We start from the raw sequence: 144179 nt of genomic DNA on the forward strand, positions 1-144179 counted from the left end.
GAATAATAATATAATAATAATAATAATAATAATAATAATAATAATACCAGGAACAGTGAAAAACTGATAAAAGAGTTTCTTGGGAAAGAAAACACAAAGAGTTGCTATGGATTGAATTGTGTCCCTGAAAAGCTATGTCAAATTTCTATCCCCTCAGCTCCCATGGCTATGATCTGACTGTGAGATGAAGTGTGGTTGACGCAGTTAGTTAAGTGAGCAGGATCAGGTTTTGCCCAATAGATGTTCTCAGAAGAGTGGAATTTGGGCGCAGCCACAAAGGATGGTGCTGTGAGGCCACAGAGGCTGGCTGAAGTGATGCAGACACAGTCAAAGTTAGCTTGGTCTCTCAGAGCTGCCTGAGGTGAGGAAGGTTCTAGAAACACCAGAGGAGGATATTCCTGCCAAGACTTTGACTTTGGACCACAAGCTTCCAAAACTAGAGAATTAGACTTATGTTGTGGATAGCCCTGGTACTGTTTGTATTTTGATGTTAATTCAGCTTCCCCAGGAGGGGTTGCCTGGGAGGAGTAGTGAATCCTGTACTGAGGACTTCATGTGACCCTTCTAATGAATAAAGAAACCAATCACTGGGTGAGTAGGTGGGACTTCCAGGTTGGAGGGAGGAATCAAAGAGGCAGGAAAGAGACAAGGGCATTTGGGACTGGGACAGTGGGAGGACAAGACGTAGCCATTAATGATCTCTGAGAATTTAGATTTAATATGGCTTACAAAATTAGGAGTCTAGTTGTTGCACCCTGTGATTGAGTTACTATTGATTCTGAACTAAGTTTGTGTGGCATTTTCCTCCACACATATGGTGATTGGCTGGGTTGCAGAGAGAAAGGTACAGTGACAAAGTTTGGGTTTGCCAGAAGTGCATCCCTAAAGGCCCTGGGAATTTTGCAGCATGGGGCTGACGTGGCAATGACCCACCAGTGGGAACTTAGCAAGCTGGGTGGGTGGAGAGATTTTTGGAGTTCTGAGTCAGTCTCCATGAGATGAGAACAGGACAACCAACCCACCCGGGCCTGCCAGAGTAGCATGAATTGCATTTTTTTTTTTTTTTTTTTTTTTTTACTATTTCCTGCAACACACTTATATGCTGTGAAGTACAGTCTGTAGGACTAGCCATTAGTGTGAGAGCCAATGCTTAGACATCAGTCATACAACAGTAGCCCAGGGCCAGGCGTTACAACAGAAGTCAGTCAAGATGCATTCTCCTCACATTTTCCTCCTGGCTCACTTTGCTCCCAGTCCTAGAGGAGTCAGGCACAGCACATGTGATTGTTAGGTTTTTAATGTCAACTTGGCACAGTTTAGAATCACCTGGAACAAGGGCCCTCGGGAATGTCTTGGAGAAAGTCTCCCGATTACCATAACTGCCTGAGAAGCCTCGCCAACTGTGGGCGGCAACATAACTTAGCAAGGAGATTCTGAAGTGTGTGAGACTCTTGTGGAGAAAGTGAGCTGAGCACAAGCTGTCTTTTCTTGGCTATGGAGACACTATGGCCAGTTGTCTCAAGCTCCTTGTGTGGTGACTTCTCTGCAGTAATCAACTGTAACCAGGAACTCTGAGTTAAAATAAATCTCTTGTCCCCTAAGTTACTCTTTTATTCAGGGTATTTGATCATAGCAATAGAAAGGGAACTAAGACAGAAGGCACCAGGGCCAGGGGTGGGGTGGGGTGAGATGGTTGAAAGATGGTCCTATCCCTGCGTCTGGCTGGCTGGAGATGAGGGAACTGAAACTTCGTTGAAATGGACCTGAGGGCTGAGGATGTAGCTCAGTTGGTAGAATGCTTGCCTTGCATGCATCATGTCTAGATTTGACCCTCAGTACCACATAAACCAGGCATGGTGGTACACACCTATAATCCTAGCTCTTAGAAGGCAGAGGCAAAGGATTAGAAGTTCAAAGTCCTCTGAGATCTTTTTACTATCCTGACAATGACCCAAATAAGTTATTTTCCACACTGAGAGTGAGGCCATTGTCTTTATTAAAGACTCAAGAATGGAAAAGATCTCAGCAGGAAACATTTAGGTAGAAACATTTGATGGGCACTGGTCCAATTTCCTTTTAAACTCTCCTTGCCCCATGCACCAAGAACCTGAGTCTCTGCAAAAGCAAGAGGCAGGAGGTTTGCTCAGATTTTTGTCATCTCTAGGGCTTCTGTCTCCGTAGATATGGCTGTGAACTTGTTCAGCTTCACTGAGATGGTGACTCCTGTTCTCCATGGACTGATACTCGAACTAAGGCCCGGGTCAGCAAGGGAAGTGATCCAGACCTCAAGGAATGTCAAAACGCTTGGTGGGGGCAGCAGTGTTCCCTGGAGGCTGGCCAGCACACGGTACACAATGGCCAAAGCACTGATCCTGAGCTGAGGAAATGCTTTCAAGGGGGACAGTCCTCTGGGACCAGCTTGTGTACTGAGTATGCTGGTGTCCACAGAAGAGGACTTTCTTCTGCTTTAGACCAGCAGAATGCTGGGAGACTTTGCTCCAGTGGGACATTCACTCAAGGTGAGTTATTTTGCCATCAGAATTGAGAACAGAAGCAGATTCCTATCTCCTCTCTGAATCTCAAGACAAAATGAGTCTCAATAAAGAGATTTGGGTATCTACCAAAACCAGCTGAAAGCTGTTGATGGGAGAAGAGCCTTAGGGTCTCTAGGGATAATTGGTAGCTACCTGGATTTTTGTATTTTGTCAGGTACAGTGCATCCAGAGGTAAAGGACTTTCTTCTGAGTCATGTGGCTGGGCACCATGGGTTCCACCCTTGGAGATGCTATAAGGTTGAGCTTCATCTTAGTTTCATAACGAATTCCAAGGGTTAGAAGTTTAGGCTTAGTAGAAGCGAATTACTCATGCCAGGGCTGCTATCGGCACACCCAGGGATCCAGATACCTCAGAAAGCACGTGACCACTAGCAGCCAAAGAGCACGAGGCCCCCCGTCCTTCTGCAGAACCTTAGCCCACTTCCTAACTGGAACTGGTTTGCTAAGCACTTTTGCTCATGAAAATTCCACCCACTGGAATGTTGTCTTGCTCTTGTTGTTTTGTTTTTTATTTGTTTGGTTTTTACTTGCTGTCTTTTTAGATAACACACTCTTCATAATTACTAAAGTGATATACGACTTCCTATAAAACAGTTACATATATACAGATGCAAATCACCCCGCCCACCAGGATGGTTATCATAAAAACACAGACAATAACAGACCTCAACGACGTCAACCGGGTGTGGGCACCTGCAGGAATCACACACCAGGAATGCAGGGCACCTCCACTGTAAAGAAGTGTTCAGCTGCAGAAGAGTTAACGAAATGCAGAGAGGCCATTCCCAGGAATAAACATGCCCAAGAGAAATGCAACATATCCATGGAAGATGTTTGTGGATGTGTAGCACAAGCAATTTAAGCTTATTGCCAACTAACTTACAATAAATGAGACTCAGACTATAGTTCTTTTATTTAGCTTTATTACTGCTATCCCCTAATCTACTCTTGTAATTATTGGCCTGGCTACCATCCCAGTGGTGTAATCCAGGTACTTGCTGTTTCTCCTGGCCATGTACTCATGGTCCATCTCACCCTGTGGCAACTTCCTCCTTCTCCCTTCTTCCTCCTTCTCCTCTCACCTCTCTCCCCCAACCACATCACTCCAATGTCTAATCCCTGCAGTAATTGGCAGTAGTCCATCTTATTTAACCAACAGTTTTAAATCAAGGAACAAGGTTTGCACAACAAAAGCTTGTAAACACGAGGAGAAGTCACTTGTAGGCTGAGACTTTTAGGTATAGAATTTACCATTACAGTGCATAGCAACAGAACAGACTCCAACACAGATGTCCTTTCTGGGGTGATTCTTAACAGAAATGGAAGCAGCACAGATGGCCATGAGGGAGTATGGTGTATCCATACAACCAATGTTACTCAGGCAAAAAGGAGTGAAACACTGATGCAGGCTACCATGTGGGCCAACCTTGAGAATCCTGGGCCCAGAGAAAGCAGCCAGTCGCAAAGGACCGTGTGCTGTAGAATTCCATGCTCAGGAAATAATTGAAAGAGACTGATCAGATTTAATACGTAGGTTAGTGGCTGCTAAGGGCTGTGTTTGTTAGATTGATGCATGGCTAAGAATGAGTAGCAAGTCTTTCCTGATATTACAAGAATGCTGTGAAATGGATTCTGGCCATTATTGCATAGCTTTGTGAATATTCTAGGAGATCTTGAATGTACACTCTGCATGGATGCTTTATATGTATGAGATATAATCAATGAAACTATTATAAAAATCATAAAACATATCTACACAGTAACTTTCACACAGATGCTGTTGCTTTGTTCTTTTTTTTTTTTTTTTGGTTTTTCCAGACAGGGTTTCTCTGTATAGCCCTGGCTATCCTGGAACTCACTTTGTAGACCAGGCTGGCCTCGAACTCAGAAATCCACCTGCCTCTACCTCCGTAGTGCTGGGATTAAAGGCGTGCGCCACCACGCCCGACTGCTTTGTTCTTTTTAAAAATTAATTAATTAATTAAATTAATTTTCCTCAACTTCCCCTCCCCCAGCAACAGCTTTATTCTTAATTATCAAATCTTGAAAACAATTAAGATGATTTCTGGACATATGGTGTCTACAACATGTGGCATTTCATTTAATGCTAATAAGTCATAAAAAGACATGAGTGGACCTCAAATACATGTCTCTAAGTGAAAGAAGAAAGTCTGCAAAGGTTTTGTTGTCTATGATCCCTGTTGACATTCTGAGAAAATCCCCGTTCTGGAAAAGGCAACACCATGGAGACAGTAAAAAGAAATATGTCCAGGGATTAGGGAGGAGGGAATGGACAGGTGGAACACAGCAGGCTTTTGGAGGAGTGAAGGTATTCTATACAATACAGCATCTGAGGACACGTAGCACTATATATCCCTTAAAACCTAAAGAAGCTACAACCCCAAGGGTGAGCTCTAATGACCACTGGGTGAGGTGAGCTTACCTGTCAGGCTTGTTGGTAGGTAGCAGTGTGGTGGGTAGAGAATAGCAGTGGTTACGGAAGTGATGCTCATGGAAAGTAGAAGACAGACAGACTCTTAATAGTTCGTGTTCAATGTTGACATGAAGCTCAGACTAAACAGCCTTTTTAAAAAAATCAGATAGGTAGGGAAAAAATCACTTAGCATCCTGACTGTGTACACTTACAAGATCATTCAACAGTGTGACTTGTGGTGAGGTCTCTGTGGATACCAGAGTTGGCTAAGTAACAATCCCCGTGAGGCAAGAAGGATATCCACTTCAGCATGAGTCAGTAGCTGGTGTTGGTTCAAACTCCTAGAGTCTGATACCAGACAGTTTATTGTAGGCATATTTAAGTACAGTATGATTGTAAAAAAAAAAAAGTTTTCTGGTCTAATGTAACCCCATGTGTACAAGAAAGCATAATTACATTGAAACTCTTCTCAAAGTACAGGTCACTTTTTCCATGAAGACTGGTTCTACAGATAGGCTGCATGGGTTATCTCAAGGACCTAGGGGAGGATTTGGTACGGTCTCAGTCATACAGACAATACAAAGGCCATTTAGAGCCATTTATCATCTATCTCTAGTCCTAGCTGTGGGAGTTTGGAGGAGCCAGGTTATGGTCTGGCTCCACAGATAGCACAGGGGTTACCTAGACTATTAGCCAACTCCATTCTCAGCCTTCTGGGCAGAAAACAGGTTATACATCTTTTCCTTTGAAAAGACAAACCATTGTGGTTTCCCTGGTGATATCTGTGATTACAAGGACCTTTGTACTTCTAACAGTGGCCGGTATTCTTGGTGGTTTTGTAAGATTTACTTTTTTTTTTTTTTGTATAATTTTAAATGCTGTTCCTTTTTCCCATAAGCAACACATTTAAACATTTTTTTTCTATGCAAAAAAAAAAAAAAGATTTTCCTATGTTTAAAAACAGCAGCATGGAACTGTATTCTATGGAGGCTCTCTAATTTATCTGAACATCTCACATTTTAAAAGGCACTAGAGTTTGTGCTTTTATGAGCATAGTGCTCTTTTTGAGCACTATGAAAAACATACCTAGTCCTCAGAATTGATTCTTAACCACAATAAAGGGACAACTTTATATTGGATGCTTAATAATGGTTTGTGACTGAACCAACTCTCTTGCAGATGTTGCCTCAATTGATGCTCAGAGACCCTAAGTTCTCCGTTGTTATCATTAATCCCACTTTTCAGATGAAATCACAGACACTTGGAGATCTTGATTTCCTGAGGGCACTGGTAAAAAGTCGAAGCTTTAACTAAATTTAAGATGACCTAATTTTAAAACTTGAGCTGCTACTATGCACCATTAGATATATTGAGTTCGCTTATAGATCTTTTAATTTTTAAAAACTTTTCTGCAAATAGCTCTTCAAGAGAGTCATACTCACTTATTGTCACTCTCAAAAATATAAGCATTATACTTTCTTCTTATCCCCCATAACTATGCTACCCCTGATTTCCTTATGTGTTTATAGATTCCTTGTAGAGTACAAGGACGTAGATTAGTAGTTCTCAACCTTCCTAATGCTGTGACCCTTTAATACAGTTCCTTGAGCCCCAACCATAAAATTATTTTAATTGCTACTTCATAATTTTGCTACTACTATGAATCTTACCGTAAATGCCTATATTTTCTGATGGTCTTAAGCAGCCCCCATGAAAGAGTCAGTAGACTCCAAAGGGCTTGCGACCCCCAGGTTGAGAACCACCCATGCAGATCACTCACTAGGACTTTCAGATCTTGACTTTTAGGGGCCTGGAGATAGGAAACATGAGTTGCGAGAATACTCTAGGCTTCCCTGCCAGCCTGTGGAGTTCTCTAGACCTCCAGCCCCAGCAGGGCTCCCTCATAAACATAGATAGGGGAGAGCAGTCTGGAGGTTTCACCACTTATACCCAGACCAAGACAAAAGCAGTGGCTGCCTTCTTTCCCGAGGACTTCTAGGCATACTCAACTGCCCAGAGAGCCCAAACAGCTGCTCTCATGATGGTTTGAGTAGTTCCTTTACCAAGGGCTCTACAGTTCTCACAGATGCTGAGGGCATCCGTGGAGATGCCACCTGTTGTCCTCAGTTCCTAATATCGGGCGGTAGAGGTGAACATGGGGAGGATACGTGTTGTAAACAAGCCCGTTCCACCAACCTGCTTTTCAGCAACTCAGCTTACATCATCACTCACTGCATCCACTTGGGGCGCATTTCCACTGTCACTATGAGTTGCACGTACCCCTTTTAAAAGGTCCTAGCCACCCCAGATGGCTCTCTGTCTTATTCATTCTCTATGTTTCTCAGACTCTCTGTCTGTGTTTCTCTATCATTCATGTCTTCACTCTGAGATGGCATTTTACTCCCCACGCCACAATAAACCTCTTGGGTTAGATCCGTTGTGAGGCATGACCAGCACCATAACTCGGCCCTGGACCTGCTGAAGGTACCCCATCTGCTTTATCCCAAGAGTGCACCTGGGGGAGATTCAGGCCTCATGTTTCTCCATCTTCCATCTCATGAAGTTGTTCCACTATAGGCTTGAACTAAAAACCCACCTTTTTTTTTTTTATTGTCATTCCCGTTTATGTGTCTTTAAAAAAAAAAGATTTATTTTTTTCATTATGTACAGTGTTCTGTCTGCATGCATGCCTGCAGACCAGAAGAGGGCACTAGATCTCATTATAGATGGTTATGAACCACCATGCCATGCCTCTAGCTTTTATGTGTCACCTTGTGTCATATTTTAGACTGTAGGAGTCTTGCTTAGTCTCCTGCTGGAGAGGACAGGCTAGATTGTACAGTTGTTTCTTGGAAGGAAAAACAGCCAGACAACACGAGTGTTAGTTCTTCTTGGGAACAGCCAGAGCTCATTATTTCTAAGTGTGTTCCATCTGTAGTGATGCTTGAGAAAGTCAGCAGTACAGGAGTTTTCCTGAGGAGACCTTGCTTCAGTCTGGGCTCGGTTTATGCTTCCATTCACAGGAGCTGTCCCCTTCTTAATCACTACTTTGTGGTTGATACCAATCCCATCTTGTAATGTTGCTTCTGACCTTGAATGGAGCAATATCGCCACCCTATACAGTCTTCCACTAGCATCAGGCAAACTGACATTGTCTCTACCAAATCTGCATGATTTTAGGGACTTCCTTATCCTCTCTGGACCCTAGAGATAGAAACCTGAGATAAGTTTGTCTTTGGGTTGCAGATGAACATGGTAGTGTGTGGTTAACAGCCCTGTGCCTTCGCAGTGGGTCACACATAGAAATAAGTCTTTTCTTCACCATGCAAGTCTCTGAATAGCGAGCTGATGCTTAAACAGTCTCATAGGAGCAGAGGGGTCTATAACCTTCCACTTGGGTCTGATGGTCCTGTCTGCTCTATGGACAGAGCCATGGGCTAAATGGCCAGCATAGTCCTCAGTGTCACAGATAGATTGTAGATAGAGTTCACGGGCTAATGATGCTATACTTTCTGAAGCCAAAGCACCTGAGCTCTATTCTTCCTGTGCCACTGATCATATCATGTCACTAGGCACTTTCAGCTTTTTTTGAACTCTGTTTCATCTATAAAAAGGAAGTGATTCTGACAGGACCTCCCTGAGAAAGGACGAGTGTGGAAGGAACAGTCTCACATACCCACAGTACTATAGCAGAGTACTGATACAATTACAGCACTCCACAAATGCAAAGCAGTGTTGTCTCCTGGGACCTCAGGGACCATCCTGGCCATGCAATGAGATCACGGGACGGGGCTCTTGGCTAATCATAAGTGGCTAGTTAAAATGAGAGCTTCCTGTCATTGGATTCTAACAACAGAAAGGGAACGTGACAGGATCTAAGATGAAGTCTGAGGACTGGGAAGATGCTTGGCGACTGAGATTTAGTTCCCGGTTAGGAGCCACTTCAGCAATGTAATACTGACTCAGTTTCCCAACAGGCATTAGGAAGTGCGGGGGGAGAAGCAGGATTATCTTGTAGCCTAATTAGTAGGAAGTTACAGGTCCTCTGCAAAGTGGCGGCAAAGACTACTTTAAGATCACTCCTCTGTGTTAAATTGACAGAACTAATTACTTCCATTTTATTTTATTTATTTTTTTTGTAAATTTTATTTATTTTTTTTTGATTTTTAATATTTTTATTACATATTTTCCTCAATTACATTTCCAATGCTATCCCAAAAGTCCCCCATAGCGCCCCCCACTTCCCTACCCACCCATTCCCATTCTTTTGGCCCTGGCATTCCCCTATATTGGGGCATATAAAGTTTGCAAGTCCAATGGGCCTCTCTTTCCATTGATGGCCGACTAGGCCATCTTTCGATACATATGCAGCTAGAGACAAGAGCTCCGGGGTTCTGGTTAGTACATCATGTTGTTCCAACAATAGGGTTGCAGATCCCTTTAGCTCCTTGGGTACTTTCTCTAGCTTCTCCATTGGGAGCCCTGTGATACATCCAATAGCTGACTGTGAACATCCACTCCTGTGTTTGCTAGGCCCCGGCATCATCTCACAAGAGACAGCTATATTTGGGTCCTTTCAGCAAAATATTGCTAGTGTATGCAATGGTGTCAGCGTTTAGAAGCTGCTTATGGGATGGATCCCTGGATACGGCAGTCTCTAAATGGTCCATCCTTTCATCACAGCTACGAACTTTGTCTCTGTAACTCCTTCCCTGGGTGTTTTGTTCCCAATTCTAAGAAGGTGCACAGTGTCCACACTTTGGTCTTCATTCTTCTTGAGTTTCATGCGTTTATCAAATTGTATCTTATATCTTGGGTATCCTAAGTTTTGGGCTAATATCCACTTATCAATGAATACATATTGTGTGAGTTCTTTTGTGATTGTGTTACTTCACTCAAGATGATGCCCTCCAGGTCCATCCATTTGGCTAGGAATTTCATAAATTCATTCTTTTTAATAGCTGAGTAGTACTCCATTGTGTAAATGTACCATAATTTCTGTATCCATTCCTCTGTTGAGGGACATCTGGGTTCTTTCCAGCTTCTGGCTATTATAAATAGGGCTGCTATGAACATAGTGGAGCATGTGTCCTTTTTACCGGTTGGGACATCTTCTGGATATATGCCCAGGAGAGGTATTGCTGGATCCTCCGGTAGTACTATGTCCAATTTTCTGAGGAACCGCCAGACTGATTTCCAGAGTGGTTGTACAAGCTTGCAATCCCACCAACAATGGAGGAGTGTTCCTCTTTCTCCACATCCTCGCCAGCATCTGCTGTCACCTGAATTTTTGATCTTAGCCATTCTGACTGGTGTGAGGTGGAATCTCAGGGTTGTTTTGATTTGCATTTCCCTGATGATTAAGGATGTTGAACATTTTTTCAGATGTTTCTCTGCCATTCGGTATTCCTCAGGTGAGAATTCTTTGTTCAGTTCTGAGCCCCATTTTTTAATGGGGTTATTTGACTTTCTGGAGTCCACCTTCTTGAGTTCTTTATATATATTGGATATTAGTCCCTTATCTGATTTAGGATAGGTGAAGATCCTTTCCCAATCTGTTGGTGGTTTTTTTGTCTTATTGATGGTGTCTTTAGCCTTGCAGAAGCTTTGTAGTTTCATGAGGTCCCACTTGTCAATTCTCGATCTTACAGCACAAGCCATTACTGTTCTATTCAGGAATTTTTCCCCTGTGCCCATATCTTCAAGGCTTTTCCCCACTTTCTCCTCTATAAGTTTCAGTGTCTCTGGTTTTATGTGAAGTTCCTTGATCCACTTAGACTTGACCTTAGTACAAGGAGATAGGAATGGATCGATTCGCATTCTTCTACATGTTAACAACCAGTTGTGCCAGCACCATTTGTTGAAAATGCTGTCTTTCTTCCACTGGATGTTTTTAGCTCCCTTGTCGAAGATCAAGTGACCATAGGTGTGTGGGTTCATTTCTGGGTCTTCAATTCTATTCCATTGGTCTATTTGTCTGTCACTATACCAGTACCATGCAGTTTTTATCACAATTGCTCTGTAGTAGAGCTTTAGGTCCGGCATGGTGATTCCACCAGAGGTTCTTTTATCCTTGAGAAGAGTTTTTGCTATCCTAGGTCTTTTGTTATTCCAGATGAATTTGCAGATTGCACTTTCTAATTCGTTGAAGAATTGATTTGGAATTTTGATGGGGATTGCATTGAATCTGTAGATTGCTTTTGGCAAGATAGCCATTTTTACAATGTTGATCCTGCCAATCCATGAGCATGGGAGATCTTTCCATCTTCTGAGATCTTCTAGAATTTCTTTCTTCAGAGACTTGAAGTTTTTATTATACAGATCTTTCACTTCCTTAGATAGAGTCACGCCAAGATATTTTATATTATTTGTGACTATTGAGAAGGGTGTTGTTTCCCTAATTTCTTTCTCAGCCTGTTTATTCTTTGTGTAGAGAAAGGCCATTGATTTGTTTGAGTTAATTTTATATCCAGCTACTTCACCGAAGCTGTTTATCAGGCTTAGGAGTTCTCTGGTGGAATTTTTAGGGTCACTTATATATACTATCATATCATCTGCAAAGAGTGATATTTTGACTTCATCTTTTCCAATTTGTATCCCTTTGATCTCCTTTTGTTGTCGAATTGCTCTGGCTAGGACTTCAAGTACAATGTTGAATAGGTATGGAGAAAGTGGACAGCCTTGTCTAGTCCCTGATTTTAGAGGTATTGCTTCAAGCTTCTGACCATTTACTTTGATGTTGGCTACTGGTTTGCTGTAGATTGCTTTTATCATGTTTAGGTATGGGCCTTGAATTCCTGATCTTTCCAAGACTTTTATCATGAATGGGTGTTGGATCTTGTCAAATGCTTTTTCCGCATCTAACGAGATGACCATGTGGTTTTTGTCTTTGAGTTTGTTTATATACTGGATTACGTTGATGGATTTCCGTATATTGAACCATCCCTGCATCCCTGGGATGAAACCTACTTGGTCAGGATGGATGATTGTTTTGATGTGTTCTTGGATTCGGTTAGCAAGAACTTTATTGAGGATTTTTGCATCAATATTCATAAGGGATATTGGTCTGAAGTTTTCTATCTTTGTTGGGTCTTTTTGTGGTTTAGGTATCAGAGTAATTGTGGCTTCATAGAATGAGTTGGGTAGAGTACCTTCTGTTTCTATTTTGTGGAATAGTTTGTGAAGAACTGGGATTAGATCTTCTTTGAAGGTCTGATAGAACTCTGCACTAAACCCATCTGGTCCTGGGCTTTTTTTAGTTGGGAGACTATTAATGACTGCTTCTATTTCTTTGGGGGATATAGGGCTGTTTAGATCATTAACCTGATCTTGATTCAACTTTGGTACCTGGTATCTGTCTAGGAACTTCTCCATTTCATCCAGGTTCTCCAGTTTTGTTGAGTATAGCCTTTGGTAGAAGGATCTGATGGTGTTTTGGATGTCTTCAGGATCTGTTGTTATGTCTCCTTTTTCATTCTGATTTTGTTAATTAGGATGCTTTCCCTGTGCCCTCTAGTGAGTCTGGCTAAGGGTTTATCTATCTTGTTGATTTTCTCAAAGAACCAGCTCCTTGATTGGTTGATTCTTTGAATAGTTCTTCTTGTTTCCACTTGGTTGATTTCACCCCTGAGTTTGATTATTTCCTGCCGTCTACTCCTCTTGGGTGAATTTGCTTCCTTTTGTTCTAGTGCTTTTAGGTGTGTTGTCAAGCTGCTAATGTGTGCTCTCTCTAGTTTCCTTTTGGAGGCACTCAGAGCTATGAGTTTTCCTCTTAGAAATGCTTTCATTGCGTCCCATAAGTTTGGGTATGTTGTGGCTTCATTTTCATTGAACTCTAAAAAGTCCTTAATTTCTTTCTTTATTCCTTCCTTGACCAAGGTATCATTGAGAAGAGTGTTGTTCAGTTTCCACGTGAAGGTTGGCTTTCTATTATTTATTTTGTTATTGAAGATCAGCCTTAGTCCATGGTGATCTGATAGGATGCATGGGACAATTTCAATATTTTTGTATCTGTTGAGGCCTGCTTTGTGACCAATTATGTGGTCAATTTTGGAGAAGGTACCATGAGGTGCTGAGAAGAAGGTATATCCTTTTGTTTTAGGATAGAATGTTCTGTAGATATCTGCCAGATCCATTTGATTCATAATTTCTCTTAGTTTCACTGTGTCCCTGTTTAGTTTCTGTTTCCATGATCTGTCCATTGGTGAAAGTGGTGTGTTGAAGTCTCCCACTATTATTGTATGAGGTGCAATGTGTGCTTTGAGCTTTACTAAAGTTTCTTTAATGAATGTGGCTGCCTTTGTATTTGGAGCATAGATATTCAGGATTGATAGTTCCTCTTGGAGGATTTTACCTTTGATGAGTATGAAGTGTCCCTCCCTGTCTTTTTTAATGACTTTGGGTTGGAAGTCAATCTTATCAGATATTAGAATGGCTACTCCAGCTTGTTTCTTCATACCATTTGCTTGGAAAATTGTTTTCCAGCCTTTCATTCTGAGGTAGTGTCTATCCTTTTCTCTGAGATGAGTTTCCTGTAAGCAGCAAAATGTTGGGTCTTGTTTGTGTAGCCAGTTTGTTAGTCTATGTCTTTTTATCGGGGAGTTGAGTCCATTGATATTAAGAGATATTAAGGAAAAGTAATTGTTGTTTCCTGTTATTTTTGTTGTTAAAGTTGGCATTCTGTTCTTGTGGCTGTCTTCTTTTAGGTTTGTTGAGGGATTACCTTCTTGTTGTTTCTAGGGCATGGTTCCTGTCCTTGTATTGGTTTTTTTCTGTTATTATCCTTTGAAGGGCTGGATTCGTGGAGAGATAATGTGTGAATTTGGTTTTGTCGTGGAATACTTTGGTTTCTCCATCTATGTTCATTGAGAGTTTGGCTGGGTATAGTAGCCTGGGCTGGAATTTGTGTTCTTTTAGTGTCTGTATAACATCCGTCCAGGATCTTCTGGCTTTCATAGTCTCTGGTGAAAAATCTGGTGTAATTCTGATAGGCTTGCCTTTATATGTTACTTGGCCTTTTTCTCTTACTGCTTTTAGTATTCTATCTTTATTTAGAGCATTTGTTGCTCTGATTATTATGTGTCGGGAGGTATTTCTTTTCTGGTCCAGTCTATTTGGAGTTCTGTAGGCTTCTTGTATGTTCATGGGCATCTCTTTCTTTAGATTTGGGAAGTTTTCTTCTATAATTTTGTTGAAGATGTTTGCTGGTCCTTTGAGTTGAAAATCTTCATTCTCATCCACTCCTATTATCCGTAGGTTTGGTCTTCTCATTGCGTCCTGTATTTCTTGGATGTTTTGAGTTAGGATCTTTTTGCATTTTACATTTTCCTTGATTGTTGTGCCGATGTTCTCTATGGAATCTTCTGCACCTAAGATTCTCTATTCCATCTCTTGTATTCTGTTGCTGATGCTCGTATCTATGGTTCCAGATTTCTTTCCTAGGGTTTCTATCTCCAGTGTTGCCTCATTTTGGGTTTTCTTTATTGTGTCTACTTCCCTTTTTAGGTCTAGTATGGTTTTGTTCATTTCCATCATCTGTTTGGATGTGTTTTCCTGTTTTTCTGTAAGGACTTCTACCTGTTTGATTATGTTATCCTGTTTTTCTTTAAGGATTTGTAACTCTTTAGCAGTGTTCTCCTGCAATTCTTTAAGGGATTTTTGTGCTTCCTCTTTATTGTCTTCTGCCTGTTTAGCAGTGTTCTCCTGCATTTCTTTAAGTGTGTTATTAAAGTCCTTCTTGAAGTCCTCTATCATCATCAGGAGATATGCTTTTAAATCCGTGTCTAGCTTTTCCGGTGTGTTGGGGTGCCCTGGACTGGGCGAAGTGGGGGTGCTGGGTTCTGATGATGGTGAGTGGTCTTGGTTTCTGTTAGTAAGATTATTACGTTTACCTTTCACCATCTGGTAATCTCTGGGGTTAGTTGTTATCGTTGTCACTGTTTAAAGATTGGAGCAGAAGCTGTGTTCCACTCACCAGCAGTCTCTAAATCCTGCGGCGGTGGTCGTGGGTAGCTGATGGTACCCCGGTGCTGGTCCAGCCGGAAGAGGCCTGTGGTCCTACTCAGGCCGTTTTTCTGCTTCCCTAACTAATGCAGTCTCTGGTCCCGCGTGCAATTGGATTGGAGCAGAAGCTGTGTTCCACTCTCCAGAAGTCTTAAGATCCTGTGGTGTGTGTTGTGGGTAGCTGGAGAGTGTCAGCCGACCCTGCGCCCCATCTGCCCCGGTGCTTTTCTGACTGGAAGAGGGTTGTGGCCCTATGTAGGCCGGATTTCTCTCTCCCCAACCAGAGCAGTCTCAGGTCCCGCGTGATTGGACTGGAACAGAAGCTGTGTTCCACTCACCAGCAGTCCCAAAATCCTGCAGCGGGGGTCGTGGGTAGCTGGCGGGTGTCAGGCAACCCTGCGCTCCAGCTACCCCGGCGCTGATCCAGCCGGATGAGGCCTGTGGCCCTACTCAGGCCTGTTTCTGCTTCCCTAACTAATGCAGTCTCAGGTCCCGTGCAATTGGATTGGAGCAGAAGCTGTGTTCCACTCACCAGCAGTCCCAAAATCCTGCGGCGGGGGTCGTGGGTAGCTGGCGGGTGTCAGGCAACCCTGCTCTCCCGCTACCCCGGCGCTGATCCGGCCGGATGAGGCCTGTGGCCCTACAGAGGCCGGTTTCTGCTTCCCTAACTAATGCAGTCTCAGGTCCCGAGCACTTGGATTGGAGCAGAAGCTGTGCTCCACTCACCAGAAGTCTTAAGATCCTGTGGCGGGTGTTGTGGGTAGCTGGCGAGTGTCAGCCGACCCTGCGCCCCAGCTGCCCTGGTGCTTTTCTGACCGGAAGAGGGTTGTGGCCCTATGTAGGCCGGATTCCTCTCTCCCCAACCAGAGCAGTCTCAGGTCCTGCGTGATTGGACTGGAGCAGAAGCTGTGTTCCACTCCCCAGCAGTCCCAAAATCCTGTGGCGGGGGTCGTGGGTAGCTGGCGGGTGTCAGGCAACCCTGCGCTCCCGCTACCCCGGCGCTGATCCAGCCGGATGAGGCCTGTGGCCCTACTCAGGCCGGTTTCTGCTTCCCTAACTAATGCAGTCTCAGGTCCCGCGCAATTGGATTGGAGCAGAAGCTGTGTTCCACTCACCAGCAGTCCCAAAATCCTGCGGCGGGGGTCGTGGGTAGCTGGCGGGTGTCAGGCAACCCTGCGCTCCCGCTACCCCGGCGCTGATCCAGCCGGATGAGGCCTGTCGATATTAAGAGATATTAAGGAAAAGTAATTGTTGTTTCCTGTTATTATTGTTGTTCAAGTTGGCATTTTGTTCTTGTGGCTGTCTTCTTTTAGGTTTGTTGAGGGATTACCTTCTTGTTGTTTCTAGGGCGTGGTTCCTGTCCTTGTATTGGTTTTTTTCTGTTATTATCCTTTGAAGGGCTGGATTCGTGGAGAGATAATGTGTGAATTTGGTTTTGTCGTGGAATACTTTGGTTTCTCCATCTATGTTCATTGAGAGTTTGGCTGGGTATAGTAGCCTGGGCTGGAATTTGTGTTCTTTTAGTGTCTGTATAACATCCGTCCAGGATCTTCTGGCTTTCATAGTCTCTGGTGAAAAATCTGGTGTAATTCTGATAGGCTTGCCTTTATATGTTACTTGGCCTTTTTCTCTTACTGCTTTTAGTATTCTATCTTTATTTAGAGCATTTGTTGCTCTGATTATTATGTGTCGGGAGGTATTTCTTTTCTGGTCCAGTCTATTTGGAGTTCTGTAGGCTTCTTGTATGTTCATGGGCATCTCTTTCTTTAGATTTGGGAAGTTTTCTTCTATAATTTTGTTGAAGATGTTTGCTGGTCCTTTGAGTTGAAAATCTTCATTCTCATCCACTCCTATTATCCGTAGGTTTGGTCTTCTCATTGCGTCCTGTATTTCTTGGATGTTTTGAGTTAGGATCTTTTTGCATTTTACATTTTCCTTGATTGTTGTGCCGATGTTCTCTATGGAATCTTCTGCACCTAAGATTCTCTATTCCATCTCTTGTATTCTGTTGCTGATGCTCGTATCTATGGTTCCAGATTTCTTTCCTAGGGTTTCTATCTCCAGTGTTGCCTCATTTTGGGTTTTCTTTATTGTGTCTACTTCCCTTTTTAGGTCTAGTATGGTTTTGTTCATTTCCATCATCTGTTTGGATGTGTTTTCCTGTTTTTCTGTAAGGACTTCTACCTGTTTGATTATGTTATCCTGTTTTTCTTTAAGGATTTGTAACTCTTTAGCAGTGTTCTCCTGCAATTCTTTAAGGGATTTTTGTGCTTCCTCTTTATTGTCTTCTGCCTGTTTAGCAGTGTTCTCCTGCATTTCTTTAAGTGTGTTATTAAAGTCCTTCTTGAAGTCCTCTATCATCATCAGGAGATATGCTTTTAAATCCGTGTCTAGCTTTTCCGGTGTGTTGGGGTGCCCTGGACTGGGCGAAGTGGGGGTGCTGGGTTCTGATGATGGTGAGTGGTCTTGGTTTCTGTTAGTAAGATTATTACGTTTACCTTTCACCATCTGGTAATCTCTGGGGTTAGTTGTTATCGTTGTCACTGTTTAAAGATTGGAGCAGAAGCTGTGTTCCACTCACCAGCAGTCTCTAAATCCTGCGGCGGTGGTCGTGGGTAGCTGATGGTACCCCGGTGCTGGTCCAGCCGGAAGAGGCCTGTGGTCCTACTCAGGCCGTTTTTCTGCTTCCCTAACTAATGCAGTCTCTGGTCCCGCGTGCAATTGGATTGGAGCAGAAGCTGTGTTCCACTCTCCAGAAGTCTTAAGATCCTGTGGTGTGTGTTGTGGGTAGCTGGAGAGTGTCAGCCGACCCTGCGCCCCATCTGCCCCGGTGCTTTTCTGACTGGAAGAGGGTTGTGGCCCTATGTAGGCCGGATTTCTCTCTCCCCAACCAGAGCAGTCTCAGGTCCCGCGTGATTGGACTGGAACAGAAGCTGTGTTCCACTCACCAGCAGTCCCAAAATCCTGCAGCGGGGGTCGTGGGTAGCTGGCGGGTGTCAGGCAACCCTGCGCTCCAGCTACCCCGGCGCTGATCCAGCCGGATGAGGCCTGTGGCCCTACTCAGGCCTGTTTCTGCTTCCCTAACTAATGCAGTCTCAGGTCCCGTGCAATTGGATTGGAGCAGAAGCTGTGTTCCACTCACCAGCAGTCCCAAAATCCTGCGGCGGGGGTCGTGGGTAGCTGGCGGGTGTCAGGCAACCCTGCTCTCCCGCTACCCCGGCGCTGATCCGGCCGGATGAGGCCTGTGGCCCTACAGAGGCCGGTTTCTGCTTCCCTAACTAATGCAGTCTCAGGTCCCGAGCACTTGGATTGGAGCAGAAGCTGTGCTCCACTCACCAGAAGTCTTAAGATCCTGTGGCGGGTGTTGTGGGTAGCTGGCGAGTGTCAGCCGACCCTGCGCCCCAGCTGCCCTGGTGCTTTTCTGACCGGAAGAGGGTTGTGGCCCTATGTAGGCCGGATTCCTCTCTCCCCAACCAGAGCAGTCTCAGGTCCTGCGTGATTGGACTGGAGCAGAAGCTGTGTTCCACTCCCCAGCAGTCCCAAAATCCTGTGGCGGGGGTCGTGGGTAGCTGGCGGGTGTCAGGCAACCCTGCGCTCCCGCTACCCCGGCGCTGATCCAGCCGGATGAGGCCTGTGGCCCTACTCAGGCCGGTTTCTGCTTCCCTAACTAATGCAGTCTCAGGTCCCGCGCAATTGGATTGGAGCAGAAGCTGTGTTCCACTCACCAGCAGTCCCAAAATCCTGCGGCGGGGGTCGTGGGTAGCTGGCGGGTGTCAGGCAACCCTGCGCTCCCGCTACCCCGGCGCTGATCCAGCCGGATGAGGCCTGTCGATATTAAGAGATATTAAGGAAAAGTAATTGTTGTTTCCTGTTATTATTGTTGTTCAAGTTGGCATTTTGTTCTTGTGGCTGTCTTCTTTTAGGTTTGTTGAGGGATTACCTTCTTGTTGTTTCTAGGGCGTGGTTCCTGTCCTTGTATTGGTTTTTTTCTGTTATTATCCTTTGAAGGGCTGGATTCGTGGAGAGATAATGTGTGAATTTGGTTTTGTCGTGGAATACTTTGGTTTCTCCATCTATGTTCATTGAGAGTTTGGCTGGGTATAGTAGCCTGGGCTGGAATTTGTGTTCTTTTAGTGTCTGTATAACATCCGTCCAGGATCTTCTGGCTTTCATAGTCTCTGGTGAAAAATCTGGTGTAATTCTGATAGGCTTGCCTTTATATGTTACTTGGCCTTTTTCTCTTACTGCTTTTAGTATTCTATCTTTATTTAGAGCATTTGTTGCTCTGATTATTATGTGTCGGGAGGTATTTCTTTTCTGGTCCAGTCTATTTGGAGTTCTGTAGGCTTCTTGTATGTTCATGGGCATCTCTTTCTTTAGATTTGGGAAGTTTTCTTCTATAATTTTGTTGAAGATGTTTGCTGGTCCTTTGAGTTGAAAATCTTCATTCTCATCCACTCCTATTATCCGTAGGTTTGGTCTTCTCATTGCGTCCTGTATTTCTTGGATGTTTTGAGTTAGGATCTTTTTGCATTTTACATTTTCCTTGATTGTTGTGCCGATGTTCTCTATGGAATCTTCTGCACCTAAGATTCTCTATTCCATCTCTTGTATTCTGTTGCTGATGCTCGTATCTATGGTTCCAGATTTCTTTCCTAGGGTTTCTATCTCCAGTGTTGCCTCATTTTGGGTTTTCTTTATTGTGTCTACTTCCCTTTTTAGGTCTAGTATGGTTTTGTTCATTTCCATCATCTGTTTGGATGTGTTTTCCTGTTTTTCTGTAAGGACTTCTACCTGTTTGATTATGTTATCCTGTTTTTCTTTAAGGATTTGTAACTCTTTAGCAGTGTTCTCCTGCAATTCTTTAAGGGATTTTTGTGCTTCCTCTTTATTGTCTTCTGCCTGTTTAGCAGTGTTCTCCTGCATTTCTTTAAGTGTGTTATTAAAGTCCTTCTTGAAGTCCTCTATCATCATCAGGAGATATGCTTTTAAATCCGTGTCTAGCTTTTCCGGTGTGTTGGGGTGCCCTGGACTGGGCGAAGTGGGGGTGCTGGGTTCTGATGATGGTGAGTGGTCTTGGTTTCTGTTAGTAAGATTATTACGTTTACCTTTCACCATCTGGTAATCTCTGGGGTTAGTTGTTATCGTTGTCACTGTTTAAAGATTGGAGCAGAAGCTGTGTTCCACTCACCAGCAGTCTCTAAATCCTGCGGCGGTGGTCGTGGGTAGCTGATGGTACCCCGGTGCTGGTCCAGCCGGAAGAGGCCTGTGGTCCTACTCAGGCCGTTTTTCTGCTTCCCTAACTAATGCAGTCTCTGGTCCCGCGTGCAATTGGATTGGAGCAGAAGCTGTGTTCCACTCTCCAGAAGTCTTAAGATCCTGTGGTGTGTGTTGTGGGTAGCTGGAGAGTGTCAGCCGACCCTGCGCCCCATCTGCCCCGGTGCTTTTCTGACTGGAAGAGGGTTGTGGCCCTATGTAGGCCGGATTTCTCTCTCCCCAACCAGAGCAGTCTCAGGTCCCGCGTGATTGGACTGGAACAGAAGCTGTGTTCCACTCACCAGCAGTCCCAAAATCCTGCAGCGGGGGTCGTGGGTAGCTGGCGGGTGTCAGGCAACCCTGCGCTCCAGCTACCCCGGCGCTGATCCAGCCGGATGAGGCCTGTGGCCCTACTCAGGCCTGTTTCTGCTTCCCTAACTAATGCAGTCTCAGGTCCCGTGCAATTGGATTGGAGCAGAAGCTGTGTTCCACTCACCAGCAGTCCCAAAATCCTGCGGCGGGGGTCGTGGGTAGCTGGCGGGTGTCAGGCAACCCTGCTCTCCCGCTACCCCGGCGCTGATCCGGCCGGATGAGGCCTGTGGCCCTACAGAGGCCGGTTTCTGCTTCCCTAACTAATGCAGTCTCAGGTCCCGAGCACTTGGATTGGAGCAGAAGCTGTGCTCCACTCACCAGAAGTCTTAAGATCCTGTGGCGGGTGTTGTGGGTAGCTGGCGAGTGTCAGCCGACCCTGCGCCCCAGCTGCCCTGGTGCTTTTCTGACCGGAAGAGGGTTGTGGCCCTATGTAGGCCGGATTCCTCTCTCCCCAACCAGAGCAGTCTCAGGTCCTGCGTGATTGGACTGGAGCAGAAGCTGTGTTCCACTCCCCAGCAGTCCCAAAATCCTGTGGCGGGGGTCGTGGGTAGCTGGCGGGTGTCAGGCAACCCTGCGCTCCCGCTACCCCGGCGCTGATCCAGCCGGATGAGGCCTGTGGCCCTACTCAGGCCGGTTTCTGCTTCCCTAACTAATGCAGTCTCAGGTCCCGCGCAATTGGATTGGAGCAGAAGCTGTGTTCCACTCACCAGCAGTCCCAAAATCCTGTGGCGGGGGTCGTGGGTAGCTGGCGGGTGTCAGGCAACCCTGCGCTCCCACTACCCCGGCGCTGATCCAGCCGGATGAGGCCTGTGGCCCTACTCAGGCCGGTTTCTGCTTCCCTAACTAATGCAGTCTCAGGTCCCGCGCAATTGGATTGGAGCAGAAGCTGTGTTCCACTCACCAGCAGTCCCAAAATCCTGCGGCGGGGGTCGTGGGTAGCTGGCGGGTGTCAGGCAACCCTGCGCTCCCGCTACCCCGGCGCTGATCCAGCCGGATGAGGCCTGTCGATATTAAGAGATATTAAGGAAAAGTAATTGTTGTTTCCTGTTATTATTGTTGTTCAAGTTGGCATTTTGTTCTTGTGGCTGTCTTCTTTTAGGTTTGTTGAGGGATTACCTTCTTGTTGTTTCTAGGGCGTGGTTCCTGTCCTTGTATTGGTTTTTTTCTGTTATTATCCTTTGAAGGGCTGGATTCGTGGAGAGATAATGTGTGAATTTGGTTTTGTCGTGGAATACTTTGGTTTCTCCATCTATGTTCATTGAGAGTTTGGCTGGGTATAGTAGCCTGGGCTGGAATTTGTGTTCTTTTAGTGTCTGTATAACATCCGTCCAGGATCTTCTGGCTTTCATAGTCTCTGGTGAAAAATCTGGTGTAATTCTGATAGGCTTGCCTTTATATGTTACTTGGCCTTTTTCTCTTACTGCTTTTAGTATTCTATCTTTATTTAGAGCATTTGTTGCTCTGATTATTATGTGTCGGGAGGTATTTCTTTTCTGGTCCAGTCTATTTGGAGTTCTGTAGGCTTCTTGTATGTTCATGGGCATCTCTTTCTTTAGATTTGGGAAGTTTTCTTCTATAATTTTGTTGAAGATGTTTGCTGGTCCTTTGAGTTGAAAATCTTCATTCTCATCCACTCCTATTATCCGTAGGTTTGGTCTTCTCATTGCGTCCTGTATTTCTTGGATGTTTTGAGTTAGGATCTTTTTGCATTTTACATTTTCCTTGATTGTTGTGCCGATGTTCTCTATGGAATCTTCTGCACCTAAGATTCTCTATTCCATCTCTTGTATTCTGTTGCTGATGCTCGTATCTATGGTTCCAGATTTCTTTCCTAGGGTTTCTATCTCCAGTGTTGCCTCATTTTGGGTTTTCTTTATTGTGTCTACTTCCCTTTTTAGGTCTAGTATGGTTTTGTTCATTTCCATCATCTGTTTGGATGTGTTTTCCTGTTTTTCTGTAAGGACTTCTACCTGTTTGATTATGTTATCCTGTTTTTCTTTAAGGATTTGTAACTCTTTAGCAGTGTTCTCCTGCAATTCTTTAAGGGATTTTTGTGCTTCCTCTTTATTGTCTTCTGCCTGTTTAGCAGTGTTCTCCTGCATTTCTTTAAGTGTGTTATTAAAGTCCTTCTTGAAGTCCTCTATCATCATCAGGAGATATGCTTTTAAATCCGTGTCTAGCTTTTCCGGTGTGTTGGGGTGCCCTGGACTGGGCGAAGTGGGGGTGCTGGGTTCTGATGATGGTGAGTGGTCTTGGTTTCTGTTAGTAAGATTATTACGTTTACCTTTCGCCATCTGGTAATCTCTGGGGTTAGTTGTTATCGTTGTCACTGTTTAAAGATTGGAGCAGAAGCTGTGTTCCACTCACCAGCAGTCCCAAAATCCTGCGGCGGGGGTCGTGGGTAGCTGGCGGGTGTCAGGCAACCCTGCGCTCCCGCTACACCGGCGCTGATCCGGCCGGATGAGGCCTGTGGCCCTACTCAGGCCGGTTTCTGCTTCCCTAACTAATGCAGTCTCAGGTCCTGAGCACTTGGATTGGAGCAGAAGCTGTGCTCCACTCACCAGAAGTCTTAAGATCCTGTGGCGGGTGTTGTGGGTAGCTGGCGAGTGTCAGTCGACCCTGCACCCCAGCTCTACTTCCATTTTAATTAGGAAGTGTCAGGAACTTAATCTATGGTGACAGCAGGGTGCTCTCCCTCAGGGTGGTGAGGAGACACCAAGCTGGAGTCCATAGGTCAGAGGCCTGCATCTGAGTGAGCCTCTGCCACCAGGATGAGAGTGATCTAGGATGGACCATCTCACCTTTCCAGGTCTTTTTAAAAAATAGATTATTTGGGGATTTCACATAACAGATCCTATCATTCTCACTTCTCTGTCCTCCCATGTCTGCCCCAAGCCACGTGGTCTTCCCCCCCCCGCCCCCCCCCACCCACCGCCCGCCAGAAAAGATTAAAAAAAAAAAAAAGTCCAAACAAACAAGTCCAATTTCTGCTGCCCATATACTCACTGGAGCACAGTCAAACTCCCAGTGGCCATCTTCCTAAAGAAAAGTGCTAAGTAAATCCTTATCACAATTTTTAAGAGTTCCCTTCCGTAGATTCTTGCCTAGGTTGTCAGTTCTTTTTTCAGGGGATTGAGGGTGAGGCTTGTCACAGAATCCTTCCATGTCTCTCTTTTTTTCACCTGTGGAGTCGGCAGTCATTGATGGCTCTTCATAAGCAGCTTCCTGTCCTGTACAGTCAGTAGGAGCACAGACCATGACTTCCCCATGGTATCTTTCTGGTCTCAAAGGAGAAAACGATCAAGCCTGCTCAGTCCACTAACTAACATAATCAATACAAATTGAATCCAGGAAGTATTGGGTTGGACATGGTTGCTCTCCGGGGGCCCCACCTTCCAAGAGAGTGTTTTTCTCTTTGTTTACTATTTTCCACAAGTCTTTCAGATAACACAGAGAAATAAATATACATTGTTCCATAGTGAGTTTCAGAATTATTTATTTATTTGTTTATTTATTGATTGATTGATTGAGACAAGGTCTCACTGTGTTTCTCAGGCTGTTTTCGAACCTCTAGCCTCAAGCCACCCTCTTTGTTTGGCCTGGCAGATAGCAGAGAATATAGGGATTATAGTAGACTACATACTACTGCAGCCAGCTCAATTAGAGCAGTTTCTTTTCTTTAAGACTTATTTATTTTTATGTTATGTATATAAGCATTTTTGCCTGCATGTAAGCTGCACACAGGCCTGGTGCCTCAGGAGACCAGAAGAGGGCACCAGATCTCCTAGAACTGGACTTACAAGTAACCAAAGCCTTGAACTCTTCATCCTCCTGCCTCTTCCTCCCAAATGCTAGGATTAAGAGTGGATTGACAGGGCGCTCCTGCAGTAGCCAATGCCTACCGTGGAGGGCAGGGCCTAATGTGTCATCAGGCATTCCAGAGTGCAGCTTGCCTGGCACTGGCTGTACACAGCCTCTGCCTCCACTCACAGAACCTTCCCATACATACACACTGCCTGCTTTTGCTGTTGAATGTTTCCTCCTGATAGCTGCCTCCCTTGGTCTTTGCTAAGGGGTCCCTGGTGGTATTTAGGGTTGGTAGGTTCCAGGTCATTGATTATGCTCAGGATAAATGAATGTTTTTTGAACTATGAGACATGTTCCACGTCATCAGAGTATGAAATCAGTTCAGCACATTAAGACCAGCATCAAAAAAGCTACAAATAGAACATATTCAAGAAAATTCAAGTATTCTATCTAGGTTTACTTTTAGATATAACCATGTATTTTTGAGGGTTGCAATGAAATTTATTACTTATTATGGATGCAGTCAACATTCTTGGAAAATGCTGCTTTTAGTACAGTCATAGGGCCTGGGTCCAATTTCCTAGCTCTTCGTGTTAAGCGTAACCATAGTATTTGTAGTTAGTGTGAGGAACGTTTCCAGCTGCAGATGAAGTATCTAGGGAACTGTTGTTGCCTTCCTGGTTAGAGGACAGGCATGGGTTAGCATGCCATCTGCTTCTTCTTTGTTTCGTCTTTTTATTTATTTATTTATTTATTTTTGATTTTTAATATTTTTATTACATATTTTCCTCAATTACATTTCCAATGCTATCCCAAAAGTCCCCCATAGCGCCCCCCACTTCCCTACCCACCCATTCCCATTCTTTTGGCCCTGGCATTCCCCTATATTGGGGCATATAAAGTTTGCAAGTCCAATGGGCCTCTCTTTCCATTGATGGCCGACTAGGCCATCTTTCCATAGATATGCCGCTAGAGACAAGAGCTCCGGGGTTCTGGTTAGTACATCATGTTGTTCCAACATAGGGTTGCAGATCCCTTTAGCTCCTTGGTTACTTTCTCTAGCTTCTCCATTGGGAGGCCTGTGATACATCCAATAGCTGACTGTGAACATCCACTCCTGTGTTTGCTAGGCCCCGGCATCATCTCACAAGAGACAGCTATATTTGGGTCCTTTCAGCAAAATATTGCTAGTGTATGCAATGGTGTCAGCGTTTAGAAGATGATTATGGGATGGATCCCTGGATACAGCAGTCTCTAAATGGTCCATCCTTTCATCACAGCTACGAACTTTGTCTCTGTAACTCCTTCCCTGGGTGTTTTGTTCCCAATTCTAAGAAGGTGCACAGTGTCCACACTTTGGTCTTCATTCTTCTTGAGTTTCATGCGTTTATCAAATTGTATCTTATATCTTGGGTATCCTAAGTTTTGGGCTAATATCCACTTATCAATGAATACATATTGTGTGAGTTCTTTTGTGATTGTGTTACTTCACTCAAGATGATGCCCTCCAGGTCCATCCATTTGGCTAGGAATTTCATAAATTCATTCTTTTTAATAGCTGAGAAGTACTCCATTGTGTAAATGTACCATAATTTCTGTATCCATTCCTCTGTTGAGGGACATCTGGGTTCTTTCCAGCTTCTGGCTATTATAAATAGGGCTGCTATGAACATAGTGGTGCATGTGTCCTTTTTACCGGTTGGGACATCTTCTGGATATATGCCCAGGAGAGGTATTGCTGGATCCTCCGGTAGTACTATGTCCAATTTTCTGAGGAACCGCCAGACTGATTTCCAGAGTGGTTGTACAAGCTTGCAATCCCACCAACAATGGAGGAGTGTTCCTCTTTCTCCACATCCTCGCCAGCATCTGCTGTCACCTGAATTTTTGATCTTAGCCATTCTGACTGGTGTGAGGTGGAATCTCAGGGTTGTTTTGATTTGCATTTCCCTGATGATTAAGGATGTTGAACATTTTTTCAGGTGTTTCTCTGCCATTCGGTATTCCTCAGGTGAGAATTCTTTGTTCAGTTCTGAGCCCCATTTTTTAATGGGGTTATTTGACTTTCTGGAGTCCACCTTCTTGAGTTCTTTATATATATTGGATATTAGTCCCTTATCTGATTTAGGATAGGTGAAGATCCTTTCCCAATCTGTTGGTGGTTTTTTTGTCTTATTGATGGTGTCTTTAGCCTTGCAGAAGCTTTGTAGTTTCATGAGGTCCCACTTGTCAATTCTCGATCTTACAGCACAAGCCATTACTGTTCTATTCAGGAATTTTTCCCCTGTGCCCATATCTTCAAGGCTTTTCCCCACTTTCTCCTCTATAAGTTTCAGTGTCTCTGGTTTTATGTGAAGTTCCTTGATCCACTTAGACTTGACCTTAGTACAAGGAGATAGGAATGGATCGATTCGCATTCTTCTACATGTTAACAACCAGTTGTGCCAGCACCATTTGTTGAAAATGCTGTCTTTCTTCCACTGGATGTTTTTAGCTCCCTTGTCGAAGATCAAGTGACCATAGGTGTGTGGGTTCATTTCTGGGTCTTCAATTCTATTCCATTGGTCTATTTGTCTGTCACTATACCAGTACCATGCAGTTTTTATCACAATTGCTCTGTAGTAGAGCTTTAGGTCCGGCATGGTGATTCCACCAGAGGTTCTTTTATCCTTGAGAAGAGTTTTTGCTATCCTAGGTTTTTTGTTATTCCAGATGAATTTGCAGATTGCACTTTCTAATTCATTGAAGAATTGATTTGGAATTTTGATGGGGATTGCATTGAATCTGTAGATTGCTTTTGGCAAGATAGCCATTTTTACAATGTTGATCCTGCCAATCCATGAGCATGGGAGATCTTTCCATCTTCTGAGATCTTCTATAATTTCTTTCTTCAGAGACTTGAAGTTTTTATTATACAGATCTTTCACTTCCTTAGTTAGAGTCACGCCAAGATATTTTATATTATTTGTGACTATTGAGAAGGGTGTTGTTTCCCTAATTTCTTTCTCAGCCTGTTTATTCTTTGTGTAGAGAAAGGCCATTGATTTGTTTGAGTTAATTTTATATCCAGCTACTTCACCGAAGCTGTTTATCAGGCTTAGGAGTTCTCTGGTGGAATTTTTAGGGTCACTTATATATACTATCATATCATCTGCAAAGAGTGATATTTTGACTTCATCTTTTCCAATTTGTATCCCTTTGATCTCCTTTTGTTGTCGAATTGCTCTGGCTAGGACTTCAAGTACAATGTTGAATAGGTATGGAGAAAGTGGACAGCCTTGTCTAGTCCCTGATTTTAGAGGTATTGCTTCAAGCTTCTGACCATTTACTTTGATGTTGGCTACTGGTTTGCTGTAGATTGCTTTTATCATGTTTAGGTATGGGCCTTGAATTCCTGATCTTTCCAAGACTTTTATCATGAATGGGTGTTGGATCTTGTCAAATGCTTTTTCCGCATCTAACGAGATGACCATGTGGTTTTTGTCTTTGAGTTTGTTTATATACTGGATTACGTTGATGGATTTCCGTATATTGAACCATCCCTGCATCCCTGGGATGAAACCTACTTGGTCAGGATGGATGATTGTTTTGATGTGTTCTTGGATTCGGTTAGCAAGAACTTTATTGAGGATTTTTGCATCAATATTCATAAGGGATATTGGTCTGAAGTTTTCTATCTTTGTTGGGTCTTTTTGTGGTTTAGGTATCAGAGTAATTGTGGCTTCATAGAATGAGTTGGGTAGAGTACCTTCTGTTTCTATTTTGTGGAATAGTTTGTGAAGAACTGGGATTAGATCTTCTTTGAAGGTCTGATAGAACTCTGCACTAAACCCATCTGGTCCTGGGCTTTTTTTAGTTGGGAGACTATTAATGACTGCTTCTATTTCTTTGGGGGATATAGGGCTGTTTAGATCATTAACCTGATCTTGATTCAACTTTGGTACCTGGTATCTGTCTAGGAACTTCTCCATTTCATCCAGGTTCTCCAGTTTTGTTGAGTATAGCCTTTGGTAGAAGGATCTGATGGTGTTTTGGATGTCTTCAGGATCTGTTGTTATGTCTCCTTTTTCATTTCTGATTTTGTTAATTAGGATGCTTTCCCTGTGCCCTCTAGTGAGTCTGGCTAAGGGTTTATCTCTCTTGTTGATATTCTCAAAGAACCAGCTCCTTGATTGGTTGATTCTTTGAATAGTTCTTCTTGTTTCCACTTGGTTGATTTCACCCCTGAGTTTGATTATTTCCTGCCGTCTACTCCTCTTGGGTGAATTTGCTTCCTTTTGTTCTAGTGCTTTTAGGTGTGTTGTCAAGCTGCTAATGTGTGCTCTCTCTAGTTTCCTTTTGGAGGCACTCAGAGCTATGAGTTTTCCTCTTAGAAATGCTTTCATTGCGTCCCATATGTTTGGGTATGTTGTGGCTTCATTTTCATTGAACTCTAAAAAGTCCTTAATTTCTTTCTTTATTCCTTCCTTGACCAAGGTATCATTGAGAAGAGTGTTGTTCAGTTTCCACGTGAAGGTTGGCTTTCTATTATTTATTTTGTTATTGAAGATCAGCCTTAGTCCATGGTGATCTGATAGGATGCATGGGACAATTTCAATATTTTTGTATCTGTTGAGGCCTGCTTTGTGACCAATTATGTGGTCAATTTTGGAGAAGGTACCATGAGGTGCTGAGAAGAAGGTATATCCTTTTGTTTTAGGATAGAATGTTCTGTAGATATCTGCCAGATCCATTTGATTCATAATTTCTCTTAGTTTCACTGTGTCCCTGTTTAGTTTCTGTTTCCATGATCTGTCCATTGGTGAAAGTGGTGTGTTGAAGTCTCCCACTATTATTGTATGAGGTGCAATGTGTGCTTTGAGCTTTACTAAAGTTTCTTTAATGAATGTGGCTGCCTTTGTATTTGGAGCATAGATATTCAGGATTGATAGTTCCTCTTGGAGGATTTTACCTTTGATGAGTATGAAGTGTCCCTCCCTGTCTTTTTTAATGACTTTGGGTTGGAAGTCAATCTTATCAGATATTAGAATGGCTACTCCAGCTTGTTTCTTCATGCCATTTGCTTGGAAAATTGTTTTCCAGCCTTTCATTCTGAGGTAGTGTCTATCCTTTTCTCTGAGATGAGTTTCCTGTAAGCAGCAAAATGTTGGGTCTTGTTTGTGTAGCCAGTTTGTTAGTCTATGTCTTTTTATCGGGGAGTTGAGTCCATTGATATTAAGAGATATTAAGGAAAAGTAATTGTTGTTTCCTGTTATTTTTGTTGTTAAAGTTGGCATTTTGTTCTTGTGGCTGTCTTCTTTTAGGTTTGTTGAGGGATTACCTTCTTGTTGTTTCTAGGGCATGGTTCCTGTCCTTGTATTGGTTTTTTTCTGTTATTATCCTTTGAAGGGCTGGATTCGTGGAGAGATAATGTGTGAATTTGGTTTTGTCGTGGAATACTTTGGTTTCTCCATCTATGTTCATTGAGAGTTTGGCTGGGTATAGTAGCCTGGGCTGGAATTTGTGTTCTTTTAGTGTCTGTATAACATCCGTCTAGGATCTTCTGGCTTTCATAGTCTCTGGTGAAAAATCTGGTGTAATTCTGATAGGCTTGCCTTTATATGTTACTTGGCCTTTTTCTCTTACTGCTTTTAGTATTCTATCTTTATTTAGAGCATTTGTTGCTCTGATTATTATGTGTCGGGAGGTATTTCTTTTCTGGTCCAGTCTATTTGGAGTTCTGTAGGCTTCTTGTATGTTCATGGGCATCTCTTTCTTTAGATTTGGGAAGTTTTCTTCTATAATTTTGTTGAAGATGTTTGCTGGTCCTTTGAGTTGAAAATCTTCATTCTCATCCACTCCTATTATCCGTAGGTTTGGTCTTCTCATTGTGTCCTGTATTTCTTGGATGTTTTGAGTTAGGATCTTTTTGCATTTTACATTTTCCTTGATTGTTGTGCCGATGTTCTCTATGGAATCTTCTGCACCTGAGATTCTCTCTTCCATCTCTTGTATTCTGTTGCTGATGTTCGTATCTATGGTTCCAGATTTCTTTCCTAGGGTTTCTATCTCCAGTGTTGCCTCATTTTGGGTTTTCTTTATTGTGTCTACTTCCCTTTTTAGGTCTAGTATGGTTTTGTTCATTTCCATCATCTGTTTGGATGTGTTTTCCTGTTTTTCTGTAAGGACTTCTACCTGTTTGATTATGTTATCCTGTTTTTCTTTAAGGATTTGTAACTCTTTAGCAGTGTTCTCCTGCAATTCTTTAAGGGATTTTTGTGCTTCCTCTTTATTGTCTTCTGCCTGTTTAGCAGTGTTCTCCTGCATTTCTTTAAGTGTGTTATTAAAGTCCCTCTTGAAGTCCTCTATCATCATCAGGAGATATGCTTTTAAATCCGTGTCTAGCTTTTCCGGTGTGTTGGGGTGCCCTGGACTGGGCGAAGTGGGGGTGCTGGGTTCTGATGATGGTGAGTGGTCTTGGTTTCTGTTAGTAAGATTATTACGTTTACCTTTCGCCATCTGGTAATCTCTGGGGTTAGTTGTTATCGTTGTCACTGTTTAAAGATTGGAGCAGAAGCTGTGTTCCACTCACCAGCAGTCCCAAAATCCTGCGGCGGGGGTCGTGGGTAGCTGGCGGGTGTCAGGCAACCCTGCTCTCCCGCTACCCAGGCGCTGATCCGGCCGGATGAGGCCTGTGGCCCTACTCAGGCCGGTTTCTGCTTCCCTAACTAATGCAGTCTCAGGTCCCGCGCAATTGGATTGGAGCAGAAGCTGTGCTCCACTCACCAGAAGTCTTAAGATCCTGTGGTGGGTGTTGTGGGTAGCTGGCGAGTGTCAGCCGACCCTGCGCCCCATCTGCCCTGGTGCTTTTCTGACCGGAAGAGGCTTGTGGCCCTATGTAGGCCGGATTTCTCTCTCCCCAACCAGAGCAGTCTCAGGTCCCGCGTGATTGGACTGGAGCAGAAGCTGTGTTCCACTCAACAGCAGTCCCAAAATCCTGCGGCGGGGTTCGTGGGTAGCTGGCGGGTGTCAGGCAACCCTGCGCTCCCGCTACCCCGGCGCTGATCCGGCCGGATGAGGCCTGTGGCCCTACTCAGGCTGGTTTCTGCTTCCCTAACTAATGCAGTCTCAGGTCCCGCGCCTTTGTTTCGTCTTTAACATGAGTAAGATGCTTTGAGATGCAGCAACCACCTTGAGACCAACAGGGACACTGTCAGCTCTGTAACCAGTGTGGCCAGACAGCCATGAAACTTCTCCCTGTGTGAGACACTCTGCCCCAAATGACTGCTTGCTAAAAACTGCAGTAGTTTCCTCACCTACCCCATGCAGCTGTGCAAGAGTTCAGTCTTTTTTTTTTGTTGTTTTTTTTTTTTTTTTTTTTTTTTTTTTTCGAGACAGGGTTTCTCTGTGTAGCCCTGGCTGTCCTGGAACTCACTTTGTAGACCAGGCTGGCCTCGAACTCAGAAATCTGACTGCCTCTGCCTCCCGAGTGCTGGGATTAAAGGCGTGCGCCACCACGCCCGGCTGAGTTCAGTCTTAAATGCCATCTTTGTCACAGGGTGTAGCCCACTGTGTTTAGCCCACCACTTACTCTCCCTGTATCTGGAGGTTCTTCCTGTGGTGTCTCTGTATCTACCGCTACAGTGACATATTTTATTCATCGGTGTCACTCCACATCATTTCCCAAGGCGGTAAGATCTCTGCAGATAAATACTTGTTAGGTGATTTTGACAAAACAGGCAAGACAGGCCATTTGTATCTTAGACTGGAAGACAGGAGAGCAAAGAAATACTATTCGGTAGCATCCTTGTGTCTCACTACATCACTTAAACAGGCAGCCATGCTGGAGGTGGGTGCTATTTCTACTAAGCTTATGAGGGAAGAAGCCTCAGATATGTGGGGTGTTTGACCTACATTCTTCACTGGGGGTAGATGTGACACTACTGGTCATCAGACTTGGGTCCTTTTGATTTTAAAGCCCAGCTTGTTTTACTGCCTTCAGCAAGCACCCTTCCAGAAAAACAAAACAAATCAAAACAAAAAAGACTTGCTTTTGAGAAAAGAAGACCAACCTCTTATTTTCTGAGTTACTACTTAGAAAGGATGTCCAGGACTTCAGAAAGCCTCCAAGAGAGTGTAAATTGGAGGACATCTTTCCCTGAGAGCTCTACCCTGGGTGATGGTCGGGATGAAGGCTGGTGACTTCTAGGAGTCCAGGGGTTGGGAAGGAGCCAGGGAATTGGTTCATCTTTCTCTTTGATCATTTCTCTTTTCTGAAGTATGTGCCATGGCTTCACTTGGCTTGCTGTCTAAAAACACAGAGTTCACTGGGTATCTCTATAGAGTCACACCCACTGAAGTCGTTTAATTTTTATTATTTAATAATTAATCATTTATATTTAACATATATTTAATAATTATGAAATTATTTAGTGGGGAGCTGGGTGGAGGCAAGTGAAATTTGTATTACCATAGAACAGCAAGCTGGGGGAATCTTCAGGTTAGGTAACTAGCTAAGGTTGTGGGAGCGTCTATGCTTACTGCAGAAAGAGAGAGAGAAGTTTAATATAGCCAGGAAGCCCTCCAGTACTCTTCAGAATCTGTTTTTTCCCCTAGCCTCCTTCCTCTCTTCCTTTTCCTCCCTGTCTTCTTTGTTTGTCTTTAAAGTGTGCATTTCCACCACAGCCTGGCTTTCCCTCCCCCCTGCCCTGACTTCATCCAGAGCTCTTGCTTAGCACTTAACTCTTTTCCATCCTGAGCAGGTTTTCCTCAGAGACATGCCACGTGAGAGACACTTCATGAATCCACTCTTAAGCTTCCTACCAAAGCTCTTGCATTTAACATGTTAACATTTCCCCATTTTTGTTAATAGCCTATTTCAAGGGTACACACTGATTGACAGGTACCACTGAGGGCCTGACTTACCTTGGGTGGGGCAAGGAACTTCTGTGTCAATTCATTTTGATGCCCTAAAAGCTGAGTTGAACCTTTATCAATTTTTTTTTAATAATTAAAAAATGTTAACAGTGAGAAGAAAAAAATTGCATAATGAAGCGGGGAGCTAGAGGGATGGCTCAGTAGTTCAGAGCACTGGCTCTTCTTGTAGAGGACCAGTGTTTGGTGCCTAGTACCGACATTAGGCCGATAACTCCAAGTCCTGGAAATCTGCCATCCTCTTCTGCCTCTGTAGATATCCATGTACATGTGCTTTTGCATATACACACTCATACACACAAAAAATAATAAAAACAAATCTTTGTTTTTATTATTTAAAAATAATAAAAACAAATCTTTTCCTTTTACAGGAAAACCTGCTGTAAGTATTCCTCTCACTGTCTCTACAATTCTTTCTTTTCTTTTTAAATGTGTGTGTGCGCGCGCGCGCGCACGTGCAGGCGAGTATAGTGCTTGTGGAGTCCAGAAGCGGGCATCAGTTCCCCTGAAACTGGAGTTACAAGTGGTTATGAGCCACCTAATATGGGTGCTCAGAACAACTTGGGTCCTTGGGTCCTCTGGAAGATCAATAGATACTTTTAACCATGAAGCTATCTATCTCTCTATCTACCCTACTTTAAAAAAATGGTCTTAGGTATTTATCTATACTAAGTCACTATTACTTGAGGATCTGAACTAATAATACCTTTAAACTGTCTGAAATTAGAAAGAGCTCACTCTCTCCCCAGTTCATCCTCAGCATGAAGACAGCAGTGCTGAGCATACTCTGCCCATGAACTGGAAGTCCTTTATAGCAAGCAGCACCAGGCTTTTGTGGTGCCCGTCCTCCCCAGGCCGGCCATAGCATCTATTGGACCAGAGCTTCATCAGCCCTATTGGACACATCCTGCAGTGTCAAAAGAGAAGTCAAAGAGAGAGTCCACTTAAAAAATACTAACATCACCTAAGTCTATGATATTCTGCTCTCTGTTTAATGATTCCTTAGAGAGAAAAAAGACACTTCAACTGTATAAGCAGAATAACGGGAACGATTCATTCTTAATCCAATTCTAAAACTAACATGTTGCAAAGACCATCCATGGAGAATTTGGATCATGTGAGAGTCAGAAATGTAAACTGACAGGAAAATACAAGGGATGGAAAACTTCTCTGGGCATGTGTTTGTTGGAGAACGGTTAATGTGTGCTGGGGGAAGTTCTCACACAGACTTTTATACAGGGTTGTCCGAATGTCTAGCCCACTCTGTAAGCAGATAGACCCTGTGAAAGCTTGGCTCTAACCTCAGCAGCTTGAGAAAAGGACTGTCTGCAAAATGGTGGGGGTGGGGGGCGGCTTTGCAGGGACACCGTGCAGAAGAAATGAGGGACTGGATTACAGGGCCTTGCATGGTGGCTGTAGTAGAAGTCTAGTAAATACTGGTTTAAACATCATGACTAACCCTGCAAGACAAAGCTAGGAGACAAGTGATGAGAGGTACTAGGAAGATGTTTACCTCCGAGAAGAGTTGGATGTTTTGTTGGTTGCTTTAATAGTGGAACTTCCACCAGCTCAAAGCTTAAGTAGTCTCTAAGCTTATGTTTGAGGGCAAAATGAATCATACAGTAAGGGAAAGAAGGCCATATTTTTGTACTTTTCAATTCAAGATGGTAGTATGCCTTGACTCTCAGATACCTCTCGAAGGCCTGGTCCCCAGTTGCTGCTATTGAGTGAACATTGATGGAGCTTTGTGGGAGGTGTGTTGTACTTGGAGGTGCACGGTATTTTGGAGGCGAGCCCTTGAAAGTGACTGTGAAACGCATGTACCTTTTTCTCTTAGTTTTAGCTCTCCAATTGTTACATAAGCAGCCTTGCTTTGCCTCATGTTCCTGCCATCAGGAGCTGCTTCTCTACAGGCCCAAAGCAATAGGGAAAATTGACCATGGGTTGGAATATGTAAACTTGAAGCTAAGAAAACCTTTGCATACTGGACTGAGGCATCCTCTGTAAAACTAGCCAGCTGAGCACTCTGGGTGGAACCTGAACTGGTATGGTTTTATTTCATCTTACCAAAGCTTTAGCAACCCAGCCTTCTGCTCTGCCTCACAGGAGACGGCTCAGCTCATTCTGGTGTTCAGCATCGGGTTCACAGACCATAGTCTTTCTTTGGTCTCATAGAAATGTTTGTCCTCCACTATGGCCCGTGAGCAAGGCCAGCTTGACCCTGGAGTTACTCCTGGAGCATGGCAGATTTGAAGAGAGTTCATCATGTGATTGTCCAATGAGAAACAAAATCAGATAAAAGTTTGGCTTTCCACATGGTGTCAGCACTGAAGTAAATGGACCAAGTCTGGGGCCAGGATCCTCTTTTTGGAGTTATCAAGGGATATTGTAAGGCACAGGACTTCAGGGCAGTCTGGAGTCAACACTGCCATAGTATGGCCCCAGGTCTGCATGAGCCCAATGCATTCCATGCAGACAAGCCACTAGCCTCCTTGATCCCTTGGCACTGCACTGGGTACCCACACCAACAGTATCTTAGCTTCTCTGGTCCTTCGGCTGGTGTGGATGTCCCCAGCAGTTTCCATACAGAACCTCCTTTTCCCAACCCTTCTCTTGTAGAACATAGCTGATGGCACAGGCCAAGACTGTAGAAAGGGGTTCAAGGTCCTGCTCTGCCTCCTGTGTGGTGGGCACACATTACTCTTCCTTTCCATATTGAGTTCCTAGCTGTAGGATGGGAACGACAGCACGCACTCCGTAGGGGGATGAAGATGAAATGATGTGGCAGCTGAGAACCACACTGTGCCTTCACACAAACCTCTAACAGCTATTAGGTATCAGTCCTTTGGGAAGTCAGCAGCCTGCCTTTCTTAACACATTGACCTAATCATAGTACTTGAAAGTGTCCAAAGGAGCTTCTTCACTTATCCTCTGTATAAGGGAACTTAACATCCCACAGGAGCTCCCCTCTGCCCAGCCTCTGAGCGGGATCAGGGGCAGAATCCTCATCCAGGCACTAAGAGCTCTCAAACCCTGTCTCCATACAGAGCCCCTGCCACCTCCAACCAGAGCTGCCTTCCTCTCTGTGGTTTCAGTAGTGGCTGGCTCTCAACACACACACACACACACACACACACATACACACACACACACACACAGTGTGTGTGTGTGTGTATGTGTGTATAGGAGCCAAGGCTGTGCTGTAGACATACTGTGTGCTCTTCCCTCTTCAGTGACAACGACCTTGCCCTTCCTCCCCTTACCCTCAGCCCTAGTCTAACCAGGCATCTTAAATTTAAGCGCACGTCCCTCACAGTGGCTCTTTTTAAATTCTTGCAACCAGTACTGCCGGTCTCTATCAGGAGCTGAGGGGACAAGGGATGCAGCACCATCTAAGGTGGTCTCCTGTGATCAGTGTCTGCAGACAGGGACAAGAGTGTCTCATTGTCAGGTGTGCATTTAGCTGCCACTTCCCTTACCCACTAGACAAGATCCACTCAACCACACAGCAGAACTTGTTCATTTTTGTGCCTCAAAGTAACTGGGACAGTAATGCCTATGAGCTTTCCTGTCTGCATTGCACTGGCCTTGTTAACTCGCTATAACAGCATCTCTGACTTTCCCAGAATGTACGTTCCTGTGATGACAGGACCCTCATGAACTCCTTGGTTTCCTCATTGCTAGATGAGGCTGTATGTTCAAAGCAAAACTCTACCGACTGATGCTCACTCTACTGTTGCGGTAACGACATCTCAAGAGCAGCCTCACCGGCCGGCATAAGACCCCATCCCTCACTACCTTGCTCATGTGTCTTCCCTAGGATAGTTTAATCAGCCACGTCTTGTTTGTTCACCAGGCCCTAGGAACTCACAGGTCCCCATCCGTGAAACAAACATTTGAGAATCACTGAAACCTTCTCATCATGCTGATTTCTCCTGAGTAACTCACACCTCCCTCCATCGCTGACACGCCTTCCCTCACTAGGTAGGTGTTTTACAAGAAAACACTAAATCAGTGGGTCTCAACCTGTGGGGCCCAACCCCTTTGGGGGGGGGTGTCAAGTGATCTTTTCACGGAATTCACTTAAGACCACTGGAAAACATAGCTATTTATATTACAATTCAGAACACTAGCAAAATTATAGTTATGAAGTAGCAACAAAAATAATTTAATGGTTGTAGTTACCACAACATGAAGAACTGTATTAAACTGTATAAAGGATTGTGACATTTTGATGGCTGAGAACCACTGCTCTAAAACACCCTGGATGTCTGAGGCATTTAATGAATACCACATACCACACTGAACTGTACCACAGGGCTATTTTCGACAACCACTGGCATGGCACCCTTGGCTTCTGAGATTTTTTTGTTTTTTGTTTTGTTTTTCGAGACAGGGTTTCTCTGTATAGCCCTGGCTGTCCTGGAACTCACTTTGTAGACCAGGCTGGCCTCGAACTCAGAAATCCGCCTGCCTCTGCCTCCCAAGTGCTGGGATTAAAGGTGTGTGCCACCACGCCGGCGGCTTCTGAGATTTTTTTAACTGCTTTCTTGGCTCATTATCTTTCTACTTCTTGCTGGGCCTCTCTCTCTCTGTCTCCTCTCGCTCTCTGTGTGTATGTGTGTTTGTAGGTCAGCGATCAACTTGTGTGAATTGTTTCACTTCTTCCACAGTGTGGAGTCTGGGGACTGAATTCATATTGTCAGGCTTCGCAGCAAGTGCGTTTACCTGCTGAGCCATCTTGCTAGCTCCTTATATGTAAACTCTTACACATTCTTTCCTGACATAAAGGGCAAGAAATACCTGCTCACTAAGTCTGTGAACAAATCAGACTTTAATGTTCATCTCCAGGGCATGAGGGGTGTCAGCTCTGACATACAGGGAGTAATGGCCCTTTCTGTTTCCTCTACTGACTCACGGTAAACAGGGACTCTACTGTCCACAGGGAGTGTTGCTGAAGCCGGAGTAGCAGAGACGGGTCTGACCCTCATCTCCTTTTCCTAATGTTGCCACCAGACCTGCCTATCAGAGGCTGAGAACACAGGTGTTTCCTGAGTTTCTTTCTCTTTCATTAGAGTCTTGAGTATTCTAAGCCAATCAGCCATATTCCTTTTCAGAGGCATCCTGGGCCTCTGCTGCTCTGGGGTGCTGTGCAATATACATGGCTGGGGATAGCTACCAGCTTCTCGGGGTACCAAGGGGTGGGAAGTGGACAGACTCAATGGTGACTTACAGTATGATGGATGATGGGCATAGACTTGAAAATGGCATATTCACCTCTAGACTCACAGTGAGGGGCTATGAAGCTTGGCTGCAGTCCTGTACACAGTGTGCAGGAAGGCCAGAGTCTGGCAGACAACTAGCAGTATTCGATGAAAAATCTTTTCCTCCCTCTTCACCCCTTTTTAGAAAGCTCTGGGAAACTGCTATCAGATGACCTTAAGCACACAGCATAGGGAAAGATCAGCCTGACACCACGACGTGAACTGTGCTATCCTCGGTCTGCCATACATACTCGACCAATGTCCAGTTGTGTCCAGCAGTCAGGGACCTTGCTGTCTCCCGCTATCCCTTGCTCCGGGCAGTTCCTGACAGAGGAAACAACTAAGAAATCACAGTGGGAAAAAACACTTGGAGCTGAGGCATATGAAAATAAAGTACTTTAAGGCAATCTTGTGAACTCATCTCTGCTGAGCTAGCAGAGGTGGCAGGGCAGGTGGCACAGAGTGGGTGAGGCAGATGCTGAGAAGCTGATTCAAGCATACTCTTTTCAAATGCTGGCACAAGACCACAGGCAGCCAAGATACATTCATCAATAGCATTTGGTACTTTGACCTGTAGGAAAAGCTAAAATGGGTCTGATGTACCGTGCACCATACTAAGACTATTTAAAAACCAAAGTATTGTCTTGTCTGTGACTCCCATAGAAGTCACTGTGACATCAAGATGCACCATAGAATGCAAATGTTGTCATGTGATAAGAGATACTAAATGGTCTATGACCAACATGCAGGCTATTCTTTCAAAGACAAAAGAGCAATTTCTTTTTTTTTTGTTTATCATTTAGGGCAAGAGTAACTAAACATACTTAACACAACCCTATTATTTGTAAACTAGAAATAAGTTCTGCTTAAACTAGAAATCTCTCAATGAGATATCCATTCCATCAAATATAATAGTAATCGTTGCCACAAGAAATTCAGTGACCTTTTTAAAAAAGATTATAAAATTGAATTTATTGAGTTTCACACAAGATGCACTTATAAAATTAGTACTGAATGCCATTATGACAGAAGTGAGTATCATCCACACTCCCAAGAGCATCTGCAAAGGAAATGCAATCTTCAGAGAATAGCGCGGAAACAGAAAACTCAAGCGGAACAGAAAGATACACCTAGGTCGTGTTCTTGTTCTGACCAGGGCTGCGTTTGGCAAAGCTTTCTCCACACGGCTCCTGGTTTCCATGGACACTCTCTTTCGGTAAAAAGAATAGTTTAAAAGTGGGGCCCCACTAAAACATACACAAAAGAATAAAAATGTTCATTTTAAACTTAAAATTGCTTCCTGGTTTTACAAGGCATAAATATATAGTATCTCCAACAGCTATCTTTAGATTCTGTTAGTGCAAAACATTAGAAACCCCCCTGAATCTCAAATGCATAAGCCAAAGCATCCAAACTAGTTTTATACTTATCCAGGATACAGGCAAACCATTTAAAATTTGCCATCTGTGCCCAAATATTTGCATGAGAGCTGAGTTTCAGAAGACCGCACAGGAAATGAGTTAAGAGTACCATCTTTTAGGCAGTTCAGATAAGAAACGGTCAACTTTCTGTCTAAGAGAAGTGCAGAACAGATTCTTAAGATAAAGTAGGGTGGCGAGCACTTGTCCTGGGATGCTAATAGGTAGTAATGAAGCAGGAATAGCATCTTTATCTCAGATGAAAACCCCAGAGCACCTTTTGGTTGCTAGTTACAGTGTCCCAAACACTCTACTTACAGTCGGTCATGTGAGGTTCCCTCCCCACACAGAACAGACCCACAGACAGACAAATGCATTTTACAAGCCCAGCAAGGTGACACTGCTCAGTCTGCTGGGAATACTTTAAAACTGTTACTCAAAACAAAACAAAACCCAACAAACTAGCCTGGCACTAGCAACAGCTATGCAATGGCTATTCAGCCAATTCAACACCAAATCCTTTAACTTGGAATAACCAATGAAGCAATTAGCCTTAAAGCAAAGCCAGGTCACATTGCACTTGTGCCTTTTACTCTGTTGACATTGCTCTGTGCCTTCTACTGTCACTGGGCCCATGTCACACAGCTCACACTCTGCCCTGAGTAACCAAGGCAGCAGGAAGCATTTCTCAGTGACACATGACCTTTATAAAGTAAATGACTGGGCCAAGAGCTCACTGTTTCTCATAGGACGCTGCTATTCACCGCCTTGTAGTTAAGTGGCCTTCTGTTTTGACTAGCTCGGATGTATTGCCAAGGATGACTCTGGTGGTAAGAACGTTATCTGGACTTAGATGTAGTAACTTGTCAATGCTTTGGCAGATGGAGTCAAGTCTGGAAAGAGTGTGTGGAGACAGTCTGAGGCTGGAAAGGGAACTCATGGTAGAAGCTTCACAGTTTCCCAGGTGTGTCCTTATACTGAAGAGGCCTTGAGGAAAACCCAACGATCTGGAAGCCCAGGCTGACGAAGGAAAGGAGCTTCTGCAGTGCTCGGCCAGGTGCCGGAAGCAGCACTGCTGTTGGCCACGCAGGAGGAAGTGTTCAAGTGTCAGCATCCAGAGTCAGGGCCAGAGGCCACCGCTGCTCCGTGATCTGCCCTTCTGCAAGGCCACATTACTGGAAGAAAGATACTAAGATTTGCTTGCCATTAATAATTTAAGTTTTTAAATAAATATTTAAGTGCCATTTTTAGCAAGTGTCCTGGCACCCAGAATTTGTGGCCCGGGGCCTGACATCTTCATCTCATTAGTCACAAACTCAGTCAATCCGGTTCCCACAAATTGTGAACCTGTCTATTTCTAACAAGTCTTTCTTTGAGGATCTGTGCTTTAACTCAGCATGTTCCTGTGTTATGTCCTTCTCATCACCATCTGGGGTTGTCAGGAACTGATCAGAATTGCTAGTCACGAGTAAGGGTATGACGTTTTCTTTCTGATGACCAGGCTGGCTGGTGACAGAGGCAGACAGGTTTTCTTCTGTGGAAAGGCCTGTGGAAAAGGAGATAATTTCCCTTCAGTCACAGTAAATACTCATCAAACTACTTATGTCTTCAGAGTACTGGAAAGTATCTGTCATCTTTCCTCTTAGATACACCAAATGAAAACTAAAAGCATACTGTATAAGCTGTAATTTACAATAAATTTAGAAGCTAGTCACACTCTGTTTATCCAAAAATATTACCCACCCCATAGGTAACACTACCACCTGATTCTGGAAAGAGCCTGCCTCTGATTTTGCCTCCCCCTCCCATGTGACCACAATCTCTCAGGACTACTGCCTGAGTGGAAAATAGCACTGGCTCTTCACCCTGACCTCTGGGAAGAGCGAGGCAGACTTACTGTGTTCCACTTCTTGTCTATACACTTTGGCTAGACTCAGACTAGTAGCATCATCTGCAGGAAGTCCACACTAGAAGGCACCCCAACCCGTTCGCCCCTGCCCAGGAATCTAGGAGGCTGGCAGTGGAGGCACCTGAGGATATTAGGACCCACTGGCCTCTGAATTATAAATCCACCCTCTTCCCCTTTCCTTCCCAGTGCTGGGGACTGAATCTAGTACTTTCTGCTTGCTAGGTTAAGTGTTCAACCATGGAGCCAACATTGTGAACCTCATTCAGTATCCTCTCCCCCCAATTTGATCCTTAAGGAAACTTTAAACCACAGTGAGTTGTAGATAAATTGCCATGTCCACTCTTGCTGAGATCCAGTGGTCTTCTGTGACTCTGAGAAAGTGAAGAGCTAACACTATCTTCAGCTTTGACTGGCACCCCTTCAGGGCCTGACTTCAACACCCTCCGGAATCATCTCTAGCGTGTAGTCTCTAGACCTCTAGGGCATCCTTCAGGCACTCATTTTAAATATACTTCACATGACATGACATGACATGACATGATCCATGATCTGGTGGCTATCCTCCAGTAGACTAGGCCGTCTTGAAAGTAAGATGGACATCTACTAATTTCTTAACGAAAGAGAACATGTGCTGACACACTTGCAATCTTTGCATCACTAACAGCACCTTCATGCTATACAGTGAAGTACCTTCTGAGCTTCTACTCTAGCTTCTGAGAAAACACAGGAGCACCAGCTTGGCTTAGACCTTGGACCAGCTGGTTCCTTTGCCCTGTTCAGAACAAGATTTTCACTCTCCAGCACAGCTGGGTGCTGTCCAGATGCACTGGCCTCCTCTCCCTTTCAATTCTAAGCCAAGAGCCTTGCAAGAGTGACCAGGCCCTGGGGTATGGGGAGGTAGAGTTCTAGGCCTCAGACGAAGTCAGTCCTATCCTACCACAGCACCCCCTGGCTGCTATCCTTCCAAACACCAAAAGCCTCTGCCCAGTCCATCTTCTCTTTCCTGACTTCACTTACTGCAGCCTGACACATGCTCCACTTACTGCTCTTCCTCTCTCCCCAACAGTCCAGATCAGGTTTACCAGAGCAGGGACAAGGCCTTTTTCTCCCCCCATTATATCCCGTGGTCCTGACATGTAATAGGTCCTACAGAACAGTGCATTAGCAAATGGAATAACAGTGCTGGGTCAGGTGTATCTGTCCTAGAACGTATAGGACCCACAGGGAAGTGGAACGAAACCATCACTAAGCACCACTTGACCTTGGCTGAGCAGTGATTTACCAGGAAGAATTCAGATGATGAACTCTGAAGCCCACGTACCTTGAGAGGACTTGCCCTTGCTCTGGGACTTGCTGGAGGGTTTTCCGGGTGTGCTGGCTGGAGGAGGATTAAATAGCTTCTCTTCCATTTTGGCTTCCTTCACATATTGACAGGACTTTCCCAACAGCACAATGCTATTAAGTATTTTCAAGGAGATCAACCTAAGAAAAGAAGCAAAGTTGGAGGAAGTGATCTTAGTCAAGATGTGGACCAACGTCTTGGCCTGGCTTCTGAGAATGTGGGTCAGGTTGAGGGGGGCCCAGGAGTCAGAGGCCCCGGGCTGTGCAACATGAGCTCCTTGTACAAAGCTTGAGTTTCCTGAGGCTGTTTATCATAAAGGAAGACTTCTGATACACTCTACTTCATAACAAATCCTATCAGCCAGCAGCTTTTCCTAATACCGATAATCCAACATATATTCTGTTCTATAAAACAGGTAGATTCAGATGGACAATAAATAAGAGACAGTTCCCCGTGTGGCACCCATATATTATTAGTCATTTGCTCTGAGCACATCATTTGTACCTTCTCCCTGTACAGAAATGGGGTCAATTTACAAGGCTGTAGCGGAGGTAAAGTGGGAATGAGAGGAGGGGTATGGCCTCACTGTGTGAGTAGAGCTCTTTGTGGTCCTGGGCAAAATTCTTCACAGCTGATAGTTACATAATACATACATACATACACACACACACACACGCGCACACACACACACACACACACACACACACACACACATATACATACATACACACATACATACATATATAACAAATACATATATACATACATACATACATACATACATAATACATAGTTTTACAAATATTTTTTCTTGTCCATTACTGTTCCTAAGTTATCTTACGAATGCTTTGTGGTATGGGCTATATAACAAAAACTTACTTGTAAGAGCTCCCATTTCTGGACATCTGGATTATTTCTAACATTTTGCTTCTATTAAAAAGTTTGTAATTAAGAAAAGTTAGCTTAATCTTGTAGTTTGTTAAAATAAACTGCTAATACCTATAATTACAGTCATGGAAATTCTAGGCCAAGAACTAATACTGTAAACCATCTGCTATAATTATGGCAGGACAATTTAGAGAGCACAGCATCCCAGTCCCATCTTCTCACACACCGTGGGCCATGACTGACAGCCGTAACATGAGGGAATAGAGGTTGCTATTTGGTGCCTGAGATGAGACTGTCAGGAACATGGAATTACAAGCCAGTGAGCATCATCAGTGGCTCAACTTGTGAGTCAATGCAGGAGATACACGAGGATTCTTGCCTGGTCCTCAGGCCTTTCACTAGGGGCTCAGAACACAGCACAGATGGCTCCATGGAACACGGGTGCAAATCTGCTGTCAGTTCCAGGTCTTTCTAAACTATACCCTTCTTCCTCCCCTGTTTCCGGGGTTTCCAAACTTACCAAATCAATCCCCAATTCTAGTCATCCCTACCTCAGGACCTTCTCTCCCCACCCCTAAATGTTGCTTCGGTCACAGTAAGTGACAACTCTATTGCCTTCCCTGCTTGAGCCCAGGTTCTGCAGCCATATCTGAAGTTGCTCCTTTATACTTCGTGCACAGGCAGTGTGCATCCACCTGACACGTGCTGTCCTCCTACTTCGAGCACTGCCATTCCAGCCTTGGTCACCTTTCCCTGGTGGTGCCCACTGCTTCCTGACTCACTGATCCTCTTGTCACACTCCAGTCCGTCCTTCACATGGGAGCTGAGTGGGTCTTACAAAAAGTCTTCTTGTGAGACTCTGGAGCTACCTCCCCTGCCAGGGGCCTTCACACAGCCCACTGTCTAGGCTTACACTCTGTACTCAACTCTGCTTGCTTTCTGCTGTGCTCACAAGCCACCATCTGTCACTCTCCATCTCCTGACACCTCCACATTTTTCTTCACACTGCTTACTACCAACAGTCTCTTGAGAAAGTATCTCCTGTCTATTTGCATGCTACAATTTCAGAGATACCAAGGGACAAAACTTGTCTGTCTTCTTTCTGGTCAATCCCTAGAGCAGCCTGGAACCTGGCAGCCAAGGCTGCTGAATAGATGGGCAAGGGCAGTGGCGGGCTCATCTTTCCCCTACAGCTGACAGGCACACATCCTCTCCAGAGAACTATGCAGAAAGGTTTTCTTTCATGCATGCCATATAAAAGCATCACTTTCCTGACTTATGCTCAAACTATGAGAACAGTTAAACAAAGACCAGAGCAAGTAGAAAAAAGGGAACTATGCTAAGAACATCAACAGGCAGGGTGTGGGAGCCTGCACTACGGAAGGAGCATCATGGTTTATTTTGTTGTTAAGAAATATTTTAATATCTACTGTTATGCAGTCTAAGTACAAAGAAATCTCCCTAAATATTGACCCTCAAAAATAACACATAGTTTAAAGTTTTAACATTGTCTTCAGTGTGCAGTTGGAACATCTTTGGCATATTAGTAAAAGAAAAGGAGAAAGAACAAAAGGCCAATGTGACTCCAGTCAAAGGAAGAAACAGCTCAGGGAAAATACGCAAAAAGACTGGAAGAGTCCAGAACATAAAAATAAAAAGTCAATTGTGTGAGATGGAAGTTTTAACTCCTACCTGGAAAAGAAAGCATACAGTAAAATTTCTAATATTGTATAATTTAATATGAAAAACTTAATGTCAAATTTAAGAGAGCTGTGTATGGTGGCATGCTGCCAGTAATCCCAGCACTCAGGAGGCAGAGGAAGGAGAATCAGGAGTTCAAAACCAGCCTTTGGTATACAGTGAGCTCAAAGCCAGTCTGAGCTATTCGAGATCCTGTCTCAAAAACAACAAAAGGTGTGCACTGGAGATGTAGTTCAGTTAGCAGAATATGTGCTTAGCATGCAGAGAGTCCCAAGACAATACTCAACACAGCATACACCAGGTATGGTAGCACAAACACCTGTAATCTCAGCACTCAATCAGTCATGTCACCTCAACAAACACAGCTCTAGAGGAGGGCTGAGACAGGCACTGTGAAACTCTCGTGACTTGCAATACACAAGGGATATCAAGTGCAGCCCACAGGAGTGACTGTGTCTGAGCTGCTTGTACAGAGGAGTCTTGGGTGCCTGCCACGTGTCCAGCAGTGTAGGTCCCAGGAAGATATACATAACACTCAAATGTGAAACTGGAACAACAGATGGCTTTGGAAACCAGGTTCTACAGGAAGTTAGAGCGCCACAGCCTTTTCCTCTGATGGTGCTCAGGGCTGTCCTGTCCCACAGAGCAGCACTCCTCAAACCCATGCCCAAGGATCCCAGCATGTGTAAACCAGGTCAGTCATGGGTTCCCCACTTTGGGCACAGACATCAGAACTCAGGTTGGCTCCTTACTTTACTTCACTTTTTGAAAAATCAAAAAGTGGCAAAGTAACACTTGACATCATTTTCTTGTTATCATTTATGCTTATCATAATTACTTAAACTGTTTACTTACTGCTGTATTTCACAACCAGACAGGTATGTAAGCTAGTTGGGACCAAATTTTCAAAAGTTTCAGTTGGCTATAGCCACAAAAACTACATTTTGCATCAGTTAGGTTAGTGTGAACCAAGCCGGGTGTACTGACTATTAGCATGGCAAGTACAAAGGAAAACCAAAGGTGTTGTTAAATATGGAAACTTGACTCTAATGAACGACTTTTCCTAAAAAGAATCAAGTATGGATGAACTATAAATCTTGAGCAAAAAGACCTTACTATAAACTTTTGATTAAAGATTCAAACTCAAGTACACAGAATAGAAAAAATACCATTGGATGTAATTAGCTTCTATTACATCTTGCAGTCAATACATACTTTACAGTAAAGTCAAAACATAATCAAGAATAGTTGATCTTACCCAAAATAGAAGAGTATGACACAGGCGTAGGACAGGATTCCTTGCACTTTAATTGAGCTTGTTACAACCCTGATGAGCTAGCCAGAAACAAACCACAACACACAAACACAGAGACAAAACAGAACCATAGTTATTAGTTGATATTTAAAAACTGTTTCTCTCTTATTTTAACATTTTAGAGCATACCTGCATCTAGGTCCAAGAGGCTGGTTCTAGACTTCCAAACACATCTGTGGTGGACTGGGTTTGCCCAGGCAAGGCCTGCTGTTGCCCACTCCGGGAAGCCCCACCAGCCTATCTCATTGATGGCACTTCTACTTACATCTCACAGAGGCACACAGCAGCTGCCATTTGTAAAGTAGAAACTCATTCTGTAAGGTCTAAAGGCGCTCATCTAGGTCTTGCTAGAGATAATACCAGTTTGAGCAGTTTTTCTCTTTCCTGGTTTTTCCTGTCCACTGTTCAAATTCTTTAAGAGCCCCCAATAACTTGTAGGGAACACAGAGCAAAGGGAACCTTTGAAAGACTTACACTCTTTAAGAAACTAAGCACACAGTTAGTTACTTGAAAGCCATGAACTCCGGTCTTTTTGGTTACCTATGGCTAGCACTCCATGTCTTATGTAGCAGACATATAGACAGAGTAGTGTTATCCCTGGACGCCTGTTGAATGAGTCTGGTGGGAGCAGCTGAGAGAACAATGTACACATGACAGCTACTTGAGTGGCTACACGGAAATGAAGCATAGGTAACTGGCTGCCTCATCCAGTAGTGTCAAAATTCGACTGTGGTTCCTTGAATATAATTGAATGCTACAAATAAGAAGAACAACAGAAGTGAGATATGGGAATGGACTATCATATGCTTAATCCAATCTCACTGTGAGAAAAGCACCAGAAAGCCCTCAGCTGTACCACAGCCTCTAGCGCAGAAAGTTACTCTTGCACAATAGCCACTACCATCTAACTCACCCTTCTATTAAAGCCACTGCTATCTAACTAACCCTTCTATTAAAAGTTAGTTGAGCAGTCTGGATTTACCTTCATCATTTTTCTAATACCAGGAAAAACAAGTAGAAAAACTTGACATTCTATTTTTTTCAGTTTAACTTTTACTAAATAACCTTTAAAATCTAAGTTTCTTCAAAATTTTAGGTAGCCTTTTCCTAAAGAAAAGAAATCTGTATTACTATATAATAACTGACTAAAACCATAACAATGTTTAGGGTATACTATCTGTTAAGCTGCTGAAATCTTACATTAAGCCTATTGCCACTCACATCTAAAAATGTTGGGCAAACCAATCTAAACATACTTGCTGTGACTTCTAGCTTTCTTGTACATATGTTAGCTGACCTGCACACAAGTGTTTTCAGGCCTTCTGATAAAAACAGCTCTACTTGTTCTGGGGCTGAATCCTGTAGTGTAGAGGGGCAGTCAGACCCTCCTTAAGCACACTGCAATGCTTGGTTCTGCTCACCACTCACTGTGCCCTCTGCATTGACTTCCTCAGCACGGGACTCATGGCATCTAGCACATCAGTCTTGAAGTGCCCTCTAAAACAGCATCAGTTATGCGGCCACCTCCATGCTCCAGGCACCACAACACAATGGCCACCTCTGGGATTACCCATTAGAGAAGACAATTGTTTGCCCAATGAACAGGCAAGAGAGCAGCCTCACTGCTAGGAAAGCTACCTGGACAAGCAGTCCCATGATGGCACTTTCCCTCTGCGTAGCTCAAAACTGAAAGGATGCATTTAGAATTTAAGACAAACTTTTCTTTCAGGTTACTTATCAAGTCTTAAAAGAAGCTGAAACAGTTACTGGTGTTTTATGATGGCCATGGCATGACGAGAACAGAGAAGCATGAACTTACTAAGACAGCTAGCGGGAGAGGAATAAATCCCATTCTTCGTGCCACCGAGTCACTGTAGTCTGTGTACGCCTGCATGCAAAGGAGAGAAGGGCTCCCTCGGTTACTCAGCATCTAGAAAGCACTACTCACTGTCAGCAACGCTCTCAACAGGTGCCTTATGATCAGAAAAGAACCCAGAACCTGCCACGTAACTGAACAGAAGGATGCAGATGTTGCCATGAGTTTCAAGTAAAAAGCTCTACAATGCTGCAGAAACACATTCTATTTAAGCATTTAGTGTCTAGAAGTAGGCAGGGTCAAGTCTTTAGTTTTATCTGTAGCACATTTATCCACTGGTGAGTTAATTTCAGACAACACCTTTAATGGAATGCTTACATTTTTCTGTCGGCTGCTAACGAGGTCAAAAGCAAGGCTGGCTCTATATTCACTGTAGACCTGAAGGCAAATAAGAAAAAAGGATGATGTAGACCACAGCAAATACATGCAGTGGAAAGGCTTAGACTTTGTAGAGAAAAATGCTTCCTAATTACACTAATGCTAATTAGCAACCAGACACCCACAGCTTGAGGAAAACAGTCTAAGCTCCCCTGAGCTGCTACATTCATGGGCTTATAAAAGGTTTACTTTAAAGACAAGTAACAGCCAATGATTCTCAATCCCGGAGTTTAGAATTTAAGGAAAAGGGGCTGTTTTAAGCAGTGCTGTATACGGGAAAATGAATTCTGAAATTTTGACTGCACAACTAAGTATTATGACTGTGTATTTAACCACATCAATAAAACCTTACCCCAGAAGGATGCTGACAGTGAAGATCAGAAACTAGGGCTGGGCCGCATTAGAACCCTTGTAGCAGCCCCTAGGGAGCTTTGACAACTGCATCTTTACTAAAAATGCAATGAACTACCCGAACCAAGCCTTTAATTTTAGTTTCAGGTACTGAGAAAAAGACCCTATGAAGAGAAGGATCCTGCAGGGAGGAAGCCAAGAGAGAAAAGGGTGAGCTCGCTCGCCCGCTCTCCACTCGGGCTGTCCTGAAGGGACAGATGAGATGCTTCAAGCATTCAGCAAAGCAGAAACACAACTCTCCAACTGACACCACACTCAAGTTTAAATCTATGCGCGAAACAATAAGTAACTATCTAGAAAGCTGATGGGCCAGTTCTCCATTCCGGAACTGAGGGTGAGGTTGTACAGGCCACCCCACCTTCACTGTATCTGCATGTGATTTACTGCCTCAGACCCAGTTCTAAAGATACTACAGAAAATGGTTACACCGTAAAGCAAATCCCTCACAGCTTCTTCAAGTAAAATGTACAGCTCATCTCCTGGAATTTAGGCATCTGCATATATAATCCCAGCACGTTGTGGGCAGAGGCAAGCAGATCTGGCCAGCCTGGTTTACAGAGTGAGTTACAGGACACCCAGGGTTTATACAGAGAATCCCTGTCTCTAAATACCAAAAATAAAAAAAAGCCAACTTTTAAACTTTGAAAGTTTGCCAACTTACAAACTTGTCAAGGTTTTGATGGTTCTATTTTAAACAGACTCAGTATGATTTTAATAACTCATTTTCATAAAATAATAAACCAAGGGCTACCCTTTATGATATAAGAAACCAATGAACCATTGAACAAGAATTACTAGAAATACCTACATCTGCAGTGATGTCATTGAATTTGGTGATAAAGGCATGCTTTACAATGTCCACAGCAATTTCGGATGCAATCACCATACAGACGTCAGGAAACAACACCCAGAGATGATCTATAAGCATGGAAGAAACACAGTTAGAATGCTTTACTAAGCAGAACCTGCATCTCAAGCTCCCAGCAGCCTGGGACCTCCAAAAGGGCACACTCCAGCACTGTCGACTCAGAGTGGAGAAGTGGCACTCTATCAATCGTAACCTTCCCTGCTGGAGTCACACTTCACCAGTTAAGGATAATATTTATTCAGGACTGTCCTAGTACCACTTCAATTGTTGGATCTATTCTGGTAAGATCTACCATCTGACCTTACAGGTTTTGTAAAAAGGAAACTTCTGGAAATGTGTTCCCACACTCAGTATCACTTTGTAAGTGATACCAACTCTTCAGATGTTCCTGAAAACAAGCCACAAACCACCAAGTTAACAAGAGGCCTCAGACACCGAGAGCACCCTCCATGTTGGCAGTAACATAAGAAGCATAAAACACTGCCTGTTCCATTAAGAACAAAACTGTACATCAAGAAATCTAGCTTGCCAATGACCAGAGGGAGCTACCTGAGCAGCGCTCGCCTCCCACCTCACTCTGCGCTGTGATCGCCTTCTACCTCAGCAGCTTACAGTCCTGCACACTCCTTAGCTCTTCTCACATGTGGACGGGGCACAGCAGCATGGAACAGTTAACTGAACAGATGAACACTCGTGGAATCTGACAAGGTTCTGTCAGCCCAGATTCACTCCATTTCTAAATCCACCCCCATTTGAAAATGGTCAGTGTGATGAAGAGCAGGGCTCTAGCCTAATGGTAACCAGAGTCACTGCACCAGCCACAGCTCCAACAGAAGCCCTGAGCTGCTTGCTTGGTGGAGTATGCTTATTCACCACAAACACCTGCAGAGGCGCTGTGGGTCTTATGGGAAATGCCAGCATCCTGGCCTGCAGGGGATGATACATCCGTTCTCCTGGAAGAGCCATTTCCAATCACAAACCGGTCCGTGGTACATTTGGTCATTTCAGCCCTGACTTCACTCCATGTGAAAGGATGATCCGCTGTTTGGTTTTTGTTTTTGTTTTGTTTTTTTGTTTGTTTGTTGGAGACAGGGTTTTTCTGAATAACAGCCCTGGTTCTCTTAGAAATCCTTCTACAGACAAGGCTGGCCTTGAACTCAGAGATCCACCTGCCTTTGCCTTCTAAGAACTGAGATTAAAGACTTGTGCTACCAATGCTCAGCCCTGATTTGTCTCAAGAGTAAAACAGGATACCATATTTAATTCCAGAGAGAGTTACCTGGATTCCAAGAAAACTGCTCCATGTTTCTTAAGCACACTATTAACAAAAGCACGTAATTTGTGAATCGTTCCTTAATATCTAAAAAAAAAAAAAAAAAAAAGAGCAAGATTGACCATTAAATGATAAAGTATATTAAGTAGGGAAATTCTATTAAAACATCTGTAAAAAATTAGTGATTTTTGGAACCCAGGGGGTTCCATTTTAGGCACTAAAATTCACAGTGCTCAGGTCTCTTCTGTAAATGCTGCATCATCTGTACATCACCTGTCACCTTCTGTCATTCGCTGAATCAGTTCTAGATCTCTCATAATCCTTGACACAACTTAAAAGCCTTGAGTAGAGTTATTTCACGGCAGAATGTACGGAGCAGAGATGAGACAATGTCTGCCCGTGTTCAATACACATGTGGTTCCTGCTTAGAATATTCCCTGCAGCCAGAACCATGTAGGCAGGGAGCGCAGTCACTTACAGAAGAGCAGGTCTCTTCTGTAAATGCTGCATCATCTGTACATCACCTGTCACCTTCTGTCATTCGCTGAATCAGTTCTAGATCTCTCATAATCCTTGACACAACTTAAAAGCCTTGAGTAGAGTTATTTCACGGCAGAATGTACGGAGCAGAGATGAGACAATGTCTGCCCGTGTTCAATACACATGTGGTTCCTGCTTAGAATATTCCCTGCAGCCAGAACCATGTAGGCAGGGAGCGCAGTCACACAGGGCTAACTGCTGACTCATGTGTGTGTGTGTGTGTGTATGCACACATACACATGTGTGTAAGCCATTACTTAATTTTCCAACATATTTCTAGTATGGAAACTTAAAAAATTAAAGTTGTTCAAATTTGGTCATTAAATGCCTCCAACAGTCTTTGGGAATATATGACAACTGTTTTCATTTTATAGAAGACGAGAAATAAAATCAGAGAATAAAATATAAGACTTTGGGTAAAATAATACTTCTGCACTTCCAGGAAATATCTAACCTGGTAAGGAAGGAGCATGTAATTTCCAAGAGAATACTGGCATTGTAATAGCTTTCCTTGGTGGTATGTAGAGAATATGTGCGTGCGTGTGTGTGTGTGTGTGTGTGTGTGTGTGTGTGTGTGTGTATGTGTATGCAGGATTAGGTTTCACAGTGGTGTTTGTTCTAAGTTATTAACTAGTTGATTAATTGGAATGAATTCGTGAAAATAGAAAACTAAAGTCACGTCAAAGACAGTTTATGTATTTTATTTTTTTTAGTTGTTATTTTCTTTAGGAGTCCAAGATATCATGTAGTCATGAACTAAATTATGTGTGACAGTGAGTGTGCACTGTGTGTGTGTCTGTGTAAGGCTGGGAGCTGTCACTCACACAGCACAGCTTGCATTCCACCTGATTGTGGCACACCTGTCAGCACCCTGCAGCTCAATTTCACCTCACCGTCCTCTGTGGTACCAACTTTGCTTCTCCACTTCCTGTTCTTGTTGCTCTAGAACATGAGTGGACTTTCTTTTCATTGTAAATCCCCTCTAGGTAAGCTACCTTTACTGTCTGTACCTGCCTTAAACTGTTGAATTCTTCCAGTCAGAAGACTTCCCCTTCTTTCCCCTTTCTGGCACCTTCCTTCCCCTTTAGAGCTGCCAAGCTTCTCACTTGTAGCAGGACTCAACTGTACTTTCAGTGGGCACAAGTGCTGCGCTATCTGTGAAACCCGAGCACGAATCCTTACACAATACCATGTGCAAGGTACATAAAAACTGATTTTGAGGTACAGAGCACAGAAACACTTCCTGGAAAAGCATATGCAGGGTTTTCAAGTGCATATTCTGACTAGCTCCCCAACACGTGTGTATTATTCTTTCACATGATTCCAAGGGGATGTAACTTAAACTGTGTCCTAGCATCACTCCTAGCAAAGTCAGACTGAAGGGAGGAAAGATTCTCTGTATTTAGTTAGAGACGGACCTTAATTCACGGAATTGCTTTTCTGATCTTTAGCTGGAATTTCATAGTTATTCACAAATCTGTCTCGGTATATGCACTCTATCCTTTCTAATTTTCATGAGCAAAGTTAACAGAGACATGTATTCATAACAACCCTACTGAGAATGGCTGCATACGGCAAATCTGGGTCTTAACGCAATCATTATTAGAAGGAAAAGGAGCCCATCACTAAAGTCAGCCAAGTGGGCGTTTGTGTATGATGGAGCCACAAGGAAAGCTGTCCCAAGGCTTTGAGAGGGGCTGGAATGTTCATACCCTCACAGCACGGAGAAGCAGCTAGCCTCCATCTTCCTTCCTAGCACTGTCAGCCTACAAGAGCATTCTGGGGGGTAATGCAGTGACGTCCCATTGCTTTGCCTTTGAATCTCCTTAATGATGCGTGTGAACTTATTGGTCATTCATACATTTTCATGCTCAAATCCAATTCTGCGACTCTGAGTCATATCACTTTCATAACTGGCAAATTTTTCAATATGTATTCAGGAATGGTAATGTTCTTTCTTAGATATAGATACCTTCAACTATTTTCTCATAACCTATATGTGGTCTGCACGTTCATTAAAAAATTATTTTCAGGCTGGAGAGATGGTTCAGCAGTTGAGAGCACTGATTGCTCTTCCTAAGGTCCTGAGTTCAAATCCCAGCAAGCACATGGTGGCTCACAACCATCTGTAATGAGATCTGATGCCCTCTTCTGGTGTGTCTGAAGACAGCCACAGTGTACTTACACATAATAAATATATAAATCTTTTTTTAAAAAAGTATTTTCTCTTCATGTTGTATTTTACATGTATGACTGTTTTGCCTGTAAGCATATCTGTGTTCCGAGTCCCTTCAGTACCCAGGGAGACCAGGAGGGACGTTAGATCCCCTGGGACTAGAGCTGCAGACACAGGTCCTCTGAAGGAGCCCAGTGCTCTTAATGTCTGATGGTGGTAGTCGTGGTTTTATTTTGTTTTTGTTTGTTTGGTTTTCGAGACAGCATATCTCTGTGCAGTCTGAGCCCCCTTTCCAGTAACTTTTCATTTTATTTTTAATCAGCATGGATTTTTTACAATTTTGGAAATTGATTTATATATTGTTCTTAAGATTAGCAATTTTGTGTAGTCTCTAAAGATGCTCCCCTAAGCAAACCTTGTGAATATTTTCTTCTATATTTTATTTTTAAAAGTTTAAGATGTAGTACGTACACTTATGGCAATAGATTACTTTGAATTAACATTCTGGGAGGAGGACAGGGATCAAAGGTCTTTCATTTAACCTTTCTTCCAGATGTAACTATTAGGCTGGAGTCCCTGCTCAGTCTGCACGAGATGGGAAACCCAGTCTGCCCTCCTTCCTCCAACCCCACCTGAACAGAGAAAAATCCCCCATCTGCTTGGAAAAAGCTCCTTTCTGACAATCCTCTCAAGAGTGCCGCCCAGGGGCTCAGCTTTTGACCATGTATGGGCACCATCCCAGCTCCTAGCTGGCATGTCATCACTCCCGCCTAAACTCTACAAACCCTTCTTGCTTTAGCCAGAATGTGTGACTTCATTGACCTCTACCTCTGAGAAAGGTGAACACACCTGAGAGCTGCCTCCTAATAAACCTGACTTTATCTACCTTCAATCTGCTCTAATCTGCCCTATATCTTTGTGACTGAGGGAGAGAAAATGCCTACCAGTAACCACTATTAGGTAAAAAATACCTCACTAACTACTCATCTGTTTTAGAAAATATGATTTTTTAAACCTTTAAAAAAATTGTTTCAAAATACAATTACTTTAAATTAAAATGTTATTACTCAACATTTGCTTATGGTAATGAGTCACTTTTAATGAATGTTAACTAGAGCTACAATCAAAATTGAACAACTTACCACTATTTGACATCTGAAAGAGATTATTCTTTTCAAACTTCTTGAATACACTTCCTTTAATTTCAACAAACTGAAATAGCAACAGAAATACCATCTTTGTCACTTTAAATACACACACACACACACACACACACACACACACACACACACACACACACATACACAACTTTAACACCTTAACAGCTGTAAAAATCAACTCTCTCCACAAAGCGCTTCTTAGAGCAACAGGTAAGTAAGAATCCCTTCCATGCACAGCATTACTGTGAGTCCCCTTCCCAAACTCCCAATGCCAAGTGTGGCCTCATACTTACATTATTAGACATCATGATAGTAAGCAGTGACTTGTTGTGAGAGTTAAAAGCAACATTGAGAGTTGTTGCTTGAACCATGATAAGAATTGCATGTAGAACTAAGAACAAGTCAAAGAAAACACTTGTTTTATAATCATTAACACAATTATCAAACAATTTTGAAAGTAAAAAAATGGGGGAAATGACCATATTTTCTAACTCAAATCTGCCTAACACATACTCTTATTGTCACAATTTCCTTATTACCTAGTTGATATAAACTTGAAATGCTATATGTACTCTACATGAAAGAAGCAGAAGCAGAGGAACATCTGATAATTAGAACTGTACCTCTGGTAGTTGGCACAGTTAGGCCCTCACCAGGCCGTGGTGGCGCACACCTTTGATCCCAGCACAGGGAGGCAGAGGCAGAGGCAGATGGATTTCTGAGTTTGAGGCCAGCTTGGTCTACAAAGTGAGCTACAAGGCAGCCTGGGTTACACAGAGAAACCCTCTCTCGAAAACCAACCAACCAACCAACCAACCAACCAAAAAAAAAAAAAAAAAAAAAAAAAAAAATCAAAACCACCACCACCACCACCAAAAAACAGAAGTAGGCCCTCAAAAGAGGTGTTAATTAAAAAACAGAAGAAACTATGGCAGATGATGAAGAAGACTAAGAGATATACATCTGTATTATAATAATTCAAAGTTCTAAAAGTGAACACGGAAATCTGGAGTTGGTTTCCTTGGTTACCCGAGGGATGGACTATCAAGGGCCCCTCCATACGCACACACCATTCGTGCAGGGACAGGCAAACAAAGCAGTGCGGGTTGCTGGAGTGCCCTCTAAGCCTAGAAGGATACAGACATAGAGAACAGCCATGAAGAAGTGAGGAATGACTCCGATGTGTGCTCTTTTCCTTTCTTTCGGCTCTGTGGCTGTCCAGTAGAGAGCATCTAAGATATCTTGTCCAAACGAGGAGAACAGACGATCAGCTACCTGCAGAGAGAAACAGTGGGAACGAGCTTCTTTCTCAGCTGCTCCTGTTAGTAGTTTACTAGCAGTCAGACTTGAGGCTAGCAGTCCTGGAAGGGAAGCTGAGGAAGAGCAAAGGGCTGGCTGCTTACACTCTGTATGTGCTCCCTGGTGCGTGCTGAGGACGCAATACGTTTATGGAACCACAGTGGGATTGTTGAATTAGCCATTTGTAAAAACAAAGCAAACAAACAAAACAGAAAAAATTGTGAAATTTGATGCAAAAAGTTCAAAGCCATTTTAACTCAGTATACTAAGCACAAATAATTAAGTTATGTGGAATCCTCACAATTCTTGCAAAAACAACAAAACCCACTGCATCCATGGGTTCCCAGTAAGTTTGCAATTTGACAGCAAATGTCCTCAGAATTGTGCAAGCAGTGGGAATCTGTCCTTTAATTTAGTGCTCCTAGCCTTCCTAACACTGTGACCCTCCCTGTAAGACAGTGCCTCATCTTGTGGTTACTCCCCACCATAAAATTATTTCATTGCTACCTTTTAACTGTAGTTTTGCTGCTGTTATGAATCAATGTAAATATGCAGGACATTTGATGTGTGACCCCTGTGAAAGTCTGCTGAACCCCAGAGGGCTCTCGACCCACAAGTTGAGAATCACTGCTTTAACTGGAGGGCATACCTGGTTTGGAGGAACTTTCCCTTCAAGTATGACCCAGCACTAGCGGCTCAGGTGGCACCTCGATAAACTCAGCCCCCAATTCTCTCTAGATCTGACTCTGCACTGTACCAAGATCCTCTGGTGAATGAAGCACACTCATTAATGGCTTCCCAGCCAACGCCCTTCTCTCATCCCTCTGTAGGACTTGAGTGTGGGCCATGCTGCAGGCAGCCGGGTAAGACTAAGATGTGGGGAGCAAGAGGCCTTACCTCTAGCATGTTGTAGATGATATAGAGCTTGATGACAGACTGGCCTCTTATCAGGTGGTACATCATAGAGTAGTCAACGTAGTGCATCATGAAATAGCAGATTACCAAGATGACGCCCTTCAAAATGTCACACACCTGTGCTGGCTGGAGCAGACGTCTGTCCCTGAAACATACAAGTAATGGAGACAGGCGTTTTACTCTATGTGCTCTCAAAATAAACAAGTCACCGTTACTGGACACCCAATAGCATATCAAGGTCACAATGAATGTCAGGCTGAAGTTTAACAAGGGTGGTCACTAAAATGACTACGTAACTGGATCTTTTCTGCTTGCATACAGAATATAAAGATGTTAGACTAGGGTTGGAGAGATGGCTCAGAGGTTAAGAGCACTGACTGCTCTTCCAGAGGCCCCCAGTTCAATTCCCAGCAACCACATGGTGGCTCACAACCAACTGTAATGGGATCTGATGCCCTCCTCTAGTGTGTCTGATGACATCTACAGTGTAATCATATAAATAAATAAACCTTAAAAAATCAAATATTAAAAAGATGTTAGACTAAAGGTGAATCAGAACTGAAGAGAGTGTGCAGGCAGCAGCTGTGTGTGTGTGTGTGTGTGTGTGAGGGGGGCAGACCTTACTATACTCATGGCCGCTGGGTCAGCCTGCTCACCCAGTAGGTGCTCTATGCACACCACTCTGCACCTTGTCCACCCTATTTCCCAACAGCCCTGCTGGCCACATAGAGAGTCAGTCAGGCCACTGCTGGGATCACAGGCACACCTAGCTCCAGATCTTTCATAGTGGTTCAAAAGGACCCTCGGATCATTATGGCTATGTAGTTTTCTCCATGAATACATACCATAAGTTTTCCAGTACATTATTGACAAATTTCTACTGCTTTCCAACTATAAGCTAGCACTATGTACATGGCTCATAAGTAAAAGTGTATCTTTACTGTAAAATCCTACAATTCTAGGTGCACAGTTGCATTCACTCTTGACATTTTGGTAAAAACAGCCAATATGGGCCTCTGAAGGGTTTGTGTCAACTTACACTCCTGCTAGCAGCATATTGAGAAGGCTGTGGTCACAAGCATCAAAATAACACATGACTAACTCCTGAATCTTTACTTGAATCGTTGCACTGGTGAGAAAGAGAACCCAGTATAGTATGATGTCAATTCACCTCAGTTGGCTCTGGGTGTAAATGCCACTGAGGGCCTTGCTAATGCTAGCCAAGCACTGTGCCACTGAACCATACATCCATTTAAAATAATTAAAAAAATGAGCCAAGTCTTATTCATGCTCTGAGAAGGCCCCGAGGTTGCAATCTCCCTGCTCAGCCTCCCAAACAGCGTGGAGCTCAGGCTTGTGCTATCAGGTCTCACTTTGAAAGATTCTTTCATGCATTCAAGATTTATTTAAGCCGGGTGTGGTGGCACACACCTTTAATCCCAGGACTTGGGAGGCAGAGGCAGGCGGATTTCTGAGTTCGAGGCCAGCCTGGTCTACAAAGTGAGTTCCAGGACAGCCAGGGCTATACAGAGAAACCCTGTCTCGAAAAACCAGAAAAAAAAAAAAAAAAAAGATTTATTTAAATTTCCAATGAGTCTTCTCCTCATATCTTCTTCTCCTCCTCCCCCTCTCTTTTTCCTTTCTTTCTTTTTTTTTTTTTTTTTTTGAGGTGGGTTAGTGGTTTGTGGGACAACTCCTTTTCTGCAGAAGTTTGTTCTTTGTAACATTACTTAAATTTTTCAGAATTAAAAAATTAGTTGATTCTTCCTTCTGAGAGTATAGCATAAAAACTGAAGCCTAAGTCAAGGATGAAAGCAATAAGATGGAGAAAACAAACAGAAAAGAAGACATTTGGGATTCCCTTTTATCGGACATGACATTTTCATGACAAGAATGACTACGTTGGAGTCTACAGCAGGCTTCATCCTCAATAACGCACTGACAAGGTGCAGACCCCTGCTCAGTCTTCTGTTTTGGCAGGTCTTTACTTACACACTCACTGTTAGCAGTAGGAGCTTCCATTAGGAGCTACGGCCTCTTTATCTTTACCAACAGTGACTACTTCAAGCTGTGGTGTGGGCTGAACTCATTTGCGCCTGTGTCCCTGGTCGCAGAGCCACACACACACCTACCTCTTAGGAGTTTCTTGGCTATCTATTCTGTTCAGCTCCTTCTCAGCCTGTCCACAAGAGCATAATGTGTACGTCTTTTAAACTGTTCCTGTAACTAGGCTGTGGGACCAGCTCTGAGAGTAGCTGTCACAGGACTGCATTCTTGCTTTCTACAAGTTATCAGTAAGTTTGATACATCTATTTGAACTCAATATGGGATACTGCAAGTCTGAAAAGAGACACATTCAGGAAGGGTGATAGTAGGTGGGAAGTCGGGCTGGTGGGATGGCTCAGCAGGTAAGAGCACTAACTGCTTTTCCAAAGGTCCTGAGTTCAAATCCCAGCAACCACATGGTGGCTCACAACCACCCATAATGAGATCTGATGTCCTCTTCTGGTGTGTCTGAAGACAGCTACAGTGTACTTACATATAATAATATATAAATCTTTGGGCTGGAGCAAGTAGGGACTGAGCCAAGCAGAGTTGACCAGAGTGAGCAGAGGTCCTAAAATTCAATTCCCAACAACCACATGAAGGCTCACAACCATCTATACAGCTATAGTGTACTCATATACATAAAATAAATACATAAATCTTAAAAAATAAAAAAAGAGCAGGTGGGAAGCCATGTAGTGAGCCTATGGAGACAGGCCTGGCTTTGCTAGTCGGATCCCAAGCCTCCAAAAGATGTGCGATGCTGATTGCTTTTTCTTTGCAGCTCAAGCTAGAGCTCTGAGCTGAAGTGCACCTAGCACCACCTCCATCATTACTTTCTCCCTGACTTTCCATGGAAAGCTGGGTACATTTTTTCTTTCCTTCCCTCACACCCAGCTGAGATCACACTTCCCTGCCAAGGGCTAACTGATGATCGAGGAGACTTCATGCCCTATACTCTATATGAGGCTGGGACTGGGAACAGTGGTTCTTCTGTCAAGAGCAAACATTTATAATTCAGATATCAAGAGGAGACACGCTAGAAGGTCCTGCATCCCTGGGCTATAGACAGGCATTGCCCCACTGATAGCCAGGGAGCACAATGAGAGGCATCAATGCAGGCATGACTCTTTACAAACACTGACTGTCAAAACCTCCAAACTCATATATAATCTATCATATGGAAAATTAATTGTGTTAAGAAACAAACATACCTCTCACTTTATTAATTTTTAAAATACACAGTGGAAAACAGAACAAATGTACTTGCTCTGGTTCTTCAGCTGTCTATCACTGCCGCCTTAACATCTTATTGTCTGCTACAGCAGTTATAGGTTTTCAGAGTGGAGGACTACTATTCCAACACAACATAAAACTTGTTTTACAATGTCTATAAACAATGATTTTCTTTCCACAAGTGCCCATTAATAAAAAAGGAAAGCAGCAAAACCAAAACAACACGCCCTTCCCTTCCCAAGTGGCACTGTACACAGTGCTTGTATGGATCACAGCTTCTCCAAGATCTAACCACAAGTGAGTTTACCTAATTAAGACGACGTGAACCAACCACAGCACTTGCTCCTACTCTGCAGGGTATTTTTAGATGATTATCAGTAATCACTACAAACTCCATAAGAAGCTTATCTACAGTGCTGCCAACCAACCCAGAATGGCACCTAGATAATCTTTCAGGCTCAAGTTCTAGGTATGATGTTTGTTAAAGAGCCAATTATAGGCAGTTCCTTTAGTGAATGCTGGAGATCTCAAGAGAATGCTGGACAAAGTAACAAACCAAACCAACCAACCAACCAACCAAATAAACAACAACAACAGAAAACCCACATTAGTCTAACCTAGTTTAGGCTAATGGTTTTATTACCTGCCACTCAAGACAAGATTAAATAAGACAGTCAATAGAACTTCCAATAAAAGTAAGACATTTAACACAACTTAAAAGATATTCAAGTTAAAAATATCTATACGGAAGTACTCTTTACATTTCTAAATTTTACCTTTTAACTCCTACAAATACTTCTACTATACTTCCATATAATTACAAATGATGATTTCATGTCATATGTTTTACTATTACACATCTCTGTTTAAAGTGCTTACAGAGTCATGCAAGTAGAACTATGCAGCAGAGAAAGGTGCTCGCTGTGAGGCGTCTCCACGGTTGATACTCTACTGATAAAGAGAAGCGGGACGGGCAAGATCAAGAAGGAAGAGGCGGCAACAACGGTGAGCAGAGCCCTCCTGCCAGTTCATTTCAAGCCACGGACGGAGGCCAGGAGTGAGCATGCCTCATTTCACTGGAAGTATGTATAACCGAGGACTGGAGGGGACACATACTATTGACAGTTTGAAAATGTGTATTTCATGTGGTTCATATTTTTAAGAGAAGTCCCTTTATGGTCTTAAGTGAACTGGAATAAAGTGAACTTAGGACCAAGATGCTTTCCTGAACTGAGAAACTCATCATTTAAGTCTGACACTGAGTAAAAAATAATCACTAAACACTTTACACTCGATGGCTAACACCTTTTTTTGTACATTAAATTAATTAATTAGAATGAAGTGGCTGATTTATAAAGCGCCATTTGTGTTTGGAATAACAAAGTAAACAGTGGTTCTAGGAACAAGTGATCTGGGCTTAGCCCTAAGGTGAGGACTGAGGTGTCATTAGAGAATATCTCATGGTGATTTTCATGGTGACAGTGTGGTCAAACACTGGAATAAACATGGATGAGGCTTGAGAGCAGGTGAGGATGCTACTGCAGGCTGGGTGGCACATCTTCCTTGGTGTGTCCCATCCTCAAATGTTACGTGGCTATGCTGGTGCCTTTGCTTAGGTACTGAGGTCAATCTGGCCAAGAGTATAAAAGGAAAAATCAGGGTTTACTCACCACAAGGAGTCCCTGTGCCACCACACTCCATCCTATAAAGGAAGTGAAAGTGCTCCTCCCTTCGGTCTGATTTACAAGAGAGAAAGAAAGAAAGAAGGTTGGAATGTTGCTACGCTACTTTGAGCGTCATGGTGGGGAACATGGGATGACAAAACCTGATGATGCTATGAAGGCTTTCTCCATAACCATGTACTTTCTCTCTCCCCACTGGTGTGGCACACGTCAGCCTTGGTCAGAGGAAAGAATGGACATCCTTGTTTCCCTGACAAAGACACTAAGAGCTCTCCTACACTCATGTTCTTGTGGTGGCATTAATTACTCAGGCCAGAATCAAATACTTAACTTAGTGTGGGAAAAGAAAAGCCTATTTATACAGCACAAATAAAGCTAATTTGAGAACAACTAAATTTAAGGCACATAAAGGAAAAGTCAACAGGCTACGAAACTTAAGAATTTGAAATTCATAGTTCTTTTGGGAGATAAGAACTCTCCTACAGGGTCAAAGGAAAAGATAGTCCTAACCTAAAACAAGAAAAAAAGTCAATGAAGTCTTCAATGAGAGCTATGTCTAAAACCAAGACAAGGAATCAGGAAACTTGCTTGCCTGAATTTTATTTACTCTAATAGCAAAAGAAAAATATCCCAGCATTCCTAAAACCAGTCAGCTCACTTAGCACCATATAATGTTCAAAAGTACTTTCTTTACTTCTAGCTATCAGCTCTGGTTTCTAGATTTTACCATTTTCCTCTGTAATCTCATTCAATGTATGACTTAAGTGTGACAGAATTCTAAAGCACAAAATAATGGAAATTCTAGGAAGAGACAGTATTCACACTGATAACACAAACACTACTACATGCTCAGTATCTTTAATAGATCCCACAGATGAACTTAGAAAGATACCTGTAGCTATCAAGCACAGATAACTCATAACGAATCACAATCTAATTCTGTTTCTATCTTCAATTAAAATATCATCCTAATTTTCTCTAAAATTTAGAAGCTATCTTACCTTATCTAGGAAAAGAACGAACCAGCTTTCCAGGACCCTAGATGCCTTCCTTCTTGCCTTCCTTCCTCATTAAACACTGGGCAGCAGGGGTTAGGACTGCTAATTCATCAGAAATAGGTTCAACCAAGTCTTTCTGAGATCACTGAGAAGTGGTATCAGCTTTCTATAGGAGCACTGCAGCAGCCTTTGTAGCAGTGCACCCCACCATTGCAGAGTAGCACCTGCCAACAGCTCCAAAGGAACACAGTCTAAGCTGCTTGAAAATTGGCAAAATGGGGGATGGAGAGATGGCTCAGTGGTTAAGAGTACTGACTGCTCTTTCAGAGGTCCTGAGTTCAATTCTCAGCAACCACATGGTGGCTCACAACCATCTGTAATGGGATCCGATGCGCTCTTTTGGTCTGTCTAAAGACAGTGACAGTGTACTCATACACATGAAATAAATAAGTCTAAAAAAAAAAAAAAGAAAAGAAAAATAAAGAAAATTGGTAAAATGGTCTATTAACTGAGCAGTCAGGATGAGGACTAAGCTACTCAACAGGCTACAAAATCTCCCTGCTTATCATCCTTCATGAAAGGTGACATCTCTGTTCACCCAATTGTTACAAGTGGCAACACAACCTAAACCTCACACCAGAGCCGAAAACACATCAACATAGCAGAAGATCTAGCAATAGCTTCAAAGCAGAAAGTTTGGATTGCTTTAAAAAGCCTCCCAGAGATGGTGCAGCAAAGAGAGTGTCCGGCAGAGGAGGAGGAGACACTCACACAAGGATGACAAAGGCAGTGCTGTCCTGCTGCTGCTGACCCTGCTGCGGGGCGACACTGTTTCCATATCAGGATTTAATTAACAGACACACTTTTCTTCTCTTTTTAGAAAAAAAAATGAGACTAGAAAAAAAATATGATTGAAACAGAAGAGATGAGCATGATAACGGCTGAGGAAAGTAGACAATTAGCCTCTTGGCAGGTTTAAGTCAGACTGAAGGAAGAGCGCCTTTGCTTTCTGGAGAGAGGTGGGACATGAAGCAGCTGTAGGCAATACGAATCAAATAACCTTCAGCGGAAGCAGAGAACAGTAGAAGGGACGCTGTAAGACAGCACGATTTGGCTATTTCTAAATAATTCCATACAGATAAAAGGGTTTTTGGGTATTCTACAAATACCTAAATGACCTTGGGCAAAATATTAACAGTATTTTTTGTTCAGTCACTTTTTAAGTATACTATATTTTCAGTTCCATGTTTAAAAAAAGAATCACGGAGACATTGTTTTCATGGTTCAGAGAAAATAAATGTGGCTCCCAGTAACACATTGCTTAACTCTGATACAGAACATTGAGGTACTAAGACATTAAAAGCAGCACTTCATATTTTCTGTAATATTGCTTGCTCTCATACAGAGGATTCAATAAGGTTGAAATTTGGGTGCAAAATTTTAACTGCATCCTCATGTTTCATTATCATATAAATATGAATGACAACATAAAATGTAACTTCAGTTAACCAACATTGCAGATAAATTATTACAAGTTGTTTATAATAGGCTGCCCCCTAGAGTCCTTTTAGCTATAAAACCATGAAAATAGAAAGCACTTTTTAAAATGACACTGAAGTTAATTTAGATTGAAAATGCTTCAAAATAAAATTTTAAAGCAAGCATCTTTTTTGCACTAAAAATATAAACTATTGTAGAAATATTAGCGTTAGGAAGCAACAATCATTTATGTGAAGCAAACTACAGTAGATGGTTTAAGAACTTCTATTTTCTGCAATACTTAATACTCAGAATGGAAAGGGTATGCTATATGCTGCTTACATGTCCTGCTTCTCCAAGTGACAGAGAAACAGAAATGACTCTGAGCATAAAGCAGTATTCAATGTCTGAAGAAGGAGATGTATCGTCAGATAAGATGACTTCCATACTCGAGAGCCTCAAGACCCATTATCATGAATTGTATGTCACCTATATACTAACCACACAGAAAAGGTCTAGTCCAGAAGGAAGAGTTTCTAGGTTATAAACTCTTTTAATGCTTTCCCCCAGGGTGCCAACAACTGATCAGAACATGCCATGGGTAGGATATGAACCTGTTTAACACTGCTAATCCTGGAATAACTAAAAAGTAACCCAGCTCACAAAATATGTGTGAAAATCCCTGCAAGATCTTAGTTACTTTATGTCAGGCTGTTACACTGGATTAATCTAATTTCCCTGTATTCACCTTCTCTATGCAGCCACACAGGAAGATTCCCCACCCCCACCTTCTGAAAAGGTAACTAAAGTGTCTTATCACTGAGCCCTCAGTAGAGCAACCAGCTTTAGTAGGAAAGCACCACCAAGGTCTTTGAAAAGCCTGACAATTGAGAGCAACCCTTTAAAACCCTCCACAAAGTAAAGGAAGTACTTGGCAGATCCTAAAATTGGTGCTTAAATGCCTAAAAAGAATCTCACCCGGTTAACTTATGATTAATTAAACGTGCCAAAATTCATATCATTCCGCAAGATGAGAAAGATTTTAGATACAAATAATAACTTTTATAGCACTGAGGGAGGCTGAATTCTTACAACTGTATATTCTCTGCAATCTTGCTCATCGTAACTTTTATTCCTTTCTACAACCTAATCATTATATTATTGATTATTTCTATTTACATTAGAAGCATTTCTTGTCAAAATGGATTATGGTTCATTTGAAAGGGCTGTGTTTCATTTTCTACACAAAGAAACGTCTTTGTGACTTTAGTCTTTTAAACAGAACTTACAGTTTTGAATATGAACCAGTAATTTTTTAGCAACTTCTTTGATGAAGCTATAGCTCCAAGTGTTATGTTCTACTGAATGGTCACTAAATGGAGTTCCATAAATTATTACCCATTTCAGCATTTTACATTTTCAAGCTGAAATGTTTTAAAAATATTTACAAACGCCACACATTTTAGAACTGTAACTCAAACTACTACGCTAAAGCTAAGCAGTAGCTTTTACAGGGTGACCACATAAAGCAGGGGCCTGCTGACATGACTGTCAAGAAGGCCACTCTCAAATCAAACTTCCTGCTGCCCAAAGGACAAATGCACAGTAAGCACTACATTCCATCTTTCTAGTTTGCTAGAATAGAAATGCAAGAAACTGGTATTTATTACTCGGAGCTGTAGGCAGACATCTGCTGGCACTGTGGGCTGCTGTAGGCAGGCACTCTGCCAGCATAAGGAGTGAGTGTGGGTCATGCACTGCACTGATATGCTTTTTCTATCTCCAGGTTTTGGGGGACAGGTACTGAGCTCTCAATATCTTCTTTTGCAGATATCAAACAAGCTTAGGGGAGGCAGATACTCATTACAATACACTAGCTCTCCAAGTTGGTTTGGGCTGACTGATATTTTCTATCAGAATGATGCCATTACAGAGTGATCAACTGCCACCAACCAGAAGTCTATGACAACAGCTTCATAGGCCACTAACACAAGTGAACTGGAGGAGGAAGCCTGTAGTAGAGCTGGCTCCTTAGGAGATTAGAACCTGAACTTCTCACAGATGAAGCAAGCCAGAACGCCTCCCAGCCCTAGTACAAGCTGGTTAAGAACATGGTCTGTCAGTTTCTACTTCTAGTCCTGTTCCTCTTCTATTCAACCCCATGGCCTCCACAACAGTGTCAGTTTACCAGCTAAAGCAGAGTTTTGGTTTAAAACCTCTCTGGAAAAAAATGCATATATAAAATATATATTATATAATACAAATTGAACAGATAGGCAGTGTATGTGTCAAAAACCAAAGTATGAATGAAATTATATGCACCATCTTTATTCTAACAACTCTACAAGTTATAAAAGTAATAAAACCGTTTACACACTAAAAATAGTCAAAGATCTAAACTTACCTTAAGCCACAGCAAGGCAGAGTGAGGAGCCTGAATAGCGCCAGAAAGACTCTTAAAGGAAGCAGGGTGAACACATACAGAAAGGCATCGAGGCACAGAAATATTCCAAAGAACATGAGCTACATTGGGAGAGAAGAAAAAAGAGAGAGATTCTTTAGGTAGTTGTAGCTATAACTTCAGACATTATGAGAAACTGCTTCCTGACTCCTTACGTTTAAGAAATTGGACATTAGTCCTCTATGACTCTTCCAGAGTTTTCTGTTTACCATCCCTAGAAGTAGCTCCTCAAAAGATGGTTGTTCAGACTCAACTTTTGTGACTTTCTGGTACTACTTAAACCAGACAGGCTAAGTAACATCTTCTTAAGGTAAGACAAGCTTCTTACCTTTAACCCATCCTTCTATTTCCTGTTCATCAGAAGACTGGAATAGACAGTCTTAGTTTGAAAACAGTTTTATTTATTTATTTATTTATTTATTTATTTTGTAGACTGATTAAGTTTAACATAATTTTACACAAATAGGCAACTGCTATACTTGGAAGGCCTTATTCTGATAAGTTTCAGAAGTAATTACTATTTTCTTTAACCTTCCCCCAGTTTCTTACTGATTTATACTTTCCATTTTCACCAATAAATTTAGCAGTATAGTTCCTAAGAAGAGAATGAGATAGATCTTTTCATAGCTTACCAAACTCTGCTACTTAGTGGCAACTTCTTGCATGCCTAACAAACAAACATGGTCTGATGGCTATGTTGTCACCATAATACTCTGCATAGCCTTAGGCATTAACTGTCCCACCTAAATTCACACTTCTATAAGCAAAATAGTTTCTCAGAGAACTCACAAGACAGTTCTAACTTCTAGGACACGGGTCTTTAAAATGGTGATTTGAGTGAAAAATGTCATTGGGATAAACAGGTCCTGACCCAACCCAACATTCCCGCTCCCCTGGAGATGTTGGTTGTGAGCCACAGCCTCCATGGTTGAGCTAGCTCTCTAGCCCACACTGGTCTTCTTGTAAGAGAGAGGATTAGGACACAGACAGGCAGAGGGATGGCCAGGTGAGGACCTCTGGAGAAGGCGGCTGTCCATGAGCCAATGAGAAAGGCTTCAGGACAAAGCTGATTCTTCGATGTCAGGCTTCCCCCTTCTGCATCCCTGCTGCTTAAACTGCCCAATGTGGAAAACTTTGTTATGGGATGGCAGCTGACAGACCTATACATGATGAAATGAAAGCCCATATTTTATTAATTTTTGACAGAAATCTAAGAAATAAATGATAAATACGTCAGACTTCTTAATTGTGACTATGAAGCTTCTTCAACATTCTCGACCCATGAACAACAATGAAAGCGTGGTGTGAACCTAAGTCATGTGGAAGCCCACAGTTTAAGTCTTCCCTCCATGACTGCCACCCTGATGCTGGTGGTGTAAAGGGCTAGTTTTCATCCATGTTTTCAAGTTATGCAAAGGAGCCCTAAAGTCTGAGCAGTAGTCCTTATTTATGACTCTCCTGCCCTTGAGAACCCTTTCCTGCCTACAAATTCCAAGAAGAATCTTGGCTATGTCAGCATGAGAACACGAAATGCTAGGAAGAGGAGGAGTGTGCCTATCTCTTCGTGAGCTCCTGCTGGGATGAACACTGTATTCCTCTAGCCCACAGCCCTGAAGCTGTGGCTGTGGGCATGTAACATGCTCAGTCCAGCAGGTACAAAGGGAGCAGGAGCAGGATGTGGTACCCCTATCAGGAAGTTTGTAACTATCAGAGAGGTAAGCAGTCATGTCTGGGTAGGGCTAACAGCTGCATGGACAGACCTGAGTATGCAGAGACATGGAAGGTGCAATGGCCAAGCCACCCTGGAGAGACTTAGAATAAGCACTTAAATAACTTCTGAGATGAGCATGTGCCACACACAGAAGATAGCCTGGCACAGGGGCTAGAAAACAGCCTCCATGGTTGTGAGGTACTGGAAGACCACAGAGCTGGGCAGTAAGGATGGGAAGGATCAAACTCCTTCTGCCGCTCTGCAGATTTTGTGTTAGTATCCTCAAAGTCTAATGGCCTTCCTTTCACGTTTCAAGCCTGTCACATAAAACCAGCAGAGAGGCAATTTTTCTTACACTCTGCAGGCCCTGTAACTGGACCACTGACCGGAGCTGGCAACAGACCTCACCACAAAGAGAGAGGAGAGCGTGTGGCTGTAATTTAAACCCATTTCAGCTGAGTGAGGGTAAATACTCAGAAGTGTGAAAATACAAAATGTAGAGGAAAAGCAACAGAAAGGCCCGTTAATTTGGAACCGTGGAAGCAGGACTGTCCTTGCCGTTCATTCTCGCATTACATTCTCCTAAACAGCATTCTTCTGAATGTCTTACAAAGTAAAGAGACTAGACACGTATGGAGTGTGCGCCTAGCCCTGTGCAGAACATATGCTGTCCACCATCTCCTTCATGTGCATGTGACTCAGGATGCTGAGGTCTCTTGCCAGTGTCTGCAGGGTTCTAGGCAAGTGCTAGGTATTAAGCACTTAGTGCTCCTAGCAGCTCTTTGAGGAACTGTTCACCTCTGCTGTGGATATGAGAGGTGAATGCTGGCCCACGGATGTGCATGAGCAAGTCTGTCTGGTCAGACAGAGGTCCTGTTCCTGACCTTTAGCATAGTTCAGCAGTCCACCTCCACTATGTCTACTTGCTTCATGAGTTACGGTGGCTTTTCTTTTGGCTAGCTTACCTTGCAATCTGCTTACTGTCTTTAAAAAAAAATGTAAGAATTTAATGAATCAAATATTTAGACTGGCTTTTAGCTTTAAAATATGTTGCAAACTAAAAGCTTTGAGAATGCATCAATAAGAATAATGTATACTTTCAAATCTTAGTGTGGATCTTGAGAACGCAAGCAATTTCTATTTCTTTTTATTTAGACTAAATAACTATAAATTATTTAGCTGTCCATTAGTAACTATAAATTTGAATTTCTTCTCTAGCACACAAGGTGTGACTATAAAATAAGGATACCAGTGACACACAGCTTTTTTTTGAGACACAAAAGTCTCCTGTCTTCTTTCAACACTCACTTCAAATTTCAGAACACATGCACTGCTGTGACACCAAAGCAGCCATGATTCTGAGTGTGCCCCTAAGACAGTCTGTTGGACTAGTGGGTGTTCACAGGATGTACATCAAACTCCCCTCTTCAGGCCCACTGCCGCTGGTCCATGTCACCTCGCCTATCTTCGAGAATAGGGACTCTTACTTTACCTATCTCTTATCTCCACATGGAAGGCCTTTACAACACATATGCCATCTGCATGCACTTGCATACGAGATAAAAACACAGTAGAAAAATAACCCCAAAAAACAGAATGTAAAGGCAATCTATCAAGAAGAAACCACACACAGGAGTTCTGGGTTGTACCTCTTTGCATTCAGCTGCACTCATGTTTTCCCAGGGAAGAAGGACAAAAGGTGACACAGGTCTTGGCTGAGTACCTTCCCTGAGCCAGGTCACTCTTTAGGGTCATTCTTCCTTAATCAAACACTGTAGAGCTTTGTCCAGGCAGATATTTTGACAACTGAATAAAATACATGCTCATGGCCAGACACCGAGGTACACACCTACACACAACACTCAGGAAAGTAAGGAAGGAGGTGTAGAACCAGCCTGGGCTACATGGTGAATTCCAAGCCAGCTTGGGCTATATATTAACAAAAAGGAAAAGGAAAAAAAAAAAAAAACCACCCACTAAATCAAAATACCTCCCTCAGAAAACAAATTGGGGAAACAAAGAGCAAGCACACAACAATCAAAAGGTCCAAACAGTGTTTATTGCACTAAGATGGTCAAAGCTGGGCCTGGAGAGACAGCTCAGCTGTTAACAGGCTATGCTGGGTTCTACTGCCAGCACCCACAAAGATGTTCACAACCATTTATAACTCCAGTTCCAGGGACCTGCTACCCTCTTCTGGTCCACAGGTACCATGTATATACAGTATGATGATTTTTATTTTCCCTTTTAAGACATGCCACCTCCAATCCTTAGCACCAACTCAAACAGTGTTCTTTCTCAATGAGTCCCCGAGGCACTGATCCATGCTGACTCTCAGAGTGAAACTCAGAGCCTCTGAAGGGGAGCAGAAAGCTCAGCATGGAGACAATGCTGGAGCACAGTGGGAAGTTCTTCCTATAACGGTGAGTTACATAGAACAAACAGCAGACACTCTACTCTCAAATAGTCTTTTAACTTTTATTCTCAGAACACAGACTCATCAAATGTGCATAAAAGCGATGACTTCAAATATAATCACCGGCATAAATTAATGAGGCAGCCCCAGCAATTCCTGAGGTGAAAACAGCCCAGAGGTACCTGCTGGTCTGACTCTGGGAGATCTTGTTCTAAGGCCTCTACAGGTGTAGTTCCTTCTTACTGCCACCTTATAGGCAGGCTACTGCACCTACCTCTGCAGTGACAGTGAGGACACATTCTTGAGCAGTAGAGACATGTTAGAGCTGATGAAAACTGCACCAGTTTCATACTCAGATTCACTGCTGAATTCCTAGTCTTCTATACTAAAAGAAGATTCGCTGTAGGCTTTTAACATCTGATATTCTCTTTTGAGGATATAATAGAGCAGTAATACATCTGCAACACTGTAGGGCAATACACATCAAACACTTGTGCAAAGGTCTCAGTTGCTCGTAAGCATTTCCACAGAACCTACTAAAGTGTTCTTAGCCATTTGAAAAATACTTGTCCCAAAACAAAAATACCAGCTTCTATCCATTAGAATTTTAAGTTGAAAAAAAAAAAATCTCCAGAGCCTTTTCCTTAATGTTATTTGAAATTTCAAAATACATAAAATTCCATGGCTTAAAAAAAAGCTAAAATGGTTGTGGAATGTATTTCTTCAACGCTGAGCACCATCTATCTCCTCTGCTGGGACCGGCAAGCATCATCTACTGTGGCGGGCGAGGCACTGCAGTCTGGAATGCTCCTGGGAAATGCGAGTAAAGGGCCTAGAAGAGCCCGTCTCCAGCCCCTTACACCACTGCCTATAAAGGTCTGGTTCTGTTCTTAGGCTAAGAGGTCCCTGGGACAGAGGCTCCACAGGGTGTTAAGAATCTTGAGGACTGGACGAAAATAGTGCAGCGTAGTGAGTGGTTAGCTAAGGTGGAGTCTTAAGCAAGTTGGTATGATGGAGGCCTGGGATATAACAATATTCAACATAATAGTAAAAGAGGCCACACAACCCAGGAATCACTCGTTATGTATAATCTCTCTACGAATTAAATTCTAAAATAACTATTTAGTTTGGAAAGCTCAGGTTTGTGCAGTGTTAGTGTTGAGAGTTTGTGGAGTGCATTGAGGCATATGCCCAAGAGTCAGGAAAGCTGTCTTGTCTCAGACAAGACAATGCTGTCTTTGCAGAAGAGACAACAAACACTCAGATTAGACTTTGCAGGGCAAAGGAAAGAGGACCACAATTCTACACAGAAAAATGTCCTTGCTGCACTGTTGGGTGTAAGCTGTGAAGACAGTTATATAAGCATGACAAGGCCATCTTCGGTTAACAGCTAAGGAGCTCAACTTCTTATCCAGTAGCTTTCAAGAAACTCACATGTAGGAATCTGATTTTGAAAGCAATTGCTGTGCATTCTATAGAGTAAATATTTCTTATGTACCTGAACTCAAATATCCATCTCCTTAAGAAGTCTATAACCTAGGAGATGGTCAACAAAGGGATTGCTGAGTCCGGTTCTTCTGTGCTGGGTGAGTTATGTACACATCGGTACCCACAGAGAGCAGATGAATCTCAATCAGTGCATCCCCATCATCATACTCTAGAGCTGACACAGTCTATATCTACGTACTGCTATGGCCACAGTTAGCAGTAGACATAGTTCTTGAAAGGTAAATACATTGGAGAATTGATTTGTAGAACAATTATGTAGAATGAATGACCCTACTCTTTTCTGGCCTCTCTTCTGTGCTGGTAATCCTAGGCAACCCGCTTACGCTAACTTGGTTAGGACTCTTCACAGTACACGAGGTGGGATTAGTACTTGTTACTCTCAATGGGATAGACAGGGCCACAGGTTTGTAAAAGTATCTTTTACTCATCTGAAGTAATTATCATCTCCAAGGTTTACTGCCTTAGTCCGCTAACCGAGGCCTAGTCCTGGAAGCTTCTAGCTTCTGTACAAGCGTGTGTAGGCCTAGAATGCTTTCCAGCTCTGAGATTTACTGCTGAATAAGCTCACTCTTTCCAGTTCTTTCTTATCTCTCTCACTAGCTGGTTCAACTCAGTTATTCTGGCTCAAACTCTTCTCCAAGCTAACTGATTCATTCAGTCTGGCTTCTTTCTTGGTCTCTGGCTCAGTCCATCTTCACCTGTGTCTAGCTTGTTCTCTCTTTGCAACCTGTCTTTGTACAACTGTTCCAGTAAAAATGTTTGCTCTGCTCTTTCTCTTTCTGCCCCTCAAGTTGCTTCCCTTTCTTCTCTTTTCTTGTGACGGTTGGGCATATCCTATTCTGTCAAGTCTTTCTCTGACATCACTTTTTTGTCTGCCTTTCAATTAGACATCACTTTCTTTTTTTTTTTTTTTTTAGAACTTTATTTTTTTTTTATTTTTTTTTTTTAATATTTTTATTACATATTTTCCTCAATTACATTTCCAATGCTATCCCACAAGTCCCCCATAGCGCCCCCCACTTCCCTACCCACCCATTCCCATTCTTTTGGCCCTGGCATTCCCCTATATTGGGGCATATAAAGTTTGCAAGTCCAATGGGCCTCTCTTTCCATTGATGGCTGACTAGGCCATCTTTCGATACATATGCAGCTAGAGACAAGAGCTCCGGGGTTCTGGTTAGTACATCATGTTGTTCCAACAATAGGGTTGCAGTTCCCTTTAGCTCCTTGGGTACTTACTCTAGCTTCTCCATTGGGAGCCCTGTGATACATCCAATAGCTGACTGTGAACATCCACTCCTGTGTTTGCTAGGCCCCAGCATCGTCTCACAAGAGACAGCTATATTTGGGTCCTTTCAGCAAAATCTTGCTAGTGTATGCAATGGTGTCAGCGTTTAGAAGTTGATTATGGGATGGATCCCTGGGTACGGCAGTCTCTAAATGGTCCATCCTTTCATCACCGCTACGAACCATGGATGCTTCCTTCTACAGAATACCTTTACCTTCTAACTTTGCCTACTAACTTGTTTTGGATTAAAGGTGTGCACTAAGAGCATGTCTGTATTCCAGCCAGAGGGACTGAAGGTGTGTGCTACGGGCTAAGCCACACCACAACTAGAAAAAGGTATTTTCAGTAAATAACACAATTTTGGGGTTCAGGGTGTGATCAAATATCTTGCAGCAGTAGAAGATCCTGCTGAGAGGCTGGCCAGATGCAGGACCATAAAAGTGTCCTTAAAGCCCTGCAATAAGGTGACAGTTACCCTAATACTTGAGGCCTTCACAGGTTCTGCAGGTAAAGGCAGTCAATGCAAGATGACATCTTTTTAGGCTTAGATCTGATTTTCAGGAAGAGATCAGCCTCATCAGGCTGGCAGTTAAGTAGTCAGGGCAATTAAGAGTCAAAATGGCCTGAGTAAGGGATCATAATGATGTGACATAAGACATCCAAAGCCAACAAGACAGAAAAGAGTTTCCAACAGACAGCTCTCAAGCTGTAAGTTTACAAACAGTTATCTTTTACTTTGCTGGATGGTCTTATGTGCCCAACAGGCAACAGCATTCTCACAACGCAAGGTAGCTGGGAGTTCACTGCTGCTGTCCCATCACATCAAGCCTTATTTCTGGAGGGGCTGCTGGTGTTGTCACTGCTGCCGCAGGCAGGGATATGCCCTGGAGAGAAGGAGAGGAATGCCCAAAGTGCTGAGGTTCAGTCAGACTGCACTGGCCTGCCTTTTTCCCAGTGGCTCCGTAACTGGGGAATGTAGGCAAGGTAGAGTCCTGGACAAAGAAAGTCTACATCCCAAGATGGATTTAGAAGGATGTGTCTATAAATGTATTCTCATGGAATTAGAAACCAAGAGGATGACTGAGAAGTCCCTGACACAAACAGCTGTCTGAGTAAACAGTATGTCAGCTTCACAATAAAACCAAGAACTGTCTCACTGAAATAAAGTGACCCAATAGCTCCTACTATGTTTCTTTTCATGTCTTGTAATAAAACAAAACCAGCCTTATATGATGGCAAACTAAGTTCATTACTATAAAATGAACTTTTGAATCATTCTGTTAAACACTAACCCTGTTTACCCTCAAAAGGGGGAAAGGATTAAGTTCTCCTAGTAGATACTGAAATCTTCCCTTTCTTAGAATTTTTCTGTCACCATTCATTTTCTCTGTTCCTCAAAAGCAAACTCATAAAATAGTCTGTGGTAGTTAGAATGAGAATAGCTTCTATAGACTCATGTATTTGAATCCTTGGTTCCCTGGTTGGTGAAACTATCTGGGGAAGTTTTAGACGTGGCCTTGGAAGAGGTCACTGGGGGTGAGATCTGTTTCAAAAGTCCACACCAGGCCCAGTCTCTGTCCCTGTGTCTGCCTCCAACTTGTAGGTAAGACATAAGGTCTGAGCTACTTACTGCTCCAGGGCCATGCTTGCTTGCTTGCTTGCTACCATCCTCCATACCCCATGATGGTCACATGCTAACCCTCTGAGTCTGCAAGCAAGCTCCCAATTAAATGCTTCCTTTCATAAGTTGTCTTGGTCATGGTTATAGTGTTTCTTCACAGCAGTAGAAAAGTAACTAAGACAGGTTCATATTGTATTAGGCCTCTTGAGATGGCTCTGTCAACCTTCTCATCTTAGATGAAGAAAGTAAAGTCATAAGGAGACTCAAATGAGCAGGCAGTGATGCTGGACCACATGATTCTAGTGTTCAGGGAAGCCCTCTCCCCTTGGTTAACAGTTCATGCTTAGTAATAACACAACTCCACATATCTTGTGGGTGAATTAAAAAGGCTCATGTGTTGAGCATTTGGTTCTCAGTTGATGCCACTAAACTGGGAGATCCTGAGACTTTTAGGAGGCAAAGCCTAGGGAGGGAGGGAGGTTATGCCTCTGACATCTACTTGCATCACTAGGTTCTGCTTCTCTAGCACCTCAGAAGCATGAGCCAAGGACTACGTACGTGAACTTCTGAAATAGTATGTGCATGTAAATTTTGTCTTCCTTAGTTGCTTATGTCTGTGTCAAAAATCTGACCAACACAAATACTTATCATTTCTTATAACCTCCAACCTAATAAATTTAAGACTCATTAAAATTTGAGATGTGCTAGAGGCAGAAAAAAAAAATCTCTATTTTGAGGTTAGCCTAGGCCACACAATAAGTAAGCAATTTAGTGAGATCTGTTTTCAGGTGACAAGAACAGGACTTGGGATTCAATTGCAGAAACTTGCCTCATGTTTATCCTTAGTATGACAAAATAAATAAATAATAAATAAATAAATAATTGATAAGATTCTCTAAAAAAACAGTAGCTATATTTAAGACTAAACTGTGCAGTTTAGTTTTCATAAAATGTATTTTAAAAGTATAATGTACAAAGTATGGTAAATATGAAATAAATGACTGCCCAAAGCGCGCATTACAAGGTAAGGATACAATTTCATTGTAGCTTAACTTTTGGTGACAGGCAAGGTTTATAAACAAGTGATTTTTATAAAATAATATATTTTTATATTTATATCATTTACATTTATATGTAAATATAAAATAATATTTATTGTAACCTATATCTGTCCAACACCAGGAATAACGGACATAAGAGACAAATAAGTCAAGCTGCTTAGAGAGAGGCATGTAACATAAGGAAGGGTGTGAGCTTTCTTTGCTTATTTCCACTTCACACTGACTGCTGCTGTCCTAGTTTTTCAGAAGCAGGGCTCTGAAGCTACCACAGTAACTGTTCCTGAGCCTTTCCTCTGTTGCTAAAGCTCAGCCTTTACTCTCTTAGTCTCCTGTGCTACAGCTGGGGTTGACCATGTGTTTATTTAGCCAGTAAGACACAAGTGAGAGTTCTGGCAGTTTTGGGAAAGCTTTAATTCTATATGAAGGTCAGTCAAAAGCAGGCACTACCCAAGCGCTCTATTTTTTTTTTTTTCCCTTTCCTGATTACAATGAAGATTCAGTAACTTCTAGTTGTCAATTTTCTATTTAAAATCATTAGGCAGGAGAACCAAAGCTAAGTGACCAAGACTGGATGAAACAAGGTCTTGGGCCATGGCAGGTCACTAGCCTGCTGGACTAACTCAGACCTCCCTTGATTACATTTGCTCAAAAGGAGAGAAAATTGTCCGAGCAGGTCTCTGCGAGGGTCACTGTCTGTTCTACACAGCTAGAGCACTCCTAAGGAATATACACTGTGTAGTCTCATCCTGAAGCCTGAGTTCTTAACTGTTCAGCTTGACCAGGAGACAATCCTAGACCTGGCCCATCTTTCAGTCCTTATGGCTCCTTGTTCACATTCAAATCCCCATCCTTGGATCTTTCAGTCCCTTCCCCCACACCACCTGTTGCATGTACACATGCCCTATGATGCCTGTTCACAATCTACCTTTTCCTACCTCTGCCACACATTTTCTTCTCAGGCCCCGCCCTTGACTATTTCCGCAGCTCGCCTTCTAAGCAAACCTTCCCCACCCACCACCCACCCTGCTCCTTTTTTTTTTTTTTTTTTTCTTCTTCTTGAGACAGGGTTTCTCTGTGTAGCTCTGGCTGTCTTAGAATTCACTGTAGACCAGGCTGATCCCAAACTCAGAAATCCACTTGCCTCTGCCTCTGCCTCTGCCTCCCAAGTGCTAGGATCAAAGGTGTGCGCCACCAGCACCTGGCCCTCTGGAAATTCTTAGCAGCATTTTACTTATTTTGCTTAATGGCACTTACCATTCTGTATCTTCTATTATAACTCAATATTGCTAAATATTAATATATTAATCTTAATATAATTCATCATGCTAAAATCTGAGTCTATGTACTTCCATGTTACAAATGCCTAGGATATACCATAAGTACTTAAGACAGAACAGAGCAGTCAGTATGTAATCTTTATCTCCCTCCTTAAATTAGCATATAAACTAATCAGGGGGTTTTAGAAAATGTTATGATGGACAGGTTTTTTTTTTCAATTTTATGTTTTGTAAAATTTTAATTTTTGCAAAATTATTATAATTTTAGATTCACAAAGTCAACACAATTAGCCTTGGACAAGAGATAATTACATATCTGACACATAGAAAATCATTCCCTAGTACCTCCATCCACCAAAATATGGTGGGATGTGAACTCAGTCTGGAAGTCAGCAATAGTAACTGTCACACAGGCCAGAGGACATGGGTCTCTGTCCTCAACTAGTGCCCAGCTGTAGCCCACTAAAGATAAATTCTAAAAGCCATGAGCTATGAATCAACTGTAGGCTATGTCACCTAGTGTTCCTGTATAGTAAATCCTTCATGAGCAAGATCAGGTTTATCTCAAGAAAGCCTGGTTAAAGGAAAGTGGAAACAAACCTGCCCTAGGGTCTCTTTCTATGTGTGGTTAGCAATCTGAGAAAGGCTGCCAGTCAAACATCTCTTGCAGGGTTGGCAAAGTCATGTTTAATCACGGCAAAGCAGGAGATAAAGAAGAGACCCAGGGGAGCCTTGGAACCCGGCCTCTCCCAAGCATCTGCTGCTGTGTCCTGAAAGCTTAGGAATGAAACCCATGGATGAAGAAATGTACCTTGTTCCATAGCAGGACACTCCTCAAAAGGGGCTAAAGTGAGGCTGTTAAAGATTTACACCATCTCTACAGAGTTCAAACATAGCTGATCCACAAGCAGGAGACCCTAGCACAGGAAGGAGAGGGAACAAGCCAGGGGTCACAGCTAACAGCAGTGGGGCTGAGATCTGAGGCTGGCAGCCTGCCCGAGAGCCAATGCAATTCTCTCTGCCTCCCACTGCAATCCCCAGAGAAGCCAGTCTCCTCAGGTTTATGGGAGACAGAACAACACTCCAAAAGTGGACCATAAGCACTCAGTAGCAGACTGTGGAAGTGCCCAGAGCTAGGCAGGACTGAGAGGTTTGTGTAAAAGGAGAAAAGAAATTCACCCCTGCCCAGACTCAGGAAGTAGTCTAAGTGTCAGGGCGTCCTGCCAGGGGAAGAAGTTTGAAAAGGAGAGCTAAAGGAAAGCTGGCGGCACTGCTGAAGCACAGAGCACAGTGCCAAGTAAGGCTGCTGATCCACTGCCATTCCACGCAGTGAGATACTGCTATTCTGCTCCACATTAGCCCACAGCTTTGGGAAGACACTGAGCTCATTTTCCTCCACCTGAAAGTATGAGCATCAATGTTTGTAGTCCTTGCAGACTTCAGAAAAGCACAGAGCTCTCGAATTTTCAAGTACCGCTTCCAGATGATGTTATGTGAAAATACAGTATTTACCAAGAAAACAGCCAATAGGATATCATATGTTGGTATTGACAATGTTCACTAAAAGGGAGACAGTTAAATAATTTAGATTAACCTGGATGCCAAATAGTTTCCTAGGCTTTAAGTGAAGCCCTGCTTCTATGTTAGCAGTCTAGGAGAAGTGCAGTTAACTGAAAAGCCTCACCCTCTTTTGAAGTACTCTGCATGTCCCTCAAAGACCTACAGCAGCCGTCCCTTTCACCGAAGGCAAAATAACTGAGAGGTGAATGCTAATTAATCTGGGATGTTATACATTTAACCTTCATACAAATAATTGCAGTTTTATAAACAGTTAACTCCCGACACAGCAGTGCTCTTTGATACTGTGTTGTTTCTTTCTTTTAGAAGGCAAATCCTGATGACAACACACCACATATATTACTTAGCCCAATAGTGGTCTCACAGTGGACCTTAGTTTAAGAGCATTGTATTAAGTCTTATAAAGACCTGTGGGCACTTCCTCACCATGAAACACAACATCTGCTTGTCACTTCAAAGTTGCAATGAAGGAAAATGCATGTATGCACTGGGCCTGTTGACAGAACTAAGAGACGGTTCAAAGGGATTAGATTCAGTGCAAGGGAGAGCTGGGTGTATTCAGGAAGTCTGGCTGTGTTTGCAGGTAAATTCCAGTATTTTCAGAGAAAAATGGTATCCAGGATTGATCACCAAGAGAGAAACTTTCCTTACAGGGAGAGCGGGCTAAGGCTGGGTGGGTATAGGTTAAGTATGTTGGTAGTAAGTATTTCAGACAAACTTAGCATTAGCAGATTATCTTCACCCTTACTCTGCACTGTGTCTAAACACATCTACACCACAGTTTATTACACAAGAAAATTAAAAAAAAAAAATGTAAAAAGTAACCTAACAGTGCTTCCCAACATAAGAATTGGCTTCATCTTTTTTCCCATTACAAACATCTGTCTCACCTGACCAGCTCCAGACCCAATGCTAGCTAAATCTCTGAAGAAAAATCGCAGCTCCTCTGGTGTTGAGGAAGGGAACACTGCAGAGCCTCTTTCACTGCCCCTCAGCTATCAGTCCCTCAGGCTCCTCCTTAGTGAGGATCCCAGGTAGGCACATTACCCCTGCCTCCTCCTCAGCAGTTTTCTAGTCTCACTCCAGTATAAACTCCTTCACACTTCAGCAGGTAGCACTACCAAGAACCTACATAAAGTCAAGTCGCTTCTTCTCAGCCTTGGAGGCTGGGAGGCAGCCTCCCACCGCCTGCCACACCTCTTCTTCCCAATGCACCGAGAGAACAGCCACTCTAGTAGGAAGCACAGCTCTGAGGAAGCAGCTACCGTAAAGACCTGTGAGCTAGCTCACACATCTTCCTTGTAATAAGATCTGGACTCTCACAGGACTCCTAACTCTAGCCGCATTAGAGGGAAAAGGGCTTTCCTGTCCTCTGCCCGACCCTGCAACAAGAGACTGAGGACCTGGTGTTGTTTTTTTCTGTGTTTTCCTTTAATAGGAGGCTTTCTGTGACAAAATTAAACAAGTCATTTTCTTCCTTGAGGGTCTGTCACATATGGCTATTCTAAGAAACTGAAACCTCGGAAAAGTGTGAAATTAAATACCTTAAGTGGAGAAAAAAAGAAAGAAAGAAAAAGAGAAAGTGATAGTCTAGAAGCACACAACTGCAGGGAGCTGGAGACCTCGGAGATGGAGAGGAAATCCTGAGTTAAAGCCGCTTGGCTAAGCCGCAAATGTGTACCAGAGTGAAGGCGTGAAGATATTTGGTAATGTTCCTCGTACTAAAACCAGCTTTTATAACTCACTTTCTACAAAGCAATCCTATATCCCCAAACACATTCAATCACTTACCACGTTATTTCCAACAGTTTAAAAAGTCATTGGAAGTTGTTCACAAGTTTTTTCATAATTAACACTTTCAAATAATGTTCAGAAATGGAAAAAAAAAAAAAAGAATACCTTTTCCAATTCTCTTGGTATTCGCATACAAGTGTACACCCTTTCTCTTCGCTCTGTATACTTGGCTTCATTATGTTCGAGGAAGTACCCTCTTGTCAGTTCAGCGCTGAGGAACCTCAATAATGACAGTTCTACAGGAAAAAGAATGACACAAAAGAAAAAGAAGTGTTTATTGAGAACTCACAGGCTGGAGCCATAGGTAAAACACATAGAAAACAAACGGGGAATATACAGTCTACAGTTCTGTGCCCACAAGAAAGGGAAACCAGATGACTGGAGAGTGGTGTTGGGGAACTGCTGTTGTTGCATGCTGAAAACCCCACCGGAGTATGGAAAGGATGGCTGCTGAGAACCGAAGGATCCGAAGAACACCTTTCTGACCAGTGCTGAGTCTCATGGTGCTATAGGCCTAGACTGCAGAGATAGGGGATAGAGAGAGAGGAGCAGCTGTAAAGGCTCCATTGATTACGCATTCCAGTAGTCCAAAGGCAGCCCAGGGCCCTGGAAAGCACTGTTTTCAGCCCATGACTATGCCAGCCATTCAGACACAGGTCAGCTGCCTTCTGCTTGGGTAAGCCTGGATATCCTGCAGAAGCCAGCCAGCAATGGCACTTCTCCTTATAAAAGTTTACTCCTGCTAATTGAAAGTTTCCCAATGCCATGAAATCATTAGCTACACAAAGCAGAACCTTTCTTTCGTAGGGCTTGTCCTCGTGTCCATGCTGCCTCTGCTCCTCTGGTGTAAATTCATCCCTTCCGTTTATATCAGTGGAGGAAGGCAAGGCAAAAGTAGCTGATATTCGTTCCACTCTGCAGGACTTCATAAACAGAGGTGAAGGCGCCTGACCTCAGTTCTTTCTGGGATGCCATGCTTCTCCTAACCCCATCATCTCAGCCATCTCTTCAAACCCCTTACCCGACCAACACCTGCATGAGGCTGTATGAGGCTCAACTTTTTCCAGGACCGCAAAAGTTCTCAAACTAATTTCTAAGCTTACTCTGTGATTTCTCTAACAAATGTACCAAAGCACTACCAAGAGGGGATAGTCAAAATGAACCCTCAAAAGCCATTAGGAAGGCAGAAGCCAAGGGTCTGGACAGCATACCTTAAAGAGCTTACTTCTGTCAGCACAGCAATGAATCCCTAGCTCCAGGAGTTTCACATCACATCACATGCTTATTTTTGCTTAGGTAGTATGTTCTATGCACATACTCACACATACACATAAACACACACCTGTATTCGTGAGACTGATAATGCATTTGCAGAACTGTACTGAGAAGTATCTGGGAGTGAACGGGGGGCGGGGGGGGGGGCTGGGGGGGTGAGAGGAAGGTAAGCCTTCCTGGAGAGAAAGGCCACCATTTCCCCATTATTGCTTGGCACAAGGCACACAGGGTCATGGTGCACCATGGGATCCTGCCTTCCTTTCTCAGATTATAGTTAAGTCATGGGTGAAATAGGTGCAAGCTACAAATGCTACTGTTTATATTAACAGATGCTCAGTCTTGAAGGTGATGATATAATCTTATCCACAGAGAGTAAAACTGGGCTTTCTAACACTACACCACCATCTGAAGAGGCAAGGGAAGCTTTGCACGCTGTGCTGCATAAGAGAAACAAACGCTGCCACTAGAGAAAGCTCTGCGGATACTCAGGTCAGTGCCAACTTCTGGCACTTGCCATGCAATCTTATTTACCGCCGACTTTACTTAAGGATGACCTAATGAACAGAGAAAGTAGGATTAATCCCAGTGTTCAGCATTGTTGCAACTACTTAATAAATACCAAGGATACACTTTTACAAGATAACTCAGCAGTCGAAAGAGATGGCGAATCTCTACAAGAGAAGAGCTGCTGGGTGCTAGAGCTGGCACTCTTCTGAGACTGGGGAGTTAGCAGGGAATGAAGGCGGTCGGGCTTCCGCCCATGGTCCCCACTGATCATAATTATAAACAACAGCCCAAGGGCCCTGGGTAACCCCTGAGAGCAGCCACTGCAAGGATGGGAGGCTTCCTGTCCCCAATAAGAGACAGACGCTTGGACAGAACAGGAGTCTGTCTTCTGTGTTAAAGAGACACACAGTCAGGTCATTATATAGTACTTTTATAGTTTAAAAAGCAAACTAAAACAAAAAGGCCTGAATACATCTTGTTTATTGGGCAAATTCTCTTTAACAGTGGTGTCTGCCGAGGCCAGTTTTTGGTGTAATCAGTGTTTTGGTTCACAGGTCCACAAAAACAATGTGGGGTCAACTGGCGCTAAAGGGACTTTAGCAGCACCAGCTCTCTCCGCTTTTAGGTCTACGATGGTAAAGTCATGCCAGTCGTGGTGGCGCACGCCTTTAATCCCAGCACTTGGGAGGCAGAGGCAGGCGGATTTCTGAGTTCGAGCCAGCCAGGTCTACAGAGTGAGTTCCAGGACAGCCAGGGGCTACACAGAGAAACCCTGTCTCGAAAACAAAACAAAACAAAACAACCCCCGATGGTCGAGTCACAGGTCTCTTGTTTTCAAAGGGAAAACGGAACCTTCTACCAGTTCTGTAACACCTGTTTCCGACTTGCCTTCCACACAGATCCTTGAGGCACTTGACAGTGTTTGTGTGAAAGCCGATGAAAACCACAGGGTATGATGTGGTGTCATGAACTCCAGTTCCTTTCTGTATATTAACGGTAAAATTAACCATTTGGTTGTCACCTAAATCTATAAATGCTGCTTCTGCCATTTGGGTTCTATGGTGGAAAGCATCACAGTACATTTAACTAAGGCTATAACCAAAATTAATTAGGTTTCATAAATAGGTTATGATATAAACAAAAATGTTTCAGCAATATTATAAATACAAAAAAGGACTGTGTAAGAAAACTACCTCTAGAAAGGCAAGAATCTTAGTGTTAAACACCAAGTTAGATTCTTAACTGCTGAGCCATCTCGACTGCCTCCCCACATTCAGTTCTTTAATGGTATAATAGTAAACAATGAAAGTGTATTCTTTAAGTACAAACACTCAAAACTATAAAACAGATTCTATAGCTATGGCTGTCTCCAAGTCACAGAGAGGCAGAGGACATCGTCTCCAAGGCAACACCAAGAGTAAGCAGTAGAGCAGATTCTAAGTTCTGGCCAAGTGGGTGCTTTTCACCGCTGGATTATATATTCCACTACTGTTCTTTCTTGAAGCAAGAACTTGCTATGGAGTCTTGGCTGGCTGGCTGGCCTATATAGACCTGGTTGGCCTCAAGTTTACAGTGATCCTCCTGCCTCTGTTTCCACAGTACCAGAATTACAGACATGAGAAACCATGCCCAGCACTAAGTGCTTTTAAAAACAGATATCTGCACATTTTCTGAAATGTCTAGTACACCATCAGTCCCCGCACTCTGCACTTCCACAGAACCTGGGTTCTGTGCAGCCACCCTAATAGCAGACTCTGCTATAAGACCATGAACCAAGTACCATGTACCTTATTTTTCCAATGTCCATCTCTGAGTAAGCTCTGGTGTAACATTGTCTCTACACACAACCAACACCATGCTAATAGACCACAGAATGGTTTTTAAAGGTACAGTAAAATAATAATGACCAAAAGCCCAAGCTTCACAGGATAAACTATCTCAAAGCCTTTACTTGCTTCCATATCAACAATTCATAGAGATAAGACCAGGTTTAACAGATGGGATCCTTGCACTCTGAAACAGTTTACAAAGGCCTTGTGTTCATTCCTTTATATAACTCTAATAACAATTACAACTAAAAAGGAGGCACAAAAAAGATATTCACATAATACAAATGAAGAAACTGAGAAAATTAACAGACCCAGTCGAAACTCATTTAAAAGGACAAATGTGAGAGTGAAGACCAGAACTGACCTGTGAAATGCGCTGTGCTCTTCTCTCACCATAATTACACCCAGTCACCCACTGTTATTTTAGAGAAAAAGACCTGGCCGGAATATGCTTTTCAATCATGCCACATGAAGGGTCTTCCACTGCCTTAGGCCTGACCTGTCAAGCGATCTTGCTGTTTGTATGGTATGCCCCCCACCCCCTGTTACTCCCTGGAGAAGTCTGTACTTCTTAATGAGATATTCAGCACACCAGTGCATGGTGGCTTTGCTAAACTTTCTCTGGTATTCTATAGACTTATCTGACTTTACTTGTCCTGTGACTTCGGGTTTAGTCTTCTGAAAACAGAAGGATTTTACTACTGAATTATAAGTGTGTCTATTAGAAGAATGTGAACATTAATAAAAGTAAAATAATATCAGTCATAAGTACAAAGCAATCCCACCAGAATAAAATCAATATTCATCTATCACAGAAACATTCTGTAATCCTTTACCTTTAATTGAGAAATAAGAGTAGAAATTCTTTTCCTTTGCTCCTGAAATAAGAACTATTAGTCTTACTCATCCGAGACAGCTTACTTTAGAAATTAGAAGCTAGGATCAAAAACTATTTATTAAAAGTAGTGAGTAATCATACATATATTTATATATTCAGCAATATGTCTAAATATATCTTTCTTAAAATAGCACTGCGCATTAAAAAAGCAAATTGGAAAGGAATACTGGTTGACTGCTAAGAAACCATGAAACAAGCTTGTCTCTAGCCTTAAGTAAAAGAAGTGTTTATAAAGTTTAACAAGGTATCTAAAATAGTAAACGAGCCTTTCTTACACACAGGCATACTTTTATACAGGGAAACTAGGAATTAACTTTTCTAGGAGACAATACAATAGGAGTTTTGCCTTTCTAAGTCAAATGTAAAAAAAAGAGCCATTTTGCATACTATATTCAGCTTCTTGAGGCTTTTTGTTGGTTTCTTTGCTGGGTTGTTTTGGAGACATGGGCTCTCCATGTAGCCCAGGCTGGCCTTGAACTCAGGATCTTCTTACTTCTGCCTCCCACCCTTTAAAAACCGTTTATGGTCTCCTTTAGGATAGTAAAGAGCAGAGTAGTCATACACTTAGAGACAGAAGAAGGTACCCAAATGGAAGGCACATCTTAACGCTAACAAAGCAAAGGATTAACAGTGTGATGTGTCAATAATCCTCCAGCCAGCTTAAAATTTCAAATCCACAGACAGTAGAATGCAAGGAATAGGAATTGTCTGAATTCCATCGACAATCTCTGTGGGAACTGCTAACAGAAAACCAGTTGGCTTTTCTGGGTTTCAGGTTTTCTTTCTTCTCCCGGAGATACAGCAAGATGTGTAAAAGGCAAGGAGAGAAACAAATCGGACAAGAGTTGAGTTCCAGAAGTCAAGTCATCATTACAAAGAGAACAATAGTCACAGCATTGTTCCATCACAAACAGCACTGTGGCCACACCTGACATCAGGCCTCTCACTTTACAAGCAATGCTTATCTGCTCACCTCCTGCGCTTGCCTTACAGGGAGCTGTTTCATGCTCATGGGTAGAAGTCATGTTTATCTTACACCAAGCCTCTGTTAGGTCTCCACGGAGAGGAAGACAACTAAGTTAGAGACTATTTAGTAGTGGCTCAATGAAGCAGAGCCAAGTGGATTAAGCAAGCAGTCTACGAAGTTCAACAACTGAACCAAGAAGACAGAGTTCCGTATTCTTAGTCCAACATGGACTTGCTCCCCATTGACTGCTAGAGCCATACATGGCTATGCAGAATCTCACCTAGAACCCTGCAGACGAGTCAAGAGGGGAAAACGCAGGAACCGGATGACAGGCATTGCTTAATCTTGTCTATGTCGAAAAATGCAACGTGACATGGCAGTAATGTTAAGAGCACGGTGAGAGCGCAGTTCTTGGTGAGCACTCTTCCCAGAGTTCCAGCTCAGTTACCACACATGGGGATGAACCAGCATCCAGCTCTAACCGTGTTAAGATGAAAGTACTAGTATCTGTCATACAATTCATGCATTAAAAAAAATGCTGCTGAGGATCAAATGATAGCAGTCTGCAAAGAAACAAAAAGCAAGTATAACTGATATACATATACATATAACATGTATATTTATAGCTGTATATACTCATATATATGTATATATGTAAATATATATATGTATATTTACATATATACATATATATGTATATATTTACATATTTCCTCAGCAGATAAATTAAGATGAACCTTAAACACTACAGCATTTTATTTTACTCCAAGTGTGGATAATCACCTTACTATATGTTCATGTAAAGAGAATACTAAAACTGCTAGGACCCACAAATAAATGTCTTATAAAGGAGCTCTGAACGCCTTGGGGAAAATGATAAAAGGGACATTGGAACTAAGTGATGGTTAAGGCCATCAAAACACTAAGATTATGACTTTCAAAAGGAACGGCACAGACTGCCCCAGCTTGCAGAGGGGAGGACAGGCAAGTCCACAGGAACCTTTACAGAGAATGGACGATTAATACCTTAGTGACATAAACGACTCAGAAAGATGTTTCCAGTCTGACACTAGGTGGTGCCCTCTGGCCCAGCCAACCGGTTCCTATTTCTTGGTAAGGAGGCAAAGAAAGAAAACAGAGCAGAAGAGAAAAGCACTTGGGGGTGAACAAAAAGAACGCCTGGATTTCTAAGCAAGTGGGGATGCTGTGGTCAACTGCAGACCCAGTCACAGGTAGACACGCATCAGCAACAGTGAGAGCTGCCTGGCTCTTAGAACAGACACCAGGGGTAAGAAGAGGGTCCATACAGGAAAACCACTGGCTGGTACTTCTGAAATGTTCCTGGGATGCCTGCCTAGATCCCTAATGCCATCTACCAAAGCGGGAGTAACCACTATCTTTTCCCTCATACAAAACTGATGGAAACAAGGAGGGCCACCCTAATATCCACGGCTTCATGCCGGCTCCCTAGTAAGGTCTTTCTGCCACTGCAGGTTGAAAATCCAGGTTTAAGCCTGTTAAGTATATGATGCTCAGTGTACCGCCTCTGTGAAGAATGAGTGTGTGATATGATGTTAAATTTATACAAGTCCAAGTCTCCAGCTCAGCCCAGGGGTGTTCACTACTTCAAAAGTTCAAGGTCTATGTTAGTACCAGGGAAGAATAAATGTACTTCACTTCAGAAGTTCAAGGTCTGTGTTCACCAAAGGCTCTGCACAGCTTCATTGTCTTTCTTCATGCAAACAACATAAAGGCTTTTCTGAAGCTTGAAAAGGTTTCAAAGAAACCGTAGTGAAACCTGGTCACATCTATTTGCTTGCCCTAGTCAAGTCTAAGCGAACCAGCGGCTGAGAGATTGACGACTTTGGTTTACTTAGGTATTGCCAATTTAGAAAGCAAACATTCCTGCAAGCAAGTGTTTAACTGACAACTAAACCAAATAGAAAATAAAGGGAAAAATTTAAGTGGCTAAACAAACAAACAAACAAACAAACAAGGCACACAGCCGGTGCCTGAGTTTTCAAAGATATGGAGACTGATGCAAAACTCTATGTCCAATTCTGAGAATTAGCAAGTCTATCAGGATCTATCCACCAGTCTTACAGACTTTTAGGACTCTTATAATTTCAATACCCATAGTGAATGGAGTCAACCTTATAACTTTAATGTGTATTTATATAAGCTGCAGGACCTTATTCCACTGCATTAGCTCAGAATAAGTTGAAAGAAATGTCATCAAGTTGCTGTCCAAGATCTTGGATCTACGATGCAAGAATTAAAATGCAATCACTATTATACCCAATGAAACGGCCAAACCAAAACTTTCCCTTTTGCTTCCGGGCTTAATAGAACGCTTCAGTGTAAATACCAAAGCTGTTAAAAGTTCTTAAAATAATAAGATCCTTGAACACAATAGAACGATTCAGTGTAAATACCAAAGCTGTTAAAAGTTCTTAAAATAATAAGATCCTTGAACACATGGGAATTGTAATATTTTAACAGTATGCTTCAGAGCTTATGGGCAGTAGGGCTTAAAAGTGGTACGTATTTTCTTGTGTGACAAACTGTTTCTTCTGGCTTAAGTTTTAGTTTAGGAAAAACTCCACATGTAACATTTTAAGGGGTGCCGCACATTTCTGTGTGGGAGAAAACTACTGAACTTCACGGTCACGATCACACTGTCAGCTGAGTCTACGAAAAATGGATTCGGCGGGCAAGTTAACAGGTTTCCGAGACTCAACTTCGCATAAAACCACAGGGGGAAGAGTCACCTCGGCATTGACATCGCCTAGAAAGCCCTGCGTTTCCCATTTTTGACCTCCTTCGGATGTGGGAGATGCCTGTCACTGTTGAGGCCGGTCGCGAACTCTCGGGGACCGGGGACCGACGATCTCCCGGGCGCACCTGGCTCGGGGATGGCCGCGGGAACGTCGGGCCGCGCGCACTAGCCGCCGGGGTAGCTGTCACCGGCCGTGGGGACATGGGAGCCACCGGAGCCGCGGCCGCTCCGCGCGCAGATGGAAGGCGCTGGCGTCCCCGCCACCACAGCCCGGTCGGCCCCTCGGTAGCCCGCCGCGGCCTAGTGCCGCCCGCCCGCCCGCCCGCTCGCCTCACCTGCGCGGCCGCGGCGCTTCTCCCGCCGCCGGTCGCTCTCGTAGAAGCCCAGCGTCTCGGTGTGCTGGGGCGCGGGCCCATGGCCGCCACCACCCGGCTGCTCCGCCTCGCCGCGGCCGGTCCGCTCGGGGCCGTCCGCGCCGCCACCGCCGCCTTCTCCCGGGGCGGCCGCGTCGCAGACGCCCGCCATGTTCCGAGAGCCACACACTGTCCCCGCCACCTCCCTCCAGCCGCCCGCCCGGCCTCCGCCTCCCGCCGGCCCCCTCGCCGCCTCGCCCCGCCCCTCGCCCGGGCAGCCGCCATCCGTAGCCCGCCGGCCGGCGCGCGCCATTGGCGTCAGCGGCGCGTGGGAGGCCGCGGTGGCCGCCGCCACGGCCGCCGCCATCTTCTTCCTGCCGTCGCCGTGGCGCGCGGCGGGCTCTGCGGACCGGGGCGCAGCGCCCGGCTCCATGTCGCCGGGTCGCGCTGTGGGGGACGGCGGGCGGCGGCGGGGCTCGGCGTGGTTGTCCGCGCGGCCCGAGCCCCTTGTGCCCGTGCGGTGGCCGGAGTGCGCCGGCGCGACCCGCCTGGCCTTGGCTGCACGGCGACTGGGGCCGGGCTCCAGCTCTGTGGCTCCCGCCGGCGCCGACCCGGTGGCTCTGCTGTCTTGGCTGCATCTCTCCTGCATATTTATGATCGTCTGTCACATTCCCTGTCCGTGGACAGTGTCCAAAGCCTAGCTCGGGGGAGCGTGCCAACAGGTGGGGGACTCGGCCCGACGGGCAGTGTGCTCGATGCGCCTAAAGCACCGGGGACATTCTGGGCTGCCTTTCGGGAATAGGGTTATGTGACTGCGGGTGGCAGCCAAGGCAGCCTGGTTCTGTCAGATTGTCACCGCTTGCCGTGAGACTTGTGACCCTTACCCCCTCACTGATAGCCACGGATAGCCGCGCTGAGACCAACGGATGCTCGCTGGGTGCAAATGAATCCGCCTCAGCCTTGGGAGACCTTCACCTGGGATTCCTACGTTCTTGCTGCGCGCCCCTGTAACGCACGCGGTGGCCCCTGGATTGCCTTCATACCCACTTCAGAACTAACCTGCATTGTTGCAACTTTTTAAATGAGTAGAAGCATAGCAAATACCTCTTCACTCTCTAAACTGCCCTACACTTAAGCCGAGAAGCGATGGAGCAGGCCCTAGAACATCCAGGAGAGAGCCTTAGGGGTGGATAGCTAGATACCCAATTGCAACTTTTCTGAACTGTACTGCAGCAAGGCCTTTTGACAGTAGGGCGGGATGAAGGGATAGGAGGGTCAAAGAGGAACTTGCAAAGTCCAAGAAATCCCAATACCAATCCAATGTAAACTTTACACTGTGGAAAACCAAACCCTGCAGAGAATATTATTTAAAGTCAGTTTGATTTTATTTGGTAAAACTGGATCTTAAAAATAGTGCCCTTGACAAAGCTCCAGCATCATGAAAATCAAAAGACACAGAGTTTTATATACTGTAAGGTTTCTTCCAACCTAAGTTTATTATCTATTCCAAATCTTAAATAGTCAAAGAAGGGAGAGGGGCCCTGTCAGGGTTGCTATTTAAAAACTCCTGTTTTAAAATGATATTGCTGGAAATCTAGAACTATGTCTTTCCTTTATAAAGATTATATTTAGTTGCTATTTATATGTTCCTCAGAGATTTTCCTGGTTCGATACTATCAAACCCCAAAATAAGTAAGCATTCAGAAAGGTTGAAGTTAGGTTACAAATAACATTAAGATGCAAACACCTTACAAAGTACAGAACGTTTAGTTTTGTGACCTTGGCATTGATATATAGGGCAAAAAGGTACTATTTCTCTTTTGTGACAAGTTGGAATACTTTATGATGTTTTTAGTTTGCTACTATTAAGTGAATTAATCTCTTGATAGCACATACAGCATATTTATTACCCCTAGGTTGTTTGAAATGAGTGCCTCACACTTTTCTTGAGTAAAAGCAAAACCAAAATAAATGAAAACTCTAATGAAAACATCCCTCATCGTGGAAAGACCTGGACTCCTCTGGCTTTCCGTGTTTGAGCAAATGAGCAGAGGGGAGCCTCTTTCTGCCCTATTTCCCCCACCGAGAAATCACATTTGGGCCAGATTCTTAAAACATCACAACTATGCCAAAGTCTAAGCATTCCCCATTTTAGATCCTTGTGCAATGTAGTTTAAAAAGCTAGATTAGCCTGTTGATATTATCAAGATTTATAGGAAATGTGTGAAATCCTTAGCTAGAGTCACTTTGTACTTGGTCTAAAACTTAAAAAAAAAAAAAAAAAAGAAATGAAAGCACAATAACTATACTGATAACATATCAAAGATTTCCATAGCTCTATGTGCCCTCTTCCTTTTCTCTGCACTCCTCCTTTATTCGTTGATGTGGGAGAACTAACTGGTGGATGCAGGCTGGACTTCTGGGCTCTAAGCTGCGGTTTGCTTCTCCAGCCTCAGGTTCTCCAGGAGCAAGCAAGCTTCCAAGATTATTCCAGTGAGTGTTCCAAAGGACACTACTCCCCGGGGGCATCTGAGGGTGGCTGAAATGTGAGGACTGGAAGGGATGGCTGGAGTGTAGCTCCAGAGGCAGAAGTCATGTAGCTGCAGAGGCAGAAGTCACATGGCTAGTGAAGCCCGTGGGACTCCACCAGAAATCTGCTCTGACAATGCATGGCTTCTGTTTCGGGCAACATGGAAGTCAGTATTTCGTTCTGAAGCTGTAGCCCTGAGTTTAATTCATTTGCTGTTTTATCTTCAGAGAAAAACTTGTATATTTTTTGGTGGTGATGATACTTTTTTTTTCTTAAGATTTATTTTAAGTGGATGTGGGTGTTTTGCCTGTGTGCATGTATGTGTTGTATGTGCCTGGAGCCCAGAAGAGGACATTGGATCCCCTAAAACGGGAATTAACAGATGGTTGTAAGCCATTTTGTGGGTGCTAGAAACTGAACCCAGGTATTCTGCAAGAGTTCTTCACTGCTGAGCCACCTCTCCTGCTTTGGAGTGTTTGTTTGTTTCAGAGGTAAAGTTTCACATAGGCCAGATTGGCCTTAAAATCAATGATCCTCCAACCTCATCCTCCCAAGTGCTGGTATTATAGATAAGGTTAAGAGTTGAGGCCTTTTTAAAAAATCTAAACAGCTTCACTGAAGGTTAGAAATAAAAATATACTATTGTGTCTACAGTAAGTCTTGCAGCGAATTGGTAGGGGTTCGTTGTATTTCTAGGCTTCAGTAGTGTCTTTTACCTTTGCCGATCTTTTCTCCCCCTATAACTGAGTCTCATGATGTTTTATCCTCACTGGGTTTGCTCCATAGAAATTAACTTTGTTTATTTTTAGAAGAAATAACCACACTGAATTTGCCTTTGATTGTAATATGCCCATTCCAGCTTAACAGTAACCAGCAAAATCTTATTCCTATGTGTTTGCTCAGCATAAGGATATTTGACTGAGATCACAGTAATTCAAACTCTGAAAATTATACGTAACATTCTGTTCTAATAATCCTTTGCTAAAAGGGATAGTTGGACAAAGATACCGAGTTCTGAAAGGTAGGCTTTGTTTATTTACTTATTTACTTACTTGAGGTAGGGTTTCTCTGTATAGCCCTGGCTGTCTTGGAATGTTTTCCGTAGACCAGGCTGGTCTTGAACTCAAAGATCTGCCTGCCTTCCTTGAGTGCTGGATTTAAGACATGACGGCATGTATCGCCATCACCGCATGGCAGACTCTGCTTATGTGACAAAAGTGTGAACATAATCCATATTCTGTTAGTTAACAGGATCTTCAGTTTACCATCAGATATATTGATTCCATATAGGCATTTAAATTTCTGGAAAATTCTAAAATACTGATGAAAGGGACCTAGGAAATGACTTACCAGTTCCTCATTCTAAATGTTTCTCTTTGAGGTGAAAAGGTATTTCTCATCACAATTGAAAAAAAAAATCATATCACATTTAGAACTATTTTTTATCACCTAATTAACATTTATGCTTATGGGAGAAACTCATATCTTCCCCTATATTTATTGTTACTTCTTTTTAAAAAAATATTTATTTTATGTATATGAGTACACAGTCACTGTCTTCAGACACACCAGAAGAGGGCATCAGATCCCATTACAGATGATTGTGAGCCAGTATGTGATTGCTGGGAACTGAACTCGGGACCTCTGGAAGAGCAGTCAGTGCACCTTAACCGCTAAGCCATCTCTCCAGCCTTTTTTGCTATTTCTTAACATTCTCTTTATTTCTACCAAGCATACCTTAAGATTCAGAAGACAGACAGATCTTAAGGTCTCCCAGTCCCTGTTGCTAGCCTTACGGGTGCTTTGTTCCTCTGTTCCTCCGTGGTGAACTGTTTATTGCTGGACTGGGCTGCTCATCAAGCCGTAGTTGGTAATAGTGAGCTTTGTATACTACTTGGATAAATAGTTTACCTTTTCCTAGTGTTTCTAATTGAAGTACCATGGGTTTGGTAACTAAGTATTTGTTTTCTTCTCCCTCTTTTAAAGTTCTCTGGGCTGTGATCCTGCTCCTGTAACTGGGTCTCATTCTGCTCAGTCATCGGTTGGTCCTGTATACTATACATTGCCCCTGGCTTCCGAGGTACTGAAAGGGATTGTGCTCTCTAGCTCTTATAAGACCTAGGTAACCCAACTGTTTACCTACCACTTTCCCCTTGATTATAACAAATCATTAAAAATACATAATAAAATTACTAATTCTCAAAACAATCCTTTTGGTTTGTGCCTTTCTGGTTTTAGAGATCCATGTGATCTCCAATTGTCCTTTTACAGGCATGTGTTTTAGCTGACAAATGGTTTTCTCAAAACAACCCCTGGGGTGTGTATGTGTGAAAGTGGGCAAAATAGTTGTTTGAGACTAGAACAGAGGTTGGGATTTCCAGTTCTAGTTCTCCCTTTCCAGGATTGAGCTTATATTAGTAAAATGCTTCTGCTCTTTCTTGACATTTCTTGTTCTGGTCCACTTACAAATAACTAACAACTTGCCTCGCTTTCATATTACAACCTAGGAATGTAGTCTCACAGAAGAGAACAATGTGGTGGTTAAGTTATTCAAACAGCAAACATATATATATATATATATATATATATATATATATATATATATATATATATATACACACACACACACAAACTGTCCTCAAACACTGTTTGGCTATTTAGTGGCTTTAGCCAAACAGTATTTGAGGACAGTTTGTATTCTTTACTACGCTCTGTCCAAGGTGATACAAACATTTCCTGTTTTCTTGAGAACATGTCCTCTGGTGACAGATGCATGCTAGGTTCAAAGTGTGTCATATATGATTCAGACATAAATTTCTGATCGCAAAAAAAAAAAAAAATGAAGGTGAAGCCAGACACTGAACATTATTCGCCATTCGAGTGCTCAGTCTGACCTTCATCTATATATCTAGTTAAGTATATAGCATCACTAAGTGTGTGAGTAGAAATTTATTTATAGTGCTGCAAACCATTTTTAAATAGTTAATTCTGATGTATATTATGGTGCTCGTGTGTATGAGCTGACAGCTGACTAGATACTCCTTCTGAACACTATGTTTTGTGAATATTGGTTTTTATTTTTATAAGCTTGATAGAAACATAATGTCTGGTTTATCTTACTGTGGCCATAAAAGCCAGTCACATATGGAGTTAAAGGAACTAAAATAGAGTGATTCCATTGGCTTTGGAACGGAATAGAACTTAAAGTTTTCCTTTGATCTGCATTCATTTCTAACATCTAATCACGCCTCATGGAAAGAGCCCACTGATGTGGCTGACAGTGGTGTCCTATAGGCTGTAAAATTGGCTTCTACCTTGAAAACTTTGTATCAGGAGTTTTGTTTTTGTTTTAGAGAATCACAAATAATTAGCCACACTGTTGTACTGAGGCAGCATCCATTAGTCCTCAGGGATGCAAGTTAACACAAGAGGACTAACCCATGCAAGCATGTGTCTTAGCTGACTGATGGTTTTCTCAAAACAATTCCTAGGACGTGTGTGTGTGTGTGTGTGTGTGTGTGTGTGTGTGTGTGTGTGCGCGCGCGCACTCGAGCACGCATGTAAGTGTGTAAAATAGATGATTGAGACTAGAACACAGGATGGAATTTCCAGTGATAGCAAGAAGTGTTCTCCAGAAAAATGGTAGAATATGGCAGATCAAGCTCCTAACGTGGGGTTGGGAGGCCTGGTAGAAGGTCATAAGATGTACCACGTGCTTGTTGACCTCATTGTCTTAAATCATGTAGGAAAGGACAAAATAGAGTCTCAAGAAATTTCCTTCTATTCTACAACTGTGTGATTTTACTACTCTCTGCATTATTTTAGGCTGTCACTAAGTGGTAACTTTGCATTCACTTTAATATTATTTTTCTTCTATGGGACCATTGTCAGTTGTACTGTTTAGCTTGAATGGCCTACTTTCAGTCATTAGAATGGAGTGCTCTTTTCCAGTAAACAGTGTTGGCATTCTTTTATTCTTTTATGAGTAGGTATTGTAGAAAGCCCTAGCCTGACAAGATCAATGAGAGGCACTTCCCACCCATAAGCATATACTATGAATGGATGTAGTAAGCATAAACAGATGCACATAGACAGACAGACAGACAGACAGACACACACGGGGGGCGGGGGCGGGGGTGCTGACAGAAAGGGCAGTTGATGAGGTCTCCTGATAGTGCTAAGGAGAGACTAACTATACTTTGAGAGAGTCAGAATGACTTAAGGGAAGTGGTTGCTGACTGGATTTGCAAAGATGAGCTTGCCAAGCAGAAAATGGGGTTGAGGAAGGCATCCAAAGACCTACAGAAGATATAGGCAAATGGGCAGAGGGAGACAGAAAGGAAGACATAACACTCTTTGAGTTGAACTTGAAGTTTCTGTGCGTAGCTAATCCTAAAGGATGCTGTGAAGTAGTGCTCTGGGTAGGTAGAAGAATGGCAAGAAACAGGATGAGGAGAAACAGTCTGACCTTCACAGGCTGAAGAATATTCTCAGGATGCTCGTAAGTTTGAGATTTGCTTGCACTCTGTCCACAACAGCTGGCTATAACAAGCAGAGTATTGTTTTAATTAAGGATCTGTGGTGGTCTGAGTCTTACTCTCAATATCGAGTCCAATATCTAGTTAGGAGAATTTACCAGCCTGTGGCTTCTTTTTTCTTCATGAGAAGTTAGGGTACCATTTGTGGGGTAAATATTTCAAAGATTTTCTTTATCTGGCAGGAAGGTAACCACAAACTAAGAATAGGATTTCTTGAAAGGAACAGAGAGACGTTTTGCTAACAGCTGTGTGTTTGTGACATCATAGCATCACCTTTCCCTGAATTCCAAATCAAAGCATTTTAGTCACTGAAGAGGCAGAAGAGGGTACTGGCTCATGAAGCTGCTTGTGTGAAATTTGAAATTCTAGAAGATTCTGAATAATTATAAATCCCAGCTTGGGGGGAGATACTATCTGATTTTCAGTCTGAGTGTCTGTCCTCTCCCAGAATTACACAGGTAGGATGAGTGTGTGTCAGCTTGGCATGAGATGCTCTGTTTTGATCCATTTAATTTAGACACTTGTTATAACGTAAGTGCTTTTGCCTTCACTTTGGCAATTGGCATGCAATTTTAATTAGCACTTGGAACACAATAGAATGTGTTGATGAAGCACAAGACATGAAGAAATACGTTCATAATGGCCTGTCTTGAGGACTCTGGCAGCATCCAAAAAAGATATTCTCAGTGTACTGCACAGGACTTCTGAGAACTCAGCCTGGCTGGCATTTATGCTCTTATATATTAATCATCTCAGTGTTTTCAGATGTCAAAATATTGGCATGAGCAGGGTTGTCATCTATGCTGCACCGAGAATACTAATTTCTTTATTATCTTGATAAAGTGGCCAATGTATAAAGAAACTATGTATTTTCTGTCTTGCCAGACTTCTCTTCCAACCTCGGCCATCCATGTCTTCCTAAGTCGTTAAGCCCCCACAGCCATCTCTTACCAGCATTCCTCCTATTGCTCGCTTGCTTCTGTTTATAAGTACTTTCCACCTCTGGCAACCTGAGACTGCACTGCATGGCATTTTGTCAAAAATGATTCTCTTCCCTGTTGACTCTTCTGGTTATTAACATTGTCAACTTGACAGGACCTAGAGTCACCTAGGAAAAAAACTGTGGCGCATGTCTGTGATGGGGGTTCTAGACTGGGTTAATTCATGCAGAAGACCCATTCTGTAGCATCTTTCCATGGTCCAGGGCCCAGCCTGAAAAGGAGAAAGCAAGTCAAATACCAGCGTTCACTGCTCTCTGCCTCTTGTCTGCTGATGCAATGCGAACAGTTGCGAACAGTTGCCTCAAACTCCTGAGACTGTGCCCTCGCCAGCCTCAAACTGGGAGCCAAAGAAAACTCTTCCAGTAAAGTTTGTCACTCTGACGTCTTGCCACAGCAACAAGAAAATTAACTAATACAATTCTCAATGCCATCTTCTTAGAGCCCTGCCCTCATATCTGGTTTTTGGGTTGGTTTTTTTTGTTTGTTTGTTTTTGTTTTTGTTTTTTGCTCTGTTTTTTTTTTAATTGCATTCCATTGAAAGGTACAGAGCAATGGAATAGACAGAATATGCACATCTTCACTGCACTAACAGAGGATGAGTCTTTCTCCTTACCTGCCCTGGGGATTGGAACCAATTAACTTCTTTGAGCTTCTTTAAATGAGGATAATGATACCTGTTATGCAGGATTGTGGTCAAGATGAAATAACTTCCGTTCATCAACTCAGCATGTATACAGAGCCCTATGGCTCGTTGGTAATTGTAAGTATTATTACTGTACTTGCTACCAAGAACATGAAGGTGAATAGGCCATGACTGTGTCCTAAAGACTTTAAAGGAGGGACAGATAAGAAAATAGGCAACTGTAAAATAATTTGTGATGAATGAGCAGGCATTGTGAGGACACGGTTCAAGGCCTTGGAGTGAGAGCGTCAGGAAGGAGAGTCGAGGGTGAAGCACGTCAGAGTCAGAGCAGGCTCAAGGTTGAAACCCAAGGAGAGCTGCAGCTTCTCTGTGGTGTGACTTAGGATGGAGCTGTAAATATCAGGAGGGACCATGCAAGCCGGGAGCTGCAAATATCAGGGAACCCAGGAAGGTCCTGGACCCTAGTTGTGTTTTAGGAAGATCTCTTCCCTTTGCTGAGTGGTTTGAAAGAGTTCAGTGAACCAGTATGACCAGTTAGGAGGCTGCAGTTAGAAGAACAAAGTAAAGATCACCTAGGCAGCAGTAGGAATGAGGAAGACACCACCCACTTGGAGACTTAGAGAGCCAGAAAAGGGAGTGGGGTGGGTCAGAGAGAGGAAGGAAGAAGGAGGAGAAACTTTAAGGAAAATTGTAGGATTTTTGCCTTGGGTTTGTGGCCCATTGTGTGATACAGGAAATGCAAGACAGACAATTCATAAGCTACAGTTGGTTGCTATGTCTTAACTGTCCCTTCCAAGAAGTCATGTTGGAATATTTTTGCCATAGTAACAGTCATAAGAGCTGAGCCTTTATGTAGTGATTAGGATATTAGGGTGATGCTCTCATGTCCAGGGTCATGCATCTACCTAGAGAGTGTGTCCTGCTATTGTGGACATTCCACCTTTTCCTCTCTGTCTTTCTCCATCTCTCGTGAGAATGTGCACATGCATGAACATACTTTCTCACCATGTTATGATTCAGTTGAAAGTCTTCTGAGCTGTGACGGTTAATATTGGCTGTCCACTTGACAGGATCTTGAATTAGCTAGGAGAAAAAGCTCTAGGCTTGTCTAAGTGGGGAGATCCCTCCCCAAACATCCTCAATCATCACCATTCCCTGCATTGAAGTGCTGAGATGAATAAAAATGGGAAAATAAGCTGAACACAAGCAAGTACTGCTTTCTGTTTCTCTGCTGATGTACTAGGGACAGCTGCCTCACACTCCTGGTGCTGTGCATTCTCTGCAATGATACACAATACTCTGGAGCTATGAGTCACAATAAACCCTCTTTAATGGTTATCTTTGTTAACACAACCCAGAGCTACCTGGGAAGATAGTGTTAGTGACAGTTGTCTACATTGGGTTGGCCTGTGGACATATTTGTGGAGATTGTCATCAGTTAATTGACATGGGATGAGCTATCCCACTATGGGTGGTTCCACCCCCTAGGAAGAGGATCCTGAACTTAGTAAGGGTGTAGAGTTTGAGCTGAGCATAAGCAAGCATGCACACATTGATTTCTCTCTGCTCTTGAAGGGCTGCTGCTTCAAGTTCCTGCCACTTTGACTTTCTCACAATAATGGACTGTAACCTGGTATCAGAAGATAAAATAATCTGGTTTTCCCCTAAGGTTTTGTTTAGTTGGTTGGTTGGTTGGTTAGGGTATTTTATCACAGCAACAGAAACGGACTAGAATACCCTCCTTTCTTTCTGTTGCCTTTTGTCAGGTATTTTGTAATAATGTGAAAGTACCTAATGCACCAGCCTTCCAACCACAGCCAAACAGATTTCTGATGTTTGTAATTTATCCAGTCTATGATTTCCTGTTGTGGCAGCAGAAAAAGAAAACTAAGAATAAGGAGGATATAAAATGAGTCAGATACAGAAATTAGAATTCAAGCTGCCCCTTGGGGAAAGGAGGGCATTTTGACTTCATTATTTTGAACTCTCTCTATATTGTGGCCCTGATTCACTTGTTCCTATGCGTGAAGACTCCATCATGATATGGCATGTGAAGCACTGAAGGACTTTGTGTTTGTTCTGGGAGAAGTCTCTAGTATACCATTCAGGATCTTCATCCCATTTTCTATGTGGCAGATTAAAATTCTTTCCTCTGGGACTTTAATTGTACCAACATTATTTGCACCAGGGCGTAATCTTTCTCACGTGTATTTTACAATGAAGGCTTAGTATATTCAACTTCCTTTTCTTTGTCTTTCAAGTATTTGCAGTTTAACCTCTTCCCATGCTTAAATCTCATTTGAACATAACTTTTTATGATGTCAAATTTGTAGCATCAAATTTTAGACATATAAACTATAAACACCCGAATTTTAGACATCAGATCATTTTGACTTTTCATCAAGTCTCACGCAATTTTCTTTTCTATTTTTCTTTTCTATTACATATATTTATTTACTTGTGAATGCACATGGAAGTTAGAGGATAAATGCCATGTAGAAGTGGGCTTTCTTTTTGTACCATGTGGGATCTAGGATGCAGCCCAGGTCAGGTGGTCAGGCTTGGCTGCACGTGCCTCTAGCCTCTGCCATCTTTCTGGCCTATCATAGGTGATTTCAAAACCACCTTTCCATTTTTATGAGGCCTTTAGATAGGTATAGTTTGGCCCTTAACAGTTTCTTGTTATATCCTCAGATCAAAATTATCTCTAGATGACTATCAGTATGGCTTATGCTGTATATGAGATACCCACATCTCTAGGGAGATGTCTGTGGAAACAGATGTATGGACACAAGAATGGAGACTTGATAAAAGATCTGTGAAGTGGATCTGGGCTTGGTGTCATTTTCATCTATGAAACCCAAGCAAATGATTGACATCTCAGAATGAGGAAACGTATCATGAGAGAAGATTACCCTCCAAACCTAGGAGGACCAGTACTATCGTAGCATGAGGTAGGGAAAGGGGATTAAAGCACGGGGGAAGACTAAAAGGAAAGGAAGGTGGCCATACAAAGAGGAAAGGCTACACAGAAACCCACAGGAGGAGGGAATCCAGCCAAGGAGGAGGAAGTGGTCACTGAGGCTAGCTGCTGGGAAGAGGATTCTTACAGTAGTGTGCTGTTCAGACTTAGCCACAGCAATATAACAATGAGGATGCCCGCGTCCTCACTGAGAGCCATCTCATGAATGGAGAAAGATCCATACTGCAGCTTTTACACGAGTCGTGTGGGTGGAGGTACGCTTGCTCCAAGAAGGGTAGTATGCATATTTCCCATTACTATGGAAGAGACTTGAGCATGATGAGGTCTTGAGGAGTTGAAGGGGAGAGGATGATCTTAGATGAGAGTTGGATTCCCTGATTATCATAGGAAGCACCTAGTCTCCTCTGTACGATGGTTTTACACTTGTCTATCTGCCAGCATCTCCGGGTTTGGGACCCTGTTGCCAACATTATTCACTAGCCTCATTTAATTATACTTCCACTTTGGTTTTCCCTCCTGCCTCTGATACTTTCTGCAGACCAAGTATTAGGCAGACACTAGTTGTTTAGCATTTAAAAGACTCACTGGACTGGAGAGTTGGCTTGGGACATAAAATGCTTGTTGTGCAAGCATGAGAATCTGAGTTCAGATCCCTAGCATCCACATTAAAATCTGAAATCTGGGCACACAGTATATGCATACATAGAGCATACATCCATCTCAGTGCAAGGAATCTATTCCTAATCCAGAGTCCTGTTATCACTCCCACAGCCTATTACCACCCTTTAGAAATACTCCTGTCCCATAGTACACTTCACATCAGATATGCTTTGCTGTGTGTGCTTTCTATCTATGCGCTGAGTGTATAATTACCATGTGTAAGGAAGCCCATCACTTACTCTTCTCATTTGTCCCATGGCTGTGCAAACCACAGCAAAAGGTATATTGCCTCACACACACTGGACAATGGTCAACACGTACACATTTGTGTTTGTGGAGCACTAATCTTCAGTGATTAGTGGGCATGTCCTAGTACCAGGCACTTTGGTAAGCCAGGGAGCTCACAACCCTGAGGAAACACAAGCCCAGCCTTCCGGAAGCTTCCTGTTTAACAGATAACACAGTCCCTCCCCACTCCTCCCCACCCCTCTCCTGTGCTGTGTGAAGAGGTAGGCAAAGACCCAGCCCGTCTAGGTTAACCAATGCTGGTAAATTTTTCTTTTTTCCACATCCTTGTCCTCCTAACCCTTCTTCCTTTCCCTCTTCTCTCCCCACACCCCAGTCTCCCTCTCCCTTTCTCTTTCTCTCCCCGACAGAATCGATTAACAAACCAATGGTCAAACATGAAATGTACCCTTCTTACTGCACACTAACTCTCCGGCCAGATTACACAACCTCAAAAGTTAACTTTGACCCGAAGGCTGGACAGGTTCCAGGACTCTGGTGGAACTTAAAGGAAACTTGTCTGCTTTTATAGCAGTCAAGATAGGTGGCTGAATCTTCAGGACACTGAAGAAAGGGCATTCATTCTCTTTGAGTCCCTTTGTATTTTCAGCTAGTGTTCCCCTTCCACCCTGTCTGACACTGTTTTTGTTCTTATCATATTGCCTTCAGGACAAAGGGCAGGACAGTCCTGTTGGCCAATCTTGAGTCTAGCATGCTGGCTTGACTCCTGCCAACCTGAGTTCCTGGCATGAGGATTTAACAGCAACAATAACAAAAAAAAAGTGGACTGACTTGCCACCATCTGCCTTCTTCCCTGACAAGTTCCCAGGCTTCTGTTTTTGCTGGCTCTGAGGTAACCTCGGTCCTGACTTGCCCCTCTTTCTGGGGTATGGCATTGGTGCTTGTCAATGGAAAGACAAAAAACCAAACCAAACCACTGCTCTCTTGTAGGGATAAGAGATAATTTATTCTGGAACCATTTTGAGCTTCTTTTGTTTCCCTGTATCAAGCCGCCATACTTAGGTTGAAGTATGTCCAGTGAGGTAGAAAGGTAATGAGAGACACTGGGTGTCAGTTTGGGCCCAGAATTGAAGTGTGCACTAAGATGACCTCAGGGCCTCTTTCTCTGTCTGACAGGACGTACTTCAGTTGCTGCCTCTTGCTCTCCACTACAGACTGGCAAGGGGACAATGGTCTCTGTTGGTAGTTAACATGTGACTTCATAGCACTTTCTATCAAGTGTGTTTCCCTTCTCTGTCCCCTCTAGCTTACCTCGCTTAGAGTACAAGCCCAGGTAGACTGGTTATGGGACCTTCTGCTTCTGGGTTACAGGCACCTGGCAGCCTCCTCTGCAGGATCCATGGTTGCTCTGGGACCATCTTCAGCAGGTGGAGGAGCTATGAATGTTAGACATGCTTTTATTTTCTACTCTTGGCATCTATTCCCTGAGGCAACTAACCTTCCAGGTGTTCACAGACTCACCCAGGGGACCCAAAATGCAAAAGGAGTGGGCTGTCTCCCCACAATGTCTTGTACACATACATGCACAGTGCCCATCCTCAAAAGGAATTCCTGTGAACAACAAGGTTGTCTAAATATATTTCTAACTAAGACACATACCAGAACCAGAGGGCGGTGAGGTCTGCAGATGGTGGTGATGAGGTATGGGAGGAGTAGTGCCTTGTCTCTAACCCTTCTGTGTTCTTAATTCCCCTTACCTGCTCTTTCTTGAGCCGTGTGGGAACATTTCTCCAGAATCCTCTGTCTTTCCCCTGTTCTCATCCTTTCCCCTTTTACACGCACGCTTAGAATGGTGCCCAGGGATGGGGCTGCGCTACAAGATTTCTGTCTTGGGCTCTTTCTCTGAGAGCCACACCACATTCAAACTCTGGTTTAAATTCACAATAGGCATTTGCTTGTGTAGAGTATCTCTCATTAAGGTTTTTACAACTTGTTTTCATCATGCTTTACATTTTTTGTAGGCTTTTCTAAAAGCGATTACAAATACCAATTGATGGACACACACACAGAGACAGAGACTAAGACTGAGACTGAGATAGAGACTGCATCTAATCAAGAAGAACGCTGGGCTTCTGCCCATTCAGATATGGAAACCAGACTCTTACTGGTTGGGTGCAGCTATGAAACATCAGGTTCTCCACGGGGATAGGGACATCCCTAACACCCAACTAATCAGATTTCTCCAGTGGTACTTTCTCACCAACCCCCCAAAAACACAGACACCTCTCTATTCTTAGTGGTCAAGATCATAAGATCACATGTGCCTTTGCTGTCTGTTCTTCAATGATGTATTAAAAGTATTGGAATTAGGTGTTCCCAATGCAACCATACACTGCCACCCCCCCCCCCCAAGCCACCCCCATGCCTGCAACAACAATCCATATGAACTGTGTCTAGAAAAAGCCATACCTTTGTTGAAGATTCTGATTGACTAATTGACTGGTTAGAAACAGCCTGTGGTGAGGAATTGGAACTTTGCCAATAACTACGTCAGGAGCTAATTCCCTCTTTCTTCTATGTGGGTCCCAGAAATTGAACACAGATCCTCAGCCTTGACAGCAAGCATCTTTATCTGCTAACCCAGCTCTCTAGCCTTACTTCCCTTGACAACCATTTATCACCTACCTTTGTATCTGACCTAACATCCTTTCGACATCAAGTAAAAGTTTTGTAATGTGTTAGCTTAGACCATGAACTTCTACCAACCCCATAGCTAAGATTGTCATCAGATAGCATTTGATGCTTATAGCAGAGATTTCCTTGCTTTGCTGTAATCTGCCTGCCTGATTTATTCAGTAAATTTATTGATTAATAGCTTTCTTTTGTTCTACAGTTCTGAAAGGCTCACCTGTTTCTACGATATGACTCATCATTAAGGACAGCCTGGATCTTAGCTCCTGGGCCCTGATCACTCATATTTGGTTCAAAATAAACTGTCCCTTCCCCCTTTGGAGCAAGAGCTGTCTTTTGTGTTGACATCCTGATGTATGTTTTCAAACTTTTCTCCCATCTCAAATCCTACAACAAACTCTACCTGAATTCAGGAGTTAGGAGATCTTCTTGCTTTGTAATTGTAGGGAAACTGAGGTCAATGGATCCAAGAATTGTCTTAATGAAGAGCCTCAAAACTTAGTTTTATACATATAAGGTAAGGGACTTTATTTTCAAAGCATCCTAATCTCATCCATGGGTTGGACAGATCAGCACAGGTGCCATGGACTAGGACTGGTCCCTTGCCATGCTCAGGTGCCATTTCAGAAGACCCCCCTCTGATAACAAATAGCTGACTAGGGACCATTTGTCTATTAACACCAGGCAGTGCCCACCCTCTAGCTGCAGCCAGCTCTGTGGCTTTTCCCACTTTTTTCTTGGTTGTTGGAACACTGGTCTTCCCCACCGGCATTTCTGAATTAGAAGAAACAGTTAAATATGCCTTTTAGGAAGAAAACTTGAGTGCACCGAGCTTCTCCACAAACTTTATCATGTGGCCGTCCACCTTACAGTTGCATGTTTGCAGGCAAGCCTTAGAGACTGGGTGCTCATGGGAGGTGGCATGTTAGGTGTACATTCACAAGTCAGGGATTGCTAACTATCTTAAAATTTGATTCAAGGTTCCCATCTACCAGCACTTCCATGAACTTGTCTATATCCAGTCCCTGCTTATTACCCTCCCCATAGTCCTGGCATCTTCCCTGAGGTTGCAAAAGCTTTCCAGCAGTGACATTTATCCAATGACCAAATTAAGGCCCAGAATCAAAAGCTTAAGCCCAGTCACTATCCATGAGAATTGCAGCGTCCTCTGTCCCAGTGTACTTGCCTATGATGATAATGTCCACATGACCCTTTGTTCCAGTGACTTGTGAGATCTTCCAAAGGCAGTGAATAAGAGTCACACTGTAGTGTTTGGTTTCTCTTCCAGCCAGATGAGGATATAGCCAAGTGGAGAATTGCTTAAGCAAATTGAAATGCAGACCTGGCCTGAAAATTTCCCTAGCTAACAGTCCGGTTCCACCTTGGAAATAAGCTTGCTGAAATTGAAAACATGATCAAAACTTTGCCTTATTATTTGCAAATGCTTATGATATAGAAAAAATTTTTAAGCTCTACCAGCGACATAACCTCAACACTCCAGGGAGTCTGCACTGGGATGGACAAAAAATAAAGTGGCCATGGGACTATTGCAGCCAGATCTGTTCTTTCTTTCCATGCTCATTTTGTGGAAGCTTGTCCCTGGGCTTCTCTGATGGAGCCCCAAGCCCCTTCTGAATTTGTACTTCAGGATCTGTGAATTGTTGCTTGCTCAAATACATTCTTGAACATTTTTAAATTGTGCCTCCATTTACATTTGGAACAGTTAGCTGTGAAGGCTGGAGGGGGTGGGAAGGTTTGAGGGGAAGATAAATCCTTTGGACAACAACACCTCAACACTTTTGAAAGAAGACCTGGATGCTGTGGGGGAGCGAGTAGCTGTTCTCAGGGTTCTCTGTTCCCTACACCTTTTGTGCTCTGTGGGAGAACTTAAGAGAGCTGCCCTAATCCAGCCCACAGCTATTGAGTTCTCAGAAGACCCGGAAGACCCGCCTGATCTACTGATCTCTGTGGGGATTTATCTGGGGATGTGGGATGACTACCTTGCTTAATTAGGCAAGTAGGGTCTTTATGGGTTGTTACAGAAAGCCTCTCTACATCATGCTCTTAGGATTGTGTGTGTGTGTGTGTGTGTGTGTGTGTGTGTCCTTATAGGCTAAAGGCTATCAGATCCCCTGGAGCTTGAGTTACAGGTGGTTCTGAGCTGTCTGGTGTGGGTTCTAGGAACTAAATTCTGGTCCTCTCCCAGAGCAGCAGTGCTGTTAACTGCTGAGCATCTATCCAGCCCCTCCATCATATTCTTTTAATTTTTCACTAATTCCTTTGGCAAGGCACAAAGCCTCTTGCTCAATATGAGAGCCGTTCATTACAAGAGCACTCAGTGGCATGACTGCCTGAAAATCTGTATCAAACCTTTTCTTTAGAGCTGATATTGATCCATCAAAGGGCTGTCACTGAGCTTCCCATGATGGAAAGGAAGGAGGGCAAAGCTGAGAGTCCAGGAAAACATTTCTAGAGATTTCATAAGGATGTCTGTCACGTTGCACAGTTAGAATGCTTCCATCGATGTGAGGCTGCTGCTCTCTGTCACGGGCTCTAATCCCCTTCCATGGTCCTTGGGAACCCGAAGCTGTTATCTTATCTCTTGCCTCCACTGCACCTTGAAAGTGCAGTTAGCTTCTCTCCCTTTCTCCGTGGCAGTTACTACTGCCCTCTCATGACCCATAACACATCTCTGATTCTGGAAAAGGAGAAAAGTCTGGAGACTGCGGAGCCAGACTCCCAGGTTAAATCCATTGCTGGGAGGTACTCGTTAACTTGGATACCCCACAGAAAAGTTTCCTGTGCATCGGTTTTCTCCTGACAATGCAGGTGTACAAGAGCATTTAGTACATCACAGTAAAGATTAAGTAAAATAAAATGTGTAATGAGCTTGGAAGAGCGCCCAGTATGCACGGAGAGCACAGTAAGCCGCAGGCGCCATTGAAAATCCTCCTAACTGGTCTCGCTGCCTTCTTCCTTGCCTAATTTGCTTCTCAAACAGAAGACTGGTCTCTGTAGTACATGTTAACAAAGAACATTCTGCTGAAACAATTCCCATGATCCTCTGCACCTTCTTGAGTGGGTCATGGCTATTTTTCTAGCCTCTCCTCCCTGCAGTCAATCTGTGCGTTCCTGGTAGTCCCATGTTTAGTATGTACACGGGCAACTTTGGGCTTCTGGGCTTCTTGCCTGTGTTATCTCTTTTTGCCTTTTCTTCTTATGTGCCAAATACTTTGTCAACTAGACACAAGCTAGGGTTATCTTGGAAGAGGTGAACCTTTATTGAGAAAATGCTTCCAATTACATTGACCAGTAGGCAAGTCTACGGGGCATTTTCTTGATTAATGGTTGATGAAAGAACGCCCAGCCCATTAGGGGGCAGTACCATCCCTGGGCAAGAAGTCCTGAGTTGTATAAGAAAGAGGACTGAGGCAGGCGTGGTGGCGCACGCCTTTAATCCCAGCACTTGGGAGGCAGAGGCAGGCGGATTTCTGAGTTCGAGGCCAGCCTGGTCTACAAAGTGAGTGCCAGGACAGCCAGGGCTACACAAAGAAACCCTGTCTCAAAAAAAAAAAAAAAAAAAAAAAAAAAAAAAGAGGAAAGAAAGAGGACTGAGCCAGGCAGTGGTGGCGCACACCTTTAATCCCAGCAGAGGCAGAGGCAGGTGGATCTCTGAGTTCGAGCCCACTCTGGTCTACAGAGGGAGTTCCCTACAGAGGGAGTTCTACAGAGTAGTTCCATGTACTACAGAGAAGTACAGGGAGAGAGAGAGAGAGAGAGAGAGAGAGAGAGAGAGAGAGAGAGAGAGAGAGAGGAAGGGAGGGCAGGTAGGAGGGAGGGAATCAGAAAGCAGTGCAGAGCTCCACTATCTCTTCAGTTCTTCCCTCCAGGCTCTTCCCTTGAGTCACTGCCCTGACTTCCCTCAGTGATGAACTGTTAACAGGAACCATAAGAGGAACACTTTCTTTTTTCCACCCTCCTCCATTAATTAATTTATTCATTTTAACACCCTGATCACAAACTGCCCCCTCCCAGCCTCCCCAACCTCTCTCGCAGCCCTTCCCCCACCCCTCCTCTTCTAAAAGGAGGAGGCTCCCCCTGGGTACCAAACTACCCTGGTACATCAAGTCACTGCAGGACCAGGCACATCCTTGCTCACTGAGGCCAGACTAGGCAGCCCAATTAGGGGAACAGACAGGCAGGCAACAGACTCAGGGTCAGCTCCTGCTCCCAGTTGTTGGGGGACCTGCATAAAGACCAAGCTGCACATCTGCATATTTGGGAGGACATAAGTGGCTTCAATCAGGATGTAAAGTTAATTAATCAATCAATTAATTAATTAATGGAGAAAAAAAGAAAGTGTTCATGTTACGTATGGTTCCTGTTAACAGCTCATCACTCCCATGGGAGTGTAATAGCCAGAAACTGGGAACAACCCAGATGTCAACCAAAGAATGGATAAAGAAAATTCTGGTTCATTTACACAGTGAAATATTATTCAGCTGTTAAATACAAGGGCATCATGAAATTTGTAGGCAAATGGATGGAACTAGAAAATATCACCCTGAATGAGGTAACCCAGATCCAAATGGACATATATGGTATGTACTCACTGATAAGTGGATATTAGCCATAAAATACAGAATATGCATGCTATGCTCCACCGATCCAAAAGAAGCTAAATAACAAGGTGGGCACAAGGGAGAATGCTTGAATCTCACTCAGAAAGGGAAATAAACTAGTCAGTGGAGACAGATGGAAGGAGGGAACCGGTTCAGAGAGGGGATGGTGAGGGATTGGGTGTGGGAAGAGCTGGGGAGCGAGGGCAGAAAGAGGGAATAGAAATAAACACTTTCATTCCCAATGCATTGTGGTCAGTGTTTTATCACAGCAGCAGAAAGCTAAGTAAAATGATTTGGCAATACATCTCTGTTCCTCTGGTTCACAGATGAGATGCTATGCTTAGTGGAAACCTTTCCAAGCCTCCCCCATTGTGCCTTTTACTGCTATTTTTTTCTGCCCCACATGTAGCCACCTCCATGCACGGGCAGCATGGGCAGATACTCCCTTCACCCACACTCCATAGGTGGGCAGTCACCATGCATGCTTGCTTGGAATGTGGCTCCCATAGGACTTCCTTGTCTTCAGAGCCCTTCCTCCCCTCCCCACACAACACCACGTAACCTCCTGAGAACTCTTTGCAACAATTCAAGAGATGACCAAAGTGCAGAGGCTTACTTTGCTTCTAAAGTGGTTAAAAATGAGCAAGAGGGATGTGATGGGGTCGAGGTGAGGCTGTAAGAGTGGAATTAGCTTGTTCCTGTCTGGTGTGTCTCAACAGCCTTCAGAGACTCTAGTGGAAGTGTCAGACTCTGGGAGATTCCTACACCCTCCAGGAGGATTGCTATTTACTCTTTGTGTTTGCTTCCCTTTCTGGGAGGGACAGGATGTAGCCAATGACCCTGAACATTAAGTACATACACTTTCTTCTTGAGTTATAAAACCTCAGCTAGAAAAGAGGACTGTCTGCCCTGTGGTTCGACACACTGCTGCTGCTGCTGCTGCTGCTGCTGCTGCTGCTGCTTTTTCTTGAGGCACTGAAGGGATGATGACTTAAGAGGACAGGAGCCCTACTAAGAGAAACAGCAAACACTTGGTTTTTGAATCTTCAGGGTTCTTTTTAGCAGTCACTGGCAATTTTATGCCTTTTTTTTAATGTGTCAGAAGCTGTTAATTGTTTGATATATATATTTTTATTTCTTATTTATTTATTTAGTTTTTCAAGACAAGATTTCTTTATATATAACAGCCCTAACTGTCCTGGAACTTACTTTACAGGCCAGGCTGGCCTCAGACTCACAGGGATCTGCCTGCTTCTGCCTCCCAAGTGTTGTAATTAAAGGCATGTGCCACCATACTTGGCTATAATTTGTTCTTAATTTACTCATTTGGAATTTCCTCCTGGCTTTGTGAATTCACCAATATAAAGAAGGTGATACTTGAAAGGAAATAGACATTGCTAATGCTCACTTGAAGGTCAGTTTCTCAGACAGCTAAAGCAAACGAGGCTAAACACTGGTTTACAAGATTCTTATTTGACAGAGAAAACTAAGGCAAGATTCTTATTTGACAGATAAAATGAACCCAAAGCTTTCTTTTTGTTGTTGGTTTTATTTTTAATTGTGTGTGCACGGTGGGGATTGTGCTCAGAAGTTAGTGCCAGTAGAACACAGAAGAAAGCACATGGGCTGGATCTGGGGTTAATGGCAGTTGGCAGTTGTGGATCATCCTACGTGGGGGCTGGGAACCAAAGTAGGGTCCTCTGCAAGAGTAGTATGCAATTACTCTCTAAGCCATCTCTCAAGTGTTCTTAATCTCTCTAAACAATTTCAGAACAAGTAGGCAGAACCACTCACCTCACCATGGGTTTCATTGTACTCAGCTAGAGAGCATCCACATATGATTCTCTGACCCTCGCTGAGATTCCAGACCTTCTTAATGTCCTCATAAACTCCTTGTCTGCTTCAGCTTGTAGAAATCTCATAAAGCCAGAGGTCTTGACCACATACACGGGGCAATACCTCCCCAGGTTTACAGGCCTCGGGGGAGGTCCACCTTGCTAACTGAGGATTGTTGACTGCCTTGCTATTTGAGTACTTCTACTCCAGAGGTTTCTTCTGTCTCTTCAGGGGAGATTCTATCACTGAAACTATTGTATTCGGGATGCCGAGATCAAATCTTCCAGAAGTAGGGTTATACATGATGAAAGAACTTGACTAAGTTTGACAGTCTTGCCTTACAAATGATGGGTAGGACCTGAGAACTGTAGAAATGTCTTTCTGTGTGAGACAGAGGTCCGTAGATGCTGTTTCAGTAGACCATGTAAACAGTCTCTGAGAAATCCACCAGAGGGCTTTCCTTCCTTTTGCTGGAAATCTGCTACAGAAGGAACAATAATCAGTTAGTTGAATGGTCTCATTTGTTTGGGTTCTGGTTAAAAAGTCAGAAACGGGCCTGTACTCAGTGCTATTCACCTGACAGAAAGACCTGGAAGACCTATGAAACAGCAATGCCGTTATTAAAGGGAATGGATAGGAAATGAGTTTTTCTAAGCAGAGATGTCAAACTTCAGATATATGTGTGCTCATAGTGAGTTGGAATTTTATACAAACCTAATTATGTGGGTATAATAGAATGCCTGCTGAGTGGAAATTTTTTATCAAGAAATGAACACAGAGGACTGGTGGGGTTGGATCAGTGCAAAAAGCACCTGAAACCAAGCCTGATGACTTGAGTTTAATCCTCAGATCCCATGTGATGGAAGGAGAGAACTGACTCCAACAAGTTGTCTCCTGACCCCCATATGTGTGCTGTGGCATGGGCAAAACCCTCCCTATCACATACACATATGGGTCAAAGAAGCAAATGTAATAGCAATGAAAAGAAATCCCCTCTTAAAAAGCAGTGAACATAGAAAATCAGATTGGAGTAGAATTCTCTAAGAAACATAAGAAAAGATACAATGGGGACTGGAGAGATGGCTCAATGGTTAAGAACATTGGCTGCTCTTCTAGAGGTCCTGATTTAATTCCCAGCAACCACATGATGGCTCACAACTATCTATTATGGGATCTGACACACTCTTCCGGTGTGTCTGAAGACGGCACCAGTGTACTCAAAATAAATAAATAAATAAATAAATAAATAAAATCTTTAAAAAGAAAAGAAAAGGCAGTTAACTTTTGAGAAAAAATTCTGCTGTTCGGGGCTGGAAACCAACTTATTTAAGTGAAATGTTTGCTGCCCAACCCGAGGCCCTAAGTTGATGCCCAGCACTGATGTGGGAAGGCCGGGTGCCGTGGCAAGTATTTATAATCCTAACGCTGCAGAGGCAGACGGATTTGACTGCCTGGCCACCCAGCTTGAGGAGATTAGCAAACACCAGATCCAAAGGAGAGATCCTATCTCAAAAATCAAGGTGAAAGGCATGTGTGAGAGAATGCAAGAGTTGACCTCTGGCCTGTACATGTCTGTCTCCATTCACCCCAACCCCCTCCCCCACTGCATATTCTATGAGTCTGTCTATGGAGATCCTCCACACAGGGACAAATGGTTAAGACCAGAAATCTTGACACAAAGGAAAATGGTGGTCCTGATCAATGGGGCAGGGACAGAAGACAGCAAGAAGGTCCCAAAGAGAAATTTACCCAAAGAGAGTAGTCTGGCAGTGATCTGAACTCTGTATAACAACCTCAGCTCCAGACAAATAAACTAAATTTGGTGCACTTTGAGCCTGGACTCCTAAGACTCATAAGCACCATACCAGAGACTGACCATTATTCTTACTACACTGAAGAGCTTAATCATTCTATGGCTTGGATTCATTATAATGGTTGAGGGCATATGTAGGAGGAGCAAATAGACAAAGGAGATGTTGCTATGGTTCATAGAAGAAAAGAAGAGGGCAGGATGCAGCAGGGATGGAGATTCAAGAGGTAGGAAGTAGACTTGTCATAACTTGGTAATTGATCGGCTCTAGGGGAGCAGTGGTTAATTTGTTTGTTATTGGTGTTGTTTATTACCATCATAAGTGGCAAGGGTTAGGTTAAATAGCCAATTATCATATCCTTCTTGGTGCCATTTGTTTCAGCTGTTGGTCTCTACAAAGAGAATTATGAAGATGGAGCCCCGATTAGCTGCACTGACTCTCAGAAGGACCCGGCTTATCATTCTGAATTAATCAAGTGGAGTCATTGCTTCAATTTACATTAAGTGGCTTTTGGCTATGCAAAGATCCAATTACATTAAAAGCTAGATACCAATTGGTATAGGAAAACAATTATCTAGACGTGGCCATGACATTAAAAAGAACAAATGTCTCACTGAGAGTTTGCCAAGATTCCCATTGAGTTAATTCTGACTGCCAAAGAATCATGGAGGGGAGAGGGGAGGAGACATAAAGAAAATAAGAAATATAGATAGCCTTGGCCAAACAATATATCTTCAGATTACAAGAACAGAGGACATCTCTCTTTGTTTTGCTTTTAAACTAGAATGCTCAACATTAGAAGAAAACATTAAGTAAACCACTTATACCATCCATTGCAATAACATTTACATACATGGTAACAGCAGATGGTGCCCCCAGCTGTCATCTCTCACTAGGCAGCACTCTATCAGTGACCACTGTTAACAGATTAGTGAGAATTTTGTCAAAATGGTGTCCTTAAAGAGATCCTGTTCATGGTATGGAATACGTGACATCACATCTAATCAACTCTTTCCATTCCATATCTCACGATGCCTACTTGATAACTTAGTGACTAGCTTAGTGCCAGTTGGTTAAATACTAGAATTGTGGTTGGCAAGAAATGTAGTCACGCTGAGACAGCAGACAGTAACAATAACAACAGCAGCAGCAGCAACAACAACAGCAACAGCAGCAGCAGCAGCAACAACAACAACAGCAAAACAGGATAGAATTCTAGGAGCATGCAGAGGGTGCAGTGAAGGCAGGTGCTAGCCAGGAAGATGGGGAGCGTTGGAAACAAAGGCTGGTGGTCCCTAGCCTTGGGAGTCTATTCTCTCTGCTCTTATGTTTCCACGCTCACCCTATTTGTCCTAACCTCTCTTGAATCTTTCTTCCAAAGATTAACAGGCATCTTAGACAGGGTTTCTGTTGCTGTAATAAACACTGTGACCCAAAGGTACCTTGGGAAGGAAAGGGCTTATTTCACCTCCACTTCCATATTACATCAAAGGAAGCCAAAGCAGAAACACAAGGAAGGAACCTAGAGGCAGGAACTGAAGCGGAGGCCATGGGGTAGGGGTGGGGGGTGCTGCGTACTGCCTTGTTTCTCCTGGCTAGCTCAGGCTTTTTCCTTATATAGGACCCAGGACAATCAACCAGTCCAGGAGCAGCACTGCCCCGCAGGGGGTTGAACCCTCCCACATCAACCAGGGCAGCCATCAAGGAGGTCAATTATAGGCCAATCTGATGGAGGCATTTTCTCAATTCAGATTCTCCCTTTTCAAATGAGTCTAGCTTGTGTCAAGCCAACATAAGATTTGTCAGCACAGCAGGGAACTATGCTGTATGCCATTTGATGGCTTGTCTTTATTTTACTGTCTCTAGTGGCTTTTAGTGTTTGGCATTGCCTGCCACCATTGAGCCTTCTTTGTGTTGCTGGCTGTTTATTAAAGCACTTCTCGTTCTTGAATGTCCCTGAGCATTCTTGTTCTGAGTTCCATACTGGCTCCTGTGGTTGTTGTAGACATTTTTGCCAATGACTCTGCTTTTGTCTTGTTCTTCTTTGCTCTGAACTTTCTGGTTCTTGGATACTTGGTTCACTTCTAGAATGTCAACAGTAATCATTAGGGAGGAGACTTGGAAATTCTACTGATGTTTAGAGACACAAACAAGTATAGGAATCTGGCCCCGGCTTTCTTTTTGGTTTTGATCATCCAGTCCCCACTTCCTCCTAGATTTGTCCTGTTTGTGCTTCAAGTTTAGCACAAACTGGCAACTGCTCATTGTCAGCTCATCTGGAAACATGCCTCTGTATGTCTATGAGGTGCTTTCATCTCTGAAACAGAGACTCACAGAGGACAGAGGACTCACTCTGAAAGTGGCCAACAACATTCCATGGACTGGGGGCCTGGACTTGGGATGAATACAAAGAGAAGTCTGCTTCCAGGCTTGGGGTGCTGTGTGACTAGCTGCCCCACATTCCTGCCTTCCCTGCTGTGAAGGCTACCTTCAAGCTCTGAACTAAAATAAACCCTTTCTCCCAACAGAAAGAAAAGCCAACACACATGACATTGCTAAAGTGGAGCTTATCTCTTTCCCATCAGTCTTCTTCGCTACCTAAGGAGAGCTTTCCAGATATGTTCCCTTCCTGCCCTTTCAATCCCTTCTCCCCATATAAAAGTAACTGTACTTTCCTAAACTACTTGATAGCACCTGCTTCTATGTTATTAAAAAAAAACATACTCTCTTTCCCCAAGTCTTTCTTTTGGGGCCTTGATTCTCTCTACCTCACAGAGAAATTTTTCACTCCATGCTTCAAAACTTATCTTCAGCATGGCTTTCATTCAGAAGTCTTCTTTAAGCTGGGTCCGGCTCCCCTCTGCTGTTTCCTAGAAACAGGGTCACAGAACTCATCGATTTGTAGATAACTGGCTTGCGTTCTTATCTGGATTGTGAATTTTCAGACGAGAAGGACTATGTTTTGATCTCTGTACCCCCATGGATATGTACAGATGGACAGGCTTTGGCTTCTTAAGAGTTGAAAACAGGCCCACAGAGCTATGGAAACGAAGCAAACAGATAGTACAAGTAATGGGGACTGTCAAGGGGTCACACTGTGTGAATATTCAAGGCCCCTAATTATTGATCTTGTTTGGGGCTTCCTTTTGTGGGATTCAAGTGGAGAAGGAAGGTTATGAAGTAGGTAGCTTGAGTGGTTCTCTGTTGTGATAGATTAGGTTTTATGATAATTTTTCTACAGTACATGTCTCTTCCTGTAACGTACCTGATTTTAATCATTTGCATTCCCAATTATGCATAGGTATAAGATGGTCAATGGGAGATTTCTCCTAAAATAATGTACCCCCAAAACCAGTTTAGGCTAGATTAGCTCTTTTATTATTCATAACTGGAAAGGTTAGGAATACACTGGAATAGAAACTGTCTAAATTTTATTGTTACCAGGAGTGAGGAAGCATATAGTATTGTTTAGAGACAGTATATGGACCTTTGCACATAGTAATTGAGAGGATTCTGAGATTGGTAAGGGCATTCTTTGGAGAGGGATGTGTGCACATAGTACCTGCAGGTGGAGGACCTCGGTTGTCAAGTGCATTGCTGAAAGAAGAGTGTGTGTATAACCTCAAACCCAATTGGGGTCTCAAGAAGACTGTCTCTGATGCTCACCTGCCTCACAGGGATTTGCAAAGTATTTACACACAGTAAGTGCTGAATAAGTACTGGATTGCTTTTCCTCCTTGTTTGTTTGTTTGTTTTTGTTTTGTGTGTGTGTGTGTGTGTGTGTGTGTGTGTGTGTGTGTGTGTGTGTGTAGCTTATTTTGTCTTTTCTGTTAAGAGACTTAGTTTTGCTGTGCTAACTGCAAGGTTGGTCTCAAACTCCTGGGTTGAAGAATTTTCCGGCCTCAACTTTGCAGTTGCTGCTGTGGTGATTCGACTACTCGTGTGGGTGGCCCTCAGAGACTCTTGTGTTTATATGCTTGGCCCATAGAGAGTGACACTAGTAGGAGGTGTGGCTTTATTGGAGTAGGTGTGGCCTTATTGGAAGAAGTATGTCACTTGGAATCATATGTGCTCAAGCTATGCCCAGTGACACAATCTTCCTTCAGCTGCCTCAGATCGAGTTGTAGAGCTCCATTGCCATGTCTGCCTGTGTGCTGCCATGCTTCCCACCATGATGGTAATGGACTAAACCTCTGAACTGTAAGCCGGCCCAAAATAAATATTTTCTTTTATAAGAATTTCTGTGGTCATGGTGTCTCTTCACAGCAATGAAACCCTAGCTAAGACTTGCAAATGGTATAATATCCCCTCATTTAAAAATATTTAATGGAAAACTTTAATGTTTAGAGTTTGTGTGTGTGTGCGTGCTTGCATGCGTGTATTTGGGGGTCAGAGGACAAGTTGGTTCTCACCTTTCTTCAAATGGGTCCTAGGGATTAAACTCAGGCCCTCAGGCTAGGGAAGAATGCTTAAAAATATGTGCTGTGCCATCTTGTCAGACCCTTCAGGTTGCTTTCTGTTTTGTTTTTGTTTTTAGTGATGGTGAGACCATATCAACTTTATGTGCCTAAGCCTGACTTTTCTTCTTACCTCCAGATTCCTGTCTTTCCTTCACAGTAGATCATGATGCTTATCAGGGTTAGCACAGGTCTAACCTAAGCAGAAGTCTGGAATTCTTTGGCCTGCCATTCTCTACCGCAGGATTCGGTCACCCATCCATCTGCCCCCACACAGCACAAACATCAGAAGCACCTTGATTTCTCTTTTTATTATACTCCACATTGTTTTAGTTATAGTGTCTATTGCTGTGAAGAGACACGTGGCCACAGAAACTCTTAGAAAAATAAAGCGTTAAATTGTTCACCACGGTCTCCCCCGACCCCGACAATGGCAACATCTGGAATAGTTCCTGGAATATAGTAAATCTTTTTGAGTATTTGCTAAGTGAATAAGTTATTCTCAGTACTGAAGGTGATGATTCACTCTTGCCTTCACACATAAGCCTCTTATGAGGAGTCAGCAAGCCCTTCGGGGTCAGCCTTGTACTTATTCCATTAACATTTACCGAGGGCAAACTGTCTTACAGCACTCATCACTGGCTGCTTACTTCCCCCAAGTGCTGTACCCAACCAGATAAGTGATACGGCATGAGCTCTGTAAGCTTTAAGGCAGCACACAGATGTCACTTGCCTCCCAGCACGGTAACACTAATTAAGGTGGCTTCTACGGTCAGTTCCAATGGGAGACTCCAACTAATCTTTGTGCTTCCAGAACCTCTCTAGATAATAAATTCTGCACTCGGATGCACATTTAATCTTAACGCATTGCAGCAATTATGTTCCTTTTCTTTTTTAAAAAACAAAACATCGACTGCCTTCCAAGTTCTGTCCAAATAGTCCACAAACTCCTTGGCTTGCATCTAAGACCCTCTTCAACCTGGCTGCCTCTTCACTGCCTCCACTGTTCCCCATCAAAAGCCCTTGATTTCCCATCAAACACATGTCCCACTCACTTTTCCCAGAGCAATCTTGACTTCCTCCTTCTGTACTCCATGAATGCTCTTTCTATAATTGATTTTTCCTGCATCCCTTCGTGTGCACACAACAGACAGAAAGCTACCATCCCTGAATTTCTCCATTTCTTGATTGAGAAATTGGTCTGTTTGAGAAAGGGTCTCATGTAGCTAAAGCTAGCCTTGAACCCATGGTCCTGTCTCCATCTCCCGAATGTTGTGACTGCAGGTGAGAGTCATCTGTCAGGCTCTGAGATTTTCCACATTGAGGTGATCTTTCTGAACTCCATGTTTAAAATATTTCTTTTCTACTGAAGAAACAGTCTTTTCCCTCTTTCCTTTCCTTAGACAAGGAAGACAGGAAAGAGGTGTGAGTGTCATGTTTGTTTGTGTCCATGTCCTCTTTCACCATTCCGAGTCAGAGGGTAGAGCCACCCTGGCATCTGTTTGTCTTCCCTTTATAATAGGCCATATGGTTCTCTCTCTGGGATCTCCTGACCGACAATATATATTCATGGCTGGCTTGCCATTGTGATGGGAATCTAGAATCACCTAGGGCATAAACCTCTAGCAGAACAATCGAGAGAGATTCCACACTGGTTTAGTTGAAGTGACAATATCCTCTCTAAATGTGTGAATGGCACCATTCCATGAGCTGGGGTCCTGTACTGAATGACAATGAGAAAGGAATTAGAGCATGAGCTTTCCTGTGTCCACTTCCTGGCAGATGTAGGACCAGCTTCTTCATACTGTGGCCACCAGGGCTTCCCTGCCACCCAGCAGAGGAGGGGCTGGATGTGAGTACTCCAACACCACACCCCTTTTCTGTGTCTAGTTTTGTACTTCCCACAGTTGGTAATTGTTCCTATTTTGCTTATGTGATTCATTCATCGTTGCCTCCTTTCTACAGCTAGAATGTAAGGTGTCTGATGAGGCGTCCTTCTTGACTCCTTGTGTTTGACAGTAGTGTCATAGTCTAGCACATTGCAGGTGTTTAGTGAATACCTGGAAACAGGTGAACAAGCTATTCTAGTAAGAGTTTGTTTTTTGAAACTATAAAGAGAGATCCAAAGATCAGGGGCCATGTACTGGATGTATGGGTCGTTAACCTGGGAGAAGTATGCCGTGGGAATTACAGCACAGAGTTATCAGATTTCAGAAAGGTTGTTAAACAACTCTCACTTCTCATTCGGCATAGCTTGTCTCAGAGGTCCATGAAAATCTAATGTCGAGTGTTCTGATAGTTGAATGACTATGGATGTACAATAAACCATTGAAATGCATGAATGGGTGAAATATAACATATGTGGATAATATAATAAAAATACAGATAAAGAATAAAAAATAGTCTGAAATAAGCATTTCAGGAGAAAAAAAAATGACTGAAGAGTAGCATTCCAGCGATGCCCAGTTTTAGCTGTCAACTTGACACACCTTGGAGGAGGGAACCCCAACTGAGAAATTGCCTCCATCAGATTGACCTGTGGGCATCTCTGTGAAAACACAGCCTACGGTGGATGTTTCCATTCCTGGGAAGACAGGGCTAGGCTATATAAGAAGGGTACTTGAGTGTGACCCCGGAAACAAAGCAGTAAGCAGCACTTCTCCATGGTTTCTGCTTCAGATCCTGATTGAATTTCTGCCCTGACTTCTTCCAGCGATGGATTCTGACCTGGAAGCATATGTCAAATAAATTCTTTCCTCCCCTAAATTGCTTTTGATCAGAATGCTTTACCATAGCAACAGAGAAAATAAACTAGAATAATCCCTCAACAACACATATTCCCATATTCAAACTATTTATTTATTTAAAATATTAACGCTGTTTACTTATTTATTTGTGGTATGTGTTTGGGAGGGCATGCTCTGGTGTGGGTGTAGAGCTCAGGGGACAACTTTTCAACTTTTGAGAGTTGTTTCTCTCCCTCTACCATGTGAGGCCCAAGGATTGAGCTTGAGCTGCCAAGCTTGGTAGCAAGCACCATTTCTTCGCAAGCCATTTTTGCCAGCCCTCAAAACGTATTTGTCTTCTGTGTTAGGAAGGAGTGGTCAGGATCAGGGACACAATAAGGAATACATAGTCCCTGATCTCAAACCTTCGTTTCTTTCTCCACTGAACAAGAACAGAGAACGGGGAAGCAGGGGTGAGGACCAGGGCAAGTTTCCAGCCAAATCTGAAATAGTCCCAGAAAGGTGAAGTCTCAATATTTAAACAGTAAAAGCACTGTATCAAGAGAACACAGAAAACATCTCCATAGGTATCAGAGTGCCCTTCCTTTAAAGAGAATTACCAAAGAGAAACCAGAGCATAGCTCCCATCAATCAGTAGGTTTTCAGTGTGTTTTGTTTGAAGTGGGAGGTGTAAGATGCCAATGCCAAGAGCCCAAGGAACATTCTCCATTTAGAAATTGCAGTAGGCCAGTTATCCAACACTGTGCCAAAGCCTGCTTCTAGCCCAGGAGAATGTGGACAATGGAGGCAAGCACTGGAATACAGGAGTTAGAAAAACTGGATTAAACACTCTTGCCCTGCTCCTCCCAGCTCTGACGTCACTGTCACCTCCTCCAGTACCATCTCTCCCCACCCTATCTGTTGGAGACAAAAGCCCATATTTCATGGTATTGTAGATTGAATCAGCCACTGTGAAGTCTTCTATCATCTAGGATACAGACTAATGCTAGCCAGTAACTATGTGATTATTGATAAAACTGGCTATGTATCATCCAAGGAACAATATTGTCATGAGGAATAAACAATGCATGTGTAAGAGTTATAAATGGGGCTGGAGAGATGGCTCAGCGGTTACGAGCACTGACTGCTCTTCCAGAGGTCCTGAGTTCAATTTCCAGTAACCACATGGTGGCTTACAACCATCTGTAATGGGATCTGATGCCTTCTTCTGGTGTGTCTGAAGACAGCACCAATATACTCACACATACAATAAATAAACAGATCTTTAAAAAAAAGTTATAAATGTTTGTGTCTCCTTCACATTTCATGTTGAAAGTTAATCCCCACTCAATGTCACTAAAAGCTGTGGTCTGTCTGTGGGAGGCGATCAGCCCCCTTTTCTAATACAAGGTCTCTGGGTGAAAGGAGTCACTTTCCTGCCATTCTGCTCTTTGATGTGAGGACACAGCATCTGCTTCTTCTGGAGGATGCAGAGGGCAGCCCTCACAGACACCACTTCATTGTCACCCTGGCCTTGACTGTCCTGCCCTCCAGAGGCATGCTAAATAAATGTGCATTGTTGATAAATTACCCAGCTTGTAGTAGTTTGTTACAGAAGTACAAATGGGCTAGGGCACACACACACACACACACACACACACACACACACACACACACACACACGGAGGGGGAAGGGAAGGCACTTAAACATGTAGAGTTTAAATTAGTAATTATTGATAGGTACAAGGTGTATCTTGCTATAAAACTCCTCTGCATCTTATCTTACTAGCAATTTTCAACAAGATATATATGAAAAGAGTCTGTGCTGTAAGAAAGGATGTCCCAGACTTTCCCATCAGTGTTTATGGTGTCAGCCTTTAGCTATTGTTGATACCCAGTGCTAACAAAACAGGATGGATGGATGGATGCTGGTCGTAACAATATAACTCTCTTTAGTTAGAAATTTTTTTAGGTCTTGGAGGGATCTTCTGCTGGTTAGTTTTCACCTTTCTTTTTTCTTTTCCTCCCTCCCTTCCTTCCTTTCCTCCTCCCTCCCTCCCTGCCTTCCTCCCTTCCTCCCTTCTTCCTTCCTGCTCCCCCTCTTTCTCCTCCTCCTCCTCCTCCTCCTCCTCCTCCTCCTTCTTCTTCTTCTTCTTCTTCTCTCTCTCTCTCTCTCTCTCTCTCTCTCTCTCTCTCTTTCTGTCTCTCCCCTTTTTGCCAATATTCAACATAAACTAGAGGCTTGCGGACAAAAGGAAACTCATGGAGCCATTGAGAAAATGGCTCCATCATGTTGCCTGTAGCAAGTCTGTAGAGGCATAGTTTTGATTAATGATTGATACAGGAAGGCCCAGCTCAGTGTGGGTGGTCCCACCAATAGGTGAGTGATCCTGGTTGTATAAGAAAGCAGGCTCAGCAAGTCGTGGAGAGCAAGCAAGTAAGCAGCATCTGCCCTTGGCCTCTGCTTTAGTTCCCGCCTTCAGATTCTGCTCAGGTTTTCCTTCATGATGCACTACTATCTGGAAGTTAAGATAAACCTTTTCCTCCTCAAGTTGCTTTGGTCATGGTCTTTATCCCAAGAACAGAATCAAACTAAGGCAGATCCCTATGATGAAAAAGAGCAGAGGTAGACAAGTGTGAATGGAAGGATTGGGATAGCTGTGTCAGCTATTTCCCAACAGGTATCTTACAAAATGGGCTACCTGTATTGTTTCTTAGTAGCCGGAGACACCTCCCCACAAAACAAGATCCTATATAACCAGAGATGCAAGAGGGAGGGAGGGAGAGAGAGAGAGAGAGAGAGAGAGAGAGAGAGAGAGAGAGAGAGAGAGAGAGAGAGAGAGAGAGAGATCCTCTTGCCAATGCCTCCCATCCCAAACACAATGATAAGGAATAGTTTGCCAGAAAGTATCAATGACCTGCCAAGGAACCAGATCATGGAAAAGACCCTGGCAACTCAGAATGAAGAGAATGTGGCCAGTGTGACATCATGGATCTATAAAAGGCACAGGCTGTTTTTGGCAGTGTGTGGGTGAGTTGTCAATTGCATCAGCTTTGCTATTATTGCTCTTGACAATACACAATTAGTTATCTTGGTTCCAGCAGACTGCATAGCATTCTCAAATCCACTTTGTAGTGATTATGGTATGTTAGAAGCCCTGTACTGTTGAAATAACTCACTGAAAGATGGAGCAGTGGGTAGGTTTCAGAATAAACTAGTTCCTGATCATTACTTCTGATGGCTCATCTTGGTTGTCATCTTGACATACCTGGGAAGAAGAAATGTAAAGCTAAAGGATTGTCTCTGTTAGATTGGCCTGTGGGCATGTCTGTGGGAGTGTTTTCTTGATAATAATTGATGTGGGGGAGGGCCCAGGCCATGTGAGTGGCGCCATTGCTAAGCAGGCTGGGCCTGGCTGTGTATAAAAGCTTGTAGAGAGTGCCTCTGGTAAGCAGTATTCCATGATGCTCTGTTTCAGTTCCTGCCTCCAGTTCCTGCTTGAGGTCCTCCCCCAGCATCTCTCAGCAATGGACTGTAACCTGAAAACTGAAATAAACCCTTTCCCCTCCCCCAAGCAGCTTTTGGTCAAAATGCTTTATCATAGTGACAGAGAAGCAAACCAGAACAGGAATAAATTAATTCTTGTTTACTAGCTAGCCTTAAAATGGCTGATAATAAATGGAAGCTTAACTCACCACTGTGTAACTCTTTTAGGTTCCTTGCTGATATATCACAAAAAAACCCTGCTGGCCTGTTTAGGTCATGAAATTTAGACACAATAGCTAGTGAAAAGAAATGAAGGAGAGATTGCAGAAATGTATGCCCTTTCCAAGGGAAAGAAGACTAAGCAGGCAGTAGGAACTGATTAGTAGAAGTGGTGTCTGTGATCTATTTCCTGGGTAGTTTAAGTGAGAACCTTTCCATTAAGTCTGTGTCCTAGTACATTTTATGCTACTATAACAGAATACCTTGGGCTGGGTCATTTATAAAGAACAGAAATGCATTGGCTCATAGTTCTGAAGATTGAGTAGCCCACTATCTGAGTGCTAACCTCTAGCAAGGACGTTGGTGCCACACCAATGGCAAAGCTCACCCTTGTAAGACAGTATATACTGACATGCATCTATCAGTTCAAGCGAATACAGCCCTCATGGTTTAGGTACCTTTCATTAAGGTACCTCCCAGCCCAGTCACATTAGGGATTAAGTTTCCAATACACTGATTCTGGGAATACACATTCAAACAAAAGCAGCGTATTAGAGTTCTCCAGAAAAACAGGACCATAGATCTATAGATACCAATGTCTATGATTTTACAGATATCTATCATACACCTGCCTGTCAACCTGCCTGCTTGCCCACCTGCCTGATTATTCAGTCATCTATCTATTTAGTTTCTTTTGTGCAATGCTCGGGGAGGATTAGCAGCCACAACTGTACAGGCCAAATATAGTATAGTCCACCAGATTAGACGCCAAGGGAGTTGCCTTGAGGTCAAAGGCCATCTGCTGGCAGAATTCTGTTCTGTTTGTCAAAGATCAGACAGCTGATTGGGTGAGGCTCAGCCATATTACAGACAGCGACTTCTGTATACAAAATCTATTCATACAAATATTAATCTCATCTAGAAAGCAGCTTCATGGAAACATAATGGGATAATGTTTGATGGAACATTTGGGCACAGTGGCCAGATGGATACTTTATTAACCATTGTATAAAGTTATGTGAAACATCAAGGTAGTGTTTGTTGATGCTGTTATTTATATCTGAGAGAAAGTGGCTAAGATAACCAAATAACTGAGGGTACAAACTCAATCATCTCCCTTCCTTCCTCCTTCCCTCCCTCCCTCTGTCCAGAATGTAGGGAGTAGGCAGAATCGGACCTTTCATAGGAGACACAGTGAATGGCAGAGTGACTGGCACTTGTAACTTGTTGTCGTCTGACCTCAACTGATCCAGAGCAGGCCCAGCCTCTCTTTTCTGTCACGATTCCCAGTTCTCCACAATGTTTGCCACATATTTCTCTCATTTCCCTGCAGCCTCAGCTTTGCCTAGTCTGCTTTACCTACCAGTATGGAGAGATACAAGACCTCCAGATCTGTAGCATCATCCTCCAAACTTGTGCATGTGTGTTCTTTCTTTATTCCCATTGTGTTGAGTTGGTTTCTGGACCTTACCAAGGCCAGCTCTCACGCTTGCAGACTTAGTTCCATCTTTTCTATCTTTTCATCTCTGTAGAAGTCATGGCATCTTAATTAAATTTATTTGAGCAGTTAGACATTTAGTCTCCATGTCTGTCATGCTAGGCTCATGCCAGTTAAGTCTGATTATTGCTATGATTTTTCCAAGTCAGGCAGAGTTTAAAAAAAAAAAGGAATAATTGTATGTGTGTGTGTGCATGAGTGTGCATGTGTGTGTGTGTGTATGTGTGTATGTGTGTGTATAAAATTTCACACTGACATTTGCACTGCTAAAGTAGCTGTGATGACAGAAAGAAAGCAAGTATACAAACTGCAGACTATTTATTGGTTAAAAACCAATTAAAGAAGCTAGAGAAAGCACCCAAGGAGCTGAAGGGGTCTGCAACCCTATAGGTGGAACAACAATATGAACTAACCAGTACCCCCAGAGCTCGTATCTCTAGCTGCACATGTAGCAGAAGATGGCCTAGTCAGTCGGCCATGACTGGGAAGAGAGGCCCCTTGGTCTTGCAAACTTTATATGCCCCAGTACAGGGGAATGCCAGGGCCAAGAAGGAGGAGTGGGTGGGTAGGAGAGCAGGGTAGGGGGAGGGTATAGGGAACTTTCGGGATAGCATTTGAAATGTATATAAAGAAAATATCTAATTAAAAATAAATTAAAAAAGAAAATAAGACTATTAAAGCATGAAGTACTTGTTGGTAATAAAACAGAAACCTTTGCTGTCCATATTAACATCCTTATTTGTGAAGCCCAGGAGTTCAGGGCAACCAGAAGCAAGCACACAGCCATCCTGTTTCAAAGGCACAAGGCAGACAGCATCTACGCTGTGTGATGATGAGATTTTCCTTTGCCAGCCTCTTGCCCCACTGCTGGGCCTACTGACTTGTGCATTTTTACTGTTGTAGTTTTGTAGGAGACTCTTGCCTATGTAAGGAGTAGTACGATTATGACGTAGTTTTGATGCCATCACTTAAAATCTTCTCTCTTGCCCCTTTGCATTTAATGTCTCCAATCTGCAATCTCAGGAATCTATAGCTCTACTTCCTCCTGGTGTAGATTAATACTGAAGTTCTGCTGGGAAGGCACATGCAGTTTATTTAAATGTTTTCACGTGGTACCTGAGATTTCATTCCTGGCTTCTTTCCCTCAATGTAGTGTTTTTGAGATCCATCCATTGTGTTCCATACAGCAGAAATTTGCTCCCCAATGGTAGTCCTTGTACCAGCCAATTCGAACAACAAAGGAAACAACCAAGAAAACACTAAGGACATTTCACCTTATTTACCCTCTACATTTACTTATGTATACCCATTGCAAGAAAACTGTATGTCACCACCTGCTTACCTCACAACACAGTGGGTTGTTTCCAATAGTTGATTATTGTGTATAAAATTGCTATAAATTTTCAGGCATATAAACTTATTTTAATTTCTTTTTATTGCACCTATACTTCTTCGCTGAACAGAGAGATGGAGTGTAAATTTATGAGAAATCGCTGAGCTGTTTTTCATAGCAATATTGCTCCATAGCTTCACCAATATGCATTATTGCAAGCCTATTTAATTTTATCCATTCTATTAGACGTAGTGTTATGTTTTATTGTGGTTTTAATTGACATGTTGTGAGTTAATTGCCTGTTCATGTATCTTTATTGTGAAGTATTTAAATGTCTGGCCACATTTTAAATGTGTACTTACCATCTTGTTGTTGAGGTATAGAGTCCTTCTTGTGTTTTGAAGAAAAATACTATGCCAGCTATGTATGTTGAGATTCTTTTCAAGTTTGTAGTCTGTTTTTGGTGTGTATGTGCAGGTGTATGGTATACCTACACGTGTGCATGTATGTTCACATATTTATGGTCTTGTATGTGTGTGCGTGGTTGTGTGTACACATGCATATATAAGCCAAAGGTGATGGTGGGTGTCTTCTCCATCCTCTATATTAAGGCAAAGTCTCTCACTTGAAACTGGAACTTACCCATTTGGTTAGTTTAGCCAGCCAGTTTGCTGGTGGGATCCAGTCTCTGCCTCCCTGGCTATGGAATTACATACAGTTGTCTCACCCATCCAGTGCTTATGTGGTGCTGGGGATTCAAACTCTGCTTCTCATGAGTGTGAGGCGAGCAGCTTACCTGGTTGAGCCATCTCCCCAGCCTGCGTTGGCTTGCCTTTATATATTTTTTATGATGTCTTTAAAGAGCAAGTATTACATTTTGATGAAAATCCGACTAGTCTATTTTTGTTTCACATTGCGTCTTTTGTGTTCTAACCTAAGAAATCTTTGACAAGCTTCAGGGCTATAAGAACCATGTTAATGCTTTCTTAGGAAAAGAAAAAAAAAGAACATTAAGAGGCCTTTTAAAATAGAAAGCTTAAACACTGTTGATGTTTTATAGTTACAGTCTTGTCTTTAGGTCTCATAAAGTATGAGCTGCTTTTATTGTATGATAGGAACTAAAAATGCAGTTAAGGTTTTCTGGGCACAGATACTTCTGTTGCCAAATTCATTCACTAAAATGGCTATCTCCAAAATCTTGTCATTTTTTTTTCTGCCAAGTTAATAAGCCATATATGTTTTTATCTTTGTCTAACCTCCCTACTCTCCTACCTTGATGCATCTGTCTTTGCAGCCGTGTCACACTATTTTGGTTGCAGGTAGCTTTGAAGTATGTTTAGAAATCAAATGATAAATGAATAGTTATAGTCATTAATGACAAATACTAAATACCAAAAAAACTTATATAACATTGGTTGATTTATTTTTTTTTTAGTAATTTTGTAATTTTTGGATATTTTGTGAATCTTTACATGTTCTATCTGTTGACTCTCTTGTGTTTTGTGAATCTTTACGAAACTCCTGCTGGGATTCTGATTAGATAGAGCTGACATCTTCACAGCATTACTTTATGCAGTGGGTGAATGGCATTCTTTTTAATTTGTTTTTTTACCTCTTTAATTGGTTTTTTAATGAAACAGTTTTAATTTAAGCATGTACAATTTAAAAAAAATTAAACATACATCTTCTAGCAAAATAAAATAGATCCATTCCCTTAATGTAGAGTGCCAATTTGCTACCCATGACCTTAAATATCTTAGCTACCTGGGTAAGATTCCCTTATAGCCCAAATCTTGGTTTTACACATGGAAATAACGGAATAGATCTGTAACCCCAGCACTCAAGAAATGAAGGCTGGAGGATCAGGAACTCAAGGTCATCCTTGGCTACAGAAATAATTGAAGGCTGGGGCTGGAGAGATGGCTCAGTGGTTAAGAGCATTGGCTTTACTTCCAGAGAACCTGGGTTCAATTCCCAGCACCCACATGGTAGATCATAGCTACTTGCAACTACAGTTCCAGGGGATACAACACCCTAACACAGACAGACAGACATGCAGGCATAACACCAATACACAGAAATACAAAGAAATAAGTTAAAAAGAAGAATTCAAGGCCAACTGGGATACATGAGACTTTATCTCAGATCTCCCTCCCCTCAAGACTAGGTTTCTTTTAGAGAGAAGCCAAAGAAGAGCCGACTCTCCTTTCATTGTGTTAGCGCCTTTAATGGGTTTTCACAGTTGCTCTTGGAGCTTCTGACAGCGGAGATGGCCAGTCTCCTCATATGCTGTTACATGCTGCCATCTAGTGAAAATTGTGTCTGAATTTTACTAAAATCTGAGTCCTTCAAATGAAGTAATAGTTTAGGGTAAAAACACAGGTATATTTAAGATTTTTCTGGGCAACAGAAGATATAAAGCCTATCGTATATGGGTTTTTTAAAAGTGCTATTAGCATATAGAAAGCTGTTTTTAGATTTTTAGAAAATTTGGGTGCATGTTAATTTTGAAGATATTGCCTCCTTATATATAGCTTGCTCTGCTGTGAAACTTGTTATCATTCTTTTCATTCTCAGAAGAGGTGAACATTTAGAAAAACAGGGGATGTTTTCTGGAAAAGCAGCCATCATTTATACTTCTCCCCTAGGTCCCCAGTATTTACTGCCACTTATGTCATCCCTGGCCCCCACATCCCTCCATCTCTGTCTGCCTAGTTGTGGAGGTCTATTTAATTTCTCAGCAATGTCTTTAGGGTTTGAAATTCCCACTCATGAAAAAGAGAGTCACAAGCAGGTCATGGATTCCTAGAATTACTCATCTAGACATGACCCCAGAATTTAAAAAGTTATACTTCCTTCACATCATAGAATACACACACACACACACACACACCCCACACACACACCACACACACACACACCTACACCACACACACACACTATACACACACACACCTACACACACCACACACACACATACACCACACACACACACACACACACACACACACACACACACACACACACACACCCCTAGCTAGCCAGGCCTTGTGGTGTTCTCTCTTTCTGAGCTGAGATTAAGCTGCGTGGCTGTAGAGACTCCAGGCACTAGACTATGTCCTTATCCTGGTTGGGAGAGCTTGAGAAGGATGAACTGGGACAGACAAGAGATGCAATTCACCAAGACAAAGATGCAGGGAGAGCAGGCGATGCCTTTGGCCAGGGTGCGCAGGTGAGGAGAGACAAGATTAAAATTATAGGCCAGCATCTACCCTTTCTCTCTTGACATAAATGGAGATGCCCAACTCATGGGCCCCACAGCCTAGCCATCCACCGGGACTCTAGAAACAAATGGTTTTCCATGCAAGCCTTCATTAGCAACTTTCACACTGTGGCAACAAAACATGACTAAAGAAAGTTAAGGAAGGAAGGAAGGGAGGGAGGGAGGGAGGGAGGGAGGAAGGTCGGTCTTACTTTAGCTTACTGTTTTGGGGATCATTCCACTGTGCCTGGGAAGGCTTGGTGGCAGGAGCTAGAGGCTGACTGGTCACAATGCATCTGCACCATATGAACTGGAATTAGGATTCTGCTGTAAGACCTTAAGGCTTCCCCACCAGTGACCCAATTCTTTCAGAGGCTCCATCTCCTAAAGGTTCCAGAACTTCCTCAGACCGTGTTCTCAGCCGGAGGACCAGTGTCCAATCATGAGGCCTCACAGAGGATACTCAACCTTCAAATTACAGCTAAGCCCTGCGAGCCATCACCGTGACAGCAATGTTCATATCAGTTCCATTGTTACAGTTAGTAATTCATTATTAATATCAGTCAAATATTAGCTTTTTATAGCAGTGCAAACGATGTTGGGAGTGAAAGGAGTCATTATATAAAATAAATAAGAAACTAAAATAGCTTTGGATTTGTACTGGTATCTAGTACTTGTATCTTACACAATGTGTAAGCAGACACTTAAAAAGAATTTCAAGGAGACATTGAAACAGTTTCCTCAATGATGGTAGAATTTAACTAACTTTTAAAATTTGTGATGAAGTGCATATTCCAGAGAAATTAGAAAATGTGCTTTTAGCATGATATTTTTATTATCTGAGGATTTTATACAACATATTTGGTCATATTTATTTGGCCATTATCTCTTACCTCCCTCTTCTCCCTTACTCCCTCTGGACACACTCTCTTCTTTATTTTTAGAATTTACAATACAATCAAATAAGCATAATGGAACTCTGGTTTACTCAGAGAATGAAGAGACAGTGACCTCAGAACAGATCTGAGCAACAATCTGAAAGGAGACACACCACAGACCAAGCTGTCTGGCAAACTAATTTGGAAATGCTAAAAAAAAAAAAAAAAAAAAAAAAAAGAATGCCCATACTTTCACAAAACTTAAGAAATTAACAGTTTTGATTACTAGTGTGTATCCCAAGAAGAAATGGAAATAAAATTTCTGAAGTGTCAAGCTGAGTAACACTACAAAATAATTGCTAATAGACTTCAGCCATCACAGTACTTTTAAATTCATGATCTTCATACAAAAACATCTAAAACTCCCAAACCAGAATAACACACCCTGCATTGTCTATGGGGTTAGGAAAACAATGGTAGAATAAGCTTAACATAAGAGAAGGCAGTGACAGAAGGCAGAAACAACTAAAGAGGAAACAAAAGGAAACAAATACTAAAACTAGCCTTGGTGTTTTGGTGACCAATGAAAGCTTCTAGCAATGGTTATTAGTATTAGTAATAATGGTAAATGAGAAATAGCAGCAGCAGCAGGATAAGAGGAATCCCAGCAGCAGAGATGAAAGATACTATCTAAAGACATCATGAAGCATTCTGTGCCCCTAAATTTGGAAGTAGTTTGTCAAGTTTGCATAAATATATAGAGAACAAAAGGATTTATGAGAACATAGAAAAATCTAAAAAAGTCCTATTAACATTAAAGAAATGGAATCCCAGCCTGCTGGTTGTTGTTTAACAATTTCCTCCTAGTGGAAACCTTCTATCTTAGAAGGAGACTCTTAAAACGTAAGAAGGGAGGCACAACAGAAACGGCCCCCATTCACCAGATAGCCAGGGTGGTTTCCATGTTTCTGGCTAAAGCTGGAGCTGGCTTCCAATCCTTAGGGGGAATGCCTGGGTTCGGACTATTGTATGGATAGCCAATAAAGTGAGTGGTTCTGAAGTCAGAGAACAGGGGATTGGTTGGAGAGATGCTGAGTGGATGGATGAAAGGAGAAGCTCATCAAAACTTGGCTTTAAAAAGAATGGGGAGAGTCAGTACTGAAATTGGCTAGCTGTATGTACATACACACAAGGGATTCTTCAAAAAATTCCAGGCTGTGCTCCCAAGGCAGTCAACTCCTATGGGAGGTTGAATCTGAGTGGCCTGTTTGTCCTGAGGCTGCTCAGAGGCTGAGGAGGCTGGTTCTGGAAGGAGATCCAGGAAATTCTACCTAGAAGGGTGAAATAGCAGAAAGTTGGCAGTGGCTTGGATGAGCCACGAGTCTCCTTTGGGTGAGGCAGAATGGGGAGGGGTGGATATGAGCAAGGAAAAGGAAGGAAGAAGAAGGAAATTGACTTGTGCCTGCTAAAGCAGACCAAGTAAGTGATGATGGAAATTCAAGCTGGGCTAAGGGAGGAGAATGAGGAGGGAGGTGGGACTTAAAGAGAAAATGACTCTGCTCTCAAGACCTAAATTGTATCTTTATATAATTTGGTTCTTGGCATTTTCTTTCTTTCTTTTTTTTTAAAGGAAGATTTATTTTTTATTCATGTATTTTTACGTAAATGAGTGCTCTGTCTTCATACACACCAGAAGAGGGCATCAGATCCCATTACAGAGGGTTGCAAGTCACCATATGGTTGTTAAGAATTGAACTCAAGGGCCCAGCATTCAGGAGGCAGAGGCAGGTGGATCTCTGTGAGTTCAAGAACAGACTGGTCTACAAAGAGATTTTCAGGACAACCAGGGACCTCTGGAAGAGCAGTCAAGTGCTCTTAACCACTGGGCCATCTCTCTAACTCCCTGGTTCCCAGTATTTTTAATCCAAATCATTTTATTATAGATAACTGAAGCTAGTATGGTTTGCGTTTTATAATGCAAGCATAATTTCAGAAGCAGACCATTCTTTTTGACCCTAAACAAAACCAAACCTCATATTAGCTTGAATTTATTATAGTGTTAATATTATTTGCTTTCTGAAAATGGGCTAATCCTAATTAAAACTGTGTTTTTTTCTGCTCTAGAATGACCGGATATTGCATCCTATTACATTATTAAAATCATTTGCATAGTAATTATGGCTTAGTTGTACTGGTAATTGACATTGTTTGCATTCTGGTAATGTTGTACAGTGGTTGTTCATTAATCACCAGAAAACTTTGCCAGATGGCACTGTTAAGGAAGTATGCACTTCTACTAAATGTATTTTCATTATAGTTCCTAAATGAATGGTTCCTAAACCAATGGTCCAGTTCGTTTGTCAACTTCTTCTGATGCTCTTTGTATTTCTAAACCATAGATGCATTATAAAAATGATCCAAAGACCAGATGTGTCTTGCTTAGGGAAATCGTATTTTAAAATGTGAGGGGCAATGGCTAAGTGGATAAAGGGCTCTCAGGAAACTGTGAGAGTGTGAGTTTGGATACTCAGAACTCATTACATTCTCAGTGGGTGTTTGGATAGTTTTATGTGAAATTGGAACAAGCTAGAGTCATCAATAGGAGGGACCCTCAATGAGAAAAATGCTTTCATAAGCTCACGTTGTAGGCAAGCCTCTAGGGCATTTTCTTAATTAGTAATTAATATGGGAGGGTCCACCCTATTGTGGGTGGTACCCCCTGGGCTGGTGGTCCTGAGTTGTATAAGAAAGCAGACTGAGCAAATGTCTCACAGTTTCTCTTCTTGAAATGAAAAAACCATGACCAAAAAAACAAGCAAGCTGGGAACTAAAAGGTTTATTCAGTTTACACTTCCACACATCACTGTTCATCACAGAAGAATGTCATGACAGGAACTCAGGCATTCCACAAGCCTGGAGGCAGGAGCTGGTCCAGAGGCTATGGAGGATGCTGCTTACTGGCTTGCTTTACACGGCTCGCTCAGCCTGCTTTCTCATAAAACCCAGGACCACCAGCCCAGGGATGGCAGCACTTAAATGGTCTATGCCCTTCCCTGTTAATTACTAATTAAGAAAATGCCTTACAGCTAGATCTTCTGGAGCTATTTCCTCAATTGAGGCTCCTTCTTGTCTGATGACTCTAGCTTGTGTCAAGTTGACATAAAACCAGCCAGTACAACTGACCCCTTGTCAACTTGACACACAAACACAGAACTATTAAGCCACAACCTTTACTTTCTTATTCATCCCCAAGAACTCACATTAAAACATAACTTTAAATGTCTCAGTCTTTACAAATTCAAACACATTAAAATTTCAGTCCCTTACCAACCCACCCACAAAACTTTGATTCAAAATTTTTACTGGCTATAAGAAATTCAGGGACAGGTGATGGAGCAGAGACTGAGGAAATGGCCAACCAATAACCGGCCCATCTTGAGACCCATCCCAGGGGGAAGCACCAATCCCTGGCACTATTAATGATATTCTGTTATGCTTGCAGACAAGAGTCTAGTATGGCTATCCTCTGAGAGGCTCCATCCAGCAGCTGACTCAGACAGATGCAGGCACCCAGAGCAAAACAGTGGGTAGAGCTTGGGGACTCTGACAGAAGAATAGGAGCAATGATTGCAGCCCCTAAGGGGATAGGAACGCCACAGGAAAACCAACAGAATCAACTAACCTGGACCTTTGGGGTTTCCACTACCAGGCAAACATACATGGTCTGAACACAGGTCTCCTGGCACATATGTAGCAGATGTGTAGCTTGGTCTTCATATGGGTCCAGAACAACTGGAGTGGGGGTTGGGGTGGGGCTATCCCAAAAGCTGTTGTCTGTCTGTGGAATATATTCTAGCTCAGCTGCCTTGTCTGCTCTCAGCGGGAGGGGATATGCCTAGCCTCACAGAGACTTGATGTGTCAGGGATAAGAGATACCCAGGTAGGCACCCACCCCCTCAGAGGAGAAGGGGAGAAGGGATGGCTGAAGGATTGTGGGAGGGGGTGAACAGGAGTGGGGCAGTGAGCAGAATGTAAAGTGAATGAATAGAATAATGATAATGATGATGATAATAACAACAATAGTAATAATAATATTTAAGTTTCTTTAAAATAACCAATCTCTCTATTTTTAACTATTTATTTATTTTATATATGTGAGTACACTTTTTCTGTCTTCAGACATACCAGAAGAGGGCTTCAGATCCCATGACAGATGGTTGTGAGCCACCATGTGGTTGCTGCGAATTGAGCTTAGGATCTCTGGAAGAGCAGCCAGTGCTCTGAATGACTGAACCATCTCTCCAGTCCTGCCAATCTCTTTAAAAATTCAAAGTCTCTCAACTGTGAGCCCCAGTAAAATAAAAACAAAAACAAAACAAACAAACCCCCAAAACCCAAAAAACAAAAACAAAACAAAACAATAACAACAAAAAACCCAAATCAAATACTTTCTTATTTCAAGAGGAAAAAATCAGGGTGCAGTCAAAGCAAAAGCAAACTCCAACTGTTCAGTGTTGGGGATCCACTCATGATCTTCTCGATTCCTCCGAAGGGCTTGGGTGACTCCTCCAGCTCCACCCTGTGCAGCACACACAGCTCATCTGCTAGGCTCTGGCAGGCTGCACTCCACTGCTGTTGCTGTTCTTGGTGATCATCTCATGGTACTGGCATCTCCAAATCTGCTGGGGTCCCTTGCTGCAGTTAGGCTGCACTTTCACCAACAGCCTCTCATGGGCTCTCTTCATGCTGCCAAGCCTCAAGTTCTCTGCATGACCCCTTCAATCCTGGGCGTTCAACTGTCACTGAGGCTGCCCTTTTACTAGTTGCCTCTCCTGGCCTTTCTCAGTGCTAAGCCTTAGCTACTCTCCAGGACCCCTTTATATCTTCAAAATTAGTATCACCTGGGTGACTCTTGCACTACTAAGTTCGACTTCTGGGACAGTTTGTGTGTGCTGACCCTGAGGAAACATCTCCCAAATTTTACCTCAGAGATGCTAGGCTCTTCTAGATCACTGTTAATTTCTAAGCTCTAGCTAACCAGTATCAATTGTCTCAGCAATGCAAAAGTTTCACTTCAATGTTGCCTGTCTCTTGTTAATTATGGCTGTCTTTCCAGCCCCAGCTGACCAGAACAACAGAATCTCAATTCAAAATAGCAACGGGCCCAGATAGAGTCTTTAAACTTCCCTCTGCAACATCACAAGCCTTCACCCTCTGCACTGCAGAACATCCCACTGAGCTCTCAACACTCAATGGCTTTTCTAGCCCAAAGCTCCAAAGGCCTTCCACAATCCTTCCCCGAACATGGTAAGGTGTGCCACAATAATACCCTACTATGCTGACCACCCTGTCTTAGCTAGGGTTTCTATTGATGCAATAAAACACCATGACTGAAAAGTAAGATGGGGACAGTGGGTTTATTTAGCTTACAGTTTCATACATTGCTGTTCATCATCAAAGGAAGGCAGGACAGCAACTCAAGCAGGGCAGGAACTTAGAGGCATGGCTTGATGCAGGGCCATGGAGGGATGCTGCTTACTGACTTGCTTCCTTCCCATGGCTTCACAGCCTGTGTTCTTATAGAGCCCAGGTCCAGGGATGGCAGCACCATCAGTGGGCTGGGCCCTCCTCCACTGATCACTAATTAAGAAGATGCCTTATAGCTGGATCATGTGGAGACTCCTTCCTGTCTGATGACTCTGGCTTGTGTCAAGTTGACAGAAGATCAGCTAATTCAACAAGCCAGTTCATGCCTTGTTTGAGTTCCTGTCCTGACTTTCTTTGATGATAACCAGTGATATGGAAGCACATACCAAGTTAACCCTTTCCCCTGGAGGTTGGTTTGGTTACTGTCATCACAGCAATAGCAGCCTTAACTAAAATAATGGGCATGATGCCGTCTGTAATTCTAGCCTAGAAAGCCAGAGACAGTAAGCAGGCTAGCTAGACTTGTCATCAAGCTCTGGGTTCAATGGATAGGCACTGCCTCAGTGAATAAGGTGTAAAGGAATTGAGGAAAGCACCCATTAATGTCAATGTCTGGTCTTCACACACATGCATACATATTTGCAGCCACATGTATGTGGACACCCATGCACATCACACACAAGTATACATGAAAAAAACCTTCAACAGTGCAAATTACTCACTTTGTCCTCCTCCTTACTTTTGTTTCTTTTCCTCCTCTGATCTTATAAAGTAAACCTGAAAGCAATCCCAGGCTTTCAGAGAAATCAACACACATGCATTTGCATGTGTAGTCTGTTGTTAGGTACAACACAAATCGTATAAGGAAGACTGTTGAGAAGAAAACCAAAGCAAACAGTTGCATACCTTTATTTTACAAGATTTTTAAAAAACTTCAACATGCCCCAATGCAATAAAAATATTTAGTGTTTATGATTTTCATCAGCAAGGCCGATTCAGCAAAATCAACAAATTAAAATATGATAGTGTTGGGGTTGGAGGGATGCCTCAGCAGTTAAGAGCATGTGTCCCTCTTGCAGAGGACCCAGGTCTAATTCTCAGCAATCACATGGTGGCTCATCTGTATCTCCAGTCCTAGAGGATAGGATTCCCTCTTCAGACTCCTAGGGGCACCAGGCAGGCTTGCAGTGCACATGCAGATATGCTGGCAAAACACTCGCCTTGTTCTCTGGTGTCTTGAGTTGGTGCCTTTTATAACAAGGCACTTAGAAATAATTTCCGTCATGGCAGTGGAAGGACGTCTGGAAGGTGATTGTCTCTCAGATCACCAAATGTAAATGACACAGTTGATTTTTTTCAACTGGGACCCCTTGGTTTTCAACATGCATCTTTTCCCATCCCAGCCACAGCCTGATTGTCTGCCTTGCTTCTCCCTGAGATGTTTGGCTTCTGTAGTAAGAATGGCTTCTTATTCTTCCTCTCTCCTCTCTCCCAGAACTCCCTATGATACTCCCCATTTACAAGACACAGGTAATGGCCCTCTGAATCACATTCCCCCCCCCCCCCTTAATTCAGGTCCACATCTAAGACCCAATGATGAGAAGACTAGATTCTGGGTTATTCAGGCATATAGATTTTCAGATATTAAATTGAACACATATTACTTTAAACTGTAATGCTTAGCAAATCTAAACTCCTCCCCACATTACCCCTTGAACATAGTATTACAGTGAAGATAAGCATTGGAAAGAACTAAAATAATTCTCTCTGGTTATCTGCATCTAGCAGCAAGCCAAGCTCTTCACTGGTGCTTTTATAGTATATTTGTTTTAGTTTTTTAGACAGTGTATTTGAAGAACAAATATTGGAACAACCAAAATATAGAACTATAGTTATATTCTTGAAACATTCTAATTTGCCCATGTGTCTAAAATTGAGAATTATAAGACTTTCCTCCAGAGAAGTTGGGTATTTGATAAAGCAAGGCACACAAGGCTACATTTTTTTGAAAAAAGATGCTTTTTCTTTGGCCTTATAACTACTGTAAACATCTTGATTATTGAGATGTCTTTCAATATAGCATAAATGAAAGTTTTCCCACTGGCATAATGGTGACGTGGATGTCATGGGGGAAACTGATTGCTTTCAATCGAATTGAAGACGGACAGAAGGAGACATGACTGGCACTGCAAATCTAGCCCAACAGTGCATTGTGGAGAAGCTTACAGGTCCCAAGAGGGAACCTACTACTATTATTCTACTAAATGGACATAGAATCAAATTGCACCCTAACTGAACATCTCTCTACCTGTAGATTCACGTAACTCTCAGACCTCACCATAGAAGTTTCTTTGTGCAGTGGACGCTGGCTGATGAAGGAAGTCACACTGGTTGAGGCGCAGAAGTCACAGAGAAGTGCTCAATCTCAATAAGACATCTGTATCACAACCCCTCCTAAAGGTTCAGGCTCAGCCACACATTAAGATATCTGCATCATAGCCCCTCTTAAAGGTGCAGGCTCAGTCACAGTGAGACATCAGTACCACAGCCCCTACCAAAGGTGCAGAGACAATCACTGAAGACAGGAAGTGAAAAAGACTGTAGGAGCCAATATTGGAAGAGGACTGGAGCAAAATAAAATCCTGCTTTCTGGGTATGCCAGGGCTGTGGTACTCACTCTGTGTACAGCCACCTGCCCTGAATCAAGACCAACAGTAGCCTATCTTGCAAGTAGGAAGTAAGAAAGGGTTCATGAGTCCTTGCCCTTAACTGAGGAGCTACAGGCTCATTATTAAAACAAAACAAACCAAAACAAAACAAAACAGCCCAACCCCAAACAAGAGGACATAAAATTGGGGGGGGGGTAGGGAGGTGGGGGTAGATCTGTGAAGAGTTAGAGGGAGGACATGGGGGTGAATACAATCAAAATAATCTTTATGAAATTCCCAAAGAATTAATAAATATATTTTAAAATATAAATTTTTATAAAACTTTCCAAATATAAAATATATCCAGAGCAATTAATCCTTATAGTGAATATTTAAATAAATGACTGATGTTAAACCTTTTATATAAAAAAATCTTCTGATTGATTGTACAATGACATTTTAAAGCTCCTGTAATTTGATAGAGAAGAATATTTGATATTATTCTCGAGTGCAAAGAGCACAAAGTCAATATGTTTCTGCACGGATGCTGTTGCTAGGATCCTGTTTAAATATCAAACTGTCTTTCCTTCCTATGAAATTCTGTGACATTCAACATAAATCGATGTAAACATTTATTCTTTGCATCTCTAAGCTATACATCCCACCATAAAGTAACTTAGAACATTTCTGAAATCTTTTATTGAAGGATTGATATTGCAATGTTGAATATCTAGGCATGTATAGTTCAAGTTTTTCTTCCCAGTACCATATTCTTATTTTTTAATAGAACTATTAACTGGCATCCTTCCTCCAGAGATGAACACATTTTGACATTGAACAAGGCAGTTGAAATGGAAAAAAAATGCACTTTAAAAAGTGTAAAACTTGGGGGCTGGAGAGATGGCTCAGTGATTAAGAGCATCAACTGATCTTCCGGAGGTCCTGAGTTCAAATCCCAGCAACCACATGGTGGCTCACAACCATCTGTAACAAGATCTGACTCCCTCTTCTGGAGTGTCTGAAGACAGCTACAGTGTACTTATATATATTACATAAATAAATCTTTTAAAAAAGTGTAAAACTTTTAAATAACTATGGAGTGATAGTTATAAAAATTAACATCACAAAGTAAAGTATAAATCAGCCCTCCTAATTATATTCTTTAGGATGCTTACAAGACAACAGAACCACAACTGTGTCAGGTTGTGGTTTGAAGACACAATGTTCCCTAAATGCTTAGGTGTTTGAACACTTGGTTCCCAGCTGACGATGGGTCTTGAAGTGGGGTCTAGCTGGAGGAGGTAGGACACTGGTAGTAGCTAAGCCATCAGGTTTCTTTGCTTATCTCGGCTCCCTGTTTTCTCTTTTATTTTTTTCTGACTGCAGACACAATGTAACTGTCTTCTCCTTGTCCTCTTTCCACACCTTTTCCTCTATGATGAGCCCTTTGAACTGTTAACTGACATACGACCTTGTCCCTTAAGTTGTTTCTTGTTCGTATTAGGTATTTGAACACAGCAGTGAGAGTGTACTGCTAAGGCACACACACACCTCAACTCTCTATAGCTCACTTCTGGACAAAGTATTTTGGTCAGGAGAGGTGATTTCCGTGAGAAAGATTGGCAGTGCCAAACCAGCACAACATACACTCATGTGCACTTACACTTGAGAGATAAAGAGAGAGTGGGGAGGGAGAGGGGGGTGCAGCAGAAACTTAGCTGAAACATGAAGAATGGAAATATGCCTAGATTTCTGGTCCCAATGATAGCAGAGAGCCTTCAGAAGTTTGCCTGAACAGGGGCTTCCACAGAACTATGGACTGAAGTCTGAGGCCTCACTTTGAGTCAGAATCTAAACAGACTAAGTGATACAACTTCTATGTGATACAACTACTGCAATCGCAGACTACCTGGGATTCTCTCTCTCTCTCTCTCTCTCTCTCTCTCTCTCTCTCTCTCTCTCTCTCTCTCTCTCTCCCTCCCTCCCTCCCTCCCTCCCTCCTTCTATTCCCTCTTTCCTGATTCCATCTACCCTTTGCTTACACATTGAGAGTCCTCACCTCTTCCTTCTCAGAACCTAGGCTGATGACATCTTCTCTCCCCTAGGCATTAGTGACCAGTTGTATTTCAAGGCTACACTGTTCTTCTGATCCACCAATTCACATACCCAGCTGTGCAATGGTCCTCTTTATTCAGGCAAGTTCCCAACCTTAGAGTCAGTACTTTCTTTTAAACCTGCTCCCCCTTTGATGTTTCTTACTTCTGTAACTGACTCAGTTTCTCAGGCCAGAAATATGCAATCATCTTTCCTTCCTTGTTCACCTATGCATGCTCACAGTTCTTTCCGTCTCGTTTCTTGACTTCTGCCATCCATCCTACATTAACTTCCTCAGGGCTGCTATATAAATTCTGCAATCTGAGTGGCCTTAAGCAGTAGAAATTTAGTCTATCATAGGTCTGGAGGCCAGCAATCTAAAATCTTCATGGCCACATACTCTCTGAAGCACCCAGAGGAGGTGCCTTTCTTTCCTCTGCTCAGGTTTAGTGGCCTCAGGAATTATTTGGCTTATGGTTGTATCTCTCTATCACCCTGATGTCTGCCCGCATCATGACAAGGCTGGGTATTTACTTTTTGTTTCTGGGTGTTTTTGTGGCATTAGGGGTTTCATCTAATTTTTACTCTTTAAAAAACTTTAAGATTCTATATGTGTCCCAGTGTGAGTCTGTGTACGGGAAGGCAGGTGCCCTTGGAAGTTAGAGGTATCAGCTCTCCCTGGAGCCGGAGTTATAGACAGGTGTTAGTCTCCTGATATGAGTGTCTGGGGACATGGAAGAACAGTACATGTTCTTCACCACTGAGCCATCTCTCCACCTTTTTATAAAGATGTCAGTCTGATTGGATATTAACCCATTCTACTTGAATATGATCAAATCTGCACTCGATTACACTGCCTTTTCAAATAAGATCATATTCCAAGACATTAACCCAACAAGTCTTTTCATGGGAAGCTATTTAACAGTGTATCCTTTCCATGGCCATTGCTTCTTCTGCAAACTAAGAGATACAATTCAGTAAAGTGGGTGGGACAAGAAGAAATACAGAGAAAACAAAACGGTATGGAGAGTCAGGTGTGTGCTGAACACAGGAAGACAGATTGTCTTAGTCATTGTTTGATGGTTGGGAAGCAACACTAAGACCAAGGTGCTTATAAACTAAAACATTTATTGGTGGCTTGCTTCAAGTTTCAGGAGTTTAGTCCATGCTTATCATGGCAGGAAGCATGGAGGCAGGCAGGGCGTTGGAATAGTAGCTGAGAGAGTTCATCCTACCACAAAATAGAGGCAGAGAGCAAGGCAGGGCCTGCTGTGGGTTTTTGAACTTCCAAGCCCACACACCAGTGACACACCTCTTCCAAAAAAGCCACACCCGCTAATCTGTCCTAAACAGTCCACCAACTAGGAATTTAGTTCATATGAGACTAAAGGGGCCATTCTCATTCAAACCACCACCCAAACAGACATACTGACTCAAGTCTAGGATCTAGGTCTCTGTCACTTACTGATGTTGGAGCTGTCAATGAGACATAAAAAAAAAAAAAAAAAAGAGCAGACAATTAGCATGGCTGAGGCAATAGTTGGGTAAGATATAGTTCACCAAATTCTGTGTGGTGCACAGAATTGAATAGAAAGATGATAAATTTATCTTTTGTGGATCTAAACTTTATTAGATATTTGCTAGCTTTAAAGTGATTTTTTATACTGAGTAGTGGTTTGAATAAAAATGGCCCTCATAGGTTCATAAGAAGAGGGACTGTTAGGAGGGGTGGCCTTGCTGGGGGGAAGTGTG

General features: G+C 43.0%; 1 protein-coding gene and 1 long non-coding RNA gene across 3 annotated transcripts; one reads left to right on the plus strand and one right to left on the minus strand.

The window, feature by feature from the left end:
* The first annotated feature begins 322 nt into the window (after positions 1-322).
* LOC147005139 (uncharacterized) lies at positions 323-62394 on the plus strand. 2 transcript variants are annotated; one of them, XR_015046930.1, is made up of 3 exons: positions 323-591; positions 2182-2519; positions 62227-62394. It is a non-coding gene; the product is annotated as an uncharacterized LOC147005139 (long non-coding RNA). The 2 variants fall into 2 exon arrangements; XR_015046931.1 differs by lacking the exon at positions 62227-62394 and adding an exon at positions 3098-3892.
* Positions 39548-91046, minus strand: Tapt1 (transmembrane anterior posterior transformation 1). Its single transcript, XM_021163301.2, has 14 exons — positions 90820-91046; positions 82335-82465; positions 67918-68036; positions 58055-58217; positions 56998-57133; positions 56152-56249; positions 55841-55910; positions 51989-52069; positions 50650-50759; positions 49371-49430; positions 48996-49064; positions 47120-47196; positions 43252-43412; positions 39548-41567 (listed from the first exon to the last, which is right to left on the minus strand). Exons 1-14 carry the CDS (start codon positions 91007-91009, stop codon positions 41338-41340), a joined length of 1695 nt encoding a protein of 564 aa, XP_021018960.1. The 5' UTR covers positions 91010-91046; the 3' UTR covers positions 39548-41337.
* Between the last annotated feature and the right edge of the window lie 53133 nt (positions 91047-144179).

This window comes from Mus caroli, unplaced genomic scaffold (assembly GCF_978045245.1).
Source record: "Mus caroli unplaced genomic scaffold, Mus_caroli_1 scaffold_4, whole genome shotgun sequence".
Taxonomy (NCBI): Eukaryota; Metazoa; Chordata; class Mammalia; order Rodentia; family Muridae; genus Mus; species Mus caroli.

Coding starts and splice junctions, on each gene's coding strand:
- Tapt1 (XM_021163301.2), bottom strand. CDS start 91,009: ATGGCGGGCGTCTGCGACGCGGCCGCCCCGGGAGAAGGCGGCGGTGGC. Junction 58,218..67,917: donor CTGCCTTGCTGTGGCTTAAG/GTAAGTTTAGAT, acceptor TGTATGTTTCAG/GGACAGACGTCTGCTCCAGC. Junction 41,568..43,251: donor CAAGGGCAAGTCCTCTCAAG/GTACGTGGGCTT, acceptor CCTTTTCCACAG/GCCTTTCCACAGAAGAAAAC.